General features: G+C 39.9%; 4 protein-coding genes across 4 annotated transcripts; 1 reads left to right on the top strand and 3 right to left on the bottom strand.

Moving 5' to 3' along the window:
• The first annotated feature begins 15,645 nt into the window (after positions 1-15,645).
• On the top strand, positions 15,646-20,256 carry rpl23 (ribosomal protein L23). Its single transcript, XM_042504969.1, has 5 exons — positions 15,646-15,691; positions 16,784-16,867; positions 17,320-17,448; positions 18,953-19,066; positions 20,126-20,256. The coding sequence occupies exons 1-5, from the start codon at positions 15,679-15,681 to the stop codon at positions 20,206-20,208; spliced, it is 423 nt and encodes a 140-aa protein (XP_042360903.1). The 5' UTR covers positions 15,646-15,678; the 3' UTR covers positions 20,209-20,256.
• A 3,239-nt stretch (positions 20,257-23,495) lies between these two features.
• Positions 23,496-37,644, bottom strand: si:dkey-283b1.7 (von Willebrand factor C domain-containing protein 2-like). The gene is made up of 3 exons (XM_042505735.1): positions 37,219-37,644; positions 31,863-31,992; positions 23,496-23,874 (listed from the first exon to the last, which is right to left on the bottom strand). Exons 1-3 carry the CDS (start codon positions 37,642-37,644, stop codon positions 23,633-23,635), a joined length of 798 nt encoding a protein of 265 aa, XP_042361669.1. The 3' UTR covers positions 23,496-23,632.
• Positions 37,645-43,026: 5,382 nt separating this feature from the next.
• LOC121956922 (SWI/SNF-related matrix-associated actin-dependent regulator of chromatin subfamily E member 1-like) lies at positions 43,027-54,943 on the bottom strand. Its single transcript, XM_042505358.1, has 11 exons — positions 54,872-54,943; positions 54,227-54,284; positions 52,719-52,762; positions 52,014-52,112; positions 50,471-50,563; positions 49,648-49,779; positions 48,073-48,244; positions 47,588-47,760; positions 47,295-47,396; positions 46,297-46,567; positions 43,027-45,176 (listed from the first exon to the last, which is right to left on the bottom strand). Exons 2-11 carry the CDS (start codon positions 54,231-54,233, stop codon positions 44,815-44,817), a joined length of 1,455 nt encoding a protein of 484 aa, XP_042361292.1. The 5' UTR covers positions 54,234-54,284; positions 54,872-54,943; the 3' UTR covers positions 43,027-44,814.
• Positions 54,944-72,044: 17,101 nt separating this feature from the next.
• On the bottom strand, positions 72,045-130,712 carry LOC121957012 (insulin-like growth factor 2 mRNA-binding protein 1). The gene is made up of 15 exons (XM_042505498.1): positions 130,538-130,712; positions 129,393-129,453; positions 88,958-89,006; positions 84,236-84,287; positions 83,338-83,401; positions 81,358-81,648; positions 78,516-78,650; positions 78,263-78,385; positions 77,893-78,028; positions 77,646-77,768; positions 75,202-75,318; positions 74,706-74,780; positions 74,444-74,575; positions 73,191-73,304; positions 72,045-72,200 (listed from the first exon to the last, which is right to left on the bottom strand). Exons 1-15 carry the CDS (start codon positions 130,710-130,712, stop codon positions 72,045-72,047), a joined length of 1,803 nt encoding a protein of 600 aa, XP_042361432.1.
• Between the last annotated feature and the right edge of the window lie 13,467 nt (positions 130,713-144,179).

The raw sequence follows: 144,179 nt of genomic DNA, 5'->3' as shown, positions 1-144,179 counted from the left end.
GCTTGTTAACTTGTAAGCAGTTACGAATGATCTCCATTGAGGGTTTTTGCAGTAGTCTGTGTTACTGGTGTTACTCGGTGTTGAGGCGCACATCGACCACATAACTTGCATACCGGACATACCGAGTTTGTAAATATAAAATATAAAAATATATACCAGAGAGGGTAAATATGTTGGTATTCCTGTCAAAGAACATGCAGACAGTACCTTCCGATTGACAATTTACTGTTCAATTCTTACTTTCTCTTTATTTAAAAAGCCCGTAAAGAAACACTTTTTACCGTATATGCCATTAAGGAATGGCTTTGTTTTGTTTTATTCATTATTTTTTTTAAAGTAATTTCATATTTTGCATTACGGTCATGCAGCCCACAGCACAAGACGAGTTTGTCACACTGTTGTTGTTTTATTTATTCCTTATCAAAGCTCTGATTGTCATTTCACTGTTTTATCATTACTGTGTTTTTCAATAAAAAAAAATAATATATCAACTAGGGATGAGAAGATTATCCGATACATATCGACACGATCACGCACGTGCACAATGCTAGTGCACCCGTAGAGCAGCTGAGAGTGAATTCAATTTTGGAAAGTTATTGAGATGCATTGGTTATTAAATGTTTGTATTGATATTGTCCGATCCATTTAATACATTATTGTTTTACATTTGTCTGTACTATTTTTTACACAGTCTGCGCAAAAAACAGAGGCTCAGGCTTTAAGAGAAAAGCCTGTTTGTGAAAAGTCTTGGTTTTATTTGGTAAATAAATAATTAAGCTCATTGAATTGCACAGCATCATCTCTTACATCACCACATGAACTGTGTTGAACCAGATCGTGCTGAATCGCTCTGTATCGTGATTTGGGTGTGAATTGTATCGTATAGCATCGCAAAAAGCCACACATGCATCTTTTATATATCCAATTGGAGACACTGTATCGAGATGCATATCGTATTGGCCTTACACCTAAGATGCCCAACCCTAACATCAACCTTCTAAGCATTCACTTTGTTTAAAAGGTAACGGGAGTATTGTTATAGATCAAAGTCAGTACTCTACAGAGCTGACTGCTAAACCTTTTTATTAATCTTTTAATTTAATAATACGTCTACTCGGTATTACCGGTGTTGTCAGGAGTCGGTGTGTGGCATCCTTAGCTACACTGTTTGTGTATATCAAGAGGTAGTGAAGAGTATAAATACCCATCTCAATAACGTTACCTATCACCTTTCTCATTTTCAGTTTTCTAGATTGTACTGATCTATCCTTGTTTTTCCAGGCTACCGGTACTATGTTTTGTCCCTACTGTGGACAAGATCTGGGAACCATTATAGTGTTCTGTGGCTCATGTGGCTCTAATGTGCAATTTTTGGCAGAAGATGAAGACAACAGTAAGTGGAGTTTTAATTATTTGTTTATACAGAATAGAGATTTAAATAAAATTCTCATATCCAGCTTTGTAGTAACATTGATATAGTTCACACCACATCTTTATGTAAAATGCATTAATGTAAATGTGACTTTTAACAGCTTGTGCTGTGTAATAAATTTACAGTGCATGGTGATATAGTTAACCAAATCTTATTCAGCCGTGTGTCATTGAGGTGGAGATACTGAGTTTCACTGCCATAGGGTAGAAAATTTGTGTTTATGCAGATTCTGATGTTAAATGACCTCAATCATCCATGAGAGGCAAAGTGTTCTAATTCTAATAAAAATCCACCTCTTTATTCTATTTAATGTTTGGCAGGGTCAGCATCAGATATCCCCACAGAAGAGGATCTAATTCGAAAATACTTTAATCACAGCTACAGCAATCCTGAAATCTTGGATTTTTTGGCTTCAAAACATGACATTCATATGAGCCTTCGCTCCCTGAAGAGGAAGCTGAAAAGTTTGTCTTTGTCCAGGCAAAAAGACTACTCTCCTCTTGCCACCGTTTGTGCTGCCATACGTTAAGAGTTAAAGGGTCCAGGACAAGGAGTTCAACTTTGTGCAAGTAGAAAATTTGTAAAAAGAGTTTACAGTTCTAATGGACCAAACCATGTCTGGCATGTGGATGGTTATGACATATTAAAGCCCTGTGGTTTTGGATTAAGTGCTGTGGTTGAGATGTGGAGCAAGAAACAATGACCCAGGGGTCATTGCTCAGAATTATCTCAACTGTCTGTCAGCATGTGGAGTCTTTCCAATGCGACTTCGCACTTACTGTGGTACTAAAAACGGCACAATGGTGGCAGTCAATTGTGCCTTAAGATCATCTCACAAATGTGCTGGAGCTGCCAGTCATTTGTACGGCTCTTCAACAGCAAACCAAAGAATTGAAAGCTGGTGGTCATATTTTCGCAAACAGAGGTGTCATTATTATATGTCATTTTTCTTAGTAGACAATAGACCATACCCTGTCTTTCAACATTCAAACAAGACAGTAGGCAAGGCAAAGATGGATGCATTTTTTCAGAGCATTGAGGTATTTGCATGTTTATTGCTGTTTGATGAACAACAAAGTATATTCATCATTAAATCCAAACATTTTAGAAAGTTAAACCAGAAAACTCTTGAGATATTTTTGAATAAAGATTAATATAATTAATCACTTGAAAAATGTTGTTTAAACTGTTGCTTCAGAATCCAAAAACATTACATGAAATGAATCACCCTAATTCCAGTTTGTGTTTTCAGGTCTCAATTTTGGATGGACCTTCTGAACGATCTGAGAGAGAGAAATCTCTTCAATGGTAGTCATGAGCACACATGCCTGCTGCGATTTGTGTTCATGGATGTGCTACAAAGTGACCCTGATGAATGCAGAGAAAAGTGGAACACTCATACAATCAGACCTGTTTAACCAGCTCATTGTCCATCTGGTAAACCAGAGGTCATGTACAACCTACCTCACAGGTTAGTTTTCAGTGTTTAACCTTTCATCTTCCCTGAACTGGCTAACAGTAAAAAATTCAAAAACAGTTAAGTAAATCTTCAAAAGATATGAAAAATCCTTGCACTTTTATAACATTATACAGGATAAAATTCAGCACAACAGATTAACTACAAGTTAAAACAATAGCTTATTTTTTTCAATTGCCATAATTCTTATGGTCATATTTTAAAATTATTATATTATTATCATATTATTATAATTAATTCATAATTATCAGTGCTTGTTTTGAGATCTGGGACCAGAGATGTGAGCCGCTCAGAGAACAGAGTGGAGGTGGATGGTACGAGACCGTTCTTTCTTCAAGACTCATCAAATACATAATTCAACAACTCCAAAATACTCTGGTAGACCAGTTGTGACCTGTACATTTACCATGTATGAAAAAATAATGCAACATTATGTGACAGAGTGGTTTTCAAGGCAAACGCATAGCCGTAACTATATTCCAAATGTACCGGCTGGGCAGAGTGATTTCTAAAGCATCCGAGCAGCTCCCATCTCTGGCCCCAGATCTCAAAACAACAGGCACTGATAATTAGAGGGAATGTATCTACTCATATGACCATAGGGACTGCCAAAATGTTAAACTATCGCTTTGAGATCTACTACTTACTTGATAGTTCAACAAATAACTTCACGTAAAGTCTTAAAAATTTGAATAAATGAATATTTCAAATAAAGCACATTACCTTTGTATTGAGAAACGTTTGCGATAAATGAAGTACCACTGCATGAAGTCCTTTATGATCATCTTCTTGTCCTCTACAACATTTGGGTACTGAAGACAACCAGCAGTCTGCAACAGACTTGAATGTTTGTCGATCACTTCATGCAGTTCATCCAGTGTTGCTGCACTGGATATCTGAGAGACAGATGCCATATATTTAAGTGAAATGCCACCAACCTCCCATACTGAAAGATAAAGATGCAAAGAAATCAAACCATTTTCATATTGTCCATGCCATAAGATATGAAGGAGGGGCTTAATTAAGCTAATGTTCTGAGATGGTGGAAAGTGAATTTTGCTACAAATCGTTCGGTTTTTAGATTACAAGTATTCACTATCCATGTTTAAAAAAGATTGAACAATACCTGAGAACGGAGATTTGGTTTTAAAAAAAAGGAATTCAGAGGCCCAGTGAGTCAACAGTTTGATTCAGGGGTTGAGATAGACTATAGATAGATAGTTGAGAAAGTTGTTGTGTGATAATAACACTTGATTGAGAACATCACAGGTTGATTTTCCCGTGAGGTGGTTGTAGAGCATTTCTGACAAGAATCGAGGGCCTGGACCACCATGGACCATTGATGTAGTGATCATCCTCTCAACATGAAAATATTCATCATCTTTGGCAGCTGTTGATATGTCACCATCCATTAGTGCCACTATTAAAATCAGTTGCCAAGTACACATGAAAATGCATACCAGGGTTAATTTCACTGAATCCAGGTGCAGAGCTAAAACCAGATGTTGAATAACCAGGATGAATTCCAAAATTACTTTCATAAATGTAATGTGCTTAATTTCAATCTGAAACAATAAAACGTTTACCTGCACAGTCAAATGTGAGAAATTTCCTATCTTCTGGACCATCAAAGATTCTTCTTGATCTAAAGCAGTCCATCAGCAGGGTAAGGAACTCCCGTTTGGGACCACCAGTGTCCACTGCATCCTCAGCTTGCCCCTCATCATCTGTGAATTTAACCAAAATTTCATTGGATGGGTCATAAGATTGACACTTGAGTGCTCCATCCCATATATTTGCCCTGTTGATGTTGAACCTGCTGTATAATGTATTGATGATCTTGGAGGCCAGTTCTGAAACAATGAAACTCAGCACTCAAGCTCAAAACCTGTGGACTGTAAGAAGTGTGAATGATTTCCAATATCGGAGCCAAAAATAAGAATGAGGTACTGACTAGTAATAAATGATACCTTTCCTCTGCAGGGTAGTCTATGTGCTCATCTGGCTCAGACTCACTGTCAACAACTACAGGTGCATACACCTGGGTGTAGTTGCTGCAGAAAAAGAGTTCATAGATTCAGCTGTAAAATGCACAGTTAACATTTTTTGTTTGGTTGGTTGTTTTACAAAGGATGACAAGCCAACAATACCTGAATATATAGTACATTCTTACAATACCCAGAAATTTTAAAAATGTGTTTGTTGGAGTTCTAATGTTATTTTGACTTTGGGTGTGAGTTTGGGTAGCTGTCGAAAATGTAGAAAGACTGGTCTTTAGTAAGCATTTTGTAATGTTGCAATCTAGCAATAAAAATGAATGTCGATAAACAGCTGGACATTCCAAGACAAGAAGTATCAAAAATATGAAATGGTTGAAGGAAATAGGCTAAATGTTAGCATAATGCCTTCCATTTTTAGTTATTTATTATTTTCTTCATTCAACACATATTTACACACACTAACCAAACATGTTAAGGTTGCAACTGTCCACCAGCTTACCTATAACAGGTTTTCAGATTCTGATCTTAACTGATCTTGGGCAGTTGGTTTGCTGTCCACCCTAGTCAAAAATAATACATTTTTAATTTAATCAGTTAATCACATGGCATTGTTACCTGCTTAGAATTAATGCACATCATAAAGAATGGATACAAAGGAGTCTGGGAATAACAAATAACACATGGATTTCACTGCTGATTACTTGTTTTGTTTTTAAAACAAAAAAAAATCACTTGACAAAGGCAAATTTTACCCCTGCAAAATGTTCTCCATTCTTGGGTGCTCACGTTATCTGAAATGTCCCAGACCTGCATATAACATAGAATATAAACACATATATAACAAATTAGATTAAATGTATTTTTTTTACTTAAAGGGATAGTTCAACATTTTGGCAAATTGGCTTATTGCCATACTCTCTGTAGTCATGAGTAGGTACATTGCCTTTAATTATCAGTGCCTGTTGTATTGAGACCAGGGGGCAGAGGCACTAGCTGCTAGCAAACAGAATGGAGGTGGATGGTATGAGTCTGTCTGTCCTTCAACTCATCAAATACACAATCCAACAACTCCAAAACACTCTTGTGGACAAGTTGTGACCTGTACATTCACCTAAAAAGCATATAGTGCAATTTATTTGCTTTATGTGTAGTAATTTTACATAATTCTACATTATTATTTCATAGCGTGGTGAATGTGCAGGTCACTACTTGTCCACAAGAGCATTTTGGAGTTGTAGGATCGCTTTATAATAAAACACAACTTGTTAAGTTTGTCAGCTAATTTCCCTGAATTCAGAGGGCTTTTTTCAGCCCACAGTCTGTTTAATGTCAATATGATAAATCTGAATACCCCATTTGTTTTTATTGGCCCTCTGGTATACAGCTGTTACAATCTGGGGGCTTTTTTATTTTCAAAAGCTTTTATTTTGAAAATCCATCCAACACTAGGGTCCCCACTATTGAGCTCTTGTTACGCCGTGGTTGGTGCATAAAGTGGTGGAGGATTAAGCCCTTAAACATGAAGTCAGCAGGTCTTTTGAAGGGGTTTTTGGTTCGATGCCTGAAAGGGTCGATGTGGTTAATTCAGCTGTTAAGAAATTATTGTGATTTGACTATGAGTTAACTACTGTATCATTAAAATGCAATTTAAACCAATTAATAGATTTTTTTTCTAATCGTTTATTAATTGATTAGATTTAGACACTAGAAAATAAAATGACAGGGAACTCCAGGCACCAGAAAATAGAACACTTTGTGATCAAATGCAAATGTCATACACAAGTTGTTATCCATTCTCTGTCAAACAAATATCACAGGTTCATATTTGTCATTGAAGACATTTCCATCAAACTGATGGAACTGATGATGAAACGCATCTCATTTTTACATTCAGACTTTCTTGGAACACAGTTTCTGCACCTTTACAGAGGTTCACAGTCTCATCAGGTGCTTTCATTTCCTCCAGAAAGATCAACATAAACTTACTTTTTACATGAAAAAATTATAGAAATAATAATAGAAAATATCTCACTTCATACCTTATACCAGGGATATTCAACTTACTTTGCTTTGGAGCAGCTCTTGCAAAATGATAGGGGGCCAGAGGCCAGCTGCAGCAGCCCCATACATGTTTGATTTTAACATTTCCAGAATTTTAGGACATTTCCAGGATTGTAGGATTTTTCTTAAATTTTACCACCTGTCTAGAATTTTTGAATATAAGGACATTTCTACAACGTCTTCGTGGGACTGTAGAACATTTCTAGGATTATGGGACATTTCTAGGATGTTAGAACATTTCAAAGAATTTAGGATGATTCTATAACTTTAGGGTGTTTGTAGGATTTTAGAATGTTTTGAGGATTTAAGGACATTTCTCAGATTTTAGGACATTTCCAGGATGTTAGGACATTCCTAGGAAGTTAGGACATTTCTAGGATTTTAGGTCATAAGGAGCTTAGCTAGGACCTCTGCCACCTTTTTGGACAAAAAACAAGCTCTAGTTTAATGCTGTTTTATGCACTCTGGCACCTTATGTCTACTAAATGTACAAAAACAATTCCCAGTGTGTATCACTTTATTTTTACTGTGAATTACAAAATGGTTAGGGGGCCACCCAGCACTCTACTGGGAGCAAGAGTTAGCCCACGGGCCATAAGTTGAGTATCACTGCCTTATTATACTCTTTTAAGCAACAACAAATTAACTTAATTACCTCACATTCATCTCGATGAAGGGACTTACAAAAGCATTCCAGCTCCAACTAAGAACAGGAGTCTAAATAAACTGTGAAACTTGGAAAAATAAATTGCATTAAAACACCATAGGTTCTATACAGAAAACTAGATGGGAAACAAATACAATGTAGAAAAAAGTTCTAGCAGCACGCACATCCAAAAGTAGTAAAGACTAAGTGCTGGACCATGCCAAAACAGATTCCAAAAAATAAATAAAGTCTGCACACTAGAGAATGCTCCCATGAACGTTTATTAAATTACCTCCACACGTGTGATGTTTCAGTTTTCAGTGTGCGGACTCTTTTTATTTTTGGAAACAAAGACAAGGTGGGTTTGGGAGAAAAGTAAAAAAAAAAGAGCACAAACACAAACATCAACACTAGCAGTTTCTTCTCAAGAAGTATTGTAGGTATGGATGAAAAATAAAATGTCACAAAGTATGTAATTACAGACCCACATCATGCAGTGCAATGCAGTCAGTTGGTGAAGCAGCTCTCCTCCTACTCCTCTTCTTTTCTGTCCTTGTGGAAGATCTTTTTGTCAGGCAGCTTCATGCATGCGTCTCAGCTTGACAAAGGCTGTGCTCCCTCAGTCTCTAATTATACTAAGAAGCAATATGAATTGCCTTGATGTACGAAATTAAGTTTTTCTCTGAAAAACATCACACAGTTACATGTAAAGTAAAATGTGTACTCCATCAAACGTTTCCCTCACAAGGAAACTGGTTTTGATCCTGTGTTAAAGGAGAGTAAAAGTGGTTTTGAAATGGTATTTTTCACTATAAAATCACTTTTAATTGGCCTTAATATATTTACATATGAGTCTTGGGTCTGAACCTACACATTAGTCATCACTGTTTTTGAGGCTATTACTGCTGTAGTCGAATGTGTGTTTATGCAGCTGTTGTTTGTTTAGGTATGAACTCATTGCACACATGCATGTGCTCTTGCTTCAGGCCAGGTCATGGTTCTGTCCTGTCATAGAAAAGAGCCAAGGGAAGGTATCAAAAAATAAGCCTTCAAAGAACACATGACTGTAGGTATAAAGAATCCTATAAAAAGTTTCAACCAATATCAGGAAAACTTATCTCTGATGCAATGTTTACAAGAAATAATTTGCTCTAACTTCATCATCATTGCTAATCTAACACAAACTTCCAGCAGGCATTTGGGTTAACTGAACAGTTTATCACCGGTTCTCTATTGTTATTGTAATATAATATAAAATATCCCCAAAATATGATCATCAGTTTACTCAATGAAAGAAGTCCCTGAAGAAAAAGGGTTGGGAACCACTGGGTTTAACCTAGTCTTGTTTTTTCTCCCTCTCACTGCCCTGAGGATGCAGTGTGTTACTCCATCTGCCCACCAGATGGCCTCATCTCATCTCCCTTTGTCCTTTTCTGGGTTTTGAGTCTCTTGACATAGTTTGTGTTACTGTCAGAGGTGAATTTGATTTAAGTAAATGTGCAGAGGTTTTATCTGCAAATAAGTGTGAAACGTAAAAGCAGTCATAATTCAGGAAAAGCCTCTCAGAGTGTTTTATTATGAGATATATTAGGCCTATATATTTGTAGAATTAGTGTAAGGAGTAAGCAGCATCTTTTTTTTTGCATGTGGAGCTTACTGTAACTATACACTATTACTAGTATAATCAAGTGGATTTTGTCCATTTGAAGGTGCATTATGTGTATTCTATTCTGATTTATTTTATTTTTACATGCACGTTTTATTATGTCTTTTTGTCTTTGATGTGTTTTGATGTGAAGCACTGTGCATCTAATTTCTTTCTTGTAAAGCCTATTCAGCTGCATTTCTTGAATGGAAGGTGCTATACAAAGTTTATTATTATAATTATTATTACTATAATCTATGGCAGTGTATTCAACTAATATTATATGTGTACTGGTAACTACAGCTGTCAAACTGATAACATTAAGAAGATAGAAATATAAGGAACACAAAAAACTGAAATATATAAAGATATACTTTATATACATACATATATACACTTTATATACATACAGCAGGCTTATCAAAAGAAAAAAAAATGTATACATTCATTCTCCTCAATCATCACTGTTGAACCTCTCTCACTGTGTGGTTGTGTATTTATCTGCAGAGGCTCTGACCTCTGACTGGATTTCGTTATTATGCCCCAGTGCTGGTGATAGCTGAGGATGGCATTATGTTTTCAGGTGGATGTCTGTCCCATTGTTGTGAATGTGATATCTCAAAAATGCCTTGGGGGAATTTCTTGGAGGAAGATGTGTGTACATGATGCTGGATGTAAACTGTAAGTGTAACTTAGTGCAGAGGCATACAACTGTAGGACAAATATTCTAGTTTTCTGCTTATTTTGCTGTGTTCAGGACATTTGTGGGTGTGTCACACAAAGGTCAGGGTGGATCGGGGCTTTTAAAAAGGATACAAACAGATGCCAGATTGTAAGCAGCAGACATCCAAGAGACACAATGCCAAAAAAATGCAAATATAGCAAAACACAAAACAAGAGTGAATTTGGGGCTGGCTGCTACTTTGACTGACGAACACGTTTTGAGATACTAATCGTCAATTCTGCAGACTATACCTCTGAGTAAAGTAACTTAATTTTGCTAAAGTTTGCATCTTTTTCCTCTCTGTTTGTTTTATTACTCTCCTATGTTTTTTACTTTTTTATCCTCTATTACAGATACACAACACAGTCCGTAGATCAAATGTCCTTGCTCCATTCACAAGAAAGACCGTGTATCCCTCTGTCTTGCTCTCATGTTTGTACTAGCCACATATGTTTCATCATGCTATGGCTCTAAGGATCATAAGCTTGGTCTGCCTGTTATTCCACTGCATGTGGCTCTGTGTGCAGTCTGCATCGTCAGGAAACAGAATAGTAAATTTACATTAGGTTTCCATATGAATTTAGTTGAAGGCACAAAAAAGAGAAGAAGGTGAATGCAACAAGTGCTCTTAATGCTCCTCCATACCTCTTTGATGTCAAGTTTGCCACAATATCTGTAAAAGGTGATAATCTGTTGTGTTTACAGCTTGTTTCTGCTGCCCCCAACTGGCAAAGACATTATGGCTGCTTTAATGATGCTTTTCTGCTTGGAAACTTTTAGCTGTACAAAATAAAACTGATAAAAAATAAAAAGCTTCTCTTCTCAGGTTTGTGTCTGATCAATAGGAAAATGGCTTTAAATGGTCCACAGTCACAATCATGGAGCCCCTTGGCTATCAGACTGACAACGATAAGCTTCTGGGGGCAACTGACAATATTTCAGGGAATCCAGTGTCACCAGCAGATATCGGGGCCAAGGGACGGCTGTGGCTCAGAGGTAGAGAGGGTCCTGTGCAAATCGGAATATCAACACTTTGATCCCCCGATCCTAGTCCAAATATCAAAGTATCCTTAGACAGGATACTGAACAAAATTGCTCCTAGTAGCTGTTCCACTGGTGTGTGAGTGCATTTCATCTAAGTAGCTGCTGGCACCTTTGTAGCCTCAGCCACCTGTGTGTAAATGTCTGAATGTGACAGTGTAGGGACCCACCGTGAGGGTGCGCGGACCATCCACTGCACTCAATAACAAAAATCCAAACCATGTCTCATCCCAGGCACGCAGTAGCCCTTGATTTATGGACCCCAATATGCAGAAATGTTCTATTAAAATACATAAAAATAACATATTTTTACTGCATGCAAAATGTCAAAATGCCAAAATGTATCTCATCCTTCTACTCTGAAGTGTTATTTATCCCCCTTCCTGAGAAGCTAGCATGACAGTTGGTACAGGTGGATTCCTTCATTCTTCTAGTTTCATATAATACCAGTATCATCGCTCTAGCTTTAAAACTCAGCCTGCTACAGCCTCTTAAAGACAGGAATATTGGCAGTAATTGCCAGGGATTAATGCGATTTTAAAAAAAATTTACCTACAGTTACATTAATTGCATCACGATTAACACGTTAACACTGACAGCCCTAGTTATAACATGAAATGTTTTGTGTCATAACAATAAATTATCACCTTTTAACATTAAATGTTTTATTTTACAGCAAAATAAATAGTAATATATTGTCTTAACAAGAAACATTTCTTGTTAAGAGGCAAGTAAAACCAAACTGGACTATCTCCATTTCCTCCACGGTTAGATACAGTGAGTTGTGTTGCTTATCTATATATACAACGTCGACGCATGCAGATGCAGCAGCCAGTGGCTCCTCAAATTCTTGCTACTTTTGCTGTATTTTGCTATATTTTTTCAACTCCATGGCCCTTTCTGCTGAAGCACGACTTTTCTAGAGAGGCACTCATCAACATCAGGAAAAGTTGTGTGGGGTTTGGACTGAATGCAGCGCACCGTGACAGGATCTGCACAAATGGCATACTGAGCTGCCAGTCAAAGCAGAGGGGAGAAACGAAATCGAAATTGCCAGGCAAAGAGAGGGAGGAGAGCTGGCCCGCCTTGGACTGAGAGCTGTTCCTCTACCAAGCCTAAAGACTAAAGACACAGAAGTATCCACTGTAGAAACACCAGACTACAGAGCAGCTTCTTTCCCCAGGCTGTGAGACTCTTCAACTCCTCCTCTGACGCCAAAAGATGTAGCAGGATTTAGGAATTACTCTAAAATGTCATTTCTTCTTAAACTACATTTAGGAAAAAATGACAATTAAGTTACCTTGTGCCTTGTACCTTATTGAATTACCTAATGAGTGGTGATTGTAATATGGGGGAAGTTACCAGTGTAATGGGTTAAACCTTTTTGTGAGCATTGTTTCTCTTGTCCTGCTTTTCCAATGTTTCACGGCTTTTCTCTTTGCTGTACAACAGTTGCCAGCTGGGTCATGACTTCACATGAGAACATTAACAAGTACACTGTGACCATTTCATTGCAACAGTTTGCTCATTGTTTGAACAAGACATTGTGACTATGTACTGTTTGTGTTCATGAATGAGTAATGGAAATATGACTTCTCAATAAAAATAAAGTAAAATAAGACTGAACGCAATGAAAACTGTAATATCTTTCCATGAAATAAAACTTTTGCCTGAAAGACTATACAAAAATATAGTTGCTTAAACTGTGTGTTGTGTCCGGCAGTCCCTGAATGGAGCTGGGGTTTTTTTTTGTTTGTTTGTTTTTTTTCCAAATTCTTCAAACTATATTGACACATTCAAATACATCCAATGTTTTCAAAAGGGGTTGCATAACAACATTTCATTATAAAAAAAAATAAATTCAACTGCATAATAAATAAAATGTAGAGGAAATTTAAAAAGTAAAAGAATAAAAAAAAGCTTCAGGGTCTGCCATAAAGATGGAATAAAAGGTCAGGGTATGGGTCAGGGTATGAAAGTAGAATTAGTTTTCAGACGGAATTGAACTCCATGAAAAACGAGAAAACGGCTTATTTACTCGTTTTAAGGCAAACGGAGATGACGTGACTCTCTCAGAGAGTCGCGTCATCTCCGTTCGCTCCAATGGACCATTACACACACATATATATATACTGTGTATGTATAGTACTTATATATATATAAAATGTATAATTACATAGTATAGATATGAGTGATGTGGATCTGACATATATGGTTATGCTGACATATTTTAGACTTACCATGGTAAAGGAGCAGGTTGCTGTTTATTGCTTATATATATAAATGTGTATTTCATTTATCTTTGTCTTTCTCCTGACTTACTGCAATTAATTAATTTCATTAATATCTAATAAACTCAGAAACATAACTAGCACTTCAAGCAGTTGGTATATGTCCTTCTTTTGTGGTGTCCTCTCAGATAGTCGCCACCATGCTTTGCTGTGCTTCACGGGAACGATCCAGGCGTGTAGAGAAAGGCACCCTGACACGCAGATGAGGAAAATGTTGTTGAGTAATGGCAGCAGAAGTAGTCTTACACTCACCACAGATTACAACTACAAAAAATATGTGAGGTTAACATTTTAAAAAACTGCATTAGAACATTTTACCCAAACAAAGAGCACACCATTGGGAAGCTTGTACATGGTTTAATAAAAATAAAAAACAGTAAAAGGCTTGCAGAGGACAGGGAGCTGATTTTCAGGATGAGGGTGCTGTCTTAGTGCAGGGAGTCTCCAGGCTTCACTGAATCCTGTGTAGCTCTTTTAATGAAAGAGGGAGGGAGAAAAGGATAGGAGAGAGGGTCTTTTATAGGCCTGGGTGGGAAACTGATTTGGGAGATGAGGCGTGTTTGTTCCCCAACTTCAGTTATGAAACTTTGTTAGTTGTGTTAAGTTTGCGCTTCTTATAGTGAATTACTCGCTTGGAAATTAGCTTTTGCTGTACTAACCCCAGCATTTGTCTACAGTGTTTCAGATGAAAGGCCTACAAATATTGATCCTTTTTTAATAATTTATCAGACCTTGATCCTTTGTCAGCCTGCCCGTCCATGTGTCCAAGCTTTTTCCTTTGTTTAAAAAGGTCTAGGCTACTTCATTGTTCTATGTCGTCACATTACTGTTAATATAAGAGAGCGATTTAAACACAAAGTGTAAACCACTGCATGTGAATGCATGAATTAATCAGACCTGCACTCCAGAGGAGAGCCTTCATCAGGCTGTGTAATATTGCCCTCTACTGGATTTATACGTTAATGAACTGCATTAAACTTGAGCCTTCTGCGTTTTTAGAACCTGCTTAGGAATAGTTCCTCCAGCACCCAGAGCTCCTATTGTAAGTTACCAATATACAATAACAAGATTACATATATAACACCATAAGAAAAAATAATATAATACAGTAGTGTAACAATTTCAGTATTAAGAATAATCCCCCATTAAGCCTAGTATGTTTCATTTTTCTAAATGATTTACCTTGTGATCTCATTCAGGTCTTTCAGCTTCCCTCCCTTTGCCATCAATGGAAAATCAGCTGAGCTGAAACATAATAAAGACAAATGGAGTCAACAGAATCACAAAGCTAAAAACATTCACCTTTATATTATGTTTCTGTTTACAGTAATGTTTTACATTATTTATTAGTCTCAAATATGCACTCTTAATCCATATCAATATTTATATATCACAAAACAGCACTTTGCTATCAAGCACCATGTTATCTTTAACAAAGCTGACATGTAACTCACACTGACCTGTAAAATAAATCACACAAGCCTTTTCTCCCCTTTAACTCCTTAATGTTAGTTGAAATTACTCAAGAGCTGGACATTTTAAATTAACAGGCTGTTAGCTGCTCACGAAATGTGTTCAGTATATACAGTACAGTGTACTAACGTTAGCTTACTCTGTTAGCATGTCTGTTATTGCTTCATAAATCTACTAATTTAGCAGCAGATAATCCAATATCATGCTTTAATGCACATGTTAATTTAGCTAAACTATGCTGATAAAATGAAAAACGATTCTTTGGACGTCTTACCCTGTTAAAGCCCATCACAAATGGTCTTCCTGCTGTAACTCCATAGCGCCGATAGCGATTAATGGTATTTCCGCGAACTATTGAGGCTCTCCATGAGCCGCCATCTTTAGAAAAAAAATAGTACATTACAGCCATGGATGTATTGATTAGAGCGAACGAGAGATGACGTGACTCTCTTTTAAAGGACTCTGGGTAGTACCTGTGGGCGTCTTTAAATAAAAACTCTTTGTTTCTATTAGGAATAATATAATTATCAGTTCACAGAGGGAAAGTGTTCCATTGTTTTCAACTGTAATAAAACTATCTAGGCCTATATTTACATTTGGGAGTAGTAAACTGCTCAAGATTACCTTTACCCTTAGGGACTGTTTGGTACATTGGTGCTTTACATTCTTCATATTTTGATCATTTTGACTGTGTTTTGTGCATATCGTAGATGTATTATAGTCGATGCATGGCATACATGGCTGTATTATAAGGAAGTCTGGAAGAATGGCATACATTTTGGCAAAATTGTGTAGTTTTGTTTCCGCGTGCCATGACCCGGATGAACTTCCGCTCAACTTTATATCCCACAATTCCTTTCTGCATCTTCCTCTTTCCCTACAGCAGCCATGTCTAAGAGAGGTATGAAACCCAGCTTGTAAAATCCACATTCATCTGCTACTTTTAACTCCCCGTCATCTCGTATAATGTTGTTTGTGTATGTTAGAGTGCTGGACACAACAAATCTGTAAGATTAGTTTTAAATTTCTGCAAACAGTTACGATTTTATGAACGATAGCTCTTTAGCTGGCTCCTGGGGGAAGACATGTTTCGCTGTCAGCGCCGCTGAGGCTAAATGCAAATAAACTAGAGGCAAAAAATGTCAACTTGAGAAATGTTCATTTATAATAGACTTAATTTTGCAGCATTGAATGAATTCAAACGGGGTCCGACTCGTCTCAGTGAAGTTGTAACAGGTCGGAGCTAACGTTAGCTACGGTTAGCTGAGACGGCTAACGGTAAGCTAGGTTAGCGCCGGTAGACGCACGTTAGTGTGAATCGTGGAGGTGGAGGCCAGAAAAGTAAACCTTCATAGAGACGAATGAATTGGAGAAACCGCAGACTCCGTTTTGTGTAGTTATTGTTCATGTTCACTGAAGTGAAGATGTTTCATCAAATGCTGTTCACATAACTAGCTGTTTTAGTAAATTGTGGCCTTCCGATGTAACTTTAAACGTCTTGTTTGCCTGAGAAATACCGGCATGTCTGTCAAGTTATTACAAATATTGACTTCGGACAGCCTCAATGTTTGCTAAGGCTCTCGGTCCTGTCTATACAGCTCATACACATACAGGCTCTCAGTTTAAGTTTTCATAGATATGTGTATATATATTATACTAACGTGCACTGTTTTTAGTTCCTTTATGAGCTGAGGAAAGCCCAATGTTTTCAGAAAAGTTCAGTAGGGATAAGTCTGATATAAATTGTAAATGTGTTGAACTTGTTCACCCATAGATGGTTTGATCTTTTAACTAAAGTAATATTTATAGTGTCTGTCTTTGGGTAACTTCAATGTTCCTTGAAGAACTACAGAGATGGTACTTAAATGTGTACAGTTTTTGTGGTTTGTCCTTGAAGGTCATCTAAACTTTCACTTAAACTATAAATTTCTGTTCTTTTTTTTGGAAGTGGTACAGGGTGATCTTTCTAATTGTGTGCTCTGTCATCTTACAGGACGTGGTGGTTCATCTGGAGCCAAGTTCCGCATCTCACTGGGTCTCCCAGTTGGGGCAGTCATCAACTGCGCTGACAACACAGGTATGTCTCCATTAACCTATTGTCATGGCTCAAAGGTGTCGTTTAGGATATGTGCAGGTGCTGTCAACTTCCAAGTTAAAAGAAATAAACATGGGAGATGTTTCTACCTATGTTAACCTTCATGCACAGATCAGTGACATTGTTTGTCTGTGAGACATTTGTTATGTCCTCCCTTCCAAAAGCACTTGCTTTGTCTGCTCAGTGGCTGGGTGAGTTGTCGTAGAAGGGAATATTAAGCTCATCACTGTGGGTGAGACGGCAGCTTCATTTTGTGGCTGACTGATCTCAATCAGTGATGAGACAAACTAAGTGCAGTACACACAGTGTTGTCTCTAAAAACACATCAGGAAACCCACTATAATGTTCTTAGGAGACTCTGTTCACTGTCCCTTTATCACCCCCTCTCCCACACTGTTCATCTTTTCATATTGGTTTTTCTTTCCATCTCTCAGGTGCAAAGAACCTGTACATCATCTCTGTGAAGGGCATCAAGGGACGTCTGAACCGTCTGCCCGCTGCAGGAGTGGGTGACATGGTCATGGCCACAGTCAAGAAAGGCAAGCCAGAGCTCAGGAAGAAGGGTGAGTGGAAACACCTGGTATGAGATGTTGTTTTGGTGTGTGTGAAGAACCGTGAACAGCACTGCATTGAAAGTCTGTGTTTTGAATGCACCAAAGGAGCAGAAATTTTCAGTGTGTATGTGGACACTTTTGAAGAGTCTGTTTGACATTAGGTTCAAGTAGACTACACATCCCTCTGCAGTACTGTTGAGGAAATGTTTGCTCTTTTCTCTATTTTTTTAATGACTGGCACTTGGACAGGTTAGAATGTTGAGTAAACTGTTTTACAAAAATTCTAATACATAAAGTCAGTTGTATTTTCCAAGCTTGGTATTTACAACGAGCATCACACAGTTTAGCAGATGAGCTCCACTGTTAGAAACATGCACGCTCTGGCAGTGAAGAGGCAGCTCAAATGAGCATTGACACAATCAGTTGTCACTCTATTGCACAAATACATAGATATTTAGGTGTCATTTGTTTAAAATTCCATATGAGTGGCGTGTGAGGAAGATGAGACACACTGGTGATTTCTGTAGCTATATTGACAGATTATTGATTATTGACTTGATTAATAGTCAGAGTAACTTGTGATATACTAAAACATTTCGTTGCCCATGGTAACAATGGTATGATACAGGGATTCTGCATCTCTTGCTACAATGCAAGATGGAATTCGCTACATATCACAAGTTACACTGACTATTAATCAAGTCAATAATCAATAATCTGTCAATATAGCTACAGAAATCACCAGTGTGTCTCATCTTCCTCACACGCCACTCATATGGAATTTTAAACAAATGACACCTAATTAACATTGTAAAAATAAATATAACAAATGTCAGTAATGTAATTCTCCATCATCAGCGTCTGACCCGTTAATACTTGCTAAACTGCATCTTGTGCTATTGTACAAAACAAGCACAACACACTGACTGATATGCACATGTGAAGGCATATTGTAGCACTTTGACCAGATGATTTAATGTGATATTCTCTATGAGGTCCTTATGATGTGTGGTTGGATATCCCAGACGAAAAACACTCATAACTTTGACACGGCGTGAATCTGCAGCTGCCTGAACGCTTCTTCACAAATTAGTTAACTTCAATTCACTTTATCACCATTCATTTGAGAAGTGCCACCGTTAAGACTCATGGAGTAGTGACTCTGCTGGGTTAAATTTGGGAGGTGAATCAATTTAGAGAGCCTGCATGTTTTTTAAAAAAATATATCCGCTTTGGTGTCAGTATATTTGATTATTGCAAGAGGAAATAATACAAAATTTTAGTCCTCCCTTAAGGGCAGAGCAGTTAATAAGTCATACTTCAAGATGGTTCCTAATATCACAGCAATTTGGTTACCACTCTCCTGCTTATGGATGTTACAGCAGTCTGATCTGTGGGTTAAAGTAAACGCATTGTGTTGCTGACACTCTGGTGCATCAACCATTTGTGTTTTCCAGATCAGTCAAATGATGGTGTTGTGATTTTGTTTTAATCCTGTTTTCTCTGTGCACAGTGCATCCTGCAGTGGTGATTCGACAGCGCAAGTCGTATCGGCGAAAAGATGGTGTGTTTCTCTACTTTGAAGACAATGCAGGTGTCATAGTGAACAACAAAGGAGAAATGAAAGGTGGGTGTGTTTTGGATGTTACACCAGGCTTATCTGTTGTGTTCTGCCATGCTCAGAGTGCAGCTGTGTCTTAATTGCAGGGTCATGTCTTGACGCATTTTAGATATAAAGATGCTAATAAACAGCTGACAAATTGATTTATTAAGTCGTTAGTACCTGTTACTCAAATATGCATATTTAGGGTTAGAATATAATTCCTAATTGAGTTATTTCCATCTCAGTTGTCTCTGGCATTGTTTCAGTTTAGGAAAAGAAAACAGGCAAAATAAATTTTCCCCAAATATTTTCTGAATTGAATATTCGGTGGGTTGGCTAGAAAGCTTTGATGTGGTCTGCAGGCTGTCTGGTGGTAATCGCTGATGTGAGCAGGGTTGATTCAGTCCCTCCTGTTCTGTCTTGTTTGACAGTGGTGAAGTTTCTTACTGATCACCCCGCAGTAACTCGTGTCCCTGCTGACATGTTTAATCCTTCAGTACACTTTTTATTTTTGTAAATGAGTCCAGTAAGACATTTATTAAAAAAAAAAAAAAAGTTTTATTTTACCATCAGGAGATTTTCATTTCTGTAGTGTCAAGCCTCAGTTTTCTTACAGAGGTGATACATTCAGGTTGTAGTTTTACCGGATTTCCCTTCCAAAAGCACTTGCTTTGTCTGCTCAGTGGCTGGGTGAGTTGTCGTAGAAGGGAATATTAAGCTCATCACTGTGGGTGAGACAGCAGCTTCACTCTGGCTGACTGGTCTCAATCAGTGATGGGACACCTTAAACCTGGTCAGCAGAACCAGCATCTTAAAGTGTGTGTGATACAAGTGTGTCGATCAGATTTTTAAAATATCCGCTGATCCACCAGAGACTACTTTCTATGTAAGAGCTGCTTAAGATCCATAACCTGAAAACCAAATAACAGTTAGCCTCTTGATATTTGAGAGTTGTTTTGCCACATTTTATATTTTTACTCTTTCTTTTAATGTTATGCTTGAACTCCATATCCCACATGTAATGAAATGAAGCTTGTTGTGTTTGAACCAAACAAACTCTGCTTTCCTGCTGTGTGTCTGCAGGTTCAGCCATCACAGGCCCAGTGGCCAAGGAGTGTGCAGACCTTTGGCCCAGGATCGCCTCCAATGCTGGCAGCATAGCCTGATCTGGACCCTGCAACTCTGTTCGTTTTCAATAAAAACTTGGTAATTCAGCCTCATGTCTGTGTGTTTTTATTCATACCTCTTAATGTGCAGGTAACAATATTGTGATGAAAGGAATGTAGTTAAAATGTCAAAGTATGAGCTAATGTTCTAAATGGATGCTGACATTCTTGAAGGTTGATTTACATGTGCCTCAGTTTCACAGTTATGGAGATGTGTTTTGAGATTATGGTGAAAATTTTGCAATCAGGTTCCTCGACCTGATGTAATATTTGGCATACGGAGAAAATACATGCTATTTCCACTAGGTGCACTGTCACAGTCAATGTTCCAGCTAATCACTGAAATAACAGGCTGTGATCATTAAAAAAATCTACTTGCATGTAGTATATTGAAAATAATTTTTTGGTTTCATATTAAATAGTGGCATAATGTAAAAAAAAAACGGACATTTAAAGGATATAGAATATTTAAATGATAGAAAATGTGAATGTTACTTTTTAAAGCTTGATTCTGAAAAGCACATTTTGTGCACAGATCAACATGGTGTGTGTAATATTAAAAGGGACAGTAACGGTTAAACAACTTGTATTCCTGTTACTAGACTACTATTCAACTGGCCATCAGTCCTATAATGTGCTGTTGCTTGTCACTGCAGCAACGAGCTGTCAGAGCGGTCATCTGTCTGCAGCTCAGTCAATGTGACACATCTGTGCAGAGTATTGTGGGTCTGAAAAGCCAGAAAAGCATGCTGGCTTTCATCCTGCAAAATCTGACCGGATGTAGTGAGACATCCTGGTATTTTTGGCATATTGCATTTAACAGAGTATGTATTGGAACATCGTTAATCTCTGTTTGCCAAACGTTGTAGTATGGCTGATCTGGCAGGGAGGAAAGTAAAAACAGAAACATCTACGGTGAGATGTTAGACGAAGAGCTGCAGACAGCAGGCTCTTATTGTACTGCAAACAAAGTACGGCTTCTGGCATGTTCATTACCTGTACTTTTAAGAAAGTAAAAGGAGGACATTTAACAAAATGTCAAGAACAGAGAACAGAGCAGAGATCTGAGGGAGAAGATGATTCAGGAGCACACAGAGGGAGCCTGAGCGCGTAGAGTAGAGCTCAAACTGCAGTGCAGGAAATCTGAAAGCAATAGCAGCCTACATGTGAGAGCAAGCATACAGTTTGAGCAGAGGCAACACAAATGTAGCAGCAGTCTGGGGAAAAGACAAAATCTGAAATAAATGTTGCTCTTAAACTCAAAAACAGCATAGCCTTAGACCTACCATTAAAGGATGTATTGAAACCTAACATGACACGAGGAGTGATATGATAATCAAGTTTTATTTACAGCTTTCACTTTACAGATACTTACAGGTTTTACACGGTAACCTGGGCTTCTTAAAGATGATATACATAACAACAGCACACATTTATGAGGGAGGCTGTAAAGGAGAGCAGTGACTACAGTCAGACAACCCGCTGTGGAAATAGCCATAAAATCCTCTCCTGTAGAAAATTTGAACCTGATTTCAGCAGACTGGCACTCCTCTCTAACAAGCAGTACTCTCCCACGTCTCTCCCATGAAGATGATGACAGGAACTGTTGAGCACAGGTACAAGACAATAAATGCTCAGAGAAGTTTGAACAGACGGATTTACAGCTGTACCAGCTCTGTCAATCAGCACCTTTGACATGTCAGTCCAAATCAACTAACAGGAACATGAGTGACATAAATACTTAGCGGCATGTACTCTCAACAATACATCTTTATCTCTCTATATGTAGAGAGAGAGAGAGATAAAGATGTATTGATAGATACAGTATATATAAAGATAGATATAATAGTCATCTTTTACTGTGTGAATCATCTGTTTTTCTGCTTACACAGTCATTTTCAGCACTCTGTGGTGTGTGTGTGTGTGTGTGTGTGTGTGTGTGTGTGTGTGTGTGTGTGTGTGTGTGTGTGTGTTTGTTAAGTGTTGGTCTACTTGGACATCTCTCTGCATACAGACGGAGAGCAGCAGGCCTGTGGAGAGAATGCAGGCTACCACCTGTACCCGACACTTGTTTCCCCTTTGTCGCCTACTGTATGTTACCACTACAGTCATCTCACTCCATGACTCCAGTGGTGGTGGTGGTGGTGGTGGTGGTGGTGGTGGTGGGGGGGGGGGGGGGGTGTCAGAGTGTCATGTAGATAGATTGTAGATTGATCCATGTGCAGGAAGGGATAAACTGAGCAATAGTTTCAGCAGTACGTGAGCAAGTCATCTTCAAAATTCATCACCCTTTATGTTTCACATGGAACTAACAACAGAGCACATACAGTTACAAAAAACCTGGAAAAGTGATGGAATTTGTAAATAGCATTTTCCAGGCCTGGAAAAGTTTTGGAAAACTAAATATACTTTGAAAGTTTGGGAAAAGTCATGGAATTTTGTTTCAGAAAGCCATATAATGTCACATAATGTGTTCAAGGACCATTGGAAACTTACAAACCCTCTGATAATGTCTGTTTTTACAGTTTCTGAGAATGTATTAATTTAAGGAAATGCATTTGTAAAAATGTGTATGAACCCTATAATGACTTCCTTCTCAGAGCCTAGGGTGACTTCCTCACACTGGGCCTCTGCAGCAAGGGATAAAACAAACACATTTTCACCAGGCTAAAGAGGAAAAGGACCATCCAGATTGTTTCCAGCTCAAAATTCAAAGCCAGCATATGTGATGATATGGGGAGGTGATAGTGCCCATGGCATCATGGGTAACTTCACATCTGTGAAGGCACCATGGATTCTGAAAAGGAACATACAGGTTTTGGAGCAACACAAGCTGCCATCCAGACAACGTCTTTTTCGGGGACATACTTGCTTATTCCAGCAAGACAATGAGACGCATTCTGCATGTGTTGCTGGGTGTCTTTGTAGTAAAATAGAGCAGCAACTAGAGAATAGGAAGTTATGTAGCAACAGTAAATGAGGAGATGGAGTTTAATGAACTGACCAATTATTTCAACACTACTTATTGACTAATTATTTCATTAATTTATGAAAATGTGACATTTCAATTCTCTAAGGGAAAATTACATTTTCATGAAAATTTTAGAAATATAAAAATGTGAAAAATGGAAATCAAATAAAAACTACCAGCTGTCCAAATTTCATGTCTGCAAATCATTTCTGTGTTTTTTTTCTAAGGATGTTGCAAATATTACCCCAACATGAACCACCCTGCAAATTATCCCACACTTCTTCCACACCAAGTTGTTCTAAAATAATCGCATTGGTTGTGATAACGTGATCTGGCAGGCTGAGTTATGATATATTGGAACCAAAGTTGGCCGTTCTGATACTGCTCAATAGAACTAGCCTTTATTTGCACCTGCTAAGTGGCTTTCTCTCAATGACTCATTTATTTTACACTTCATGGTATCACATCTAGTCTGGGAATATACGGCCTCCCATGTCTCCCACTGGACTCCTCGTCCCCAGGGGTCTTGATGCGAGTGCTTGGTGTCGGGCTGGGCTGGGGGCGCTGTTCACAGGTGGCCTGGGGATGAGTGTGCCACGTTCCATCCCGGTAGGTGCAGTAGCATACCGTCTGCTCATCAATGTTGACACGCTCCCCTGCTGGAATCACCCTGTTCCCAGCAAAGCAGTTGGGACCTAGAGTAACAGGAAAGGCAGCACAGGGGCAAGTTACGCTCACAACACTTTAAGTAGCTCCAGCCCCAAAAGGGATTAAACCCTATTGTTTTTGTGCTGATTTATTACTATTTTTCTACAGATCTCTTTTTTTATTTTATTTTTATTCAGAAAGACCAAAATAATATTCCCATTTCCATTATATATATTTACACAACATTATGGACAATCTTAAATTTGTTGATCACCTTATCCTGCAGGGAATAAGGAAAGGTGTTGCAAAAAGTCATTTTTAAGTTATCATAACTGGTGAACAACAGAACCAGGGGAGCCTACATTAAGATCTTCCAGATGTCACACAAAGAAAAAAGGAAAAAAGAGAGAGGTGAAGCAAGTCACAAGTTACAGACACATTAAGGTAAAATCAGATCTTACAGGTTTTACATACTCTGTCCATTTAGATCAAATCTGATAAAACTTCTTTTTGCACTCTGATGGAAAATGACAATTGGATGGATGGATATCGTATACAAACAATTGTATACGATATCCATCAATTTCTCATTGGTGGGTGGTTCTATCTTTAACCATTTTCTTGTGATGGTCTTTTTACTCGCTGCCAGCAGTAAGTACTAAGTAATTTTCTGTCATTAATAATTAAACCCTCAGCTAAACTCATGAACCTGGTAAGTTTCCCCCTCCCTGCGAGAACAAACAGAGTGAACGAAAGAAAAATTTTCAAACCTCACACTAGTAAACACAAGACTTAAAATAAATAGTCAGTGTGACTCCCTATGTAGAGGTCCTACTGAGCAAAAAAGAATAAAAAAATGGCTCTAAGGGGAAATCCCTCCTCCTGTGCCCAGAGAAAGGGGCCCTTATCTGCGACGGCAACACAATGAGAAAGTGACCCCTAAAGAACCTCTATATTGTCTATTTAGTCTCTACCAAAGGTATAATGTTATTACTCTCAGGAGTTTTAACTCGCCAATCCTCAGACTGGGCCTGTCTTAACTCAAAGATGGGTGAGAAGAAAAAAAAGAAGAAACAGGAGCAAATCCTGGTGTATTTGATCCATCAGGTCGTAGAAGGAGCCGGGGAAGACCTCCTGAAGGCTCGAAGTCTAGTAGTTTGGTTCACGTCCAGAGTCGAGTGCACCCTTCCTCACTCCCCTTTCCATTCTCCTCCAGGAAAGCAGCTGTATCTGCTCCATCAGTGTGGCTGAAGGTCTGATGATCTACACAGTGTAGCCTCTGCTGGATAAATCCTCAGTTGCCTCTTCTATAGTGTCATAGATTTTAGTTCCACCCTTATACCTCACCCACAGCCTGGCCAGGAAGAGGGTCTGGAATTAGATTTGATTGTCTTTCAATATCTTGCAGACCTCCGCGTATTCTCTGTGTTTTTTAAGAATGAGAAGTGGATAGACGTGCTCCAGTGTTCCATTAATTTGGTTTTCACTTCAAGTAAACCCCCTCCCCTGCCAAGCCTTGCAGAGTATTGTCTCTTTTGTTCTGAAGCTTAAAAACTTTGCTATGATGGAGCGTGGTGGTGCGTTTCCTGGCAGCTGAGGTCCAGCCGTGTGCTCATTCTTTGTTCAAATCGGGCATGTCTTCGGTCAGACCGAGACCCTCACAGAGCAGCTTTTCCACAAATGTAACCATTGCTGGTGAATCCTTCTCAGACCCCTCCAGCACCCTATAGATTCTTATACTTTCATGTCTGAAGCCACTTTCCAAGTCCACTACCTTGTCCTCTAGCTTAGCATGTAGCTTTAGCATCTTCGTCATAATGTCTTCATTGTTTTGAATCCTCTCCCGCGCGTTCTCGATTCGCCCCTCCGCTTCATCCAACCTGGTGTTCATCTTTAGAATTTCTTCTTTAATTTTCTCTAATTTTTCTTTGTTTTCTTGGCGAAACACTCTTAGTTCGTGCAAAATCAGCTCCATATCTGCCATGTTTGCACCTGTTGCTTGCTACTTAGCTTATCTCGCTAATTGTGTTGCAGTGCCTCGTCATTCCCACCCTCTTATTCTTTTCTACTGGCGCTTACTTTTCGTTACTGTGGTAAAAGTCTTACCCCCTTTTTATTCTTTTTTTCTCAGCCTGAATGGAGGTAGTTCTGTAATTACTCCGGTTCGACCCGGGAGCTCTCCCACTATGCAACCATCTCGGCAGTGTTCCGACCAGAAGCCTTTATTTTTATTTATTTTGTTGTTTGCAATTCCAGTGAGATGGTACATTACAGACACGTGAATTATTCTCCAATAGGTTTGACAAATACATTTTCTTGTTTTGTTTTAAATTATTAGGTGATGCTAGTTTAGTGTTGTGTATACTGCTTTTTCTGCAGACCACAAGTTCACAGCTGCTGGTCTGATGCAAGACAAAGTCTTTAATTTAATTCTAGCTCAAGTTCATTATTAAACAGCCTCATCACTGTGATATTAATAGAAATGGGCAATATGATATAAGCAACTGAGGATATGCTACAGATGCTGACTTTTATGAAAGGTATGGTTAACTCTTCGAAACCTGAGCAAAGTGGCTTGATTTTTTTCAAAAACATGGCGAGAAGGCAATGAGCAACTTAACAAGACATGGCCCAAAAATTAAAAGAAAAAATACTCAAAAAAGTCCCAAAAAACCAAAAAAGTAACATAACAAACAAAATAAAAAAAACACCAAAATGACCTACAAATGCTGAAAATAATAATAATACATGTATTTATTTGATATGTTTCATCATTATTTTCTGTAACATATTTTTTTAATATAAAATTTTTTATTTTTTTTTTAATATAGTTTTCTTGAAGTCTTTCCCTTTTGGGTAATTTTCCAATAATCCTCTCTTCTAAAAAAAATTTTTTTGGTTATTTTCTTGTCATCTTTTACTCATTTCTTGCAATTTGTAGGACATTTCTTACCAATTTTGTAACTGCCTTTTCCCCATTTTTTATTAAAGGAATCAAACCAATTTGCTCAGGTTCAAAGGGTCAAATAGATTGTGAAAGGTGTCTGGATGCAGCACAGGAACACTGATCCAGGTCTCAAAGGTTAAACTGTCCCAGAAAAACTCCTTCCCACAGAAGCTCTGTCTTTTCCTCTGTGTGTATATGATATAATGTAGATAAAAAAGTAAATAAAATGTTGTTTGGACTGGGCACACCATGCAAGCAAAATTATATACAGCCTGCCTTTGATAAGATTTGCATTCCTCAGTCACAGATGGGGGTTCCTTTATTTGGCAGCTACCTGTGAAACAATTACCAACGCCAGTCAGCAGGAGGACAGGACATACAGTTCAACTGATGCCAGATCCAACCACGTCTGATAAAGCACCGCTGACAGAAGGGAATTTAACAGCAGGGGAAAAAAAAAACAAAAACAAAACAATGACGCAACAAACCAAACCATCTGTCCCACTGCCTGTCCAGCAGGGGAGCAGTAAAAATAGACACTACAACTTAGCTACGCCTGCCATAAAGCAGCAAGGTACCTGGGAAATAGACAGCATGTTTATATGCTTCTCTTTTACCTGCTCATAAAGAGTCAATTAATCTAATGCCTTTGATTGTTTAGCTATTTTATATAATACAATAGTTATGATTACCCCCACCCTAACTGTTCCTCCTGTCTGACACACACAAAATCCACTAGTGGAGAGGGACTTTAATGCCAGTGGCAGTGAAAGCACATATGACATAACAGCGTTGGCTCTGTAAGCTTCAGGGTGTGTGAGGTGACATAACTGGTGCTGCTTCTCAGAGCTGCTGGGTGAACAATAACAGCCCTCTAATGATGGATAACATGCAGTGGGATGAGGTCTGACAGCACATGTGTTTTTGCTCCTGCTGTGAGCTGCCTGTAGCACAGAGGGAAGTGGATGGTGCACATGGATCAAACTTATGGCCCTTCAAAGTTTTTATCTCCTATTAGTTTACCACCTTATTTTGCTCTCGAAATAAATCAAAAAATGCAAGATGCCTTTTAGAATGATGGGGAAAAAATACCTAGCAGAAAGCAGAACAATCACCTGGATTCGCCCCACTAGGCAAACAGAACAGAAAATGGCTCAATGACTGAAGGAATGGGAGGGAAGGAAAAACTGGATCTGCGCTCTTTAAATCCTTTCAGTTGTGAAAAAGACCTTGTTTTTCTTCAAGCATAATGTGCACTGCAATTTTTAAAGTTCCTGCATGTTACGAAGGAAAAAGCATCATAATTTTCAAAATTCTGACCACATTTCTTACCAGCATTTATTTGTACTTTTACTTTCTCTATTTAAGTACAATTATTATCAATATGTTGATACTCAAGTGCAATAATAGTCAGATACTTCAAGTCTTTTACTCAAGTAATACTCTAACAGGTGAATTAAACTTCTACCAAAGTCATTTTGGTCATTTTGTGCGACCAAATCACAGCTGTGATGATATACAGTACAACATCACTCCCTCCAACACCACTCCATCATATGCTATTGCTTAAGTAGCAATCTGTGTCAAAAAAACATCAAATTATCCTAGTAAGTTATTGTATTTGTTCCAAAACAATATCAGCTATGATATATATATGTATGTATGTCTGTGTGTGTGTGTGTGTGTGTGTGTGTGTGTGTGTGTGTGTGTGTCAGACATGAACGATAACAAGAATACAAAACCCATACTGGCGTCAGGTGTTGGAGAAGCAGAACAACTTGATGGCAAATGGGTTAGTGCAACAAGACAGAGCTGGAACACAGACGATAATGTGGCTCTGTTGGAATGCTACTATAAGAACAATCCCAGATATAAGCAGAGGATGTTGGACCAATGGTTACTTTGAAAGCCATCATCCACACTAACTAAGAAACTAGCTCAGATGTTCCAAAATCTGAGCTAGCAATCACAAACTACTATCACAACTAGAGATTGAGTTGCTACAACAACAATGCTACAGCAAGGGGGAACCAGAATGACAGGTTGGAGTGGGGGTAATACACTACCTCCACAACCCAGAGGTTGGATTCCAAGCCTCAGAAACACTGAAGACAAACGTGATCTGAGAACATTGATCATAAACAAGCTAGACACCTGGTACCCCTATGGTCAATTCCCATGGCTGAAGAAGCTGAGAAGTACCGTCTGAATGTCTGCTAGCTGACATGTATGCAGTGCTAGAAACTCTCCTAACTGAGACCATTACAGAGACCAATAAGCTGATACACAGTACAGCAGCAGTGATCCTAGAGATGCTTGGCTATAAGATGAACAGTATGAGCCTGGCTGGAGGCCAAAATCAAGCCAACACCAAGGAAAGTCAGACTGACAGAGACTAACAGCACTGGCTGCCCAGGTACACGGAAGGAGAATTAACAGGATGTTCACCAACAAACCATCCAAAGTGTTCGTGTAATGGCAGGGTAATGGTAATGCAGCAGAATCCAAACAGAGCTGAGACCGAACAGCCCTGGAAAACCATATGGGAGAAGGAAGACACATATTACACCAATGCTCAGTGGCTAGGGGATCTAAGAGCAGACCACAGCAACCTCCCAGAGCAAGACCCAGTACATATCACACTGGCAGATATCCAAGAAAGTGTGTCACATATGAAGAGCTGGACAGCACCTGGCCCTGACATGGTTCATACCTACTGGCTAAAGAAGCTGACTGCACTCCATGAATGCCTAGCAGCACAAATGAACCAACTGCTGCAAGATGGGACCCACCCAGAGTGGATGGCACAAGGCCAGATAGTCCTGATCATGAAGGACCCCCAGAAGGTAGCAGTAGTTTGCTCCTGGTATCTGCTGAAGTCACTGTCCCAGTTTGGGGGTTGCTGCTCCAAATGCTCCAACAACCACTGGTACCACCACTGCCTTCACCTTCCACACCTTCTCTAGCTCCTCTTTCTTGAGCTTCTCGCTTTCCTTTTCCCTGATGTTGCAATTGCTCAGGATTGCTACATCTATCACCACTGCCTTCTTCTGTTGCTTATCGACCACTACGATGTCTGGTTGGTTAGCCATCACCAGTTTGTCATTGTGTCAAACTACCCGAGAGTAGAGAGCCTTCATCAAGATTTCAACTTGCCAGTTGCCCAAGTGACCATCAAGTGCGGCATATACCATCCTACATGGATGATATCAAGCTGTACGCTAAGAGTGAGTGTGACATTGACTCACTGATCCACATCACCAGAACAGCAACGATCAGGCGACAGGATGTCAGGATGTATCTAAGAGAGTCAAGATGGTCACAACTGAAGGGGTTGACCTGCCAGAGGGCAACATAGCGGATGTACAGGACAGGCAAATGGGAACCATAATGAAGCCTCAAGGAAAGCCAAAACCAAATACCTGCACAGAGTAAGGCAAGTCCTGAAAAGTCAGCAGGATGGAAAGAACGAGGTCAAAGCCATCAACACAAATGCACTGCCAGTCATTAGATACCCCGCTGGTATAATAACATGCCAAAAGACAAGATAGAGGCCACTGATGTCAAGACAAGAAAATGCCTCACAATGCGTGGTGGGTTTCACACCAGGTCCAGCACCCTGAGACTGTACACTAAGTGGAAGGAGGGGGAGCCGAGGACTAGTGAGCATCTGAGCCACTCTCCAAGATGAAACAGCTAAAATCCAGGGGTACATCAGGAAGATGGCCCCAAGTGATGACTTGCTGAGTAAATGTCTCAGGCAGCAGATGCATGATGATGATGAGGAGGAGGAGAAGGAGGAGGAGCTGTCATGGAAGGACAAGACCCTGCACGGCTTGTACCACTGAAAGATAGCAGAAGCGGCTGATATCGAAAAATCTTACCAAGGGCTGGAAAAGGCTGGTCTGAAGGACAGCATGGAAGCTCTGATCATGGCTTCACAAGAACAGGCATTCAGCACAAGAGCAATAGAGGCTGGGGTCTACCACACCAGGCAGGACCCCAGATGCAGGCTGTGCAAAGAGGCCCCTGAGACAGTTCAGCACATAACAGCAGGGTGAAAAATGCAGGCAGGCACAGCGTACACAGAGCGCCATAACCAAGAGGCTGGCACCATCATCATGTACAGGAAAATCTGTGCTGAGCTTGGGCTGGAAGTCCCAAGATCCAAATGGAATACTCCTCCAAAGGTGGTGAAGAATGACAGGGCCAAGATCCTGCGGGACTTCCAGATCCAGACTGACAAACTGGTGATGGCTAACCAACCAGACATCGTAGTGGTCGATAAACAGCAGAAGAAGGCAGTAGTGATAAATGTAGCAATCCTTCAGGATTTTTCAGGAAAACGAGAAGCTCGAGAAATACCAAGGGCTCAAAGAGGAACTAGAGAAGGTGTGGAAGTTGAAGGCAGCGGTGGTACCAGTGGTTGTCGGATCACTCGGGGCAGTAACCCTGCAACTGGGACAGTGGATCCTGCAGATACCAGGAACAATATCTGAGATCTTAGTCCAGAAGTGTGCAGTCCTAGGAGCAGCTAAGATACTGTGCAGAACCCGCAACCTCCCAGGCCTCTGATAGAGGACCCAAGCTTGAGGGAAGAAAACTGCCCAAAGGCGAGAAGAGAAATTTATGTGTGTGTGTGTGCGTGTGTGTGTGTGTGTGTTTCTGATTATGTTTCTGTTACTGATTCTGAACATACCAGCTAGCATTTACTCTCTTGCATTATATGTGTAGTTAGTGGACTCGTTGAGACAGACACAGTGTCCTACAGCTTCTTTAGTCCACAGATGACAGCAAACCAGAAAACATGTACTGAAGCTTGTAGATCCTGGTTATTTCATTATCAGCTATACACTCACAGTGTTGTAGAAATGTAGTGAAAATTTGCTTTGTGTGTTGGTGGATCCCATGGCTTGAGAGTGGTGCAAAAGGACAGATCGCAGGATGACCAACAAATTAGTTGTCCTCTGTGGACCATGAATGTCCAAAGCAAATTGAAGGGACATCCTGACATTAGTTTTAGAGATACTCACGGACCAAAGTATTGAACTGATGAAGAGGAAGCACCCAGCTCTGACTGAGTCTTACCAGTCTTACAGATGGGGCAGCAGTGGTTGGGTTCATAGGTAGGGTTAACGCAGTGAGGGGCAGGGCAGTCCGAAATGCTGCAGTACACCTCTCTGTTGGCCTCGCAGCGACATCGCTCACACCTCGACAACTGGAACACACAAACAATTTGAATGTCACATGAGGCCATTGGAACAATCAGCAGTCTCATTCATTCTGACCATTTTAGTAATTGACTAGGACCATGCCAGAGGTGACTGGTGGGCTCAGTTATGTAGTCAGTGGGCCTCATGCAGCACCATTCTCATTACAAAATTAACATTAAATTTCTCCAATATTTTCTCTTAATTTTCTGGTAAGCGAAAATTTAAGAGCAGTTAACTTCAGATACACGATTCATGCATGTCTGTTAACTGCATTGCCATGTGCAAGCTTAGCTTAGCTCTGTGATAGCCATGTGGTACTCTCACTACCTGGGGCTCGCGATTACAGAGCCTGGGTCTGTTGAACTGCACTACGCTAATCCTGTTGCCTCTTGGGGGCGTTCCTGCTCCCTTGTTTCCTAGTTTCCCTGGATCCTGGCTGTAACCTTGACTGTGCCTGACCGTGGTGATAGCTGTGCTGATGCCGCGACCCTGCCTTTGGTTGTGCTCGTGCTGTGGCTGTACTGATTCTGTGCCCCCCGCTCGCCCTGATCGTGGTCTGCTCCTGGTTGCGCCGATGCTGTGATCTTGCCTTTGGACAACTCCCTTTCAACATATGCATGAGACTGTTATCATCTCTCTCAACATCATCATAGAGAGCAATTACTAATTTCACACCTACCTGTCCGTCCTGGAAGAGGGATCCCTCACTATCCTCTACCGCTCTTCCTGAGGTTTCTTCCTCTTTTTTTTTTCCCCGTTACAGAGGTTCTTTTTGGGGAGTTTTTCCTTGGGTGATGTGAGGGTCTAAAGGCAGAGGGATGTCGTACACTGTAAAGCCCTCTGAGGCAAACCATGTTTTGTGATAATGGGCTATATAAATAAAACTGACTTGACTTGACTTGACACCACACATTCTAAACCACCAAAATCTGCTCTGACCAGGTGTGCTCAATGATGAATCCCACTGATCATAAGTCACCTGTTAGCACAGGTAACACCCCCTAAACACTATATTAGGACAGGTGTGGTGCTGTGAGCAAAGACTCTGGCACATGGCCAAGATTAGAAACATGAAACCAAATGAAAAGATGGTAAAAGATATCAGAGAAATGTAATAAAAGTAAAAGTACACATGCAAATAGTTTCAAATAAATGTAATAAATCAAAATAATTTAAAGGAAAGGCAAGCAAGTCATCATACATTGAGTGCATATGAGAAGCTGGAATTATAAAATGTTTTTTGCATGAGAAATGAAATACTATTATAAAAATATATCATAAATGCACTTAGTTATATTCCAGCACTGGTCAGCAGAGATGCGGAAGCCCTGAGGGGCAAGTGAAATTTTTTTTTTCTGGTGATCCTGTTTCTAAGTTCAAAAAAATGTTTTTTCATGTGTGAAATAGAGTGAAAAACAAAATTGCGAGAAAAAAAAAATTCACTCATTTTGACCTCAAGAGACTGAAGCGCACCACCATCCATGTCCTAAATTGGACCAATAGCATCCATGTTCTTTCAGGGGAATTTTCATTTCTCTCTGCACTCTAAACATAATATGCATCTCTTATGTGTTAGCAGGTTATGTAACATGACTGTCATGTCTTTCTTTTGGCCATGAATTTGTCATACTTGGCACTAATCTGCCATTAGAGCCACGAGTGGAATATTGTGTACTGTCAGGAAGTCAGATTGAGGATTAACATTTTATGGCCTCATACATAAAACTATTCAAATTCCGATATATGAGCACTTTCATGTTACATAAAAGGTTATGGTCATAGTGGTCACTGTCACTTGCAGCAGTTACAGAACACTGCGCTTGTGTTTTGTCATGTTTTATCTTCAAAATTCAAAATCTAACATCAGCAGTAGTAGTTACCACTGCAAACACACTGTATTACATACAGTGTGTTTGCGTATTGTCAGTGGGACATTTGGACACTTGCAGGGAATAGGATTATTTTCCACATGTATTGATAGCTATAACAAACAGAATAAGCACTTTGATGAATTTTGATCTTGGCAATTTAAATGACTGAAAATGCTCATATATCAGAATTTAAATAATTCTACATATGAGGCCATAAAATGTTAATCCTCGATCCGACTTGCTGACAGTACACAATATTCTACAATATATTCCATCTGTGGCAGATTAGCACCAAGTATGACACATTCATGGCCAAAAGAAAGATGTGACAGTCATGTTACATAATCTCCTTACACATAAGAGATGCATGTTGTGTTTAGAATGCAGAGAGAAATGAAAAATCCCCTGTAAGAGCATGGATGCTTGGTCCAATTACGGTGGTGGTGCAATTCAGGCTCTTGTGGTCAAAATGAGTATTACAAAAAGAAACCCAAAAATGAGCCTTATTTTCCACACATGCAGAAAAAAAATTATTGTGAAAATTTTGCAATTTTTTTTCTCAAAAATTTTTTTAAAAATTCTCGCAAGAAAAAATTGTCACAAAATAAATATTTTTTTACTATTTCACGCATTTTAGAAAATGGATCATCAGAAAAAAAATTCTCACTTGCCCCTCAGGGCTTCTGTAGCAGAGGGATGCACAGTAACTGAAATTACAATGCACCAAGTATAGTCTATTTCTTTAGCCCTGGAATCCAGTCATTATAATTACTCTAAAACATCATGAACATGTGATTAAATAATATTTATGCATTTTTTAATGTTCCTCAAAGATAAAACTTATTTTTCCTTGCGCTGGTCAACAATTGGTGGTATGTGAAAACAAGATTTTTTTTTTCTTATCTTGGTCAGAGTGCTCATGACTGCTCATAAAATTTTCACTTACCATAGAGACGAACAAATATAAGAAAACTTTGGTGAATCCTAAAAAACAACAAAATAACAACAAATTATGGATAAGAGCAAAAATAAGAAAAAAAAATGTTCATATATCATTTCTTGGACGAAGGCCATTGTCCAATAAACACACAAAGACAGCTGATCTGCCTCTCAGGTTATTGGACAGGTTGAATGCACTTTGTCTAAACACTATCAGTTATATAAAACACACTGCTGGATCCTCACTGAGCACATGGCTGCATGCAAACTGTTTGTTGGTGTAATGATGCAGTGGCATACAAAAGACAACCCTCTTTCATCTGAAATGTCAGGCAGCAATAGAGCTGGTAACTCACACACATTCTCACTCACCGTCACTCACTCTGTGACTGTTGTCTTCTCAAGGTTACATAATCCAACCAAGACGACAACTACCTGCAGAACCCACCTTTACAAAAACGGCACGTGTGAATGTATTATTAGTGAAACCATTTCATGATATATATCTTCAATTTATTATTTCACATGTGATATATTTCACCATATAAAGGTACATGAGGTCACGGATTATTATCTGCCAACACGTTCTCATCCCAAGTCATCACATGAAATGGACCTCCATGCCTACATATTGTGCTCTCTGTGTCCCTCTGCATCTGCTGTTGACATTCTGGGATGCCGACATGTCAACAAAGCACATGGTGGGATTAGTCTATCAAAGCACATGGTGATGTTTAGGCAACACAGGCACCTGGTAACCAAAACCAGTTAATCAACACATCACATGGTTAGGATTCGGCAAAAAGGGCACATGGTAAAGGTGTAGAAAAAAAATTACATAATAGAAGTCGTAACTCACACTCTCACTCACAGGAAGAAGAACACTGGGCTCCTGCATGAAAGTGCAGGGTTTGTTGAACCCATCCACCACCTCTCCCCCATCCACTGCCCCTCTCAGCCATCCAGTAACGACCTTTGTGCTCCTTTTATTATGTTGTTACCAGCTGAATATCAAACTGACAATACCTATCCACATGTCCCACTGCTGAGCCAGCTCCATCCGATCAGGCATCGTATCATAACACCACAAATGGCCAGGTTCTCAGATGATGCCACCCACTGGCGTATCATACATCCACAAAAGGTGGCTTTTGGCATCAAGATCATATGCCAAAATCTGGCTGTAAAACTCTGGCTGAAGCTACTCCCATGGCCCTGTCTCATGGGGCGGTCCTGTTTCAAGTTATAAGATCTTTATTATTGTAGGCCTAGATATTTTGCAAATATGATGCATATTTCATCATAAAACTGTAAAAAATAAAACAATATCACAAACTGAATAAACACACTAAACTTAGGGCTGGATATGGGCCCAATATATCTGATTTACCGGCAAAATATAAAGCTGCATGTGTGGTCGGCTGTTTGCACCTCAAACATGGATAGGGTTTTTTTTTGTTCTTTCTGAAATCCATTGTGTGCCATACAGCAGTTGTCAGATAAATAAACAGACAGCTTCAATACCAACAACAACAACACCACCAAAAGACGAATCATCAACAAATAAATGCGCTCTACATCCTCACACACAGAGGTTCAATTATTTTTTCAGTTTGTTCACATTTTGTTTCCCAGAGCAATACTGGTAGGCACAAATGAGCTTGACTGGTTTACAGGACTGGCACCCTGAACCTTCTGCCTGATGATACAGCTGCTATAAGCAAGCTAGTGCACTACACAGGGGATGCAAAATCTCTCCAGTACTCACCTGTCCATTAACAGGTCACCATCATGCTGTTTTTCTGCTGTCCAGCAATCTTACTGGACATATTGACTATCTCATGCAGTTTGTTTTTTTATTGCTTACAGGCAATGAAAATGACTAGGCACTAGAACATGGTAACTTATAAGGCCTGCCTATAAGGTAACATCTGATCAGTTTATAAAATATAAAGAGATAGAACTACTGACATGAATCACTAAAAAAATCCATTAATTAATACTTAGGCCGATACACAGGACACATTTAATGCAGCCATTTCTACTTATACCTTTGATACCTGAAGGACAATTGACTGCTAATACTTAGAATTTTAGGCAAGCCTACTCACTCCTGCTTAGATTTTGGATGGAGGACTTGTAAACGATATTTTTTCATTGTGGTAATATTGTTATTTTTACGACATATAAAAGTAGGCTACTTCCTCCACCTGTGATTTTCTCAGGCATACAAAAAATGTGAACAAACTAAAAAAAAAGACAAGGAAGAATATGTGTACATGTCAAGTCAAAAACTCAAAGCACTTATTTACTCTGTGATGTGCAGAAATCTTTTATAGCTCGTTGAGCAGCTGCCACATGTGCAGCTGTGTGAACTTGTGATGGGCGGGGGGAGGGGGGGTTGATTTGGATGCTTCTTACCCTGAACTCCTCCAGGAGCCGGTACGTCTTACCCCCGTACACACACACCCTGGCCATAGCCTCGCACACCGGACAGCATGCCCTGTATCTGATCCGCGTGCACCGAGGATGGATGCGTGGACACTTGGGTCGGACGCACACGGGACCGTCCACGGTGCACGTGCACGGACACGCCGTCGGGCTCGGGTAGTAAATCTCTCCGATCCCATAAACGAACCCGTGGTCGTCGATGCACCACTTCCCCCGGTAGTCCCCAAACTCATAGTCCAAGTCGGTTTTAGAGGAGTACTCCGCCGTCACCGCGAGCTCCGCTCTGCGCCCCGGACCGTGCGCTGGCAGCATCAACAGGGCGACCGCGATGGAGAGGCAGCGCGCGCAGTGGTTCATGGTGAACAGGTTACCCTCACCGACACCGACACTGACCATGTGTGTGTGTGCTGCGCTGCCGCGCTCCGGTGAGCTTCTCCTCCCACCGTCAGGGGCGCCGGTGACGCCGATACATGCGCGTCGGTCCGGAGTGTTACTGAGAAGCAGCCCAGGAATGCATTCATAAGACAGGTCACCCAGAACCAAATCTAAAGCTGTGACTTAATAAGCAGAAAATAAAATGCTTAATTTAAGATAATTTGGTCCTCATCCTGTCCAAGGAGACGAGATGCGGTCAAAGAAAAGGGTAAATTTAGTTTAATTTAGCTGTAACAAGTCAATAGACAGGGATCAGATAATGTGTCAGAGGAAGGGGATTCACACCAGCCTGAGACTGGATAATCTCAAAAGGTCTTAAAAAGGCCTAAACAGAAAAATTAAATTGTATCAATCATGACAGACATAAAACATTAAGTAGACTGTGGCTGCAAGCAGTGACTCCAACATGTTGTCATCCCAAGTCGCCACATGTTGCCACTTTGCAATGGATTTCGGTGTCCACGTATTACATTTAAGGTATCCTTCTGCATCTGCCATTTATTTTCTAGGATTACCGTGATATCAGCACAAGCACATGGTGAGATTACTGTGCTCACATAAGCACATGGCAACAAACGCACATTGTGGCATGGATGGTTAGGATGAGGGGATGGAGGCACATGATAAGGTGTGGAAAAAAACACTAGCTGAATGACAGTCCGGGGTTTGTTGGATCCATCCACCACCTCTCCAGCCCACCCCATTGGCATCCTCAAACTTCATCTATTAGCTTGTTACCGACAGAATTTTGAACCTGATGCTGTTCTGTGGCATTCTATGCAGACGCAACAGGTTCAGTCCGGCCAGTTTCTCAAGTGACGCCGACCATCCATGTAGTATGCAGTCATGGCAGGTGTTGTCCATCAATCCAGCGGCGTATATTAGCATTGTGACCAGTTCTGTCCAGCCACATTCTCACCTGATGCTGTGTTAGGGGCATATCATGCAGATGTAAAAGGTGGCTGAAAGCACTGTCAAAGCTGCAGTATTTGACAACTTCAAAATAAGAACAGGCTGGTGATTCTGGAGTTAAAGCCAGCATGGACTCCTGGAAGTTGAAAGCTGTAAAGGTTCAAGACCTTTTAAAACTGATGACACCTGTATTAATAACCAACAGGTTTTAGGAAGATCAGACGCTCATTCATTCATGCACAAATCTCTGCAGCCACCCCCTTCTTTGGCAACACTGTTGTCCTGTATTGGTAAACACATTTTGTGGAAATGCTTCAATAGCTTGATTAAAAATGTCCACTGAATTTAGTGATGTTTGGACTAACTTGTTGATATATGACCAATTCTTGCACAAGCCTAGTGCATTTGTTTGGAAATGGTTGCACCCCTCATTCCATCCATCCATCCATCCATCCATTTTCTTCCGCTTATCCATGTTCGAGTTCCAGGGGCAAAGGGTGGAGCAGAGTATTCCAGACGTCCCTCTCCGCAGCAACTGTTTTCAGCTCCTCATGGGGGACCCCAAGGTGTTCCCAGGCCAGACAAGGTATGTAATCCCTCCAGCGTGTTCTGGGTCTGCCCCGGGGCCTCCTACCAGTTGGACATGCCTGGAACACCTCAAACAGGAAGCACCCTCATTTAGTGATTTCATTCATCATTTTACACACATGGTTCCATATGGTTATGAAACATATCCTGTGAGTTTTGTATTACCTGAACAACTTGTGATGTCCGATTTGTGTTATGCCACACTTTAATTTGCATTTTGCACATGCACATGAATTAACAGCAAATATCTTACTTTATATAAAAATATATTACAAGAGTAGATGCCCTGACGTTTGTGACGATGTTTCTTCAGCAGGTAGCTGGTCCCAGCACAGCGAAGATCGGTCCAAAATATTTCAATAACCCCTGAAAAGATGATACTTTAGATTATTATTATTTTTAAATATAGGCTGGAAGACATTACATAGGCATGTTTTATGTATCTTTCAGGTCTTTGTATCATCAACTCATTAAATGCAATTTTATTGAAAAATTGAAAAAATAATACTGTTGATGGGAATTGTAATGAGTATATACACTAATATATACAATATATACACCAAAAACATTCTCATTATCGACAGATGTTAAATACTTTAATCATTTCTCATTTTAAGTATAGTGAGGGTTGAATAAAATACATAGGGGCATTTGAACAAGAAGTACTTCCTAGATAAAGTGTACTGACCATACTATATCTAAAAACAGTTGTGTTTAATATCAGACATAGTGGTTTTGAACTGCCCATGGGAAGTAGCCTAAGAGTCTGCCTATAGTCGATTCTTGATTAAAAGCTGTGTTTTCACAGTCTACTTTTATCAATTTCTCTGACATGTTGTGACATGCAGTTGCAAAAGAACTCTGATTGTAGCTGCAGAGCTGGGCCTGAAAAGCTCTCATATCGCTTATTCAGAGTTTAACAACCTCTTAGTACTGTTGATGATGTTGATCTGATACAACATGAAAGTGCTCTACTATTTTTAGAATAACTCTTCAATGCTGCTTGCAGGCACGAAAAACAACTACAGGTTGATTCATTCAATCATCCTTAACCACAGCTCCCCCAGGGTGTAGCTTTTCAATCTGGATTGCCCCCTGGCGTCTGACTGCAGTATAGGTCACAAAGCCCGCCCCTCCATGTTAGCGAAAGGGACCTAGGCAAAACTAAAAACTGAAAGTGCACCCAAATACATTTTTCCTAAAGATGGTTTCTGTCATGAAAGAAGTTCTAATCACCCAGATATTTGTTCAAGTGATTGTTTTCCTGATAACTTTGGTTTTCATGAGTTATTTAATTCTACAGAAAGGGGATTTTCCGCCATGAGTGACAGCTGTTACAGCCAATCCATGCGCTTGCATGCAGGTGTTTTGGTGGGAACTCACTGGTGGAGATCACTGCTGCTCAGACCCCGGCTCCAAATTATGTCACCAGTGCAAGATGGCAGCGGCCGAATTTTAGCATCACTTCAGCACAGCAGGGGTAAGAGGGGAGGAGTCGTCCATCTTTAGATACAGGCCATGGGTTCAACAAACAATCACATTATAACGTTCCTTTATCTTGTGTTGTTTTTTCCATTACCAATTTTCTTTTTTATCTTCTCACTGTCACTACTGTCGCTGCCTGTTGTGTCACCATGGCACACAAAAGAACAAGCAGCAAGTCACATAATGACTTTACTGGTTTATTATTCACCCTTTTATTTTTATGTTTACTTTAACATTTGTTTAACATTGATATGTTACCATGGTTGTATGTGTTGAAATAAAGAGAGGAAGAAAAAAAGCAAATCACACACTGATCCTGGCCCCCCTCTAGTAGCTGTGGTCCTAAACAACTGCATAGAGTGTTAATGCCAGCTCTGTTTAAAACTTTCAATTTTTATTATCCTTCTTTCATTCTGGAATTGTTTTGTGTAGCCTACTCCCTCCCACATACATACATGCACACACACACACACACACACACACACACAAACACACTGTATTACTGTTACTGTTAAAGCCAGGTGGGCACGTCAGGAAACTGCCCATTGGCCCCAGACCCCCTGAAATGACCCTATCCTGATTGAACACACAGGAAACCACAAGGTCAGTTCAGACTTTTCTAGCATAAGAGTTTGGGCTGGTTTCATGGTCTGGGATTGAAAAGTGAAGCAGCCAGAAGCGACCTGAGGTAAATGGTGAATGGAGCTTTCCTGATTGTTGACCTCTCAAAGCATTTTTACACTTCAAGTCACATTCACCCGTTCAAACAGTGTACATGGTGGCACCAGCTACGTGGTTTTTGAAGTGCTCACACACTAATGAACGAGCCTTCAGAGGCAATTTTCGGTTCAGTATCTTGCCCAAGGATACTTTAAAAATTTGAATGGAGAAGCACGATCAAACCACTGCCGGAAAAAAAGTCAACTATTTAATTTTTTTAACTTGCAACTTGTTTGATTAATTTGCAAAACAGAACAAACTTTATAGCCTACATAAACCTATAGGCTACATGGTGTCTCTGATAACCACATTTATTTGAACAAGTGACACCGTTACCTGTTCTGGGGTAAAATTATTCAAGTAGTGAATATTGGAGGTTTTTTGTGTCTATACAAAAAATTTCAGCCCCGCTCTCTCCTAAAACATGGTTAAGCTCGGAATGATAAGCTTGTATTTAGCTGTCTTTAGCAAAAAATGTTTGAGCTTATATGAATTTATAAGAGAAGTCAAAGCAAAGTAACAGCTGCTGAAGCAATTTCAAAACATTACATAGTGGGGAAAATGATTAGTTCAGTTATGTAGGCCTATCTAGGCAACCCAGTAATAATTTGCAGACCAGCAGAACTCTGTCAGCACAACCTTTTGTCACAGCTCACTGGTGTCAATACATGTTAAGGAATGGGTGTTGCACGTGTGGGGGCCCCCTGGTGGCCAAGCAGAGGCTTTAGCTCCCTTGCTGCACCTCTCTGAACCCGACTCAAATGAAGCCGTCCACAAACAAACAAATACACACACACATTCGGAAGAGCAGTTATATTCCTATTTAGATACGGTGTTGAGACATTACTGTTTAAAACCATTTCGCAAAAAGACATTGATTATTACTCATGTAGACTCAAAGTGTCCAATATTACATGACACATGAAAATATCATATACTTGAATACAGCAAGATGAAATACAATGTCATTATGAGCTTTGAGCTTTAAAAATGTGTTGGATTATTGTAATGCCTCTATCTGGTTATTTTATATCCTAAAATTACTGAACACTTGGTCTCTGTATATAAAGTACACTACAGAACTCTAATTCTAACGTAACGTATGCAGCACTGTTTCTTTGTACTGACTATTTACTCCGTCTTGTATGTGTAGCTCATTAATTATAATTCCCAATAGAAAAAAAGTGATTCACACTGGGAATTGTTTTTGCACTTTTAGTATACATAAGATGCCAGAGTGCATAAAACAGCATCAAAATAGAGCTTGTCTATCAAAAAAAGTGGCAGTGGCAGATCTGCCACCCCTCGCGACAGAGGTCCTACCTAAGACCCTAATGTTCTAAAATCCTAAAAATGTCCTGAAGTCCTACAAACATGCATGGGGCTGCTGTGACTGGCCCCTGGCCTTGTTATTTGGAAAAGTGGCCCCCCACAGTCAACCAAAAACTACAGTGGTCAGTCAGTAAAATTCATGCCCATATCAAACATGTTTTTACAAAACTCCCTTTTAATTATAACTTTATTGATTTCTGGAAAAAAAAATGTTAGAAAAAAGAAAAAAGGGGGTAAGACAATCAGGAATTTTTAGGAGCCCAACTAGCTTTAAGTGGAGCAGAAAATCCAACAGGACAAGCGAGAGACTGAGAAATCATCTTTATTTGGATAGATAAATTCAGACAGTACAAAAGAAAGATGCAAAAACAGGAAGGTTACTAAAAACAGTCCAATTCAAGTAAGAAAACAGTCCTTTAAATGCAAAAGTGACTGAGGTTACTTTTGGATGAAGGTAGCGTGTGCATTTCTCTGCTTGTGGTGTTAACAGGAGTATGCAGTCTAAAGGGGAACATAGTCTTTAAAAAAAAGCCTCGCCATATCCAGAAGCTCGTACAAGTTAAATGCTCAGTGAGGAGGTGTCAGCTGTTTCTATAGAAATGTGATGAATACAGAGAAAAAAAATCCAGGCCAACTGTTTATACTCAATGCAAATCTCTTCATCATCCACAAGTTATTAAAAAGCACCTAGGAGATGTGGCCATCGCTTATGCAACTGCATGGGTTTTGACTTCAGTATTTGTTGAGATGCTTGCTTTATGGTTTTCATACAGCATGCAGAATGTGATTGCACCAATATATTAAAATGTGCCTTCCTCCAGAGTAACTTCAGACTGGGAAACAATCCCAATACTCCCTAGTCATAATCTGATTCAAGAGTACAGCTTTAATACCGAGGCTGAGTTTGATTATATTCATCTAAAAGTATCTACTAGAGCTCTAAAAACACAAAGAAGTAACAGTAGTAGTTCTGCAAATCACATCAACTGATAAACTACAAAATTCTGAGGTTTTAGATTGGGGGGTCGGGGGAATTCACGTTCTTGCATGCGAGGTTGCTCTTTATCACCGAAACGTACACTGAGCTTGACACAATCCAGACTGAACATGAATGATGGACAGTAACCCTCAGAGTCTGCAGCTGCAGTCCAACTAAAGAAAACTCTGAGGGCTGATTTGAAAGGTTTATATATACTGAGTCATGTAGACGCATGTGGAAATCAAACATTTCAGCCACATCCAACAGCACAAAGTCTACACAGTGGCAGTTACTGGAGGTTTACATCCGACTTATGGATGGAGATAAAAAACAGCCATCAGCAGCCTTTTGCCTACAAGCAGCTCCTGAAATCATGTTCTCCTGGTGTCAGAGACGAGGAGATGTTATGGAAAACACTGTAGCCCCTCAAACGGCAGAACAGGATGTAGAATTACAGCTTCAATAACATTTGAGCGAAAATGCCACACTCTGTCGCAGCTTCTGCTTTATGAGAATTTGCTTCCTTTCTTTGCCAAGTGAAAAGTATGGAAGGATTTCTGGCTGGATGCTAAACAACAGACAGAAGCAGACAGTAGGAACAGTGATGTCAGCTGTATGTTACGTCTAATCAGTCAGTGGGGTTACTGCTGACCACGTGGCAATTAACAGCCACCTAGTATGCTGTCTATGTGCCGTTATTTACACTTAAAACATCTATGATGTGACATAATTAAAAAAGAGGAATGGCTTGTTCACAACTGGAACAACCTCTGTTGCAAAAATGTTTGTTCTCTTTGGTGACATTAATTCACTCAATCATCAAACTGTGTGTGGAGAGTACATTTTAAGGAAACAGGGTCATGTTTATCCAGGTTCAAGAGGCTAAATGATGAAAATCTTTCATCCCTCTTGTATGAAATATCTGTTAACTGTTTATTGACCATACTATCAGACCCTTAACCACTCGGCACTGCTTATGCACAAGATTTGTTATGACAGAGCCACCACACAAATCTCACTTGTTCCACAGCTGCTGTTTCATCCAGGAGAAGAATAGAGGAGAGCTACAGCACAGGGAGCACCTCCAAACTTACCACTGTGTATCTTATAGACTACTACATATCATACTGTTGGCTGCTCTGAGTGGGGGGCAGTAGTGGTGGAGGGGCTGGTTCTTCTGAGGCAGGGGTCGACGGCGCTGCTGCAGCCACATTAGGGTTAGCGGTGCTGGAGTTGGCTTCCGGGGTCGGTGGGGGGTCAGGGGCTGCTGCTCCGGGGGTGGTGTCTGAAGGAGGAGGGGGCATACTGTTGTTGCTGCTGCTGCTGTCATCACTGGGAGCACTACTGCTGGGAGTGCTGCTCTCCCTGGGGGGCTCAGGGGGGGGGGTTCCTTTATCAGAGGCAGAGGAGGGGGGGTCAGAAGATGGAGGTGGAGCAGGCTGGGGGTCTGAGGAGGGCTCTGCAGGTGCTCCCTCATCTGGGGCGGGGAGAGAAGGGGGACAGAGACACACAAGCTTCAGATCAAATGTTTTAACACGCTTTGGCTCTCAGCTCAACAACTTTAAAGGTAGGTCAGATATATAGTTTCATTTGGGCTGGGATAAAACAATCCTGTTAGGGGATTGTTATGAAACTTATGTCAATAACAATGAGCTTTGCTGAACAAAAGCATACCGCCATGTGCTTGTATGCTTTTGTGTACCAGTCTAGTCGCATTTACAGTTTACATCCATGTCTGTAAAAACATGGATGCTGAACACACATCTTCCCCCAGCAGCACAGAAGAGCTCTACAATCAGCACAGTTTACAGATTAGTCACCAATGCAGCATCTGACCAAAAATCTACCCCTCTGTTCCTAAGATACAATGCTGAGTAATGGACAGAAAAAAGCTTCTGCAGAATATTATGTCACAGTTGACCTTTGACCTCTTGGATATGAAATGTCAGAACTTTGTCATTATTGGACATATGTGTAAAATTGGAGCATATGAATTATCAAGTTTTGGCCAAAAACATTTTTAATAGGTCACCGTAACCTTTGATCACCAGATTCTTATCAGTTCATTCTTGAGTCCAAGTGGATGTTTGAGGAAACTCTCTAAAGGGCATCTTCAGATATGCTGCGTTCATGATGGAACAGATGCAAGGTCACAGTGACCTTGACTTTTAAACACCAAATCCTAAGCAGCTCCTCATTGAGTCCAAGTCAATGTTTGTGCCAAATTTGAAGAATTTCCCTTGAGCTGTTCTTGAGATATTATGTTTACATGTGTGAGACAGGCAAGGTCACATGACTTTGACCTTTGACCCATGACCACAAAAGTCTTATCGATTCATTCTTGAGTCTAAGTGGATGGTTGTGCTAAATTTGAAGAAATCCCCAAACGGTGTTCTTGAGATAAGATATTCCTAAAAAATGCCGGACAGACAGACAGATGCGTGGACTGACAGAACAGCTGAAAACATAGTGGGTCTGGCCTCAGCTATGGCGGAGGCATAAAGAGGGAATTGACCCTGTCTCTTACATGGAAGTGGTTTGGATACCTGAAAAGCATCAGCGCAGAGACATAAAAACATTTTTAACACTGTAGGTACCTGTCTCCATTGGTGTAGGCTTGTCCTCCTCCTTGGGCCCTGAGCTGGGGTTAGCTGTGCTGCTAGCATTAGCACTGGTATGCCCTGCAGCTTTGTTTCCAGCAGCCTCTTGCAGTTGCTGCTGCTGTTGCTGTGCCTGTTGAGCAGCCTTCTCTGCCTGCTCGGCTGCCTCACGCTCCCTTTCCTCTGCCCTGCGCCTGGCCGCCTCTTCAGCAGCAGCCATCTCTGCTGCTAACTTCTCCATGTCCACCTCCACCTTCTGACTGCACAGCTGGAGAGACAGGGGACACTGGTCAAACAATAAACTATCCTCCATTTACAAATTCACCTCAAGCGGTCACAACATTAAATGCAAAGACACTCCTTTGAGTTATTAAAGTTGGGTTAAAACATGCTCCATTATGAATGCTCCTTTTGTCTTTTACAAATGAGAACAGGTGAAAAAAAAAGTGAAAATCAGTCGCTCCTCTCTCTGTTAAGCTCATTGTATGCATTCTGAACCATTTTTTACTGGTGGGGTAGGCAGCTATGCTAAAAAACACAGCGACACCGAGTGGTGGAGGGAGACGTTACAGGACTGTAAACAGTCAGCAGCCAGCCATTTTGTTTCTGGCGAATATGAATCAAGAGTGTTTTATTTGGCGTAAACGAGGCAATTAGGCCTCGTCAGTCTTTCGTGACAGAGAGGAATTTAAATTCAAAGGTGTAAAGTTGTATTTCTGTTTAATAAGGAAATTATGTGTGAGAATATTACTTTTTCTTAACATTCTGTGGGTACATTTGTACCATATACCCCAGTGACTTTCAGAAAGGTATGAAGGTTAGAAATATATACTGTCCAAGCTTAGTTTCAGGTTCATATTTAGTTTAGTTGAAGGGTTATTAAACAAAATGCATCTGTAGTTGAACATTATTCCTGAAGGATGTTTGCAATCTGGACTGAAACCTCATGACTGCCACACATTCAGCATTCTTTAGGTAAACAAGTGCTGCTGTACCCGCTTGAGTTCAGTGTTGAATGAGTCAGTGGTCTCAAGGAAACGTCGTTTCTTGTCTTGGTGACGATCCTCAATCTGCAAAAGTTCTGCCTCCAGCTTCCTCTGAAACACACAAGAGACATGTGAAACACGTATTTCTTTGAGGTGCATTAGTACCTGACATTTGCTCAACGTGTACAAGACGACAGTCTTCATCAATATAATGCTTTAGGGAGGGAAAAAGCTACTGAGGTCGTCTCGAATCACATATTCTCTGGGCCCCTGACGGCAGGTAATATGTCCATTGAACGTACCTGGTGCACCATGAGAGACTGGACCTGCCTCTTAAGGACCTGCATGCGTGCTGTGGTGACCACCGAGCGGACGTCAGGCACCACAATCTCACTGAGGATGTCACTGATGAGCCGGTGGTTTCTCTGGAAGCGAGCGGCTGCTGTGTGCTTCACTGAGAAACCATCATCGTAGTCTGGTTGGAAGAAAAAGAGGACACTTGTGGCCATCACAAGGGAAGAGGGCAGGTTTACCACTTAGATTCATGCATGCTTTAAAGACGTCCATCCTAAAGTTACCTTCAAACAATTCTATATGTTTACAGTCCAAAAAACTGAAGAAATCCTACTAAAGCCTGCTTTCAGTACTTTGAGGCCCCACACACAATTAATTATAATTGCACAGGCATTCACCTGTATTCTCATTTTTAAGCCACTGCTAAATATCTTTGATATCTTGAGTTATACACTTCATAAATGATTTTCAAACATCCTTATCTAAAACTTACCATCAGGGTCTTCAGCTGGCTGAATGCTCATGTAAGGCTCTCCTTTGTCCATACGACTCTGCCTCTGTCTGCTCTCCTCCTCCATTGCCGCCTCAGCCCGGTTCTTAGCGTTGACGTAGGCCAGGTAGGCTGGTGAGTTGTGGTAGGCCTTTAAGGAATCATTATATTCAATCTGAGATAGGGAAAGAAAGAAACAAGTAAGCTTTTGTTTTGTTTTAATGCAGATAATACATCTGAAACATTAAGTGTTGACATTTAGATGTTATTCAATATATTATTTAAAATATACACCATCTTGAAAGTTTAGAATATTGTAAAAAAGTTTATTTTTCTTCATCATTTAATTCAAAAAGGTTAACTTTCATACATTGTATATTCATTGCACATAAATTGAAAGCCTTTTTCTGTTTTAATTTTGTAATTATGGCCTATAGCTCATGAAAATCAGAAATTCAGTATCTCAAATTATTAGAATATTTCCTATGATGATTCAAAAACTGTTTTACAAAACAGAAATGTCCAACTTCTGAAAGGTATATTTATTTATACACTCAATGCTTGGTCGGGGCTTCTTTACTATGAATTCCTGCATCAATGCGGAACTCAATGCCAGCCTTTTCAGCAATGACCTTCTGTGACTTACCCTCCTTGTAAAGGCTGTCCATGATCGTCTTTTGTACAACTGCCAAGTCAGCAGTCTTCCCTACGATTGTGGTTGAGTATACTTAACTAGACAGAGATACGCAATATTTTGTAAATGGTAAATGGACTGTACCTATATAGCGCTTTTCTAGTCTTATTGACCACTCAAAGCTCACACACACATTCACACACTGTTGGCTGATGCTACCATACAAGGTGCCACCTACTACTCAGTAATCCTTCACATGCACTCACACCCCGATGGTGTGGCATCAGGAGCAATTTGGGGTTCAGTATCTTGCCCAAGGATGCCCAAGAAATATTCTAATATTTTGAAACATGTTTTTTCACATTTTTTTCTAGCTGTAGGCCATAATTATCCAAATTAAAACATAAAGATGCTTGAAACATTTATGTTTACATGTAATGAGTCTATAATATGTCCAATTTTTACTTTCTTGAATAACCAATAGAAAATATTGAATGTTATATTGAAATCAATTTTTTTGAGATGCAGGATAACCAAACATTTTAATGGAAAAACATGTATAACTTTTCATGACTTTTCTCACACATTTGCTCATGTCGGGGGTATGTGCAACACAGAAGTGGGCACAACCTTGCATTTCTGTGATGGTATTTCCTGTATGACGTGTGTGGTGCTGGAAATCACCTAATGCAAATTTTTACCACCTCCCGTACTACTTGCCACTGGAGATTACAGTTGTCATACATAATGTTTCTGTATATCACCATCAATTTATCATTCCAAAAGGATTGGGGTAATCCACAGTATCTGCAGATCTACCAACACAATCCACAATGACTTGCGGACAAAAGAACTGTGCAATCTGCACAGAAATAAACTGCAAAGTACACAGTGTGGTGCAGACCTGAACCTCAGCCATAATTAGGACACTTCCAGCGGCTTACCTTCTCAGCTTCGTATTCGTTCAGGTAGTCCTGTTTCTCCTCATCAGTCAGGTCTCTCCACATCCCTCCAATAATCTTGCCAATCTCCCACAGCTTTAGGTCCGGGTTGGACGCCTTCACCTGGTCCCATACCTTACATTTGCAAACAAACGCAAAATGCAAACACACATGCACCATCAGGAGCAAACCCCCCCCAAACACACACACACACACACACACACACACACACACACACACACACACACACACAAAATAAGATCCGGTCACAACAGGGAAACTGCAGTTTATGGTTAGTTAGGTTACTAGAAGACATTGAAGGAAATAAAGAAGGAAAAGTGAAAAGTAAAGAAGATATTAGCTCTACTGGATCTACCAGACACAAAAGTTAACTAACATAAAGGTAAACCACATTTGTGTTGCAAAAAGGCTGAATGAGATGGAATGAAATATACCTAAAGACAGAATTGCCAGTTTTATTTCACTGTGACTTTTTAGGGCAGTTTTGTCTTTATTTCATAATCAAGCTTAAATTTCAGCTCTAAAACTAGAGAAGCAGCAAAGCGACAAGCACAAAGGGGAAATGGAGGCAGGAATAGATCATGCTTGCAGGAGGAAACAAAGAGATGTCATTTCTCTTTTTCGATGACAAACACAGGAGGCTACAGTAGGCCAACAGGATAACAGAGTGGAGAGTCTCCACTGGGTGGCTGAGGTGGTGGTGAAGGCGTCATGGCTTGGCTGTTTCCCACCCTAAAACCCCTGCAACTTTTCAGGGGAGGGGAGGACAAGCAGTAAAAGCAGACACCGTGGATGGGTGTCTTACCTTCCTGCTTACCTTCCGGCTGTACCGCATGTAAGGCATCAGTGGCTTGTCTGGAGGTTTGGGAGGCTTTGGGACAGTGATGCCTGAGGAGTTCTGTGGAGGACAGAGAGAGAAAAGGGGGCAAAGAAGGGAAGGGAGGTGTGAAGGTGATGGAAGGGATGTAGATGAAGGGGAAACAAAAAAGGGACAAAAAATTAGAAAGGGAGAGAAGAGAAGAGCACACATAAATACTGTCATAAAACAATGGCTGACTATGGTCTGATTATGCTGAGGCTGTGTGAAGGCAAAATAAGAGATGTATATGTTAACATGACAATACATAACTCACTTAAATCAGGGCTCTACATAGCACGTGCATATGCACGGCAGTTAAAATTTTAGCATGCATGTGATTCTCAACATGCGACAGTGCACCTAATCGGGTACTGCCACCCACTCTCACACACTGCAGACGCTGCTGGGCCTGCAGTGACTGTATGTCCAACGTCCAACTTTAAACTAACTTCCTCACAGTGCAGCACTGCGGTTTCTCTGTGCTGGGCTGTCTGTGCTGTCAGTGTCCGCCTTTTGCCACCCAACGTTATCAGTTAGGAATGAATAAAGACAGAGAATATGTTTTTCACTGTGTTAGAGCCTTCGAAAACTGTGAATGCGGTTCCTGACGATGTTGGCAGTAGAACTGTTAGCTCACCTCCCAGCTGTCCATTTAACTGCTGAGGGCTGACTGAGGGATCATCATGTAACACTTAATTTTCATTATTAACATGTAGTTCATTTAGTATTTAATATTTTAACAGATAAAGATAGCAGTCCTTTTAATAACTTTCATGTGACTCGTGCATCGCCTGAGAACAGGCCAACTGTTCAGCCTGTGGTGCTGCTGCTAGCAACTTTCTCAGGAAAAAACACTCATCAAAATAACATCACACTCAACAAATACATTTCATTGGTTCCCGAGCAATACATCTGGACCCCAAACAGCTAGATGTTTATCATAACATTGGTTATGATTGATAACAAATTGCGTTTCTCGTCTAATTCATTGTATACTGCAACTCAACAGTATACTTCTTTCTTTCTGTGTAATTCTATTTCGCAGGAAAACACTGTAGCCCCCTACATTTACCTGACACACTGGAGGTTTTGTTGCAGATTCTGATATTGCTCACAAAAGATGTAAATAAATACAGAGAATTCAACTACTGATTTGGACATCGTATGCCGCATCAACAATTGAAGCTTTGAAGCACTGGGGTCAGCCTGAACTTGCACGTTGCAATCTAACAATACTTCAGGTATTACATAACACAAAACGTGTGGTGCCAAACGGCACTATTACTGGTTAACTGCATCATGACCTGAGCCTAACTGTGGCATACTGCACTATATGACTGTGGAAATGATGGTGACCATTTCAAACAGAAACTGTAGGAGATGTGAATGAGCCACTTCTTAAACTGAACCCACCCCCACACCACCATTTCTTCCTGCATCCATCCACCTCTCTGATTTTTTCTTCCAAATCCCTCTATTAATTCATTACCCTGCTGGAGCCTCCGGAGCTCCCTCCCAGCCGGAGATTGTTGTAGGCCAGATGGCTGTAAGGGTTGTAGCCCACAAACCCTGGGGTTGAAGGCATTTGCTGATGGAAGACAAATGAGACAAAACACGAATGAGAAATGGCTTACAAACAAGAGGAGGAAGAGGGATAAACATAAATAAGTGAAAAGGGGGAAACATGAAAATATATGTATACTGTTTTGCTTGTCTGTTTTCCATGATGTCATCATGCAAGGCCAAAAAAGCAACTAGCCGCCAGGCTGGCTTTCGACATGAGTCCACAATATGTGAATGTTGCATGTGAATCAGGAGCTTGTAGCAACAAGCTCAGATCACCCCCCCCGACCCCAACCCTCCCAGTAAAGCACAAGTTGCATTTAATTAGCCATGTTCTTACATCAGATTTTAATCATTTAAAGCACATAAGGCACATTGACTATTAAATAAGTGGTGGCATGACAGGAAAAGGCAGGACTGAGAGCGATGATGGAGAGCTGAACAACCTGTGTGTGTCCAGACAGAGAGAGAAAGAAATTAAATGAAAGCAATATAAGACATGAGGAAGGAGAGGGAGCAAGACAGTAAGAAAGGAAGAGAAAGAGAACCAAAGAAATGTGTGCAGAGCTAACATGGCCTTTGGCTGCTAAACTGTAAATGCTGAGACTGGAACTGAAAGTTTGGCACTTACTGTAGTGGGAGCAGGGGGGGGAGGAGGGGCGTAGGAGGGCCGTTCTGTGCAAAAAAAGAAAGAAATATTTGTTTAAATAATATTAATTGTTTCCTTAAAATACTGCTGTAAGTGATCCCTAGAGATTAAAACTAAAATACATGTAAACATGTAAGTCCAACTGAAATCATACTGAGTCAAATTTCTCACAGTTGGTCTAACACACCTGATGTAGCCCAGGTTCCATTTACTCTTTGTCTCAGTCAGACCTGAATTGGCCTAGTTGGACCCACAAGTCGTACATGCATTAATTTGTAGAAGATTGATGACGGTAATAAGTTTAATCTTGCGGTAGGCATCACATAACCGTGGTAATGTAAAGGTACACTGCACATGAACCAAATGCTCGTGTGATCTGCATGACAGCTGACTGAGCCACAAGCAGAGGTACACTATACTTTTTGACTATATGCAAATTGGACATCTTCAAATCACATGACACATTAACATGATGTTAGAAAAACTCAAATTATTATGTCAGACCGATTGAAACTGGACTGTTAAAATACATGTAAACATAGCTAAGTCAAATTTGTTGAACCCACAAATAGATAATGCAGGTGGAGGTTGATTTACGCTTTCATGTGTATCCCTCAACTGGACCTGAAGTGGCCTAGGCATTCTGAGCATGCCCAATAGTCCCTGGGCTGGGCTTTGACCCGGAAATAAAACAGCATAAATTTGTAGAAGAAAGCCAGGAAAAACAAAAGAAAAAAAGGAAGAAGCTACCAATTGAAGCATAGAGTACTTACAAAATGTACAGTGCCGAAATGTTATCCATGTTTTCACAATCTGACATGTAACCAGTTAGCCACTTGCTAACTTGTTTGATATGTGATGTAATAGGTCAACTGGAAGAAGGTGTAATAGCAATTAGCTAAAAGGGGACATTTCATCAGCTAACATGAATGGATTCTCCCTCAGTGCTTAAATACTGGGACAAGGAGAGCAGTCCTTTGCACGCAATTATACTGACAAATTATGTTAAAAGGTCCTAAAACAAGACCCCTGCTGCTGGTTATTCTAAAAATGTTAGAGAAGCTGCTTTGCATTAGTACTTCATTGTGTATCTATACTGAGGTAATGAGTACTGACATATTTCTTATAATTCTACGTATCAACATCAGTACTACCGTTGATGGGGTTTTTTCAGATATTCTAATGATATGCTTACCAAATGAACCAAACTCTTAATTATATTTATTTTAAAAATTAATTGCATTTTAATGCAGTTTGAACTGGGAGAGAGAGTGGTCCCATTTTGATTAAATCACTGAAGCCATCTTCTCTCTTCGATTGTAATTCTTATTTGTCGTATCAGGCTCATACTACAGGCCCAAAACTACAAGGAAGACTATGATAGAAGGCGATTTTATTGATTCACTGATAGTTGCTTACAAATCCATCACATATTCAACCCTAAAAAATAACCTCCGTTTGAATAATAGATGACATGTATGCTTACTTACTTGACATGGTGGCTGGAGACTGGGTTAAACAGGGCAGCTTATTTCCATATTGGTCAACCTGGATATAAAAAACATAATGCAAAAAAATATCAGTCAAACAAATGATATGAATTTTAGCCAGTCCGCTATTCCAATTAGTCGTTTAGTCGACAAAGTCACAAAAAGACACCGTCAAATGACTTAAAACGACCGACAATTTCATTACTATGAACGATAACAATGGCCGACGGGACTTAGCACGCCAACGTTAGTTACTGTGTTTGGCCCTCTAGAAAACCTGCTAACACAAAGACATAATCTACCACATTATAGTATTGTAGAGCATTGTAAATTTGATTTATTTGGAAGCTGTTTGGTCACAGAAAACATAAAACAAACAAAACCCAAGTTCATGCAGACAGTCAGACACTTCAGAAGTATGCTTGCTCACGTTTGAATAAACCTTGCCGTTGAAGCTAGGCTAAGCTAGCGAACAATACGGGCTCCCGCTACCGCTAAAGTTACGAGGCTGATTAGCTACCCTTAGAAACGAAGTTAGCGAACAACAAAACATTAATTTAAGTTCGGTTCAGACAGACGTTGCATAATATTAAAATGAAGCATTTTCAGTAATTATAATGAAAAGAGCGACCAAAGAACACTCACACAAACGTCCTTTGTTCCCTCTGAAGGACCGCTAGTTTTTCCGCCTTTCACATGTAAACCGGAAGTGTTCGTTTGTTCTGACGGAGGAAAGGACGTTTTCAGAATAAAAGCGTAGCTACCTCACAGCTTCTAACTACTGCTGCAGAGTTGTTATCAATAGCCTAAAGGTTTTCTAATTTGCTTGAACACATTTGTCCGTTCAGAAGTTATATTTTAAAAATTGTTTACAGAGTCGCTGACCAAAAAGACAGATTTTGTTGAAAATGCTCCAACACTTACTAAACGGGTATATGCAACAAAAGCAAAACTTCCAATGAATCAACATATTTTGTGGCAGATTAAAGATAAAGAGGGAAGATTTATTCTGGTTAAGGGTAAATTGGACCACAAAGAAGTGACCTTATTCAATATATACACCCCTCCTGGGAGCAACAAGGCTTTTTTCAAGAAAATCTTTGACCTGATCACTTGTGAAACCCTGGGTGTTCTCATATGTGCAGGGGACTTAAATATGATACTTAATCCCAAATTGGACACAACTAACCAAAAAAGGAAAAAAACTAATTTAGAAACGTGGGTTAAAAAAAGATTACAGGAATTAGGTCTAGTAGATGTATGGCGAGATTTTCATAAACAAGATAAACAATACACCTTCTATTCTGCACGCCACAATGTACATTCTAGAATTGATTATTTTTTTATGTACAATTCTGAAAAACACAGAGTAAAAGAGTGTAAGATGGGCACAAGGGATCTTTCAGATCATTCTAGTTTATACTTAAAGTTACACGTAGATAGCAAACGCAGAAATACTCTATGGAGATTAAACACAAGTTTATTAAATAATCCAGGATTCAAAACAACTATAAAAGAAGAACTAAAAATATACTTGGAGAACAATAATAACAGGCAGGTAAACCCAGCGACACTATGGGACGCTGCAAAAGCCGTCCTCAGAGGTAAAATTATTTCAATAACTGCCTTTTTAAAGAAGGCAAAAGCCCAAAGACTGATTGATCTGCAAAATAAACTCCTAGAATTAGAGCAGCTACATAGTAAGCAGAAAACGCCCCTCCTACTGCAACAGATGAGGCCAATTAAGCAGGAAATAGATAAAATCCACAGTGAAGAGTTAGAGAAAAAGCTTCGGTTTATGAGGCAAAAATATTATGAGACAGGTTCAAAAGCAACAAAGCTCCTAGCCTGGAGATTGCGTAAACAACAAGCTGAAAACACTATTCATGAGATAAGAATTCCCAATACCAATAAGACAACTCGTACACTGGATGGCATTCAAAAAGCATTTGAGACATATTATGAGTCCTTGTACACTCAACCGCACAGAGCGGAGACACATACTGTAGAACAGTTTTTAAATCAGCTAGACCTTCCTTCCATTGGAAAAATACACAACGAAGATCTTACAAAAGAAATAACTATTGAGGAAGTTGATAAAGCAATCTCCAGTCTGAAAGCGGGTAAATCACCGGGTACCGACGGGTTTCCGGGCGAGTGGTACAGGTCAATGAGAGAACAAATAACTCCCCTACTTTGTGAATGCTTTAATTATACCCTAAAAGAGGGACTCCCACCCCCATCATGGAGAGAAGCTATCATATCTATAATCCCAAAAGAAGGCAAAGATAGAAAGAAATGCAGTGGATACAGGCCAATTAGTGTCCTTAACCAAGATTACAAATTATATGCATCCATACTGACTAAAAGGATGGAGAAGGTGTTACCACTATTGATAAATGAAGATCAAACTGGCTTTATAAGCAACAGACAGACCCAAGATAATATAAGGAGATGTCTCCACATTATAGAACAAATAAACCATGAAAAGACTAGTGCCATCCTGGTGAGTCTAGACGCTGAAAAAGCGTTCGACTCGGTGGGGTGGGAGTATCTCTGCCAGGTAATGGAAAAATTCGGTTTCTGCAAGAAATTTATACAGAGTATCAAAACATTATATACATCGCCAACAACTAGAATTAAGATTAACGGACATTTGTCCAAGACTATACACCTACAACGAGGATGCCGTCAGGGCTGCCCCGCCAGCCCAGGACTCTTTAATTTGTTTATTGAACCATTAGCACAATTAATAAGACAGGAGACAGCCCTTGAGGGCATCACAATAGGAGGAACTGAACACAAAATATGTTTGTACGCGGATGACATCCTAGTAGCTTTGAAAACACCAGCATCAAGTATACCATTACTTATGGATCTACTAACAATGTATGGTACGTTTTCAGGTTATACCCTTAACATAGAGAAGACTCAAGCTTTGGTTTTTAATTTTGACCCCCCACAGGCTCTTGAAAACAGGTACAACTTTAAATGGAATTCTGCAAGTATAAAATATCTGGGAGTAAAATTGACAAAGGATACATCTCATCTCTACAACGAGAATTATGCAATGGTTAACAAAAACATAGGTGATGACTTTAACAGGTGGGGCTCACTCCCTCTTGACTTTGGCAGCTGAATAATGACTATCAAAATGAATATTTTACCTCGATTACTATATTTATTTCAGTCATTACCAGTCAAAATTCCCGACACTCAATTCAAACTATGGGATAAACAAATATCAAGGTTCATATGGGAGGGGAAAAAACCACGCATAAAATACAATACATTGCAGCTGCCGAAGGAAGGAGGGGGGATGGGCCTACCATGTTTGAGGGATTATTTTGTAGCAGCACAATTAAGACCCTTGATTCTTTCGTGTAACCCTGAATATGAAGCCAATTGGAAAAACATTGAATTGTCGATATCCAGTAGACCTGTACAGTCCCTGTTGGGCTGCCCTTTCATTATCAAAGACTTGTTTGATTTACAGAATCAATGGGTCTGTTTCTCTTTGAATGTGTGGCTAGACTTTGTGAAGAAATTCCAGATCCAGAAGGAAATAAAAATACTGAGGTGGCCTGCATATGACCCAGATTTTAAGCCAGCATCTCTAGACTTAAAATATAGACAGTGGATAAGGTATGGAATTACATCTTACTCTTCATTAGTAAAGGACAGGAAACTAATGGACTTCCAGTCAATGTCTGTAAAATATGGTTTGGGAAGACAAGATCTTTATAGACACAGGCAAATCCAACACTACTTCCAAAACAAGATGAAGGGACAGTTAATGGAAGAACAATCTGGGGTTATACAAATGTTTATGAAAGCATACAACTCAGAGTCCCCTGGACGAATTATTGGGAAACTGTACTCAAGTATTTTATTGATCAAGAATCATTCAACAGATTACATAAAACAAAAATGGGAAAGAGAGCTGGACATTGCAATCTCCCCAGAGGATTGGACTGCCATAATACACACCCAGATGACGACCACAAATTCACAGAACTGGAGAAACTTTTGCTGGAAAAACTGTGTGAGGTTTTTCATTACCCCACAAATAAAATCAAAACAAACTGGCCAACAGACTCACTGCTGGAGACAATGTGGACAATTAAGGGCAGACCACACACATATTTTTTGGTCCTGCCCTGTATTGCAACCCTTCTGGACTCAAGTAGAAGATGCAACAAAGAAGATTTTGGGATTTGATTTCGATTTTACTTGCCTATCATTTTACCTGGGGAAAATACCAGAGGAGCTATTCAACAGTGACCGCTACTTATTAAAAATTCTCATGGCGGCAAGTAAAAAAGCAGTCACCAGATGTTGGCTTTTAAGAGAACCTCCCACCCTGAACCAATGGAAAAACATAATAAACACTATACACAGTATGGAATGTATAACTTTTACTTTGAGATTACAGGAGGAAAAGGGAAAAGAATACTGGGCTAAATGGGTCGCATACTTAGATGCAGAGTGTGATGACTGAAATTGTTGTTTTTTCTGATCTTGAACTTTGAGTTTCTGAACCAGAGTGAATTATCCTGTGACTGGTACCCTCTATACGTCTGTTTTATTTAGTGTGAACTTAATATGTGTTAATGACCTCATGTTTGTGTTATAAAAAGGAAAAAATAAAGTTTAAAAAAAAAAAACATATCTTGTGGCAGATGTAGATCATTTTTAGACATCTGGAGGTTTATCTGGAGAACAAGTTTATTATCAAGACTGAAATTAATTAAAAATTAAATAAAATTAAAACCACCAAACACAACAAACCAGAGCATAATTCCATCTTGTATAACAACAATGGTAATATGACAATAGAAATCGTACAAAGAAAAGCAGCAACAGGAAACCAAGAAAACCAGCATTCGGCATTATACAAGAAAAGAATTGAATAAGTGCATGAGCATTTCTTGGGAAAGTGAGACATGCAGCTGTGTATCATCAGCATAGAAATGGCAAGATACATTGTGATTCTGTGTGATGATACCAAGAGGGAGAATCTAAAGGCTGAAATGCTGAGCCACAGGAAAAGCTTACTTCCTAAAATATGAAGTTGCTGAAGGATACTGAGAAAATTGTTTCCTTTAACCCTTAGGGAGTGTTTAGCTCATTTTACATGCTTTTCATTTTTCATTTTTTGATAATTTGCTGTGTTCATGCATAGATTTAGGCAAGAGTGTGAATTTTTGTTTAATCTTGGAATTTTCAGCGCAGCTCCTACAATAAGTCTAGAATACATAGTGGAAACAAAATTGCTACATTCATGCTGTTAAGTGCAAAAATGCACAATTCAAACCCATTCACACCCAAAGCCATCAAAGTGGCAAATTTCGTCCTGATGACGTCTTTTTTTACCATGTTCGGTAAATGGAGAAAATACATGCTATTTCCACTTGGTGCACTGTCACAATTAGTGTTGCTGCTAAACATTGCCATATGCCAGGCTGTAATGATGAAAAAAAATCTTCTTAGCATGTTGTATATTAAAAAAAAAACATTTTTTGTGTTGCTGTTTTTGTTTGTTTGTTTTTTCATCTAAAAAACTAGTGGCATTATGTCCAAAACCTTGCATTTAAAGGGTTAAAATTGTGAGAAATAATGAATAGTTGATATTTATGATTAGGACTGATGTAAAAAAAACAAAAACTAACCATAATGAAAGAAGAAAATCATATTAATGTATAATATTTTTATAGCCTGATTCTGAAAAGCGTATTTTGTGTTCAGACCGATCCAGTGAAAATATTTGACTCTACACAAAAAATGATAATATATATAGTGCTGTGAAGAAATATTTGCCTCCTTACCGATTACTTATCTTTTTGCATAATTGTCACACTTAAATGTTACAGATCATCAAACAAATTTGAAAAAAATAAATCATGAATTTAAGTGTAATTAACCAAATTTTAGCCACTTTTTTTAGCACATTAGCCGCACCCAGGCCTGATTACTGCCAGACCTGTAGAATCAAGAAATCAATAGAACCTGTTTGACAACTTGAAGTAGGCTAAAAGATCTCAAAAAGCAACACATCATGCCAGGATCTAAAGAAATTCAAGAGCAGATGAGAAACAAAGTCATTGACATCTATCAATCTGAAAAAGGTTAAAAAGCCATTTTTAAGGCTTTGGGACTCCAGCAGACTACAGTGAGAGCCAATTATCCACAAACGGAGAAAACATGGTGAACCTTCTCAGGAGTGGCCGGCCTGCCAAAATTACTCCAATAGCACATCAACAACTCATCCAGGAGGTCACAAAACAGCCCAGAACAACATCTAAAGCACTGCAGAGATCACATGCCTCAGTTAAGGTCAGTGTTCACGATCTGACAATAAGAAAGAGACTGGGCAAAAATGGCATCCATGGGAGAGCGAATACCACTGCTGACCAAAAAGAACACAAAGGCTCATCTCACATTTGCCAAAAAACATCTTGATGATCCCAAGGCTTTTGGGAAAATATTCTGTGGACTGACGAGACAAAAGTAGAACTTTTTGGAAGGTGTGCGTCCCTTACATCTGGTGTAGAGCTAACACAGCATTTCCGAACAAGAACATCATACTAACATCAGACATGGTGGTGGTAGTGTAATGGTCTGGTCTGCTTCAGGACCTGGACGACTTGCTGTAATTGATGGAGCCATGAATTCTGCTCTCTACCAGAAAATCCTGAAGGAGAATGTCAGGCCATACGTTTGTGACCTTAAGCTCAAGCGCACTTGGGTTATGCAGCCAGTCCACCTCTGAATGGCTAAAAAAACAAAACAAAATGAAGGTTTTGGAGTGGCCTAGTCAAAGTCTGGACTTAAATCCAATTGAGATGCTGTGGCATGACCTTAAACGGAATGGTTATGCTCAAAAACCCTCCAATGTGGCTGAATTGAAACAATTATGCAAAGAAGAGCGGGCCAAAATTCCTCGACAGCGATGTGAAAGACTCATTGCCAGTTGTTGCTGCCAAGGGTGGCACAACCAGTTATTAGGTTTAGGGGTCAATTACTTTTTCACATGGGTGATATAGGTTTTGAATCATTCTTTACCTTCAATAAATGGAATGATCATTTAAAAGCTGCATTTTATTTTCCTTTTTCACAGCACTGTAAATACCAATGTTGCTGCTAATCATTGCCATATCCTCAGTTGTGATAATTTTCTTTTTTTAAAAAAAAAAATCTACTTAGCATTGAAAATAATAAATTCTTTGTGTGTTTTTTGTCATCTAAAACATTTATATGACATCCAAAAAAAGACATCTACATAACATCAAGAAAATTTTTTTTTTTTACATCCAGAGAACATGTCTATAAGAGTTCCAGAACAGACATCTATACAACATCCAGAGAAGACATCTATGCTACGTCCAGAAAACAAATCTATGTGACATCCAGGAAAGACATCTATATGACATCCATAACAGACGTTATTTCGACATCCAGGAAAGATATCTATACTTCGACCAGAGAAGACATGTATATGACATCCAGAAAAGAAATCTATGACATCTAAAACATAAGTCTAGAAAATGTCCATAAAAGACATCTATACTACATCCAGAAAAGACATGTATACGACGTCCACAAAAGACATCTATATGACATAAGCAACATTTATGACTTCCATGACAGACAACTATACAACATCCAGGAAAGACATGTATATTATGTCCAGAAAAGACATGTATACAATGTCCAGAAAAGACATGTATATGACATACATCATATCGATGTCTTTTCTGGACATTTGAAGGAAAGTTTGTGTTACATTTGTAGTAGGCAACTGCTATTACATTTGTGGGATATTTGTTACATGTGTGGGATTATTAGATTAAAAACTGCAGATTTGTATTACATTTGTGGTTTATCATGTTTGTGGGCTGTTATTAGGTTTGTGGGTGTCACAAGGTCTAAAGATCTACGGTCTTCAGGTCTATTTGTCAGTGTCATGATCAACAGTGTTTAAAGGCACACTCAGGTCTACAGTACCACAATAGAAAGTTTGTTTGCATCGCTGTTAATTTGACAATATCACTGTTAGTTAGGACCCTTGTTGAGCACAGATAATTCATCTTGACAAAGATGATCAGACATACTGATTACTGTCTTTTCTTGTTCTGGGTTGTTGTGAGATCTGCTTCTCCATGTCCCTCCATATCACTCCCTTCTGGTGCCTCTCTCGTTGGCAGCAGAGAATCTTGGGTCCTTCCCTTTAAAGACAAGGGGGTCTTTCAAACTTTTACTGCTCCTTTTAGGGCAGTAAAAGGCTTATAGAGGCTTACCTGGTATGGCTTCTAAATATATTACTGACTTGCTCACTAACTACACCCAAACATATTCCTCAGATCATTGAAAATGTATCTTCCCAATGTATCTAAAATTAAAGCTAAATCAGATGAAGGTGCATTTAGTCACTATGCTGCTGCTCTCTGATACACCCTGCCTGATAACTTGACATCTGCAGCCTGGTAAGACCATCCTGATGACATGAGCTCAACATTTTGTTTTGCTCGTTATATCAGTCTCGACTCGCTGTCGCCACAAACACTTTCCAATAATTAAATCAATCTGGGGCCAATCACAGATCAGCATTTAGTTGACAACATAAGCAACTAATCAGGGACTGTGTTGTAGTTGATGACATAACATGCATGTTGCCGCTTGCAGAACAGTCAGCCTAATGGCTCCTGAAGTAACAAGCACTAACTCTACAATTAGTAGAGTATACAGCGCAGTTAGTGAAGTTATTTCAGTAACTGAGTCAATAACAACAATTCAAAAAGAGTAAGAGGATGCACTCGCAGAGTTTCTTAGAGGAAAAGATGTTTTTTTGCTTCCCACTGGATTTTGCAAAAGCTTGACTTATCAACTGGCTCTGTTGATACTGAAAATGTTCCCCAGTACAAATCCATGTTGGTTGTTGTTTCTCTGCTGATTGCGCTAATAGAGTGCCCAAGTGATGACATGGTGGACATTGGATTTTGGATAATTGCTGAAAGTAAGCTCTGTGGTGAACAAACGTTTTTGATACTTATGTGTTTTAATCAGCAAGACAATCATCATAAATGAACACCACTTACAGGATTTTTGGAGCCTAAATGTAATCACCAGAACCAAAAAGTGAGGCAATAAATCAAGCAATAAATGAACTACACTATGGTTGCATTACCATCAAAAGGGGACTGTAAGCCATGTTTGGTGTGATGATGTTCCATAGTCTCATTTAGCGTAATTTTTAAGACACACTAAGGCTTCAGAATTTACGAGTGGGCTATTTGCTGTCATATTTTATGTCATAGAACAAAATGTAATGTAGTCTCTTCAGCTTGTGTTAACGACAGACCTTATTTCAGGCTTCTAACCAAAAAACACATTCAAAAAACACATTGACTTTGATACTAGGGAACCAGAGGTGCTGAAATGATAAATTATTTTAAGGTTTTAGGACCCATTACTAAGTAAGTGGTAAGTGTTTGTGGGTGTGTGTGTGTGTGTGTGTGTGTGTGTGTGTGTGCGTGCGTGCTGTTGTGTGCGCCTGTTGTTTTGTGAGTGCTAACTGTATTCTGTGTATCTGCATTGTATGATATGCTGAAAGGTTATTTAGTTGAGTGCAGTATTTTATGTGTGTATTTGTTTTCTATCTCATTTCATGTTACTGTAAAGCACGCTCATTTTATTTGTGTGTGAAAAGTGCTGTGGACTCTGCTGTTTTTCTTTTTTGTGTTTAATGCACTTTGTAGTTTGAGCATTTTTTTTCTAAAGCACACACAAAGACCAGAAGGAGGCAAGTGGGTCCGTTTTCTCATCTTTAATAACACATTCATATCTATGCTCTGTTTTGTTTACAAGGAGTTTAAAACAAGTGTTGATAAGGACTAAAGGAATCAGGCAGGCAGAGGGTGAAAGTCCATACTGTAAAGACTAATGACGCCATCTGGTGGAAGAAGGAAGACTGGAGCCTTCTCACTGCATCACAGCACCAACAGTCTGCTCATGGCTGCACCATCAGTGCATGGAGATCTTAACTTTTGTTTAGAGGCTGAGCTCAGATCAGATTAGTCAAGTTGGGTCCAACAAAGGGCAGCGTGAAAATGTCTAAAGTCTCCCTTCTTCCACCTGCAGCTACACAGTCAGCTAAAACAACAGGTCCTTTTGCTTTTTCAAACGACTTATTAGTGAAAATAGATCATCGATCAGTGTAGAAGGTCCTCGCAGGGCGCTTTAACTCATGTAGGCTTTTCACAGAGAGAAAGAAAATACTAAATGCACCCAAACACAAGAGATACAATCTGCTGTCATAAAAAATGAGAGAGAAAAAAAAAAAGAAGTCAACCAAGATAAAACACGAAGAATTTTTTGAAGTTAAAAAATTGTAAGTTTGATAAAAGAAAATGCAAATTGGGAAAAAAAACCAAAAACATTATGTTGAGGTTTTATAGAAGAAAATTAAAACAGGTGGTAAATTTTTGTCTCCCCTTTCAGATTATTACTTTGGAAAACAACTAAGAATGAAGAAAAGAAGAAAATCATCTTTGGAAGAAGTAAAAGTTTTTTTCCTTTAATAGACTATCCACTACAGTATATGGAGATGCCGCTACCCAGTTATTCATTTACCTATACTTCTTTCGAGAAACTTTTTTTTGTTATTTTTATGTCCTTTTTCAAAAACAAAAAATCACCATTTATCTATTTTTTCCCAAGAGGTAGATCAACAAAAAAATTACATGGTTATAGGTGTCGTGCCCCTTGATTCAGGAGGTGAAATCACAGGAGGACAGGTGGAGCAGCAGGGCCAAGCTGAACAGGACTGTGGGTCATTTTAAAGGTTGGAGGCAGACTTTAAAAATTGGTGGCATTCAGTTGTTATTGTGAGTGAGGTGACTGACTGAATCAGCTTTAACAGTTCAGTTGTAAAATAAAAAGAGAACACCTCACTCTGAGTGGGAAATATGTGGACCAGTCAAGTTACAGAATGTTCAACCCCCGTCCCAGTTGCCCCCCCTCCACACACACACCACAATGTGTCCATATTTGGTGGTTTTTGTTTTTCTTTTTTTTTTTTTACATTTTTTCTTATTTACTCATTTATTTTTACAGTGCCGTCTCAAAGCTGGAGAGGTACAGTTTGAAAATTAAAAGAAAAACAAAAAATAAATAAAAGTCGAACAGTGAAAAAAGTGTGTTGACTGTAACATAGACTGTCTGTCTTTTCCGTCTGTATGTCTGTCCGACCCACTGACTGACAGACTGTATGCTCTTGTCTTATTGTAATAAAAGAAAAAAAAGAAACAATCTTCTAGCTGAGTTTGCTTATGTTTTGAGGTAGCGTTCCTAGTTATGTGTCAAGAGGTTTGTTTGTTTTGTCTTAATAGCGTGTTCCTCTTTACAAATGTTACAATTGTTACAAATGTGTCGAGACTCTGGACCCGTCTCCACTGAAAGATGGGTACAGGACAAAGAGGAGTTTGCACTATTGCAAACTGTCCTCACAAGAGCTTGAGTTTGTCTGTGTGTTGTTTCCTGTGTGTCAGGGCTGAGCTACCTACATGTTGAGGGGTGACAAAGCAAAGCTGTGCTCTGCTGCCACAAACAAGGAGCCGGCCAAGATCCTTTGCCCACAACTCTTCACTTCCAAACTTTACAGAAAAGGACAACAGCAGTGAGTTTTCAGCCATTTGCTGCATAGACATTACATTAGTGCTGACCATTTTCACAGGCACTACTTTCTACATACTTCAGGCTGCAGATATTAAAAATCAGCTCTAATCCATCAATGGAACAATGACTGTGTAATGTGAGAGGGCTCACCCGTGGTGGTGAGCCCACAGAGAATACTTGTCAGCCTTATGAGGCATTTTAGCATTTTTCAGCTTGTTATTTTGGTGTTGTGACCCATAGCTCATAACATCACTTTCAGCCTCAGGAGGCAGCTGTTTACAGTAAAACATCTGTGAAGGCTCACTGCAAAACACCTGTTGGTGAACACAGCCCAACATTTAGCAGCTAAGAGCCTCATGTTTAGTGAAGATCAAAGAGGTGAACAGACATGTGACTCCGACTGAATGCTGTAATGTGCTCTAGATGTGTAAAAAGGCAACAGTTTTCCAACAAGTTTGCCATATCAACTTAAAAGGTGTTAATATGTCAGTGTTGTGTTTACAACTTGTGTTTGTCGCCCCCAAGTGTCCAAAACAATCAGCTTTTGCAAGCTGCTTAAATTGGGAAAAATTTGGTTCGACTCTACAGATACTAAGGATGCTTTTTGGTGAGAAACACTGAATGCTAACATAACTATTTTTAATCAAAGATGTATGTGGTACGTTTAATTATTAATTTGTTGGGTATTTTACACCTAATCTAATATCAACTTCGAGTTTTTTGGGAGGGTGTGGCCTGACACGTTAATGTGGCCATGTTCACAGTGAAGCATGATCTAACTCCAGCATGCCCTGCCAAAGTTCTGTTTTCATTTTATAGCGAAATGGAGGGAAACAAAATAATATTCTTAAATCTAAATATGGTGGTATGCTTGGAAATGTATTGTATATTTTAGAAAATGGTCAACAGTAATATTCCATAGCAATGTATAGTAAGTGGGATAAAACATGTACTGATATGGTCCTTTGAACAGTCTGGGAATAAGCTCGATACAACAAAATCATCAGTCCAATTTTAGTGTGTGACAACTCTAATGTAAATAGTATGGCCTCTGTTTCAGCTGATACAACTTATCATTCAACTTGCATAAAGAGGACAGAAGGTTGGGCCAAGAAATGATCCAGATGGAAAAAGCAGATTTCTGTCCCAGTCTGAATGCAGTGAGCCATCACTGCCACAGGGCAGCAGTGACCGCTAGCATAGTGTGTGTCTCACTTTTTTTAATGTGTGTAGAGACATAAGAACTCTAAAATGTATTGTGTCTACTGTCTCTACTGTGAACACAAAACAAGATTGGACAAGTTCAGTTCCGAGATGAGTCACTGAAATAGTGTTGTCAAAAATATCCATTTATGGATTACTGCTGTGAATGTTTCCTGCAGTCATTCTGCTGTTGTCTGCTACTAACCATGAAAAGAAAAGTCATCGCTGTCATGTTATAGACTTGTTATGATATTGTTGTTATAACTGTATTCCCCTCTTTACTTTGAAGTATTGAAAAACGGAATCAAATATCAACGTTTTTCATGGTATCGTATCAAAGTTAGAAATTCTATGATGACAACACTTTTCTGAGACACCACTACAGTTATTTTAAGACCTTTTCTCTGAGTTAGTGTTTCAGAATGACTCTTTACTGCATTTTGGACTGAGCCCCTTCCTGTGTGTTTAACACATCCTGACATGTACTGGGCTACATGTTAGCAGTTTGTCACATTTAGTAGCTGTTTTGTTAGATTTGTGCATTCAAAAACAAATTCAACGATTTTCATTTTTTCTATAAAGAGAGTCAGAACATTGATAGTAAAAAAAGGTGGTTAAGTAAAAAAAAAAAAAAAAAAGAAAATCGAAAGATCTTGAACAGAAGTGAGCAAAACGAACACAATGGAGACCAGCGCAAGAGAGGGCGAGGGACCCTGACGTTCCCGCCCGCTCCAAAAATGAAATGATTTCATTTTTTAAATAAAAGGAAATAAAAACAAGTCACTCTTCTCCCAGAGTAGAGAAGGGCAAACATGGAGGAAGAAGCAAGGACGGAGACAGGACAGTAAGACAGGAGATAGTAGAGCTGACTGGTAGATGAGGTTGGACGCCTCATCTCAGACATCTTGACCACCTCCGACATCCCTCCTCCCATTCCTCCTCCTCCTCCTCCTCCTTTCACTCTCCACCTTTTTCTCCTAAGAATTGAATCAGGTGTTACAGGAGGTTCCCAGTCGTTTTCATAGTTTGATGTTGTTGACATATTTCATCAATTAGTGCAACAGTATGTCCCCAGATGTCATGTCCAAATAAAGCTTGCTGTATTGTCTAAACTAATTAAAACAACGAAAGTCAAAGAAAAAAAAAGCATTGAATCCTAACCAATGCAAAGAGCTGCAGGCTGAATAATGAATCTAAGTTGCATGTCTTGGTGGTTGTGAAGAGAGCTCTATGGTTTGAAAAGAGGTGGAAACTTAACAAAGGACAAACATGTTGAAGGTTACCACCTCTGGACAAAAATGGAAGCACAGACACGATAGAATAGACCTGTCCCTGTTTGATGGTTGTGGTGGTGATGGCGGGGTAGCCGCTGATGCTTGGCACTGTATGTCGCCAAGTGCAGGTAAGACATGAAAAAGATTGGGAGTTATCTGGCAGTGTCCTTCAGTGACTTTGCACAATCTTTCCTCTCGCAACGGCTTTTCCTATTCTGATTTTTTATGCTTTTTCTCCAAAAATACAAAAGTATCGTGATCACCTTTTTATAACATCTTATGTACAGGTTTGAATCTATAACTCAGCTGTGTTTATATTGTTTTGAAACTCGCGCTTCTCTTTTTCTGCTCCCATTTTTTCAAAGCTTCTCTGATCTCTCTCCTCAGTCAGGTGGAACACAGACAGAGGGCCATAGGTTCTTGTCCTATGTTTTTCTGCTTTTTTTAAAGTTTCACCCAACCACATCCCCTGACAGAAATTAACATTTAAAACCAGTAAACACACACACACCTGCATTCGCTTTTACACGCATGCACACACACACACAAACACACATACACACACACGCACACGTAGCCAACAGGGAGCATCTGAGGTGTCGCGGTCAGTGCACAGGTAATATATATTGACATTCAGAAGTCAGAGCTAGTTTAGGTGTGTGTGTCTGGCTAGAATATCCTCCTCTGCCTCCTTGCTGTAGATGGACCACAACTGCTCTCATCTGACAAGTGCCAAACCAGGTCAAAGAAAGACAGTGTAAAAACCACCTTAAAGGAATAACTCACCTATAAAACAACCATCTGTATATCAGTTACTCTCCACCTGTTACCTTGAATTTGTGAAGAAAATGCTGTTCTTTTTTATGCCTCCACAGCAGGTTGCAAAATTCAAAAAAGGCAAACATTCTTCATGAATTGCAGTTAATGGGGACTGCATTTAACAACTGCGAAACTAAATCAAAACATGTCGGCCAACTTTCACACAACAGGTGCAATATAATCAAAGTCTTATTTATCAAGTTGGATGAGAAAAACACTAAGTGGACACAGGCCCTTAAGAGGACAACATGTTTGCCTTTTTTAGATTCTCTGTTCATCTTTGAGGAATGCATAAAGACCAAGTTTTTCTCAGAAATTCAACACATGGTGAGTGACTCAGATACAAATGGTCATTTTGCAGGTGAAGTGTGCCTTTAAAGGCTCACTCGTGTCTTCTTTGTGGTTGAAAAATGTAATCTCTTGAACACTTAAAGCCCTCTCATAATGTTTGATGCTTTGTGATGATGTCATCACAATAAGGCAGGAGAGGGAGGTTCTTAAGGACACAGGGCGGGCCAGTAGCCATGAGAATGACCAGACACAGTGACATTTGACCAGAGGAAGAATGACTAGCATCCCCCCCATTGATGACATGAGCTCAGAAAGAAGAGCGCCCAGTGGCATGCTTGCTTTCTGTGTGCACTGCACTGTGCCCATGTTCATCTTTGAGGAATGCATAAAGACCCCATTGGCCAGTATTTTAGACAACGGCTGCTCCAATCACACTTCAGGAAGACAGACCGCATGTTTCTCAGCTAAAAAAGGCAAAATGGCACGTGATCCATTTCCTCTCTAGACCAGCAGTTTTTCTCTTTGAAAAAACACACCGCCTCCTGTCATCCCGAGCTCATTCAACCATCATCAGACAAACAAAAAAAAACAGAAAAAAACAAAGCAACAAGACAATACCTAAAAAAAAAAAAAAATACTTTTTTCTTTAAAAAAATAAAAAATATTCAGGACTATCAGCTCTTTCTTTTTTCTTCTTGTATAAAACACCAGCAAGCAAAAAAAAAGAGTTAGGAATACTGAGGTAACTTTACCCTGAGGTAGGTTTTTTCTTTTTCATTTCTTCTCTAATCTGTTCTAATCTTGGCGAGAGTGTCCAGGCATAGACCCCGCCCCCTCATTATCATATGCAGGCAGGGTCCGGAGGCTCCACCCACAGGCCTTTGGCAGATTGGGAGAGAGAACGAGGAAGCCGCCCCCCTTCAGTCAGATTTTACCTTCTTTGAGCTCTATAGCAAAGGAGCTTTGGAAGACTTGGCACTTGGCCGAAGCCAGTCTTTAACATCTTTTTATTATACAAGCATCCAAGCCGTCATCTCTCCAAATGAACAGAGATGGCTGTAGTGCTGCAGGGCTAGGGCTCTGATGGACCCCAGCTCCTCTGAGCATAAAGACATCCTGTCAAAGACTGGTCTCGAGTATTCAGCGTTGAGTGAATACAGTGACACAAAGTGACAGACACACCTTGTCTGTCTGTCACTGCACAACTTATTCATACAGGTGGAGCACAGTGTCACACCTGACTCTGCTGGCTCAATACATTCCCCGAAGGGGCCGGGCTAACTCACATATCATATATATATAATATATATAAAATATGCCGTTTGGGGTGTGGGTCGCTGGCCAACTAGCATGGCTGCTGGCTGCTTCTATCAAGTTGTTTCATCATGTTTTCACATGTGTGAGCTGAGCCGCTGCAATAGAACTGCAGGGCCAGCTGCGACCTCCGTGCCCCTTACTGTCTCTTGCTGCGCCTTCCGCCAAACGGTTTAGCGTGGAAGGGCCTCAGTGCCTCCCCAGCCCCCAGCCTCGCTGTAGGCTACATTATGCTACATATCATAGACAAGGGACTGGGAAATATACGGAAGGCCCCTTTCAAAAAAAGGCAAGGCGGCCAGACACAGCATTTTTTAACATTTACATGAAGATTATATATTTACAACCTCATATCTTCTCCTATTTTTAACTTTTCTCTTCTAAACTCTCCGCTATTCGGAGAGGTCCTTAAAGAGCAGTGTTAACATCTGCGGCCCCTCTGCTAAACTTTCAGTGGCCAGGAGGTTAGGGGTGGGTGGGGCTAATGCCAGACCTGTCACCTATCTCCCCTGTGCCGCTGCAGCAGTTTCCCCGCTCCCTCTCCCGGCTCTGCCTCACTGCATTCTATCAATAATAGCTCTGAATAAAACATTTCTATACATATATCTCTATGTTTTAAAAAAAAACACCCTTAAAATATAGGACTGAGTGCCGATGGTGGGAGAGGTCTGTAGGGGGCGACAGAGGAATTAACAGGCTGCTGCTAGTGTGTCTCAGGGAACAAAGACTGGTCTCTGCAGTACATGTGAACCCATGTGGACAGGTGGAAACAACAGCAGTGAGGCTCCACCTCACAGAGTAATGTCCTTGGGCTGTTTGAACCTGTCTGATGCAGGACGTGTTGAAGCTGCAGCAGCTGGCTGCAGCCCAATCAAGGCACACTAGGAGGACGCCGCCCTTCCCTCTCTCTATCCCTCCTCTTTCCTTCATTCCTCCATCCTCAATCAGTCTCTCTTCTGGCCTGGCATCTGGTTTCTGTTCTCTAGTTTTGTTTTATCTTAATCCTCTTTTTTTATTCATTTCATCTTTTGATTTTGTTCATCTTCTCTCTAACTGCAGATCTCTTTCTCTCTAGCTATCGGGCATACTCCCTCCCTCTTTATATCTCTCCCTGTCTATCGCTGGGTCCGTGTGTCGCTCTCCTGTATCCGTCTGTCCGTCTGTCTATCCGTTCGTGCATGTGTCTGTCTGTCTGTCCGTCAGGCGGGGGCCCCACGAGATGTGAGGAGGGCGCGGGACCCTCACTTCCTACGTGGCTGGTGGTCCTGGGTCACACTCTGTGTAGGGCTGCCCATCTCTGTGAAGCCCTGGGGGTTAGGGCCGGGACCCATGCACATCCCGCCTTTCTGTGGCTGTCTGACCTGGGTCAGGATGTCCCGGATCTTCCTCTGAGCCAGCTGGTGAGTAGAGCACACATGACAATGGGTTGAGGCAAACTGGAAGCTGCACCAGTCAGGATCTGTGAGTAATGCATGTTATATGGGATGGTTCGAAAGGCTGCATTTAGATTAGAAGAACACGAAAAGGTTAAAAGCCCAGAATCAGCTGTCATTAAGAGCTCAGTGTTTTTTTCTTCTGAGGCTGTCTCTGTACTGTCAAAGAAGCAAAAACCAGAGTAAAACTGTTCAGACATTGTCAGAATTGTGTTTACAGCTTGTTAAAAGAGGCCAAAGAAATCAATCATGCTAGTTTACGTTTGAGAAAAGAGCTTGGGCCATAGATCTAAAATGTGTTGAAGAAGAGCACAGTCTGTCTCCAAAAATGTCTTACTCAAATGATGCTTTATGCCTGTTTATTCTGGGAGGGGCCCAAAATCAAGGTACACGGTACGCCACAGGTCAGGTTTGAAGACAAGGAAATGAGAATTTTAAATTCGTCCAAGAAACATTTGTGGAGATGCTTGCAAAGAAAAATAACAACATGACAATTGTCACTGATAAACGCTATCATGTTTTGGTAGCTAAGCTAGCAGAGTGGCTAGCATAGTGAGTATATCCTGTTGGACAATGAATTCATGAAAAAACAGAAATTGTTCAGTTGTCTTTTGGATGACATTGGATATGTGTCAGTAACTGGCTACATGGTTCAATGTGGAATATGCCACTGATTTATTCACGCTGGTTAGTTAACAGCTGCCCTTATGTCAATTGTCCACAGGGTTTTATATGTTGATGCTGACAGGAAGTGGAAAGTGTGACAAGAGTCATTCAACAATAAGATCAATTCAAAGGTTTCTGAACTAAAATAGGCTACAGTGAAAACTTTCAGTGGATATGATGAGTAGATTTTTAATCTGATATGTTTGGACACTTGAGTTGTGCCTCTTCGTTAGGTTCTGTATGTAGGTATGTTTAAGCCTTGATGAGGCCACAGGGTAGTGGGAGTACCTGGCTGGCGTAAAAGTGTCCGTTGATCTTGACGATGACCTGGTCGTTTTCATCTGGTGTCTGTTCCCGGGGGACCACCACCTCTGCTGCTGTTAGGTTCTGCAGCTCATTCACCTGGACACACAAATCACTCTCACTTTAACAGAAAGTGAGGACTTTTTTGCAGAGTGTTGTTTGAGGCAAAAGATGAAGGTTAGCGTGCATACTTGAGACCCAGGGGTTTAAGGATCGTTTCACATCACAGATGATTCACATTGTTTAGTACCGTGTCCGAGCATGATTGCCCCACCCCCTTCTCCCTGCCAGTCAGCTTTACGCCAGTAACCTCTTTCCGTGCCCCAGTACACTCGTGTATGTATGCAGTCCGATACAGTAGAAGGTGGTATGCATGAAGTTGGTTTGCCATCCACCAATACACACAAAGAAGAAGAGGCAACCACTCACATCATCAGCTGGGCACATTTTTTCATGTTCTGTGCGAGAAATGACCCAGTGCTGCGTAAATACATAGGTTTGGGATGAGACAGGAGGTGTTGAGAAATGCCTTTAAAACTCTACTCACTAGGGAGGGTTTCCATTTCAGATTTATGCAAAACTTAAGTGATATTTTTGAAATGTCAATAAAACACAATTGCGAGATGACTGTATTTCCACTGAGTGATGTTCTGTGACTTCTCCTCTGGTGATAATATTCCAAGAAACATGGTGATGGATGTTTAAAACATTAGCAGCTTTATTTCTATTGCAGCCACAGCACTAGCTGTCATTATTTCCAATCCAAGACCACGTAGGCATGTAATGGAGCCATAATGGAAAGGCGAGCCCCTTATACGTAGGAGAGGCCATGTATGAGGGATTTCTGAGAGGTGATTTCACAATTGTGTATTCAGAACTTCTGGATGATCTGCTCAACTTTCAAAGAGTTATGTGATGCAATAACACCTCCTGTAGCTCCTGCTGCATCATGCGGGAGCCAATTCCTAGTTCCTATTTTTTTTTTTCAAAATGGATGCTTTTCCATTAGGAATATTAGGAGTATTTTAAATTTGCAATTTCAGTTTGAGGGTTAATGGAAATCTGCCTACTGACTGCAACTTTTGGTTGTCTGTGAGGTGAGAAACAGACCATTTGTTGACTTAAATCTTCTCTTTTGATTTCCACATTTACAAAAGTGTGGACAAGCTCCCTCACCAGTAGCAGAAGACATGTTATTATAATGGCAGTGACTGAGGTGTGAGGTACACATGGCTTACCGTCTTGCCTCCTTTGCCAATGACCCTTCCTGCGGCAGCAGCAGCCATCTTAATGTGAGTCTCCAGTTTAACCTCCTCCTTTGGCCCAAAGAAATTCTCCTCCTTCAGTTTGCCGTAGATTCTGCCCTGAGCCTTCAAAAGGGAGACATAGAGTTAATAATCCATGTGAGTATTGTTGTATTATAATAGCAATTTACAAATACACTATGCAAAGTAAACAGAATGAATTTTAATAAGCTGGAAATGTCTTGTTAGTGTTTACCTTAAACTGAGCCTCCGGGGGTCCTGTCACGATCACCTGCCTCATCTTTGAGTCTGGAGTTTCAGCCGGGGCAATCTGAGTGCAGATTTACACACAAAAGTCAATATCCTGCTTTCCATGAAAATGGTAAAAGAATCAGAAATGACTGACACCATATTCAATTTCATTGCTAAAAACCTGTGTTGTATATATTCAAATGCAATTTTAGGAAAATATAAGTTTTTCAGCTCCGAATAGTGTCTGCAGAGCTTTCTCACAGGTGTTGCACAGCCTTAGCAAGCTCCACAGGGCTAGCCTAGTCTTTATGTCATCAGAAAGAGGCAGCAACTAAGGGCATAAAAATCTCATAGCACCTCCTGTTGCTGCTGTGAGCACATAGTAATGATTTTGGATGGCTTCAGATCTGACCAGTTGATACTTGAGTGAGAGTCCTGGTAAAAATGAGTGAGTAATGTTTCTATATTGCAAATGCAACACGTCAGCTCAGTGTACAGACCTTAATAGAGGCTCCAGCGAAGCGGCTCAGCTGTTTGATGTGCTGGCCTTTCTTCCCAATGATGGCTCCCACAGCCTGTGCTGGGATGTACACATGGACTGTCTCCTGCTCCGGAGTCTGACACACACAAAGCAAACGTTTCATTACAAAAGCTCAGTATCTATTAGATCTGTGCAGATTTTGTTTCACAGTCATCATTCATATGAAGAAGGAACATGTCCCTGAGCTCAGGTTAAATCTCAGTTTAACACATAGCTGCAGGATTTAGAACATCACAACTACTTTAAAACTAGTCATGATCCAGAATGCAACTTATACCCCTTTTCCACCAAAATTAGTGTAAAAATAGTCTATTGAGTTCAACCCTTTGCCAATAGAGCAGAGCGGTGTACATGGCTCTGCAGCAGACTTTCTGTGTATGTGCGTGTGTGTTTGGCTGGGGGGTTTTTTTGTACATCATTCATTCACTCATTCATTCATTTTCCGTAACCGCTTGTCCTCGCAAGGATCGCAGTCATCGGGCAGAAGGCGGGGTACACCCTGGACAGGTTGCCAGACTATCACAGGGCTTTTTGTATATTATGTTTGAGGTCATTGGTCAGAAAGCAGCATGGACGGAGGTCTGTGAAAACCTATGGTGGTGGTTAATTTTCTTTCTGTATCTCTTACTTATTCAGTCTCTCTTTCAAAATTGGTGCAGGCTTATTTGGATCAATGTTTTAGCGCTGCTTAATAGGAGATAGATGGTAATTAGTGGTAGTGCGTCATTGCATCTTGCCTGATAAGGTATTTAAATTAACATGTTTACCTGGGTTTCGTGTGCCAATCAGAGCTGGAGGCAATAGAAACCTGTCTACTGTAGTCATTTGACCTGAGTGTTTTACATTTCCCATTGCATTAAAGAGCAAAAAAGGTATTAGCGGGTTTTTGTACAGTGGAAAAGAAGCTTTGCACAAATGGCATGGAAAGTCCACCAGTCATTTTGTTCTGTAAAAATAGGCCTTTATTATATCACATTTTGTACATTATTTATTTATATATATATATATTTATATATAAACTAGGGATGTAAAAGTTAATGTATTAATTATGCGATAAGCAAATTCATTTTAACACCACTCATTTTTTTTTTTGACAGGCAATTAACGCACATACGTTATACTGTAATTATGACCCTCAACCACCCTGTAGTTTGGAAAATTGGGAGGCTATGCAGCAGTAATGTTGTGAATGGTAGAAAAAACAAACCTCCATGTGCAGAAATCTTTTTTTTTTTTTGAAGGAAAACATCTGCTATAAAGCCATGCCAGATGGTTCTCTCAACAAGACCAAAGTTATTTGCATTTGTGAAGTTTACCGCCAGAGTATGTCCTGTCTCAAATACCATTTGCTGGCCATCACACAGCTGATGCACAGAGCCCTCCTCCTCCTCACCACAGGCAGACCACACTGGCTAGTTTGCAGCTGACCTGCACTTTCTGCAGGTAGCCAGACAGCAGGACATTGAACTCCAACCAGCCATCACAGTTTCTCTACAAAAATATGTTGAAGTTTATCTTTCAGCATATATTTGGAGAATGCATTACCTTTGAGGTTATTCTGGAGAATATTCTAGAGAGTAATGGTCATTGTTCTGCATTGTTGCTATGATATATGTGCATTTGCATAAAGTAAGCAAATGTGTCTATTCCAATTTTAATTAGAGTACAAAAAAATGAATAACTCTTAAGGTACATTTACAACAGATAAAAAATGTGCGATCAATCGTGAGTTAACTATGGACCAATCATGCAAATAATCGCGATTAAATATTTTGATAGATTGACAGCTCTAATTAAAAGATATATTATATGCAAGCTAAGGGCTGGAGTGTTTCCTCGTACAACTTCTCTGCCTTCTGTTAGTCTGTCATCTCCTGCATTACAGGTTTGGCAAAAATGGCTGCACCACTTGGTGCAATCCATGGGGACGCAGTGTGCAGATGATGATTACCGCTCACCGCTGCATGTTACGCACATCTGTCCACCGCTGTTACCACTGCTGGAAGGCACAGGCAAACAATGCCAACCAAGTTGCCTTGCGACACCCCTTTCTCTTTCCCTCGTTTTCCGTCCCTATCATGCGTTCTCCACATGCTCCACTCTCCCTCTCACTTCCCTCTCTCTGTTCTTTTCAATTCAGTCCAATAAAACGTGTAATTAAAAGTGTAATTTAAGAACAAGGCAGTTCGCAAACAGTTTCATAAAAGAAAAGAAAAGAAAAAAATCAAGCCTAAGGGAATAGTGAGAAATTACAGCCCAGTACAGGGGTCACGTCCCGTCCCAGGGGGCCTGGTCTGGTTCGGGCAGAAAATCAGAGGTCTATTCATTATGTTCACAGCGTACCACATCTTCAAATAAATCAAATGAAGAGGACACAAGAAAATCAAAGTCATGAAGCATTACCCCAAAGCATCCATAGGGGACACCACCCGATGCGTTTCCAGGTGGGGGTGGGGGCATATTGGAGGAGCCGGGGAAGAGGCCTAAAGCACCAAGGTTGAGCCCCGGGATCAGATGGGTCTGTTGCTGGAGAGAAGAGAACAGGTTAGAATCAACTCCCAAGTTCACAAGTGTGTGTGTGTGTGTGTGTGTTTGTGTGTGTGTGTGTGTGTGTGTGTGTGTGTGTGCGTGTGTGCGCGCAAAGACTCACATTCATAGCAGCAATATCGTTCTCGTAGGCCTCCCTGATCTTCTTGGTGACCTCCACTTCAGCGTTACAGCAGGCTTCGATGCTGCCTTTGACTGTGATGGTTCTCTCTGGATTGTACACGGTCAGGTCCTGAAGACTGCACACATCACAGAGGGGACATTATCAGCTTGTTTGGAAGAAATAAGATGCTGCAAAGCCTCTTTGAGTATCTTCAAAATGTGTATGTTATGCCTGTATTGTATTATAACTTGAGTTAATTTTTCCATCCCATTATGACCTTATTATCCCTCCCAAATGAGGTTAAATTAGGTCTTTCAAACATTACAACTCAGCATTTGTGTGTGTGTGTTTGTGTGTGTGTGTCTCTTACGGGGAGATGGTGATCTTGGTGTCTGTGTCCTGTTCGACTTTTTTCAGATTGCGTCCTTCCTTCCCAATCAGGCGTCCAACAAAGTTGTTGTGAGCGAGAATCTTTAGAGGAACCTCCTCAGCACTACAACACAAACCACAGCTCATTCAGCACCTTCATCTACAAACTAAATATCTCTCACCATGCAGCCTTCATCAGGGTAACTGTGCAGGGTGATGTTGCTGTACATGTTGGAATGTTGTTTAACACGTACGTCTTGGTGTCTTTAGCCTCTTGGTGCATGATGTCTAGGATCATGCGGCAGGCAGCTGAGCAGCCCTCGGGGGTTGAGTGGATGCTGATTGGCTTCTCTGCTGCACCTGCGTTCTCCTTACGGTGCACATCAATCCTGCAGAATTGGAGAAGTATCCGATTCATGTTATTTAGTCTCCTGGTTCAGTTGTTCACGAGTTCAGAACAGACGTCATCGGGTTAACAGAGTCCAACACGTCCCTATCATAAACATGTTCATCTGCAACTCAAATGACTCTAATCATCAGTTCAAGAACATTTAAATGTGTTTTCATTTTTTAAATGGAGGTATGAGGACATTTTCCCATACATGCTTATTGCATTGGGTTTTTATTTACTGGGTTAAGCATGGTCTATCCATTCTGAAGTTGTCAAATAGCTTTTGCAGTGCTTTTGGTTGAAGATCCTGACACCAGAAGCCAGCTTTTCCATCCATACGATACACTGCTGGATTGCGTCAGCTGAGAATGCGGCTGGACAGAAGCATTCATGGTGTTGGACGCAACCAGACCACCGGGCCGCACCTACCACAGCATCATGATACGCAAGGGGTGTCCAAACTGTCTTGAGTGAGAGCTAGATTAGATAACATGAAAATACCTTGAGGCCAGCTGCTTCTCGTATCATATGTTTGTTTTGTTTTTTAAATCACATAAAAATGACACAAATCCAACGGTTTCACCTTTAAATCCTAGCTCATAGCTTGCTCGAGTGAGCTAAGTAGCTGTAGTGAGCTGGCGAGCTACTGGCTAGCACCCCTTCTAGAAAAACTTTTAATTTATGTGAAGAAAATGGTTCCTCCTGTTGTTTTGCGGCTTCTTCTTCTCCTCCAGAAATACATAACAGCATTGCTTTGTGTTATACGTGAATGAAATGCAGGGTGCATTGTATGTACACTGAAATTTACTGTGCAATGTGGTTATTTTATAGTGCACTAAATAGTGGATGAAATTAACAATTGAGAATTCACAAACAACAACAAAATGGCAAACACACTATATAATGCACTATTTCCTTGATAAAGAACTGTTTCTTACACAGCTATAGTCTCTTCATTCAGAGAACTAAGGTTACAATGTAACTTATTGTTCTCTGTCATATCCAGACCATCTCTCCACTCTGTAACATATTCCATACGTACGAGTTAACTCTTAAAGATCACAAGACTGACCCAAGAAGGCAAATACAGCTGAGAAGACCACGTGACTGCTACATCAGAGTATATTAACAGACATCATGTGACCAATGCACTGAAGGGAGTAAACAAGGAAGCAGAAAAGGCATTTTGATATTGCTATGAAAATTAATTTTGAATATGCCTAACATCAGCATTTAAAAATCAATGTATTGATTTCTTAGGTTTAGTTTGTATTGATGAAGTTTTGGTTTCCTATAGAAAACATGTTTGTCTAATATGCTGGAAATGTTTTTATACATCTAAACATTTTTAAATCATCTCTTAGGTTGAAAGGTACTGTATGAGATACTTTGTGCTTACACTGTTGAGCCTTTGGGGAGCTGAGAATAAATAAAATCCTTGATGAAGTTTAATTAGATTTTATTGGCTTTTTCGGAAAATGGGTGACTGGCACTGACTGAGCAATGAACAATCACTGATGTCAGACTTGTTTTTGTAACAACCTTTGTGTTTCAGTAACCCACTATGAATGTTTGAAGCACTTCTTTCTGTTAGCATGTATTCTTGCTGTTGTTTCCTGCTTCCACAGAGGAGCGTCAACTGAGACAAGGGCAGAAAGTAAGATTGTTCGGAGGGTACAGACTGTGTGACTGAAGAGTCCATGAAGGAAAGAGGGCGTTCAGAAACGAGGGTACTGTGTTCATCACACCACTTTGTGCAGGATGTAGCAGAGAGCACACACTGTCCTCACACTGTTTGTATCGGTGAATTACAGTATTGTACCACTGATGATTCTGTCACAGCTAATAATTTCTAATGAATAAATGCTGGATCACTTTTAACCCTCTGAAACCTGAGCAATTTGGTTTGGTTTCTTTCTAAAATATGAGCAGAAGGCAATGAACAACTTTACAACACACGGACAAATAAATTAGCAAGAAAATAGTAAAAAGTTAGAAGAAAATTACCAGAGAATAAGCCAAGAAAAAAAGGTTAAAAAAAAAAAAAACAGAAACAAACACAAAAATGACCCCCCAAAAAGGGCAGAAATTTTTAGAAAAATATATGTGGAATATTTTCTGTAACTTTATTTTAAATATATGATTATGATGAATAGGAATTTTCAGTTTTCTGGAAATGTTCCCTAATTTTTGATCATTTTCTTCTTCACCTTTTACTAATTTCTTGCAATTTGTCGGACATTTCTTACGATGTTGGTCATTTTTTCTCCATGTTTGTAATGGAAATCAAACCAATTTGCTCAGGTTTCAAAGGGTAAAATTGCTTGTGAGAGGCATCTAAATGCAGCCTAAGATAACTGATGTTGAGCTTGGTTTTAAAGGGTTAAAGCTTCACAATGAGAGTGGACTAAATCTTTGATTTTTTCACCTGACTACATACCACATATCAACTTAATTTTAAACAGGTAAAGCTCTTATATAAATTGTTCATTTGTTATTTAGTAATTCCAAACGGTACCAGAGCGGTAGTGTTAAAGAGACTTAAAGATCAGTGACAGGAGCAAACAGGCTCTTTTTCTCTTTCTCAACAGGATTTCATACAGCTGGGTCAGAGGACACATTCTTTCTGTACCACAGGAACACTGTAGGAGCTTGCTAGAGGAGATAGTTGAACACATGCGCACACAGATAAAGTGAGCACTCACTTGCTCTGCGTCTGCTTGGTGATGTTACGGATGGTGGCTCCCTCCTTGCCAATGATGGCTCCAACGTACTGTGTGGGTACCAGTAGTCTCAGAGGGATGTCTGCGTGCACAGGTTTGGTGGGCATCCCAGAGCTTGGGGACCCACTTCGAGGCCCGCCTCGGGGCCCGTAACCACGTCGGCCATTATCGGTCCCCCGCTGGCCTCCTTCCAGCTCAGAGGTCTCATCAGGGATGTAGGAGACGCGCAAGGCATTGTTCTCAAACTGGTATCCATTCAGCTTCTGGATGGCTCTGAGAGGGACACAGCACAGGCTCGTACACCATTGGAATAGGTTTATGTTGCATTATTTTGGGTTCAAGAACAATATTGAGGTTTACTAATGAAATTCAAAGGAGGCGTGGCTCAGCACATTATAAGAACAGACTCCACAACAGTTGGGTGGATCATCACCAACTTTGGAGGATATGTCCATAGTACCTGACAGTTTCATTCAAACTGACCACTGTTCGGTGCTACAAATGCAAAAATGTGTGTGGCCTAACAAAGCAAACTTGAAGTCACCAATTATTCATCCATCCATTAATAATTTTACAGGATATGTTTAAAAAATGTTAAACCTCATGTGTAAAATACTTTTGAAATCTCTCAAATAGGGACAGCACAATTTTCAAACACTTTAATTGGCCTGGACAAAAAATAAAAGACAGTTAGTGTGCAGAAGTGTGCAGCCCTGATCAGATTTGTTCAGAAATGGATGAGCATCTGCCCAATTATTAAAAAAAGAAGTGATGGTTATCTTTATGCAGGTGTTGTGAACCATCGTGATCCGTCACAGTTCTCAACTTCAAAAAGTCCATGATGGCATGAACCCCAGAACCTCAGCTTGCAGCTGTATGCATTATTATTTGTTGTCCTATGCAGCAGCTCAAATAGCTGTGAGCTGGAATGAGCTCAACAGCTGGAAATGATGAGTTAATGCTTCCAGAGAAAAATGAGCCTAATCAGCCACATGGCGGCGCTGTTATCAATGCCCACAAATGCTATTTTGGAAATGTCTGCCACACTGGATGTCCAAGGCCTTCACTTACAGTTGTAGCATTACTAATAACACACAAATGCAAATGAACGTCGTGAACACATCAACTGGAGGTGAAATGAGAGAGATGAATAAGTTCGTAACACTGCTGGACTTTATTATCTTATGTATCCTCTTTACATCACAGTGATAGTTTTGAGAAGAAAATGTAAAGAAATGGTTCATTTCTTATTATGACTGGAGGACAGTGATGGAGGATAAATAGTGGCATCTACACATAGAATATAGCCATTCTGTATTGTCTGATGAGTACCTTTACTTTGATATTTTGCACTTTTGTAAAATGTATGCAGGAGTGCAGAAGAACTTGTGTTAAGAGTATTTTATGGTGTGGTGATGAAGAAAGAGATCACAATGCTTCTTCCAAGAAGATAAACATTTAACACTGTAGTTCTTCAAAATGAGTGCTGGATGTGACAAGTAGAGCAGGGAGGATACTGTAAAACTTGTTGAAAATGTAAGTAGCGTTTAACTGAGATGCTGCATTTTGTTAAAAAAAATTACAATTGTAGATATCTATTTTTTATATACTGGAACTCTGTTTACTTAATTCTGACTTTTTTGAAGTGTTAGTCAGAGTGTGTGCACTGAAGATTTACACTGACATGTACACACACACACACACACACACACACACACACACACACACACACACACACACACAGAGCGCTACAGGAAGCTCTGGTTTCACAGTTGTGAACACCCAAAGGACACATTATAGTATTCTGTAAAATATCAAAGAAGGATTCAATGTTTAAGTGGCACCAAGTGTATACAGGATGAAAAAAAAAGACAAAGAAAAATGGAAAATGGAGAGTTTTAGAGAGAAGAGAGTAAAAAGAGGCCAAGGGTGTCAACAGGAGATAAAGAGGGACACACTTACTGCCTGGCGTGCTCCCGCGATGCATATGTGACATTTACCACTGCAGTCTCACTGTCTGTGTTCACTGAGAGAGGCAGACAGAGAGAGGGAACAGAATGTGTTGCTTCATTAATGGAGCTTTGTCTATTTGTTTTGCTAATTTTTTAAACATTTTTTAATGTGTACTTTTAATTCTCCAAAACATTTCCCTGAAATCACATTTTTATGTCATTTTCACTCCCACAGAGGTTCTTCTTCTTACAGCCTTTTTTGGTGTTATATCTCCACTCTTGGTCATGTGTCAGTGTCTTTGCAAACAGCACTAAACCTAAACCTTATATAGTGTTTAGGGGGCGTTACCTTTGCTAACAGGGGACTTATAATCAGTGGGATTCATCATTAAGCTCACCTGGTCAGAGCAGATTTGGAAGGTTAAGAACATTTGGTGCAACTGAAGTTAACTTCTCTTATATTTTCTCTTACCAGAAAATTCAGAGAAAATAAAAGACATTTAAGAGAATGTTGCTGCATGAGGCACCCTGTCTTTCATAAAATCACTTGTTCAGTTAAGACCAGTTAAGATGCAGAGACAGTTGTTTGATGTGTGAATGCTCGGAACTCAAAGCAGTGCCAGAGTGAGTGAGAGTGTATGGCTGTACAGCATCTGATCTTGTGCTAGCGCCCTCTTCACTGGGACAGAAATAGTCCCACCACCCTGCTACCACTTAGGGGCAGCAGAGTACCACACATTACCACAATATATTACAGATATAGGAAGCGTGATGCATTTAACTTGCTTATACTGTTGAGACTCTTGAGTTGTCAGTTTCCAGTGTCAAATTGGACACATGGCACATGTCAGTGCTGCAAAGATCAGATAGACTTAAAGTTAATGAGTGTTTAAGCTCAGCAGTCTTACCTTGTTCACAGTTTTCTACGGTTCCACACTGGGCCAACAGACCATCCAGCACCTGACACACACACACAGACACAAAAAGAGAGAGGAAAAGGACACTGTCAGAAAACATTTCAGCATGAAAAGACACACAGACTTGGCGTAGTTAAGTTCAATGTCATCTGGACACGTCAAAAACAGGCAGTGCGTGGTCTGATCCAGCTGGATAATGCCGAGCAAAGATGAAACAAAAGTAGTGAGCATTTTCATACATGCAAAACCACAACATAAGCAGAGGAAAATACAACCAACAGAAGTTGGCATTTCAAAGGTTGCTAATTGTTGCTGCTGGATGGAAACAGGGCATCACTGACAATCATCTATTAGACAACATATTTCATTTTCAAACTGATCAACTTCATTGATTTTTTTTTTTAAATAAACACTCATTCTGAATTTGATGTCTGCAACACGTTCCAAAAAAGTTGGGACAGGAGCAAGTTTACCACTGCGTGACCTTTTCTTTCATTGTCACTCAGTAAATGTCTGGGAGCTGAGGACACTACTTATTGAAGCTCTCAAAGTAAAAAATTATTTCCCATTCTTGCTTAATGTATGACTTCAGTTGCTCAGCAGTCCAGGGTCTTTGTTGTAATATTTTGCACTTCATAAGTTCATAAATTTATTCGTTTGAACATTGAAACTGTTCCACAGCCAGGACGGAGTCAAAATTTGTCCTGCTGAATTCAGCGTTTGACACTCGATCGGAGCCTCCTTTCTAACACCCTGGAATAAACTCCGATACCCCGATAAACAACAACACAACTTTCTAGAGGTCAATCAAAAGTCCCTTTTCATAGCCAGCACAGACTCCTCCCACAACCAGGATCTGTGGATCTGCTCTGCTGTCACTTGGATCTGCCTGTACGTCACCCACCCTGATGAATTCTTCTCTCTGATTTAGAGACCTGCACCCTCACAGACACTTCACTGCCCATCCACAAGGCCCTGCAGGTCATGCTGCTTTTTCAGTGATGTACTGCACTGATGCTGAGTGTTTTATTCAATTATTTATTTTGATTTAAAGAGGCTGCTTTAAGTAATTTTAATCTTTTCAGACAGTTATGTCACTGCAGCAAAAATCACATAAAATGTATGTCATTTGTACATTTATGTTACATTATATAACACTGTGAATTGACTGAAAATAAATATCATGCTCATATGACAGAGTGCATAAATACAGCAGAAGACTTTAACAAAACAATAGACAAATGATACAGCTGTGCACCACGTCATATTTGTTGATGCTGCCTTAAAATGTCGGCTCTGGGGCATGCCTGTCTCATTTTATTGTATGCCTTGGCTCCTCTCTCTCCTTGCAACTCTTCTACACCCCCATTAAGCAGGACTAATACACGAGGGGAGGCGGCGAGGGATGAAACTGAGGATGTATAAATAGCGGAATGGAAAAGGCCTATAATTTAATGTACATCTGCCTCATTTTACATTTTTATAAAAGGTTTTCTCAGTAATATGCATGTGCATCTGAGTGAAATCTGTCATATCTCCAGAAGCATTGAACATTCAAATGTTTCAAAATTGAATTTACATTACATTACAACACATTTGTGTGTATTTTACTGTTTTCATTTCACAACCTTTGCTTACTCTAACATACTTTTACTTTGAAATAAAGAATATGACATGACATGATTATTATTTATTCTGTGACTGCTGTGACCTCTGACCCTCATTAAGGTTCAGAAACATGGGAATAACAAGTTTCAGTCAGTGTTGTGAGGAGACGTCACCCTCGTGTGGACACAGAGAGCAGTCCCTGAGCAGAGGAGAGATGGATCAAGAGAGGGGGACAATCTGACTCACACTGAAATGACAAACACACACACACACACACACACAATCCACCTTGTGTGGTCAATCAACAGATTTAAGTGCAGTGAGTAAACTAAGCAGATACACAAACAGAGAAAACCAGGTGTCTTACAGTTTGATCTAAAGACATCACTTCATTATGTTGGTTTTTCACTCAGGTCTGCTTTGTCCTATATGTTGTTAAGTGAGATTTTTTTCATCTCTACAAGAACTTCAGAATTCAAATCTCAATACAAATTAATCAGTTGCTTATGAGAGTAAAATCCTTACAGCATGTCTTTGCTTCGACATCTACAGTGCTTTGTATAATGTTGCTATAAGACTGGATTGTGCATGTATATTGTACTTCACACTATATTTGTGTGAAACTGAGACCTGCACTTTAAATGATTTCCTTGTACAATGTTTCATGCACACATGTCAGTGATTAGAGCCTCACTAGGCGGGTTTCCATCACAGATTTGCACAAAACTTAAGTGATATTTTCGAAATGTCAGTCAAACATAATCGTGAGATGACTGTGTTTCCACTGAGTGATGTTCTGCGACTTCTCCTCTGGTGATAACATTCCAGGAAGCATGGTGATGAATTGAAGTCACCACACTAGCCATCATTATTTTCAATCCAAGGCCACATAGGCGAGTTATGGAGCCACAATGTAAAGGTGAGCCCCTTATACATGGGAGCGGACGCGTATGAGGGATTTCGGGGAGGTGATAGTCCACGATTTGACAGAGGAATTGTGGATTCAAACTTCCTGATGATCCACTCAACTTTTTAAGAGTTATGTGATACAATAACAGCTCTTGTAGCTCCTGCTGCATAATGAGGGAGTCAGTTCCTGCTGAAAAGCACATAGCCATAGCATCATGTGACCTAGATAACACAAAAAATGTTTCAATTGTAGTTTTGCCAAATATGTTTTTTTTGGAACATCTGAAATACCACCTCATGCCAGTGTAAAAACTTTTTCGAGGATTAATGGAAACCCGCCTGTTGAGGAGACCCAATCAACTTCCTATGGTTGATACATATTGTGGTTGATTTTAAACATTCAGCTGATAAATGGTAAAGAGAGCCTTCACTTTTCTAGTTGTTTGTCCACTAAAAGAGTTTCGACATTGTGAGTCACATTCATCCATTCACACACACATTCATATACTGCTGGCAGAGGTTACCATGCAAGGTGCCATCACACACTGATGGGACAGCAATCAAGAGCAATTTGGGGTTCAGTATGTTGCCAAAAGATATTTCAACATGTTGACCGATCAAACCACCAACCCTCTGATTATTGGACAACCTGCTCTACCTCCTGAGCCAGCCCAGGAGTGACAACATTATTGCAGCAATAACCAGCAATCAATAGGTTAGAGCTTAAAGCAGTCAGTCCGATTTCAGTCAAGTTGATCAATACATAACCATTAGTGTTGGATTATTACTTTTGCCACTGACAGTCATCTCCACACAAAGTCTGGATTTATGGTTCTCCATGAGTCACAGTCAGCCTGCTGAGGGGCGGCTCAGAAGTGGAGCAGGTCGTCAACTAATCAGAAGACTGGCAGTTCAATCCCCAAATATCTTCTGATGGCTGTTCTATTGGTGTTTGAGTGCATGTGATGAGCTACTGAGGAGCTGGTAGCCTCAGCCACCAGTGTGTATAAATGTGTGTGTGAATGTGTGTGAATGGGTGAATGTGACTCGTAGTGTAAAAGAACTTTGAGTGGTCAGAAGACCAAAAGAAGCAATTTTCAAGTGCAGTCCATTTAACATGAGGTTAAGGTAAATATGACCCATAACACCCCCCCCCCCCCCCCCCCCCCCCACCACGCCCCCCCCCCCACGCGTTGAAGCACTGTGCGTCGGGGCGGTGTGATGGGCGTTTGTAGTGGGGTGAACTGGAGTGGGAGGACTACATTAATGTGGAAACCTTCCAGTATCAGAGTCATTGGAGCAGCTCGCAGCCTGTCACACTCACAGTGCCCAGTGCGGGTCTCAGGATAATCACACAGGAAGAGCTCCCATTTCTGGGGTTATTCCAGTACTGATACTGCTGTAATTCTTGCATCATGCTGCAAGTCAGACTCTTCAAGGCTTTAATTGGCAGAATATTGCAAAGTGCCTTCTTCAGTCCTCTGACGCCACACCAAACATCTGAGCTCTGACTGTCTGTTCATCACTACCTTTAAGAGGACTAAAGCCACGTTTAAAGGAGCACGGCCTCTCTTAAAATGGAAAAGTCTTTCCTTTGAGTTAAAAAAAAAATCTGTGTTCATATGATTCTCACAGGATCTGCACATTGCCAGTTCACACGGCAACAGGAGGGTTGGCGTTTTCAAAAGACTACACTTTGAACCTGGTTTCAAAAATCTGCGTTTTCAGGCCCCCAAAAATGCTACTGTCACGTGAACAAAAGGCCAAACTGCAACCAAAGTTTGACATTTCATGCAAGAACTGTTGCACTGTTAACTGCCCCTAAGACTCCAATAAAGACTCGATTCAGAATAATAAACGATTCAAGCTGCTCAGGTCTGTTCACTACAATCATTTAATAACTTTATGATATATGAAGCAATAACAGCAAAGTGTAATTTTTTGAAGGAGTCCTGCAGGATGAAACGACTGTGGAGACATTGCTTAGCTTTGCTGACTGGCCTATACTAAGACCAACATGCTAGCCTAAGGACTGGTTTTCACAGCCCAGACACAACAAGCAAAAATATCATTTCACCAATTATTAAACCATGTTGTGGTGGTAGGAATGGGATATGGTTGCTGGCAGTGTGAAATTCCAGTAAAAGACCTCAAGACCTCCCAGCAAGAAGAAGAATAGAGGAAATATGAACTAACCTCCCACTGCAGGTGAGGGGGAATATTTCTGATCTGCAGCTTCCTGGTCCTGTAGTGAGGAGAAGACAGACATGACATTAGTGAGTTGAAAACATCTGCAAACAGAAACGCAGGTATGTCCAACTTTTGGGATGCAACATAGAAAAAAACATGATGTAAGGCGTAAGAAACACAGCATTTCAGCTCAGTACACAGGAGACATGCTGAGTGTGTGTGCAAGCGTACATGTGTGTTTGGGGATGAGAGTGAGTGAGAGGAAAAAGAGGCCACTGAATGAAGCTAGAACGTGTCTTGAGAGACAAACAGGTGGAGGAAGGAAGAGAGGGTGTTTGTAGTGACTTCCTTTGATAAGGACACTGAATCAAAATGGTGTGGTAACAATCACCCATCAGCTCTGACTGCTTCCACTGGAAAACACGGACAACTCAACAGAAGTCCGAACACATCTGACCTGCTCATCTGCAGCTGTAGCTTCATACACATCAGAGTTGTGTGTCAAACGTGTTTTTGTCTGTTGACATCATTAAAGTGGGACACTGAAATGACACTGAAACCAGGTGCTCCTCTCTAATACAGCAATACTCATAATTGTTACTCCTAATTGATACTCCCCTCCAACACACAGACTTTAAGAAAAACATTATTTTTGTCAAGAGACAACACCTGCAGCTGGGCCTAAGGAGGTAGAGTGGGTCTTCGACTAATCGGAAGATTGGCAGTTCGAACCCCGGCTCCTCCAGTCAACATGTCAAATTATCCTTTGGCAAGATACTGAACCACAAATTGCTTCCAATGGCTGTTGTCCAAAGTCTCGGCCACCAGTGCGTGAATGGGTCAATGTGACTTATAGTGTGAAAGGGCTTTGAGTGGTCGAATGACGAAACAGGACCCTTTACACATTGCCCCTATGCTGACATTTATATTGAATTAAAATAAGAACACATACTTCACCAAAAGACATCGCTGGTCAAGGCCAGCCAAGCTTTGCTGCTCCATTTTGGGACTGCCAGAACTGTTGGTGTGTTCATCTGCCCTTCTTACTCCACTTTAGGCCCAAACACTCCATTTATGCAGATGGAGCAGGTGAATATAAGCTTATTGGTGGGAAATATATATATGTTATATTGCCCATGAGATCTTGATGTCCCTGAACCCTCTGTACCACTATCTCTGTTAACTCCGATAAATTGTTAGACATGTCTTGCTGCTGCTGTATGGATTCTAATTCTGACAGGACTACAAACACATCTCTGCCTGAGGGTGGGAGGCATTTCCAACAGGTTTTCTTCTCCACTTCCCCAACACCCTTTATCCCAACTGCTGTAGTCCACCATTATGAGGCTTGAGCTCCAATTGTTGCAGAAAACCACTGCATCAATGACAAGTAGTGGGCCAGCTTCATGCTCAACCACCCACACACTGAGTGGGGGAAGGGTAGTCCGTTGAGTAGAAAGGTGGCAGTCGGTAAAGCTATGTGTGCAACTGCATCTTAATCCTGAAGGTTGTTTGTGCGGCTAATCGTGTCTGCATCAGTTTGGGTGTCGCTGTGTGAACAGGTTGGGCTATGCTTGCTTAGGTTGGGCTATGCATGTTGGGGTGCATGTTCTCATGGCTGTGTCTTGTCTTTCATTGCCTTACTGCTGCATATGGGCGTGCACAATAATGACCCTCTTCCCATGGAACAGAAAGCGCTTCTTGCTTTTCTTGCAATCTCCTTGGGGTTTGAGTCTTGTGATCTCTTGAGAACTCTCATCTTTGGTATTGTTCAGTGACAGGAGGATTTTGTCATTAATTCTGCTTTTTCCAATTCTTTTGCATTTTCTTTATCTGACCCCTTCTGATAAATTGTTGCAGAGAAAAAAAACATAACCATTATATAGCATACATATTAGAATTACTCGATCTTGTAGTATAAAACTAAGGTGTCTTACTGAAAGGCTTGCATGTAAAGGATATCATGACTATGTTATTTTCATTTGTTTCTTGGCTCAGTCCCATATAAAAGCTGACCCGAGGAAGGTGTGTCTAGACCAAAGCTGAAACAAAACAATGCTCCAGAATCAGACTGTATAACAAATCCTGATGTCATCACAACACACTATTTTCCATCTGTTGCATCAGAGCTGAACCTTTCACCCTTGGCCTTCTTACTGAAGCTGCTGGAGTTGAAATGTGAAACAGGGCAGTGTTCCATCTTTATCACTCTTTATCCAACCCTGAACCCCACCTAACTGAGCATCAATGGCCTTAGACCCCAACAACAACCAACCCCCATCTATAGCTCCCATACTAAACCCCACCCAAACTCCCAGGAGGCTCCTGCGCACATGAATAGCCTTTTGTGCATCCAAAATACCTGACACCCCCCTACCCAAAAACACAGATTCCTTTGATACTTGATCAGTGCTTTGCTATGGTCACTAACTCCATCCCACAACCTTCCAAACAACAAAACAGACCTGTTTTTTACATGCACAACTTCAAAACTTACATCATCCCAACACACACACACTTACCCACCTTATCAACACACATCAAGCCCCATTATCCTCTTCACCCACCACGTCCCAACCCCCCTCCCCACACACACATCCCAACCCCCATCAAGCCCCCAACAGTGAACTGGTTTGACCCCTACCATTGCCGCTTGCCAACCCACGGCCTATCCCATTTGCTGTAACCATGGCAACAGGTTAGGAATGGGCGGGCAAAAGAAGATGGATGGGCGAGCAGATGGACAACAGAACAACATGATTCACATTTGCCTTCTACTCGTTCACTCATATGTTTTCTTTTTCAAAATCTTTATCTTTTACCAACATGGTGGTGACCTGAGCAAACTGCTGCAGTGGATTCCATGATGTCATTGTACACATAACCAAAAAATAACAAACAAAAGACTGGGAATCAATAACATAAGTGTAAAATGTTTCATTGAAAATACATTTGCGCCACTAGACAAGGAAGAGACCCCCCTCTATGACTCATTGTTGATATGCAAAGATGGAAACACATCATCAATGAAGCTTAAAAATGTCTCAAGTGGAACGTAAAAACTGGAGCTGTTGAGGTTCCCTCAGCTGTGAAGGTATTAAATCCATGCTTAGCTCCAGACTCCAGCAGAACAAAGGATTGGAGAGAAAGATGGGAAGAAGTAAAAGAAGCCAAGAGGATGAAGAGTGCAATCCTCAATGAGGAGAAAAAGGCTTTGCCTCCCAGAGAGGTCAAGGGCCTGGGGTTCCAGCTCCTCAGACCAGACAGAGGGGGGCTTCGGAACCAAAGTGAGGCATGTCTGTGTGGACGGAGTTGTCTTTAGGCTGTGACACAACCAAACCAACATCAGGGAACTAGCAGCAACAAAAACCCCTGCTGCGCCACCCTCATGTCACTGAGTCTCAGCCAAAAAGTTGCACAGAAACACACCAGACCAACAGTCAACAAGCACGGATTATTACTTTTGTCACTGACAGTCATTTGCACGTTCTGCACATGCCTAAAAGGAAATACCCCTTCATACAAGCAGACAGCGGTCATCTGTAATGGTCATTGGAAATGGGAAAAAGGAAGACCACCATGATGCTAGTTAGGCAGTTAGCACATTAACAACACAATCTAAGATTTGAAAGATAAAAGCATATTTACCAACAACACAAACCATCAGGAAACATTTCCGTTAAGGAGCTCAATGGTTTAAAAAATCCCAACTTTTCACTCTCTTGACTTAAGCTGTTTGTTTACATCTTTCAGTTCCATTTCTCTTCTCATGTGCAGAGCTGAGCAGCCAGTCAGAGTGATTTCATTCACAGACAGCCTCCATGGTTGCCGCTGCAGCTTCAACATGCTGAATTGGCTGGAAAAAAGCAGATGAGGGCCAACAGTGCAGGACACACCGTCAAACCAAAGCCAACCATCGGCTTGGTGTGTCACAGCCTTTAGACTTTTGTAGTCAGAACTTCCAGCGCTTTATCACTAAAGGCTAACAGTCTATATGTGTCATTAACTTCCACAGCTGCCTCTACATTCAACCCTGTGGATTTAGGCCTACATCCTTTTCTTGTGCTGCTCTCAGATGCCTTTCATAAGTATTTAAACCTCTGAGCTGATTTCTTTCAAAAACATGGGGAAAAAATGATGCCATGAGCAACTTGGAGAGAAATGTTTCACAAACTGCAAGAAATGAGAAGATTAAGAGAACAGAAAAGAAAGATAAGCAAAAATTTCAAAGGTAAAACAAAAAAAAAGCAATTTATGTTACAGAATTATTACAACTTCTTTCTGGTAATTTAGTTGTTTTTGTTCTTTTTAACTTCTGTTTTTCTTTCCCTTTTTTGGCGGAAGTACCTTAACATTTACATATAACATAACATTTAGATTTAAGTTTTAACATTTAGATATCACATATAACATTTAGATTCAAGATTTAAAATTGAGATATAACATGTAACAATTAGATTTAACATCTAATATTTAGATTTAACATTTAGATTTAAGATTTAACATATAACATTTACATTTAACATGTAACATTTAGATCTAATATTTAACATTTAGATTTAACATATAACATTTACATTTAACATGTAACATTTAGATCTAATATTTAACATTTAGATTTAACATATAACATTAAGATAAAACATATAACATTTATATTTAATTTTAAAAAAAATTTTTAACAGTGAAATTATCTTGAACATATTTTTCACAAAAAGAATAAACCTGGAAAAGTTTAAAAATAAGAGTATTAGAGCTAAATATTGCAAAATGTTGCTTTTTCTTTCAGAGTGCACAACTTAACAATCAGCGCTCCATAGAAGTGGGAATACAGTCAATCGCTCATATTTAGCAGGTTTGCCCATGTTCAAAAAACCTGCGTGTAGTATTAATTCTGGTGGAAAAAGAGGTATTAGTAAAGGAGTGAGCAGAGTCCTAGCTTTGGCTGTGGTGCTGTTACACAGCTCCGAGGCACAATAAGGCTTGTGTTTAGCTGATGACACAAGTGTGATTAAGTGTATGTCATTTTATCTTGGTGTTCTAGTGCAAATGTCAAGTGACTTCTCTCAGATGCCTTTCCTTTTGTAAACAGAGCTGCATTTAAGATGCCCACCTGATTAGATCTATTTGGATCAGATAGCTGATCAAATCTATCGGTTATAGGATCTAGAGTTGATTGGATCTATAATTATTACTTCTATAGTTGACTTGATCTGGTGAGGAGCCGGCAGTTGTTGCTGTAGTAGTGTATCTTAATGAGCACCACGTTACCTTGAAAGTTCAGAGAAAAAGTGTGTGTGTAAAGGTTGCTTAGCAGAACTTGTTTTAAGATGATTACATATGAGTCACAGTTGAACAGAGACAGATTATGAGCTGAAATCAATAAAAACTGTTCCCAGCAGTCTACACACACACATTCATATAAAAACACTCACAGTACTGTGGGCACAATGCAGTTCAGTGCCACATATTTGAATGTCATCAAAAGATTAAATAAGTCTATGACTTTGTTTGTATGAGGGATAATGTGTGTTGTTTGGTAGGTCTGACTGATACCTTCTCCAGGTGAGCATATGCAACCCAGATGACAGCTACTGACTACTATCTTCATGTGCTAAATCAGGTAGATATGCACACATATTAACACACACACAAAGGGATATATTTGGAAGTTAAAGTGTGGATGAGCATTAGTAGTACATAATTTCAGACATCAAGCTGCTGCTGCTGGACAGACCCCCCCCCAACACACATACACACACACACACACACACAAACACACACTACACAACTGCTCAGGGTCTCCAGTGACATCACCAACAAACAACATGATAAACCAAAGTGCCTCCAGACCACACTGAACAAATGGCCATCACACACTCAAAAACAAAGTGGTTGACGGTGTCTCCAGGCCAGCTCTTCCCCATTTCAAGACAAACTTCCTCTGTCAATCACAACACTGTCTGCTTCAGTCACAGTTTCAATTTCAAAAAGCAAAGTGTAAAACTGCCATTTTACAAATTTGCCATTTTACAAAAGTTATGTGCTGGGCCATTTCTTGATATGTTTTTTTCTTAAACAAAAAAAATAAAACATGTTAACTAGCAATAGTGTAATATGTTTTGGGACAATCTGTACTTTACTTGACTTTTTAAATATTTCTCAACCTTCACTTTTACTCCGTTATATTCCCTAAATAAAATGCATACTCTAATTCCACTACATTTTCCCCGAGCATTTTAGTAACTTACTGCAAAATAGGCAAAGTAGGGAAGGAACTTAAGAAAGAAGGAGGGGACAGATGAATGAAGTAGTGGGAGTAAAGGCAAAACTGGATTTTGTTCTTTAAATTCTTTAAGATGTATTTTTAAAAAATGACCTTGTTTTTCTTCCAGTTTGTCTCAATTTTTAGGGTGGTTTATGTTACAACGAAATAAACTTCATAACTCATAATTCTGACCTCTTTTTTTTAAAAAGCATTTACTTGTACTTTTATTTTCAATACTTTTATACAAGTAAATTACTTTTGATACTTCAGTACAGTAAATTTCAGATACTTCAAGACTTTTACATATTCTAACAAATGACTTCTACCAAAGTAATTTTCTGGTACCAGCTCTGTGCTTTTACTCAGGTATAGCTTTCAGGTACTTCGTCAGCCACTGATAATTAATGACACAGAGCCGGGCTAGCTCTTTCCATGTTTTCAGTCTTTGTGCTAAGCTAACAGACTGCTGTCTGAAACCTTTATCCAATGAGTACTCTTCTTTTCTAACTCTCTGCAAGAAAGCAAATATTTCCCAAAATGTTCAACATTTACTTACTCTTACTTTCCAGAGGCAGTTAAGTGATGGATTATTATGTTGATTTTTACTGCTCCAGCCTCTTCTTTAACTTCTGTTTAGTAAGGCACATTAGAGACCCGGTTGTACAGTCCAGTCATTACATGCAACCACCACAAACCCCTGACAGTGCAGCTTGCTCTCAAATGTCCCCGAGCACGAAGCAAATGCTGGCTGCGAGCTGGAGGAGCACAGAAGTGCAGGAGCTTAATATTTTATAAGAGCTATCGAGCCAGCATAAAATCACAGATGAATTTTTTATTGCTATTAGTGAGGAACAAGAGAGCTGAGGCAACCAAACACCATCATCCAACGTGCAGAACATTGTTACCAGACAAATTCCAATCATATATCCCACCTACCTGTCATCCACCCCATCAGCTAAAAACCATCACAGCTCCACCCACTGACCCCTCCCACAATCCCCAGCATCACCACAGTGACTAGGTCTGAGGCATCTATCAGAAAGTCTGCTACATCATGAAGTCATCAGTTATGATACAATTACAGACACCATTCACCATAACACACCAGCAGGAGACTCAGGGGGCTGATCACACTGTTTTTATCAAGTGATTTGGACCCTTCCTGAAGACTCATACTGGCTCAAGGAAATGCGTCTTCTTTGAAAACTTTGCACAACATTTATGTGAAAACATGACTTAAGAGACTCCATCATATCTGCAAAAGAGTGCAAACTGTGTCCAAATCTGTCTCATCTCTGTAGCTTTGACTGCGTCTTTGTTCCTTCCTGCCTACACCTTTCTGCATCTCTCCATTTTCCTCTCTTCCATTCCTCCTTCCTCTCCCCTCCCTCTCCTGGAGTTTTCCCTCACAGCCTTCCCCTACTGCTGAAGGATGCAAGACTTTAAATAGACTGCACAAGCAGGAGGAGGAAGTAGGTGGGGGAGACACAAGTAAAAGGAGGCAGTGGGATCAGGGATGAGGGAGAAGAGAGGAATGCAAGGGAGGAGGAGGCGCAGATTCCATGCTGGCTAACCCATGCAGAGCGCGTCACTCAGTGGAGGAGAGTGTGTACTGCCGACTGTAAACATGTGGAAATGCCGGAGCGTGAAAAACAAGTGTGAGGCAAAAGAGCAAGTGTGTTTAGGGTGGGGGGGGGGGGAGGGGGGCTCCCTTACAGACACAAAGGAAACAATCGGCTCACCACTAAATAATTTCATTTCACTTTTACTTGTTCCAGTCATTTAAATCCACAGCAATCACATTTAGATTCAAAACCACTCTAATAGACATTACATGGCCGTAAAGGAGCAGGGAAAAGGAAAAGAAATCTTATTTTACCTGTCCCTTTCTCAAAACACATATACATATACAAAAGAAAAAGATGGTCTGTCAGCAACTGTTACTTAACAAACAACACTTGAAGTAAACTCAGAGAGAAAAATAAACTCATAGAAAAATAAACAGCCATACACCATAAGTCACTGTCACTAAGAGGACAGATTTTACCTGATAGCTTCATATAGTCTGATTATTCTGCCCTTATGCATCTTTTAAAAAGAAAAATATGTTTACAACACTTAAAATCCCCTAACTGAACTTAGTAACCTCTGCTAGTGATCATGAAAGCCACCATGATCACAGAGGGTCCCTCTCAGCCCCTCCACTCCCTCAGGTACTGCCGACAGCACACCGTGCACAGTCCCACTAGCGCAGAAAAAACTCTCTAAGAAATCTGGTGTTTTTACAGGACGTTGTTCAATAAATCTGTAATGATGGATCCAATATTAGGTGTCTTCCATCCATATTTTAATCATATTTCGATGATACATGTACTTCAGCATCAATGCTAGATGCCATATTGGTTTCCCATAGTTCCTTTGGAAAGGTCAGAGGTTTGTTTTGTTCTTATCCACCAATCAGAGGACGAGCCGACGCTTTGTATCAGCTTACATATGCCATATGTCATCTGGAGCAAACTGCACTGTGATTGGCCTAATCCTACTCTGTCGTTCTGTGTTATTGGGAGCGCCTCCTGCATTAGAATAAACGCTGGTAGCCCCTATAATAATAATAATGAGACAAGGGTAAATCAAGAGACAGTCTAACAAGGATCAGGGCCTCATATGAATGCAAACTCTGTGTTCACTGCAGGCAGAGCAGGCAGGAGAATCAGGGCCCTCTCTGAAGTGTCAGGAGTGTGATGTGGCCCTCTGCTGCATCACAGAGAGGAGCTGCTTTGCAGAATGGCACAGATAATGGGACACACAAACAACTGCAAAACAAAACAAAAAAATTCGATGGGACTTTTTTAGGAAAAGTGTGTCCATTTTTTGAACTATATTAATTTTAATATTTCTTTTTTCACTTTCTGATTCCCAACATTTGGGAGAAAGGTTTTCTACAGGAAAAAAGCTTGTACATAATACTTGTGGGTGATTTATTACTCAAGATCTGTACAATTCCATTTCCTGCTTGTTTTTTCTTTTGTCTTTATGGTATCGGTATAACTATTTGTAAATTCAAGTGACATCACTGTAGCCTAAATATTCTCATAGCCCAGGTTGTCATGAAAAAAAAGATGTATATAGATTGATTGTGCATTGAGGGACTGAGGTTTTAAGTGCATTTTTAAGGTTTTTTTTTCATTAAAAGACTTTTCTTTTTTTAACGATACTGTGGTGACCCACATTATAGGAACATTAACCAGAGATTGTTGCTCTTTTAAGAAGCAGAGTTCAGAGTAGACAGAGGGGGATCCTGGGAAATGCAGTTTGGGGAATTGTTGCTGATAGCGCCGATTTAGCTCTTAGGCCATGCAGACTTCACAGAGATTGGCCGAATTTGTGTAAATTGTTGTGCAACATTGCGAATTCCTGGAGAAACTGATCGTGGCAAAAGTTAGTAATATTAGGCTATTACTTTATTTAGAGCTATTGTCATGATTTAGCTGTTATGTGAAGTATTGAGGTGGTTCACCTTAGTCACTTTGACTAATATGATTGCATTTTTAACATCTATGATTATACATATTTTGGTATTTGCATGATTCTGTGTAAACAGATCTAAAATGAGATCTTTAATTTAATCTTTTATCTTAGGGTTGTGCAGATTTTAAGGATATGAAGCACTTTAAGATACTCAAAATGACATCACAATCAGCAAAAAATACCAATGTAGGCACTGGTGGATCATTTCTTGTGGATCTATAAGAAATGAGAAATAGCATTACATTCTGTCTGAGTGAGTCAGAAAGCAGCTTGAAAAAGTGACTGGGCGTCTGCCATCACAAGAGTTGTTACATTTCTCTTAATATTAAGGGATGGTGCCTCAGTGCTTCCTTCATCATTTCTTTTAGAATAGGATACGCTGGACCATCCTTTACCACAGGAGACGGTAACATCCCACAAATCCTTGCAGCGGCAACATTTAAAATGATGAACTGCATCAACCGTACTTTGGGAAATCCACTTTTTTGTCACATTTCACAACCGCAGCCTGTATGAAGCACAATCAAGTCAACATGTAAGGAGTTCACTGAGCTGCACTGGTTCTTATGCTGCTATATGCACAGGCATATAATCACATCTTTGTCATCAATGTATGTATTTTTGAAAAACATATTTTACAGTGCTTCTTACAGGCACATTTCGTTATTATATTTGGTGGTAGATGTATTTAATATTTACTGTTTTCTTTAATGGAGCTTCTTAGCAAAAATATCAGTGACCTTGGTGAAGTGAGGTGTCTGCACAGAGCTCAAAGGACACTGAAAGACAGCAGCCACCCCAGCCACAGTCTGTTCACCCTGAGACTCCTCAACTCCTCCATCAACGTCAAAAAGATGTAGCAGGATTTAGGGACTTATTTTCTAATTTCATTAATTTCATTTTTTCTTAAACTACATTTAAAAAAAATCAAATAAATCTACCCCTCTACCTTGTATCTTGTAATCAGAGTGACAACAAACGTCTCTACAAAATCAATCTCACATATTAACCAGAACATAAGGGGATGTTTTGGGCCAGATGTTTTTAATTCAGCTTATTTGAAACTGAAGAATGATGATATGTAAAGTAGTGGTGGTGGAGGAAGTACCTTGAAGCCAGATTTAAGTAAAAGTACACATTTCTTACCAGAAAATGATTTTGATAGTAGTTAAAGCCACCATTTAGATTATTACTTGAGTAAAAGTTTTAAAGTATCTGATATTTATTGTACTTGAGTATCAAATGTAATTTTATCATATTAAATGTACATAAGTAGTGAAAGTTCCCCAGTACAAGTAAATGCTGGTGATAAAAAAGCAAGCCGTCAGAATTTTGAAAATTATTATGTTTTCTACTTGTAACATACAACACCTTTAATGTGGAGGATACAATTAAACTTGTTTTTCAAAAGAGGTATATTTTAAACCAAAGGACTAAAAGAACAAAATCCATTTTTCCTTCCCTCCAGTTCCTTATTTTGCCCATCCACCTCCTCCTAAGTTCCTTTTCTGTTTTGTAGTAAGAAAGTAAGATGCTTGGGGGAAATGTAGGGGAATAAAAGTGAAAAGTGACAGCTATAAAACTTAAGTAAAGTATAGGTACTACAAAAAAATACTTAAGTGCTGTAATTAAGTATTATTTTTGACAATTATTTTCATATAGTCATACTAATTGGGATTCATAGCGATATGAGTGTGCTTGAGGGTGAGCATTAGTGAACATCTTGAGTGACAACATTACGTTTCACTTCTGTGACTGATAGTATATATATATTTTTTTTTTTCATCTGAATTCTAATTTTCTAATGAAGTCATACTTTTCACTGGGTTGTCCACATTTATATATTGTGCATAAATAACATGGTAAAAATGTACTGGACAAAGTAATTAAGAAAGCCTACTACTACTACTACTACTACTAATAATAATAATAATAAATATTACAATTATTGTTGTTGTTGTTGTTGTTGCTATTATTATTATTATTATTATCCAACAGTCTATTCTAAACAGCAATTTTCAAGATCCACATTGCAAAGTGTTTCAAGAGGAAAAATGATCAAATCGCCAGATGTTAAAAGAAAACAGATAAATGAAAACAATTCACCAAAAAAACTTTGGTCTATACAGAGCCTGGTGTAAGAGCAGCCAGACTCTCTAAACAACACCGTTGTCTTTTCTTAAGTCCCTATGAATTCTCCTTCACATCTTTCCTTGACCTCATCATGTTTTCTATCCAGGTCAAGGCAAAGTGGTTAAGAAAGGAGATTATTTGGACTGTTAGACCGCAGCCCCAGCGTGCAGAGGGAGCAGTGCCCTGTCAGAGCTGTCACAGCTCTCTGATTGGCCCACATTTATAGGGGAAAGGTCATCTCACTCAATTGCTACAATGTCATTGGTCCACTGAATCCTACTCAAAGGTGAATCGTGTCCAATCAAAATTTAATAATGATGCCGCCATGACCCGAAAAATACACGAATATCGTGAATATCTTTCCCTTAAGTTGTCTGTATACTTTCACACACAGCAATTCTGATTATTGTCATAATTGCTGCTCCTACTCCAGTCATGTCAAGAGAACTCATAGTGTGTCAGCAGCAAGAGAAATAATAAAGCTCACTGTTTCTAAAGAAAACACACCTGACCATATGAATGCCATGCTATGCTCATCTGATATATATATGTATGTGTGTAGATAGATAGATATGTAGCCTAGAAAAAGGATGTATGATTTTGTTTTTTTCCCACTGAACATAGGGTGGGCGACATGTTAATGAGAGTAGAGGCCTCAGTCTGGAATTCATTTCTGTAAAGAGAAGGGGGGCAGCGTGCAGCACTATGGGTCAAAGTTTAGGCTTTGCTCTCCACTGTGACCCCGCCTGCAGCTCGTGCCGCAGGCCGCCCTCCATTTTGAAGCTGCGAGATCTCCATTTTGAGAAAGTGGAAGTGACTCAGCTTCGCCGTTAAGTAATGAACGCGAATTCAAAAAATATATATGGATACATACACAGCTTTCACCTCGTTGCTCATTTTGGGGCGTTAGAAAAAAAAGGAAAAGCCGCAGGCTGGTGTCGACCAGGAGAAGCGGATCCACCTGGTCGTGTGTGTGTATGTGACACCGGACCCTCGGAAAGAACCTGTGAAATGACGGCCTGTATGTATTTCCTGAATATGAAATCCCGCCAGCTGAAGCCTGACGAGTGAGAGGAGCTGGTGGTGAGGAGCTGGCCATCTCCACCAGCACCTCCCCCTCCTCTACTTGCCATTTGTGAAGCCTATAGCCATTTCGTGTCTGGGCTTTCCGCTGGGCCTGGGCGGGAATATGAGGCCTACCGGGCGCGTGCATTTACTCTATATGGTCATTAATGAACGGAACCTCTGTCCGTGTCCAAACAATTACCCATATCATGAGGGTGTAAGATCAAACAGATGTGATGTGTTTCCGGTGGAGAGACGTGCACGCGACCGATGTTGCAGCCTCGCAACATTGTTGCGATTTACTCGGATTTAAACAAAAAAGGAGAGATACAAAGAAGCTTCACCAGGCTGCAGGCCGGAGACAGAGGCTCGGTGCCTGTGGGACTCCACTCCACCGGGTTGGACATTCTCACGGTGTCTTTCAAACACAGTGAAACATCTCCATGTCAGAGGGAAAGAGACACACCGGTCAGAGGTCTAAGGACGGTGGACACATGTAGGCTGTGTGCCGCCATGTTGCCTTTTCCCACAAAGACGTGAAGGCAAAAGCCACATTTTCTGGTTCAATCAAACACCTCTCCCTCTCTGTCACTCACACACACACACACACACACACACACACACACGTGAGAACCAGTAGGCAGCCATCTTGACCAACGCCCATTTACTACAATGAGTGTGCGGTCACATGACAGCGGAGAATTCACCAGAACACAGCACATAGGAGGAGGAGGAGGAGGGCGATCACACCACATGCGCCATTTCATGAACATGCGCTCGTGCAGGATGTGCGTGTGTCATAACAGCAGCAAAATAGTGCTTCACGCGAGCCCTCTGTGTGATCTCACAGCAGTTTAGCAGGGGCACGTGAGGATGAACTGATAGCTGGACGGAATGATGATTGTTTGATACTGTGTTTCAGTCGCAGCTGCAGTCTCAGTAGCAACACAAGAAAATACATCCAGTTAAAACAAGACACACCTCCCTCAGTGTGCGCGCACAACGGCGCGTGCGTCATTTCGATGACCCTCATGTAAACAATTCATACAGGCGCAGAATGTGTGAAAAACACAGAAGTAACCACAGCTTGTATTTACAACATTCTTCTCTCATGATCTGGATACAGACACCTTTTCTCGCACGCACCTTTTGCTTTTCTCTCCGCGCGTACACGAGCAGAGGAGCGCGAGCGCGTTCCTCCATTCACAAAGTGCGTAAAAACTACTCTGTAGTTACTACAGCGGCGCGAGGGATGGGAGGGGCTGTCCGCACCGCACAACTCTGCGCGAGGAGGAGGGAAGGAGGAGGAGGGTACTACTATAGAATGTGTGCCATGAAATAGAGCATGGGGGCTTGGTGCTGTAGATATGGCAGCGGGGGGAGGAGAACATACAGCAGGGAAGAATGGCTCCCGTGCTGCTCTCACTCAAGTGTCGGGCTGTCCTCGTGCTTTTCTAACGGAGCACCGGTTCAATCTCCGCGCCGCTCTCCGTGCGCGCAGGCAGATGATGAGTAAATTCGGACAAAAAAAGGTTCCTATATCAACACTTAGGACTGAACATTAAACACGGCAGACTGCTGAGAGAAAGCCGAAGCTGGAGCGCATTGGTTTCCACTTTTCAGGCTGTTTTGTGGCAAAAAGTGAAACGCTGAGTATTTAAAAAAGAACTTAACTGAGATGCCTCGTTTTTAAGTTAAATGCAAATGATAATTATTATGATGAAGTGTTTTTGTGTGTTGAAAATGTTGCTAGAGACACCCCTGAAGCTGAACGGTGACAAAAAGGACACAGTGACTGCTGCATAGCGGCCGAGCCACAAATGCTGTTATTTGATCTTTATTTCTTTATCACTCAAACACGAGTTTTTTAAATGATGGGAAACGACGTGAGGACAGGTTCACGGGGACAGGACTTAATATGCAAATACACTAACCCAAACTGTCTTAATAGAAATAAAAAAAAGGGGAGAAATAATCCATACAACCAACATATTCTATTGAATCATCAAGGACAGTGCCAACACCGAAATTCAAACTGAGAATAAGATCACAATTTAGAAAAAGTAAATTCTAACTAATAACATGTCAAATATTTCATCTTATTTTTATTTATGTTTCGCCTTTAATTTAAGAGTCAGAGAAAATGAGAAAGATTCTCTTTTATAAAAATGTTGAAAATGTTTCTGCAGGAAAACCAAACTAAGGGTTATGAAAAAATATTTTTTCTCTAAAGAAACACCAAGCCATTATCACAGAAAAGACAGGACATAATAATAAAAACGGAAATATACAGTACATAACAAAAAACAAACATTGCCATTCAAAGGCAAAGTATAATTTCAATTAATTCAGTTAAAACAACAGACTATTTGAAATGCAATTTAAAAAAAACATGCTTTTCCATAGGCCTACATAGAAAAGAAAGGTCTAACAAAGGATTAGCTCCTATTAAAGACTGAAATAGAGCAAACCTAATTTCTAAGGGAAGTTATAAGTAAATCATAATCGTTAGATTTTAGTTAACACACAAACAGCGAAATTATGTGAATGAATAGCATGTAAAGCTGAAAATTAATCATTCATTAACATTCCCAATATAAAATCAATATTCAGAAAAAGAGGAAGATTTTCTAACTTACAGTCAGGCACATTTATGGAAGTGACAAAACAAAAAAAGATCATGACAGAATAACAATGTAACCGTTTTAATTTGATATATTTGTGTAACTTAATTATGTTAATTTGAATTTGTCATTTTTCCATGGGTGAGTATTTGAGCTTTTATGATAAGTTGTTAAAGAGAATAATCTCTGTGATGTTTAAGAGCTGCAGTTGAAGCTCTCTGTTTAGGAAAACTCATTTAGACTGAGAATAAAAAAATGACATTGTTTGAACAGTTTACTAGCTGTCCTGTTTGCTATACAAAGTGTCTAAAATGTGGAAATAGTGATGATGTATTTGTAATGGATCAAACTTAAATTGAATTAAGTCAGAACAACAGAACTTTAGTAATGTTCTCATTAACAGTCAATGGATGAGAACTCTGCACCATGACAATTGAATAAATCTAATTAACTAATCTTTATTTATATTATAAATTCACTCAAACTCATTTACATTCTGTAAGGATTTCCTGCAGGTCAGAAATTTTAATTTACAGGAGGAATTTTGTTGAATTTCTTGATTGATTCTAAAAAGAGAGAGGCCTGGTCCCTCTCAGCAGCAGGCTCAGTCAGCACCTGAGCAGCTGCCTGTGCGGAAACAATCCAACACCTTTCTATTGTTCTTCTGTCTGTCTGCTCAACTAAGTCCAGTTTCTGCGGCCTCCAATTTCCTTCAAAAACAAAATGGGGGAGAAGGAGGAGAGAAGGAGGGAGTTCCTGCTTTGTCTAAACCAGAGCCAGTGTGTGACGTCACCCTGCACTTTGTTTTGAATCGCCGAGGAGCAGGGCGGGACCTGCAGAAGCCAATGGAGAAGCAGCAAGGAAAGGGGCCCGTCTCTAGCGCGCGCTCACACACACATATACACACACACACACAGGCACACTTACACAGCTCCCTCCTTGCCTTTCATTCCCTTGTTTGTGGCTGTGAGCAGCAGAGGGCCAGCAGAGGGCTGAGCGAGTCACTGCTGCTCACTCCTGCACACCACAGCAGTGTAAGTGAACACAAGCCAACAAGAATACTGACACACTTCGTTCCCATCAGTTAACCCTGGAATAAAGAATCAGCTGAAAACTATCACCAGGGTGAAGGAAGGTAATGTGAGACCTCAGGTAAAATGGGATAAATAAGGTTTTACATATTTAATTAGGCCTATTAGCAGCCAGTCACCAAATGTGTTTTTGCATTGTTATTACAAATGTGTTTAACACATATAATAATAAAAAGACGTAATAATTTCATTGGTCGAGATAGCTAGTATGGGCATACCAAAGAGTAAAAAATCTACTGGCACAGAACCTCCAAGGAGAAGCATACTGATTTTGCATTATATAAATTATTTGACTTTTTATTGAAAATATTTTCGCAATACACTTTTTTTTTTAAAAAAAAAAGAAAGGGTTTTGAGTGAGAACTTAATGTACTTAGGTAAAATAGAAAACAGTATATTTTTAGGCTACCAGGTGCCATAAAATCATGTGCCAACCTGTAATTTTACAGACATTTTATTATTTTTGTCAAACAATATTAACAACGATGCTGTGAGTATGTGTCAGCCACAATAGCCATCACTGTTATACACATGCAAGCACACAAACATGTCCATTGTGAAGACAATATGGCACTGAGAAAGATTCAGCAAAAGAACAGGGAAAATATGGCATAAAAGTTGGACAATCTTTCACTTTGAATAGTTACAGGTTATTCATAATTTAATAAATCAATGACTGACCTGATGCATGGATTCAACTATTAAAGAAACAAACAAGATTTTCTAATTTTATCTTACCAGCCATCCCATTTTACCTTAACATGTAATTGTAGTGAGGTCAGGGTTCTCTATGTGTTTTAGTTTTCTTGGTAATCTACCAAAAATTATTCCAAACTACCTGGTTCAATAATAATAACAACACAATACAACATAATAATAATTGACTATTAAGTCCTTGTTATCACAGCACAGAAGGCTACAAGTCGCTACAAGTTTCAGTGTCACTGTCCAAAAGTCTGGTGATCATTTAAATAACCACAACAACAATAAATATTAGAGCAAACTATTTATTGTATAGTTTTAAATATAAACTCAATGTCTGCTTACTAACTTTTTGGTTGTTAAAAAAGTGGTTATTTACCCACTGTAGAAAGTGGCTCAGTTTTGGGTGTGATATATGTTTACCACCCACAAACTATGCTTGCTTTTTTTTCTTTAGTGCAAAGTTGGAGTTGCCAACAAAGGTTGTAATTTGCACTTTTTCTAAATTTGATTATGTTTTAAATGCATTATACATTATTTCTTAATATATATTTATATGTGTGTGTTCAAAATTCTTAAAATGACATCCCTTATTGAGAAATCCACACTATGTTATTATGAAAATATGGTTAATTTTTATGTCAGACACAGGGTTAACTGTCAGACACAGAGTTAACACACACTGTGTGTTTGTGTGTGTGTGTGTGTGTGTGTGTGTGTGTGTGTGTGTGTGTGTGTGTGTGTGTGTGTGAACTAGGGAAGCCAAGTTTTCACATCATCCTGGTGTCAGTTACATACTGGACCAAACTCGTTGTAAATCCTGCAGGCATGTTTCAGTTTTTATTGTGAGAGGCAGTGAAATAAACTCTACACAGTCATCCGTCTGCATAGTGGATCTCAAACATCAAAAAAAAAATGAGGAGGCCTGAAAAAAGATTTTTGACTGATGGAGGAATTTAAATAAAGTTCAAATTAAATTTAAAATAACTGTCTTTGTTTTACATTTTGTGCAAAAACTGGTTTGCATGAAATTGACAGCTGCTGCTGCACAGACTGTATTATGACATTGAGTGCTGCAAAGGATATGCAGGTTTTCTTTACTTATTTAAACATGCTGTGAATAATGAGGAATTCGTACAAATTCAAGCTGCAGCTTTAAGGCCTGAAGCAGCTGTAACTTCAAAGGCCGATTACTGTGACACTAGCAGACAAAAACAATGACAGCATACAAATGGAGTGGACTGAAAACTGAAAAAAATATCATAAGAAAGTTGTTCAAAAGTACCTATGAACTGTTTTAAAATTAATCTTGAAACAAGCAAATACGTAGAAAATTTGCAATAAAAATAACTACAAGAAACGGAAAATAAACATCTGTTCAATAGACAGAATACACCTCTTCATAAAAACTAAGTTAATTTAAATTAACCAAAAATAGGCTTCCTTCACATTTTAAATTTGTTTGTTTTTGGGGCCCCTAGCTAGTTGCGTGGCTCTGAGCAGAATTTGGATAAAAGTCTCTTATCTTTTATTTCAAACAAGAACAAAAACACAAAGATGAAAACTATTTGAAACAAGGGAAATTTTCAATATCAATGACATTTAGAACCTGTGACAGGAAATGCTATTTTCAGCAGCAAGTGGGTCTGAGCACTGTTCTCTGCTCACCAGCAGCACACTCAACACTTTCTCTCACGGCTACGACCACAGCATTTAACAAGCTTTATCTTTTAGGATTCTTTCAGTAAATATGCTGTCATTTTGTCAGTCAGAGAATTTGGCTTCTTAGTTGCCTAAAAATACATTTATGGAAGCTGTCAATCATCTTGGCAGAGTAGTTGGTGTTTGTTTCTTTCCCACCCAAAATAATTAATCCTGCTGTTCGAACAAGTCTTTCTATTTCATGTGGCCTGAGACCATCAAACTGGCACACACAAATTACACACACACACCTACAGACCATGTGAGCTAGTGCAGTGGATGTGATATGGCACACCCCCGACTTATACACACCCACTTTAGAGAGAGGGGAGGAGAGGCAGAGGGAGGTACTGGGGGAGGGGTATCTCCCTCTCTCACTCTCTCTGTCTGCCTCTGCAGCTACACGTCTGCTGTGTGTAAGTGTGTACATGTGTGCATGTAGCTGCAGCACATGCCTGTATGTCAGACATGAGAGTGGCAGGCATCGCCTCCATTTTAACTCTTTGAGAGCAGGAGGAGAAAGGGAGAGAAAAGGAAGAAAAGTTGAGAGACAGCAACAATCAGCTACAGTGTATAAGTGTCAAGGAGGGGACACGATTCACAGTTTAAGAAAATACTGACATTGTGAAACAATATCTCAAATCTAACCACCAACTACGACCAAGCACCATCCTAGCCTCTATCCACACTAAGGGCCTCAGTGTGTGGCCCCTGTATGTCCACAGTTTGGCTCTGTTCACACCTGGTATTACCAAGCATCCTGGGTGGCTAGGTCACAAGTGGACAGTTCTAGGTACAGGTGTGAATGCCCAAATTTGTCCTTGATGCTTTTAAAGATCTGATCACTCTGGCCACATTGGGAGGGGCTCTGTGCTGCAGAGGGTCACATTCTCTCAGCATTCGGTATATTTATACAATGTTAGAAAAAGTGGAATTATTATGTTAATCAGACTAAAACTGGACTTTTAAAATAAATTAAACATGTTAGTACAACTAAAATCATATTAAGTCCATCTCTTGACATTGGACTAACACCCCTAGATAATGTGGTCGGGATCAATTTACTCCTTCAATTTAAACCGGACCTAAACTGCTCTTGGCGTGAACCTGCTCCATAGTCCCTGCGTCAGGCTTTGAGCCATGCATAGGAAATGTACAGCACCGAAAAGTTATCCATGTTTTAACCATTCAACATGCAACCCATTTGCTACTTGCTAACTTGTTTGGTTTGTGACGTAATAGATCAACCAGATGAAGGTCCAATAGCAACTAGCTGAAAGGTGCTTGTATACTAGGACAAAGACAGTAGTCCAATTAAATGGCCCACTGAGCTATAACCGTATCAACTACATTGTGCATGTAAATGTACTGAATGTGTACTTTCATTTGTCCTGGGTCACATTGAAGGACTTCCTCAGTGCTTGCATATCCAACTCCCCACTGGATAAGCAAACTTTCAGTTGCTGCTATTACAAAGCTATAGAGCTGAAGGACCGTCTCTGGAGCTGTGCTCCTCCCAGGGAACAGTCTGTTCTACATCTGCCCCATTAGCACAAGCTAAAACAGCAGCTGCTGTTTAACAGTCCCAACTCACACTGACACCAAAATGGCTCAGCTCTGTCATTAACAGTTAGCCCTATCACTGACTAAATAATTTATGAGCTTATCTGTATAAAGATCCAGTCAAAAGTGGTCACTTGAGACACGTTAATACCAGGTGTAAACAGGGTCCAAGGGTCTAAGCAAAATGTACCAAAAATTAGCCAAAGTTAGCCACTGTTAGCTGCTAGTCTTACCAGACTGAGTAAAGCTGTTGCTGCCTGTTTACTATAGCAGCAGTGTTTTGAATAGTGTAATGGTGCATGGTGCTTGTGAATTCTTTTCAAAAACAAGAACAAAACATGTTCTGACCATCCGTCAACACCAATCAGTTCCACACCACAGAAACCTGTCCATTAATCTAAAAGTTCAGGTGGACTGAGAGAAGAAAACATTTTTTTTAGAAATATAAATCAATCAAATTGTAGCTGCACAAAAAACTGCACTAAAAGCTATTTAGAAAATGACCTGAAAGCCCAACTTCATCATAACCATACTCTCAGCTTCATTCAGCTTTCCTCGTCCACTCCTGCTGCTGCATTTCTCAGAAAATACATCCCCCAAACTCAGCTGTGTACTGGAGCGGACATGCAGGTATACAGGGTGTACCCACCTATCAGCCAAAAACTTAGCAGAGTACACAGGAGAGTAAACACACTTCCTGCTTGGTAACATCTACCCAACAGTACAGCCACCTCTCTACACTGCCGACTGTACATGTGTAGCTCATCCTGTAGGTGTAGCACTGATCTCTGTGCTCTATGGCTACTGTCTGTCATTTCCAAATGGAAACTGACACCATGAAAACAGTCACACTTTCTACATGTGAATCAGCTGTCATTCAGCAGGCGTCAGTGTTTCACATCACATTTATTTACAACTATATGGAAACATTGTGTGCAGCATGAAAATAATCAGGTGTAAATATAGCTAATATACAAGTAAACCACGTTTTCTTCTGTCTTTACACTTAACCCTTTACATATACTCTATCTTTACTCACACTACTCAATAAAAAGGGTTTCCTCTCAGTGGATAACACACTCTGCTCTTCTCTGCCTTCTGCTAAATCTGAAGCCCATGAATATTGTGCTCCTGCAGACTCTCAGCCCAGACACATGCTGGAGACGCGCAGACTGACAGACTGACAGATGGACAGACGGACAGACGGACAGTCATGGTGAAACCATGTTGGAGCAGACAGACTCATGAGTCATCTGAAAAGACCGGCCTCCAAAATGCTACACATTCATATTGGAATAAAACACATCATTCTGTGTCTAAATGTAGAGCATCTTGTCTGTCAGAGACAGGACACCACTTACCTACTGCCACTGCCACTGTCACCGCTACAGCTTCACACAAAAAAAGGAAAGATCAAAGAACTGCAGAGTTTTTGCCAGACCACTGCTCATAAAGCTAACACACTCAGTTATGCAGGCAGGATTTTGACATAAAATAAAAAACTATAAAAGCAAATCATTAGGGTTCATTTTTTGGGATTCACCAATGTTTTCTTAGTTTTGCTTTTCTGTAAGGTAACAGAAAATGTTATTAGTTGTCAAGAGAACTCAAGAGAAAAATATGTTTTACATTTTAGAAACATTTTTTAAATGTATTATATAATCAAATTTATCTGATGTTTTAGACTAATTATAATGACTGGATTATTAAATTTGAGGGCAAAATTAATACAACTATGCTTGGTGCATTGATCCCAATTACTGTAATTTCATACACTGCATCCCTCTGCTGACCAGAGCAGGAATGTAACTAAGTACGTTTACTTGAGTACAAATTCAAGAAACTTTTAAGTTACCTGAGTATTTTAATCTCATGCAACTTTCCACCTCTACTCTACTAAACTTCAGAATGGAATATAATACTTTTTACTTTACAACAATTATTTGATAACTTAGAAAGTACTTTACAGATAAGGATTTTTGCACACAAAATATGCAGCTGAAAAAATAACCCATTGTTTGTTTGTTCATTGGTTCATTGATTCTTTACATTTGGAAAAGCAATAATTAACTTGTGATGTTGGACAGAGAGTCCTACAGTGCCATGTGAACAAAGCAGTCATTTAGTCCTCTCAGCCATCAGGCTGGAGATCACTGCAACATGTGATTAAGGAAATATGACGGGGAACATGAGAAACTGCATATCTTTAATAACATTGAATAGATTTCTTTATGTCCTGCAGAAGCTCTGTGATCACAGTTACCATTCTTAAAGTCATTTTCAGGCTTCACAGCAACACAACACACTGACAGCACCAGGCCCAGCACCTTCCTCTCTCTCTCTGTGTGTGTGTGTGTGTGTGTGTGTGTGTGTGTGTGTGTGTGTGTGTAAGGGTCTGAGACTTTCACTGGGGATGGAGCAGGTGTTCATGATTAGATTAACCCTACTCCCCTGCACCATCTCAGAAAAAAATATTCATCATTACGTTTACTCATCACTAAGAATACTCATCCTCTAAGCAAGGTTTCTAAAGTCCAAAAAATGACCCTGATGATGTGACTATAGAGTGGTGAAGTAATGACTCCTAAAATGCGGAAGCATTTTAGCATTTGTGGTTCCCTCGTCTTAAAGTCTATGGGTTTTGGGGGGGTTCGGTAAAATGCCTTAAATAAGGTCTGTGTTTAACACAGGCTAAAGATATTTAGACGTTTTGCCCTGCAACATAAAATACGTCCACTTAAACACGATTTTTGAACTTATAAGATTTTACTTGTCTTGAAAAAGGCGGTTGTTGACAAGTGGCTAAATGGGATTACAGTGTTTGTCGGGTATGTGACATGTCATCACACCGGACACAGAAATTCGAAAAGTCATGCAACCGCGATGTAGTTTGTGTATAGCTTTTTGCTTCTGGCTATTTCATTTACACTTCAAAACACACAAAAGTGGTTTTCATCTGTGACAATTATCATGCGTGACAAAACGTGTAAGTCTAATAAACTTGTGTTTGTCAGAGAGCTTGTTTTTGGCGATAACCGAAAATCACATTCAAATATCGCATAAGGTTTTTGATGAGAGAACCAGTGCGATGCTCACTTCCTGGTTGGCCTACAAAAATATGTCATCCCTTCACCACTCTATATTGTTTGAGAGACATTTACTTGGCAAGGAACATGTAACAAACAACGCTATTGAGTTGCTTATGGGAATTGTCGGACGCAACATAGTTGCAGCTTGGCAGCTGACCCTCACTGTACGACAGGATATATCAGTCTGTGCTGCACTGATTCTGACCATCCTAATCCAAGTCAAATGCTCAGGTACTGATATTATTTCCAGGTAACAAGGATAATTTTCCTGTTCTTGAAAAAAGAGGTTGCATGTCATCAGTCACACAGCAGTGATCTCAAGGCAAGAATTCAGTTTGTTTTCTTTACATAGGTTTCAAAGGTTTGGCATGCTTTATTTATTAGTATTTGATTTTATGGTTTGTAGTCCAACATGTAAAAACAGCGTATTCATCAAATTCAAGTTTATTTTATTTAAGTCTACTTATTGATGTTGTCTCCCAGATTTTAACAAATGCATTCAAATGGGAAAACATCGACAAAATACAAATATTATATAAATATTTAACTAGATATTGAAACTCCAAAAGTTTGTAAATTTCTTTTACAAAACTGCAGGAACACACACAAACCATTTTCATCTTCGGCTTCTACTTATGACATGAGACTGAACATGTCTCTGATGGTCCGTTAGTGCAGGATGAACGGACAAAAGTAGTTGAGACATTTGTGCTGAAAATGACTTAACTGCAGACGAACTGTAACCTTCAAACTTTTAATATTTTTCCAACCCTGAGTTTAAAATGCAGCCTATTAAAGAAATTAAAGAAAATACTTTTGAGATCAGAATCAGAAATACTTCATTGATTCTTGGTGGGAAATTTAGATACATTATAGTCACTCACCTATATCAGCATTAAGATAATAAAAAAATGAATGTGTGTGTGTGTGTGTGTGTGTGTGTGTGTGTGTGTGTATTTTAACATATATAAATAGGAGAAGAGCTTTAGTAAGAATAAGAATATTATTTTAAAAGAATATTGTGACAACACAAATTATTGTACAACAAGACAGTGTTGTACAGAATTATTGTACCATTAAGTTGGTACTGCACCATTGAAAATATCAAAATAATAGATAAATGATGGGGTTGCAGCTGCTGATGGGAGAAACAAATCAAGGGGGCAATTCTAAATGGGGGAAAAAAACAAGCAGGAAAAACAGGCTACACGGATGGTTGGTGCATATGCACAAAAAAAATCTCATTTTGTACGGCATGTATTTCTTTTGTAGGAAGGCTTTTTTTTCTATTTGGGTGATGTCATCATTAGTAAAAATGACTCAATATCATCCAAGACAACTAAATCATGAGAGGAAACATAAACACAGAGCATCAAGCAGGCAAACTGCTGGGGAGCTGACAGACACAAAAACCAGGAAGAGGAAGGGGCAGAAGGATCCATAAGTGAAAGAGTAACTATAGAACCAGTCAATCAGAGCTCAGCATGTCATGTCTCCTGGCCAATCAGATACACAGGTGCTCTACAGGCTCCTTAATCTCCCATTTCTTTCTCATTACTGCTGAAAAAATGTTAAGAATTTAGGTCCAAGGTGTAATGTCCCCACCCCGTCCTCCCCGACACACACACACACACACACACTCACACACAGTATTGGGGACTTGTGAACTACATTTAAATTTAAATAGTAGCTTAGCAACATTTTGCAGCAGCTTGATGGGGTTCAGCTACATATTAGTTACAAAGTTAGACAAGTAATTTTTTTTTGTGGGTTTTTTGTGCAGTTAACTACTGAAACTATGAACAAATGTACTTTGTGCTTTTCTAGTCTTAAAGCACTTTCACACTATGAGTCACATTGACACACACATTCATACACTGGTGGCCAAAGTTACCATACATGGTACCACTCTGGTAAGCATTCACATACATTAATACAACGATGGAGCAGTCATCAAGAGAATTTTGGGGATCAGTATCGTGCCCAAGGATACTTAAACATGTTGACTGGAGGAGCTAGGGATCAAACCGCAATCCTTCCCCTTAGTGAATGACTCGCTCTGCATCCTGAGCCACGGCCACCAGCAAGAAATACTTTTGGTTCTCTGCTGTAATTGAACTTTGATTGACCACAGTTTTAGTCCAAAGTATTAATGAAAGCCATTTATGAATAAATGTTAAGGGAAGTTGTACCATATATTATTTCCATGTGACAAACAAATGACTGATTGACACACTGTCAGTTGGTTCAATTTTTTTACATAACGATCTGAACTACTTATAAGTAGCTTTAAATAACTACATTTCTGCCTCAGGTAGCTTTGCTGCAGTTCAGCATCTCCTGCTGTGAACTACTAACTGGTAGCCTAAAAACTTATTGCTCTTCCAACACTGCTCATGCAGGACATGTTGAGGTGATCAGACAGAGGGAGAATGTGTGAGTCATAATGTATGAATGTATGTAGAAATGTATGTCAGACAAAAACAGACGGAGGAAAACACAGACAGAAATCCAAGAAACTTCCCTGTGGACAGCCTGAGTGTGAGTTAGGGAGTTTAAGAGCAGTTTTGTGTGACATGATTGACAGAAACACTGACATGTAGAAGTACACCTGCCTGTGAAGCTGAGATGTAAATGAATAGCAAAATGCTGTAAGTGTGGACTTGACCCCGCCTCTTAGTCACATGATTCATTTTTCAAACCTACTTTTCTAACATGTCTGCTGTGTCTCTGAACATGCAAGCTCAAAGTAATTCATCTTATCGGATTCATATTTCAACTCATGAGTTTTTCTCAGCAGTGATGTCACTGATGTGTGTGAGGGACTCGGAGCAGGGGGAGCCCTCTCCTCTCTCAAATCATCTACCCTCTGATTTTGAAAGAATATTTTTAAAATTCATTTCTTCACTTGTTTGATTCTACCACTGATTTTACAACAATCTCGCCCCAAAAATCCATCACACTCAAACTGTTTCCTACTAACTGATATCCTGTTGGTTCATGCTTTGGACTGATTTCTCTCTGCTCATGTCTCCGCCCATCCCTGTCCCCTGAACTCCAGTGATGCACAGTATTTTTAAAAAAAGTCACAGTTACAGCATGTTCATAGATGTCAGTCAGTGTGGGATCATGTCTCTGTTTTCTATATAAACCCTGTCTCATGTCATAATTATGCACACTGACTGTTCCCAAGGAAGGGAAAAGTGGACAAACAGAGTGAAGGAATCAGAGAAAAGGAAAAAACTGGATTTTGTTCTTTAAGTCTATTAAGTTGTATTAAAAAGTGTCATGTAGGCTCTATTGTTAAGATGGTGTATGTTACAAGACATAAGCTGCTTAGTTCTCAAAATCCTGACCACTTGCTTTTTTATTTACAGAATGTACTTGTAGTTTTACTGTCAATACTTAAGTACATTTAATATCATAAAATAACTTTTGATACTTAAGTACAGTAAATGTCAGATACTTTAAGACTTTTGCTCAAGTAATATTTTAACAGGTGATTTCTACAAAAGTCATTTTCTGGTAAGAAATCTATATTTTTACTCAGGTATAGCTTTCAGGTACTTTACCCACCACTGACAAAAAAGAAACTTTCTTTAATAAAAGCAGGAGAGCAGTAACCACCTGCACAGCCCCTAAACTCAATTTATCTCACATAATTACTAATGGAGATTTTTAATTATTGTCTTAATATTTTGGGGATTTAGTTTAGATTGTATTTTTTTTTTTTTTTTTGGGTTTACAATGTTAATGGTATTTTTTTAATTGCATCCATTTTTTGTAGAGTTCAGTGGAAATGCAACAAGATCTGAGGCTATCTATTTGTACAGATGTGTGTGGAGCTGTTAATTGTTAAAGCCATCAGTTATGACACCAGTCACTCTGACACAGTTAGCACAATATAGTAGAAATTCACACACATCATTGTTCCAGTGTTTTAAGACAAAGGGGCATATATTCATTCAGCTCTATACAAGAATCCTAAACTCTAAACATATACAACAGTAACATCAATTAAAGACAATGTAATATTTAACTATTTCAAAATGATTGCTGCTAAAAGGAGAAACGGGAGCAAATGATACTACTCATTTCAAGATTAGTTGACAAAATGGTTGTAACTTCTTACACTCTAGATGTGATGAGATACAGTTTGATTTTAAATCACCAAATTCCTTTTTTGAATGAAAAATCTTACCAAGCATTTCATGTTTTTTCATTACATGTTTTCAGCAACTACATAAACATGCTGATATTTCATATTGAACTGATGTTCTGAAAAACAATAAAATCTGATGAGGCTGTAAACTACAAAATTACCCAACAATCTGCTGATTCAAAATAAATGAACACACACGCAGACACACACACACACACACACACACACACACACACACACACACACACACACACACTTTACAGTATCTCCCTTTGGGTGACAACGGAGCAGAACTGCACAGAGGCTGCCTCTCATGTGCACACACACTCTTCTTAACACACACACACACATTGCACAAGGAGCCCCATCCACCATGCAGACCCGACCCCTGGGCCCCAACCCCCCCACCCCCTCTTTTCTCTTTCTCTCTTCATTTCTTGGTTCTTCCTTTTCCCCCTCGCTGCTCATCGTTTCTCATGTAGTATACGCCGGTGTGGCATGCATGTAGTCAGATGTGTGTGTGTGTGTGTGTGTGTGTGCGTGTGTGTGTGTGTGTGTGTGTGTGTGTGTGTGTGTGTGTGCGTGCGTGCATAGTTTATTTTTAGTGAGCCAAACAGTGAGAGACGGCCAGAGTAAAAGAGAAAAAAAAGGAGAAAAAAAGAGCAAAAGACACAGAGGGAGAGTAAGAGATGGAAAGAGAGAGGACAGATGGTCTGAACCAGAGAGAAGAAACAATCAGAAAGATGGGGGTGGATGAGGGGAGGAGAGGGTTGGAGGGGTCTTTTTTAAAGAGACAGGACTCACTTACCCCTTCACCTACATAAGGCCTCCATCTATCTCCCTATCCTCTTTATTTTGTAAAAAAAAAAAAAAAAACTTGGGATATCAGGCCATTGCCATCAAATCCTTTAAACTTGTTTTAGATTAATTTGAACTATCTGTCCTTTTATTTAACTTTAAAAATAAGTAATTAAAAATCAAATAATTGTATAAGAATACATTTAATGGATCTGCATTCATCCACTGCCATCTATCCATAATTTATCAAAGGGTACTTACGCAATTAAGTTTTGCACTCTTAAAGTCGGGAAACACACATAACACAAATTAAAAACAAAAAAAAAGTCACAATGGAAGCAGCACAGATTTCCTGAATTTTAGTCTCTAATACTGATCCAAAGTCAACAAAAAAAATCAAAAGTAATAAATGCTATACCTCAGATTGCAACGCAGGCTTTACGTGAAAGTACAAACACTAATAATTCACACTGCTTTAAATACCAACAAATATGCTTCAGGAATATTCTTTGACTTATCTAAAGCTTTTAACACTGTTAATCATGACATCTTTCTCCAAAAATTGTCACACTGTGGGTTTAATCACTTACATATACAATTTGACAATTGTATTCATTATCCACGACAGTTTGTTGACATTTGTGTGTAGGGCCTTATAAGGCTACTACAAGTCAAGTAAATTTCATTTATAAAGCCCATTATCACAAAACACAGTTTGCCTCAGAGGGCTTTACAGCATACAACATCCCCTTGCCCTTAGACTCTCACATTGTCTCAGGAAAAACTCCCCAAACACGTACAACAGGTGGAGTCCCACACGTCCGCCTTATTATTTTAATCATTTTATGTTTTTGCTTGATTTATGTTCCTTCTTCTTAATTTTTGCTCTTTTATTCTATGTTTGCTTGTTTGTTGACTTTTGTTGAATAAATGACTTTGCTTTTATTGCTTACTGAGGTTAAATGTCACCTGCACAACTTGCTTCCTCTTTTGTTGTTGTGTTTTGCAGTTTTTTCTTTAATGAGCAATTAAATAATAATAATAATAATAATAACAACACTATTCAATAACAAGTTACAAAATGCTTTACAAAAGCATAAAATCAAGAGAGGTTACCAGATAAATAATAAATACAAGTATGATTGGTACAGTAATAATCAAGTGAGGTATAAATTACTAAAACACTGTTGAATCAAGGAAAAAAAAACGATGAAGGAAAGTAATTCTGAAAAGGTGCATTTTGAAGAGAGATTTGAGAGGAGAAACAGCGCTGGGCTGCCTGATCTCAAGACTCCAGAGGCTCTCTCTCCTCTGGTTTTCAGGCCTTGACCTAACAATTCCTCCCAGACCTCTGAAGGAGGATACCAGGCTGCATTCAGACTCAAAAGTGTCAGTGATAGAAGGGGGGACATCAAATATGCTTTAAACATTTAAATTTTAAAATTAATTCTAAAACATGCAGCCAACTAGTGTATGATGCTAAGAGGTGTTGTGTGTTTTTGTGAATACATATGCTGCTGCATTTTGAATGGTTGAAGTTTGGATTTCATTTCATTGTAAATTACCTCAACTTGTAAACACACCTCTTTGTAAATTTTACATTTTTGTCACTGTAGCATAATGCTAAGTTTGAAAACATTGCATTCTTTGTATTTATCATTTTCTGTTCATTTTATGGGGGCTTGTGTGTGTGTGTGTGTGTGTGTGTGTGTGTGTGTGTGTGTGTGTGTGCGCACATAAACTAAACCAAAATCTTACTCTGCTTTTTCTTTGTACAAAAGTAACAATCATCTGCTGAATATTTAAGAGCAGCAAAACAAACATTTCTTTACAGATCATTCATAAACGATACTGTATGAAAGAGATGATAAAATACACAGCCCCATATTCTGTGTAAAACCACACATGAAAGTTCAGTCGAATCAGTGCAGGAAGTCCAATAAATAAATGTAGAAATCCTTTGTTATAAGTCCTCCATTGTATTTTTTCCTTGAAATAAATTACAAAAAATTGACTCGAACGTATTATTATTGTTATTATTATTATTATTATTATTGTTATTATTATTATTACTATTATTATTATCAAGTAAATGTGGAGTATTTCATACAGTGTTCTGTTACAATGTATCATATTATATTAGATGATATATTCTGTATGACCATTTTTAATTTGTTAAGTATATTAACCTTTTGAAATCTGAGCAATTGGCCTGAAATATTTCAAAACACATCATAGGAAAGCAATGAGCAACTTGTCAAGAAATGATCCAAAAAATTGGCAAGAAATTAGTAAAAGTTACCAGAAAACTTCTTGAAAATTAGTACACAAAAAAGAAAAGTAAAAAAAACAAACAGACAAAAGAAAATGAACTGGAAAAAGTGCTTAAAATAATATCCTCTAAATAGATTACTATAATATAATTTTAAATCTATAATCATAATAAATATATATGTAGTTCTCCTCTTACAAAGTTGCTCATTACCTTTTTTCTATGTTTTTAGAACAAAGCTAACCCATTTGTTCAGGTTTCAAAGGTTTAAATGCTTGTGAAAGGAGAACTGCTAATGAAAACTGATGTTGTGTTTAAGCTGTAAAAAAAGATGTTATGTCTAAGTAGAATACTGAAATATTATACAAAAGCACTTCACATTTTTACTTAAACACAGTATTTGGGTAAATTTTCCACCACTGGCAAAATCCAATATGATTAGGGCTGCAGCTAATCATTCCTTTCATGATCAGTAATTCATTCATTATTTTCTTAATGTCCACTTCAGTTTCCCTCAGCCCTAAAGTAAATTATTCACACTTCACCTGAACTAGAATACACTGCTGCACAGGATGGGGACAGGGACGGGGACAGGGACTTGTGTTGGTAAAGGATCTCTTCCAGGTCAGTATGGACAGAAGGAATTATTATTACAGTAAGCTGTAGCTCAACAGTAATGTTTTAAGACTGACTTCAGACTGATGACATCAGTGCTCAGGACACTAACTAAGATATTAGATTAACTTAATTATTAGATTAACTAAGATATTCTATGAGACCTGAAACAATCCACCCTGTCCTCTTCACTGAATCTCACAGCAGTAACCTCTTCTGTCTATGTGTTCTGAAACTAATGATGTTCCAATGCAAATAGGGGACACAGTCCTAAACCACAGAGTGGACTCTTTGGTTTCAGACCTGCGGCTCCACAAATATGCGGAGCAGCAGCAGGCTGTCTAATCAGATTTTAACACCACTATCCCCCAAATAGTTTGTCCAAGAAACTCGGCTGACATCAGATTTATAACACATGCATCTACGTTTCGGTTCCTCTGTGGATCCCTTCATCTGTCTGTCTGCCTCTGTCTCTATCACTCGTTCCCCTGAGAGCATGGCAACAGACTGAGGGAGAGAAACGGGGAAAAGGGAGGATTTACAAGAGAGAGGGGCATAAATTTTCTGTACCAGAGAGAGAGAGAAGAGATGAGAGTCTCTGAAAGAATAAACAGAGGGAGGGAGAGAGGGAGGAGAAAGTCAGAGCACGCGTGTAGTGAGGGAGAACCTATTGGCTGCTCTGTCTCTGCACCGAGCGACCGCCTCCCTCGCTGCTCGCAGGTGCTGCCACCATACGATTGGTCGCACCCCCATTGCACCCTCCGCCCACCGTCACCTCCTCCTCCTCCTGCCAGCCATTAGAAGAGAGCGAGACAAACCATGGCGTGCTACTGCTACTCTGAGCCCTTCTCTCCCTCTCTGCTGCTGCTGCTGCTGCTGCTGCTGCTGCGAGAGAGCCCCGGCTACACTCTCATGCATGACACAGTATGAGTGCATTTAAAGTTGCAGCACACTGAACATCATGCACAGAGGGGGGAAAAAGGAGCACGGCTGCAGCTCTTGGAGTGATAACAGAATCGAATAGAGGAGTCCTACTTACAAAAAGACAAACATACAAAGTGAAATATGAGAAAATAGAGATATCTAACAGCTGCACAGTAAAAGATTCATGAGTGAGTTAGTTTAAGAGAAACTGGAGAGGAAATGTAAACAGAGAGAGATAGAGTTCTTACAGACCCTGCAGACCACCTCTTTTCAGAGAAAAGATACACATATCTGTGACCTGCTGGCTGGTGCATTTTACTCCCATTTGCACTCAATTAAGAGAAAACCTTTTTTCTTGCTAAAGACTGAAATGTAAAGAGATGCTTCCAACACAGGTGGTGAGGTGAGAGCAGACTCTTCAGTCAGCTTTTATGTTCAAACCAAGCTGGAATTTTGATGACAGAGCAGATATGAATAAGGTGTAATGATGGCGTGAACACATGCAAATGGCAGCTATGAACAGTTGTGGACATCACCCGAGCACCAGAGTTATATTTTTAATGTTATGTTGTCTGCTGTCCTGCTGAAGTGTCCTTGAACAACAACCTGAATGTCCTCCACCTCCAAAGGCTCAGAACTAAGGAGCAGCAGTCTCCATCACACAGGAACTCTGAATTAACATGTTTCAGAATCTGACGACAAAATGAGCCAGTTCTCGCAGCAGCAGAGCAGTGACTTCCAAATGTGCTGACTGTTCATTAGTGTTTCAGCTGAGCATCGTCAGAGAACAGGTGGTGATATAGGTCGACAGTTGCGTCATCTCACATCGTCTGTGTCTTGGACAAAAAGTTGCATTTAAATAAACCATAAATATTCCAGCCGATGGCCAGCTAGCATGTACGTTCTGTGCGTGCATGAAAGGAAATAACTCTCCATACCAGCAGACAGCAGAACTATTTTCACTATTCAAAAAGGAAAACAGGAAATCCAACAGGATGGAAGAATTAGAAGAATGGAATCAAGACTTTAGTCAGCCAGTTAGTACAACCTGATAGTGGAAGAACAAAACATATTTGTCATTTGCTAGCCAACATAGCACAAACAAACATTTTTGTTTACAAGATAAAGGAATAAAAAAATCTTACTTAATATAATAAGATTGTTTTGACCTCATTCCGTCTTGACTTTAGCTCTTTGTGTACTTTCCTCATTTCCATTTCTCTCTCATGCATTGAGCTGAACGGCCAATAAGAGTGATTTCATTCACTGATGGGCTCCACCATTTCTCACACCAATTCAACCTGCTGAATCGGCTGAAATACAGTCAAACAAAGGCCAACGAGTGCCAACAGTGCAGGACACGCCACAAAAACTATGGGCAACAGACGCTCACTGTCGGCCCGGCATTGACCATCAGCCCACTGTCTGCTTGGTATGTCAGGGCCTTAAGGCTGCATGTGAGTGAAGTCAACAAAATCCTTTTTACACAGAAATTCACTGATACGGCCGTAACAAAAACCAACTGGTGCCTAACAACAGCGGCATCATGCCGCCCCGCTGTATGATTTTAGACAGCATGACAGCATCGCAGAAGCAAAAGAGTCGTGGTGGGCGTGACATGTAACTCTACAGCATCGCCCTATAGTGTGACATGTAACATGTGCGTCAGCAGTGCTTTTTGAACAGTAACAATGACATGACATGTCAATAACAACTGCTGTTATGGCAGCTGATCTCACCCTCTGCTCCCAATCTCACTGTCAGCCCAATATGCAGACATTTATGGCCACTGTTCTTCTTCTTTAAGTTTGCTGCTAACTGCTTATAGCTGCTTATTAAAAATCCTGGAATGGGTCACACGAATAATATGCAAAATGTCACACGCGTCCTATCTTGCCGGCTGTTCCTGTTATTCAGACATCAATTCATCACTGTTACTACCTGCTTAAAGGCGAGACAACTCTGTCCCCTCATGCTGTGATCAGACCTTAGATACAGACCAGGAAGGTGGATTCAAGTCCAACATTCCTGCCTTGAACAGGTGGTGTAAAAGTGGCTACAGAGACGTGCTCACTAATGAATGCGTCACCATAATATTTATGGAGCACTTTTCAAGGTACTCAAAGACACTTTAAAAAAACTTAAAAAAAAAAAAAAAAAACGATCATAAAATATAATACACTAAAATACACACACACATTAAATTTGACAAAAATCACTTTTCCCACACTGGATCTATGATAAGGGCTCAGAGCAGTTACTTTTAGAAACCAGTGTATGGGAGCCACTGGTACGTTGACTTGTCTTTATCATAAAATAAATATCTATACATGAAGATGTACGATACATTACGTTACGTTGCGTTGCGTTGCGTCACGTTGCGTTGCGATTCAACACAACATTATTGTCAGTTTACACTGAAACGAATTTTGCATTCTCAAACAGCTTCACTCAAGGAGTTCACACAAAAATTTGAGATACAATTATAAAAACAGCACAAAGATTAAAAAAAAAAACACCAAACAGTCATGACCATGATGTAGTGGTGGTGATGTATGAGCTTTGAACAGAGCTATCAACTGCACCAGCAAAACCTTTCTTATCCGGCTGGATGCCACTTAAGAAAAGATGTGAGTGTGCGGTCCTTCCATGTGGTTTGTCAACTTGTCTTCCCCAATTCAGTCAACTTGATATTAACATTTTACGGCAGCCAGGGCACTAACTTTTGAATTCACACACACAGTCATGGGAAACTGTTGTATATAGTGACACTTGACAGGCCGTAAGGTTGCTTGGCAATGCATACTCAGGCACTTCAGATATAGTTTAGATTTCTTTGAATAAAATGTGTTTTGGTCTTAGTGTACTGAAAGTGATAACTACAACACATGAGGATTAACACAAGACAACTGTTGCATTAGGCAGCTCAAAACAATAATGACATTTTCCATGACTGTTTCTTATCAAGGTCTGAAGCAATTAAAATACATTTGATTGTTTTTAGGTTTGTCATGTTTGAATGAAGTCTATGATAGATTAAGGATTAACTCATATTTGCCATGTAGGAGTCCATCCATGTATGTACAGCAGAGGGTGGAGTTCAGGAACTGATGTTACACACAATGAAATGCAAAGTGAAGACAAGGTGCGCTCTGTGTGCACCGACAGTTAGAACTAATGAATCAGGAGAGGAGGATGCTTATGAGGCTGCTTAAACAGGAGAGAGAGATTATGTCCTTCTTCTAAGAACCAAGCAGAGAGGAGCATTCTACAGCTTTGATGAGGAGGGGGAGGTGCGCCATGCCGTTTATTGTTCAAAATATTCTCCCATTGCTCATAGTCACAAATACGTTTATATTAATTAATTTGATATCAAACATATTGTGACACAGGAAATGTATTTCAAATGTTGTTATGGTGTATTACTGTGTGAACTATTTACATGTCAGCTAAACTTCTTTCAGTGTTCCTCTCCTTCACTGTGGGGTCCCACAGACCCTACTGTTCCAATTCTCAAAAATAAAATAGAACTATTACAAAATCCACAAATGTTTTCCTTTAGATATTTCTATTTTCGGATATTGTTAAAACAATTATCCATTTTAAGAAATTGATATCTCTAATGTGTATTTCTCCAATGTCTTATTTCAGATCTTGTTTTACTTGAGTGTAAATACTTTCAGTTATACTTCTACACCACGACATGTTTGTTATGCTGTGTTTATTTTTTAGATATTTATACTGCTATTATGTTTGTTGTTTTGTATGATTTTATTTCTATTTAAAGCATTATTAGTTTGCTTATTGTTTGTTTTCAATGTCCTTGTCCTCACTCAGCATAATTGAAATGAGGGTCTCCCTCAACAAATTTCCCATGTCTTAGATAAAGGTTTGGATGACTGAATGAACAAATTTTTTGTTAATTTCTTGATTTTGTTAGAGGTATGTTGCTTGTGTTTGGGGTCAGACCCTGTTTGAACTCTGAATGAACAAACTGTCCTAAAACTCTAATCCAACAGATTAGAGTTTAGCATGTAAAGACAACTGACATCTCTGGTTTCAGAGTGTTGTTGGTAAGACTGAAGCTGTCCAGTAGTTTTGGTAGATCCTAAAGAACCTCAATAGACTCCAGACAGGGAGTGAATTTCAATCCAAGTGACATTCAATTAATTAGTATCTAACCAACAATAGTTAAAAATGAAAATATGAAATTTTCTTCAAACCTATATGCTAATTTTTTACTTTTAGACCAGGCTGCAAACTAAAGAGAAGATCTGTTTTTGATGTTTGAGTTAAAACCTCACAATCATCCTAAACACTGCAATTAATCTGTGTTCGCAAAGCACCTCTACTGAGCACTGTACACTCCACCAATACTCCACAATACCAGGAGCACAGAGCAGCTGAAAAACAGGCTGCACTGACTCTTTGGAGGGGGACATTTCAAAACACTGAAATCATTTCATTTAAAAAAATCACTGTTATTTTCTACGAATATTGTTTGTGTTGCACTTACAGAATAAAGACAGAATTACTTTAGGAAACCAACCCTTTACTTCAATTAGAAAAGATCATTTTTCATGTCCCTTGTTGCTGCAACAAACTGTGCTTTTGCAAAACCAGAGGGGATTTCTCTTTTTTTATTCAATTCAAACTGCAGATGGACTTGAGATGGACAGTTTGTTCATCGTTCAGAGGCAGTCGAGGAATTCAGTGATGGTGGTGGGTGTCACTGCTGTTCTAGCTTGGCCTCACACTCACTTCAGCCATTCTTCTCTCCACAGAGGATGGCCTGCTCCCTCTGAGCAGCCCCCACCCCCAAAACCCCACTGCTGCACCCCTCCCAACTCTTCCTCCTACTCCTCCACCTCTCCTGCTGACCTCAGCCTGACACACATTTCAATCAACTTCATCATGAATATCACGATTGTCGCCCTCTATCTCACAGAAGCCATTTCTGACCCATACACACATACATCGTGCATGTCTACATCATGGACATGGTCAGGGGTAGGACGGCCATGGGCGGCGCCCCCTGCAGCCTATAGGGGGGTCAGCACAAGCACCAAGAGAAGAGAAAGAAGGAATTGAAGGAATTGAATTGGTCAGCACAAGCACCAAGAGAAGAGAAAGAAGGAATTGAACCCTGGAACTTCCCCTTACAGTTCTGCCCCTTTCCCCCTCACATTAAGGGTTTGTTTGCCCCCCCACACACACACACTGTGAAATACATACACACACACACACATTAACATACATACACAAACACACACACACGCACACACACACACCTCCACTGAGGGTCCATGTCATTAAATTATTGCACCAGGGCAACTTTATGGTGTTATTTATTATAGAAATCATATTATGGTGTATTTTAAAACAAATACTAGGACTGCACTGACACTGACACACACACACACACACACACACACACACACACACACACACACACACACAGCAGAACATACTTTGATAGTTTGATTCAAGAGAAAAGCCTGAAATGACATGAAACAGAAGAAAATAATGGGGAATTATGTGTCCATTAATTAACAAACTTCAACACATCACCGGAGACAAACAGCGGTGTGCGCACGCAGTGAAACGCTCACAATGAATGCGCCACTGAAATGTTTTACAGCTGGGAGGGTTTAAATATTTACTATATGAATTTGTACATTTGTGTGAAGCCAAACACCACACAAAGGAGGCTATATGTGTGACGTCAGTTTTTAAACACACCAGTTTCAGACGTAATTTGGATAATTTGGCTCGCGCCACCTGAGTATATGAACGGCCATTTTAAAATGGGTATGAATCCCCTCGTGCTGTGTAAGTGTGAACACTGAACCAGTTTGAGACAGGGACAGGGTGAGCTAAGCTCGTGCAGGGCGCCGGCAGCACACAGAGAGGCTGCAGCCTGCTCCGTCCTCCTCTTGCTCCTCTCTGTGCTTCGCCATTTTGCCCTCACTGCCTGAGGTGGAGTTACTCCTCTCTGCGTGGACGCACCACGTGTTGTGGAGCCACGGAGGGCCCCAGCTCGCCCACGGTGGCCCCCTTCTCACAGATCACCTTTCTCATTCTTGCTCTTCAAGGTTACAACGGGGAAGGTGTAGGACACAAACACAGCGCCATCTCAATGATTCAGCGCGTGGCGGGGGGATCACTAGAGACTCGAGCAGCCTCCATGTTGCTTTCTTCAACATGGCGAGTGACCTGTTAGTGCTGTATGACACCAACTCACAGCCACACTGCCCGCGCACAACACCGAGCATCTGCGCTCAAACCACACTGCGGGGATTTTTGCGCCACAGCCATGTTGCTATATATCTCCATGGTGTGCCCTGGCGGCGCAAGGCGCCCGCTCAAAACCAGCTCAAATTTAAATAATTTGGCCACAATCACGCAAAATGTCATGAAAATGTATTCATCAAAATGTTAGAAATTATTTTAAGTTAATTGTGAAGCAGCAGGGTGAGAAGTGTCGCTGGTCTCTGTGAACATGAGATCCACATATATGTGCACGCATGTGGCCAAATGGCGGAACATGGAGGACTGCGCTCACTGCTCACCTCGTATCTGTGCCAAAGGTTACAGGCATGAATGACGGCCTATAGGCGAATTCCATAATACTGTTTAAAGCAGGTCAAGTCCGTGTGTGAGCACGGAGCTCTGACCCGCTATGGACCCGAGCCTTTCTGCGGACACCCGAAGATTCACCTCCATGTTTCTGTTGAAACGCGTTGGAATCAGGATGAGACGGACGGCGTTTTAAATGCGCAGATATTCACACCACTATCCCATTTTAATTTCACCAATTGCTACCAAAACTAAAAGGCTTTGTATCCAATTTAAAAATTACAGTTATTCTGTAATGTATTGTGTAATTATTACGAATAATAATTACAAACAAGTAGCCGTGTTTTACAGGAAATTAATTAGATTCCACAGAAGACCTAAACTTAATACATTCCGATTTTTTCAATAATCAGGACTCTGTTAAATCACACGAATTACAGCGATACATTTCGACAGCACATATTTTTATGAGCCTACATTAATAAATAAATACATTACAAATACACATACAACGAAATTATCAGACTGGCAACAAGGCCATCATAACGAATTTGATCTTTTTAAAAAAAAAATAATTTGTAGTCACAGCTGAATGTTATTCAAAATATCTCTCTCTCTCTCTCTCACACACACACACACACACACACACACACACAGAGTAAACTAATTTGGTAAAAATCTATATGCAAGGGAAAATGTGTATATTATACACAATTATACACAAGTATGTCTCAAAAGTCAAGTCAAATCAATTTTATTTATAAAGCCCATTATCACAAAACAGTTTGCCTCAGACAAAAGATTTAGAAACTTTCTGGACATAGAAACACCTGCAGGGCACACACATTTCCCTCTCTACTTATTTCACTGTCTGTAGTCAAATTAGTCAGAAGATGAGAATGAAAGGTTGGGCCTGCAGCTCCTGCTCCGGGCTTTTATATGAATATTATCCGTACATGTTTTGTGGCTCCACTCACAAACACCATTAAAAAAAACCTAGCAAAGCCCAGCTGCCCTGCAGGCTGCAGGCAGCTGAAGCTGTCACAGTTCAGCTCCACAGCAATGGCTGACAAAGTTGAGGCTTCACAGTCCCAACCAAGCAACACCAAAAAAAAAAAAAACAACCACAATCACCAAACACAAACTGCACACAGCTGGGACACCAGAGGACACATGGACACATTTTAGAGGGACACTTGATGGAAACTGAGCAGTTAAATGTTTGGACAGAGAGAGTCCATGAAAGAAAGGCTGGATAATGTGATGCAACACATGAGAGGGGTCTTGGGGGGGGAGGGGTGACACGGAGCTCAACACTGTTCAGTACCTTTGCTTCTTGGGGACAGAGTGCTCCACCTCGATACACTTCCCGTGAAGTTCCACTTTACCTGGAAAAAATACAAATTTAAAATAAAACCCAGGGTTCACACTAAACTGGCTACATGCTAACTGTAGGCCTAAAGGGGGCATGCTGTGTCCTACAGGGGATAGGCTGTGTCCCACAGGGAACAGGCTTTGTCCACAGGACTCTGCTAAAGTGGAGAGCTAACTTTTTGAAACTGAAGGCTTTTTTAAAGAACTCCAAAGCAGTGAAAGCAAGCTAAGGACAGAGTGTTCACAGGGCCCGAAAGTGACCTGTGTGTCACTTGTCCCCCATAATGAGCTGCTCAGAGCCTTTCTGATACACTATGACAGCCATACCGATATAAATGTCCTTTGTGTCCACGTATGAGAGGGGACTTTTGGTGGGCTATTTGATGAGGTTAGGTGTAGAAGGAGCAAAGGAGCTGACATGGCGCTCCTCCTCATGTTAGTGTGTAAATGAGGAGAAACAGGCCAGAGACAGGCACCGGGGCTGGACTCGGCTCTGACAGCACCGGAGCCGCTCGTGGAGCCCGCGGAGCTGCTGCGGGGCCTGTGTGCGGAGGTCCACGGTGGAGAAGGTTCCTATCTTTGTCATACTGGTGTGCCGGCTTAAAGGGGGAGGGGAGGCTTCACAATCTATCACAGGAGAGGAACGCTACTCATTTCCGAAGCCGGGCGTAAAAGAAATCCAAAAATCACTCACACGCGTACACCGGCCGGACACACACACGCTCATCACCGGCCTATAAATCAGTGTTCGGTTTGGAAAGAATATCATGAAGAGGTACTTTACGTTCGCTAGGCTCCGGCTTTACGGTATAGGCTAGCTTTACGTTCTCACAATGTGTTCCTCCCCCTGTGAAAGTTGAACGGCTCCCCGGGCGCACGGCTCTTTACACATCATTACACTAGCATCAATAAAATAACGCTGTGGATTTATTTGGATGTGGCGTGTTGAGCGGAATGCTCGGGGTGGACGGGGAGAGAAAGTGGGGCACACGGCTGGAGTTGCAGCCGGAGCCGTGCACCGGCACCACCGCTCCCTTAGAATGAATGAAACTAAAGGTGGGAGACTAGTGTGGCGGTCAGTAGTCCGCCGTAACTCACCAGAAAACGTCTCGATAGCCTTCATGGCCCACTGATCGTCCGGACAATCCACAAACGCGTAGCCGCTTTTCATGAGAAACTGTCCGGAGTACGGGATCTTGTGGTCGTCAAAGGTTTTTCCTAAGTCCTCGGCAGTCACGCTGTCGCCTAGATTCCCAATGTAGAGCTTGTGCATGGCGGAAACTGTTTATCCAAGTCCAAAAACAACAAAGGGGAAAAGCCCAGAATAACTCAGCTAAAAAAGTTTCTCTCCTAAATTTGCAAATAGCGCAACAAGATAGTGTCGCACTTGCCAACCTGACTGAAAGTGGGAGTCGCGCGCTAGAGGGCAAGAATCTCTAAAAAGAACAGCAAGATCCTAAAAGAATACACATGGGGGCTAGTGACAATTCTTCTCAGAAAACTCAAATCAAAGAAAAGTGAAAAGAGTAAAAACAGATGAATGTTTGCTGTAAATCCAGGAGAAGAAGTGGAGCAGAAGAAGAGTCGCAGCAGCCGGGCCCGGCAGGAGGAGAAACAGCAGCAGCTACAGCCTCTCTGTCTCTATGGAGGAGGAGGAGGAGGAGGAGGAGGAGGGGGAGGAGGAGGAGGGTTGGACTGGGTGGATTTGGTGATGGCTCTATGGTGGAGGAGTAGCAAAAACTATGGCGGGATCTGGTCGGGAAAATGTTTTGCTCTCTCTCTCTCTGAGCTGCCGGCAGAGGCTTACGCCGCCCCTCCACCGACTCCAGTTCGCGTTTTTTTTTTTTTCTCTCTTTTTTTTTTGTTTGAAAAGGGGAAAGCACGTGGTCTGTTTGGAGTAGGTTAGGGAGAGGAGGAAGGGGAGGGCATCCCCCTCTCATCCTAGGGTATTCACCAGATGAGCGCGTGTGTAGGCTACATGTGCGCGCACGGGCACACAAGCCGAGCCCCCTGATTCCGCGCTGTGCACGCTCACTCTCTACTGTCCGCGTGCACGCTTGCAGGTTGTGTGCTGTAGCGAGGCTTTATGCAACATGACGCGGACACACATGCGCTTTACGCGTCTCTGCGGGCTCAGATGAGATTGGGTGGAGGGAGCGTACACCGGTATGTGAGCTCGGGCAGCACGGGCCGGGCCGTGTTCCTGCCCCGGTGCTCAATAACTGGAGGCCTGGGCGAAGAAAGCATCCACATTTAAATAACAAGGCGTTTTATAGCCGAGCACCCCCATCCTCTGAGCTTGATGCGTGCCCAAGAAGTTAGCGGTCATCATGTTACATAAATGACCTATGGCGAACCTCGGGCTGTAAGAGCGGGGAACAAAAGGCCCAGGGCCCCTTTTTGCCCCAGGGGCCGCTAGGGAACTGCTACCGGAACCCGCGAAAAGCCTCCTCACCCTGATACTCTGTTACCAGACCCCCGACTTCAACCGTGTCTCCGCCGCTGGAGCCTGCGGGCCGCCAGCTCTCAGAGAAAATGGTGGGGGTGTTTCTGAGATGCTCAGTGAGGTCATGGCTTCAAACCGGCTGCAGCTCGGTATGCCAACCTCACGTTAGCTTGACTCTCTCTCTTCTGTTCCTCTGTGTGTGTGTGTGTGTGTGTGTGTTTGTGGCGCAGAGGAAATGACAGAATGGCGCAGTTGCCGGGCTACAGCAGCGCACACTGCAGGCGTCTCTCTGCGCAGATGGAGGCTTCTCAAAATGGAGGCAGTGTGTGACGCACAGCCCTGCCTCTCCAACACACACATACATACACACACTTTTGGACAGGTATGGAGCTGTGTGTTAAAGATTCTGTACTGTGTGTCAGAGGCCATGTAGACTTTATAGTCTTGCTCACGCACGTGTAACGTGGCACTCTCGCCCGCTTGGCTAGAAAATGGCTCCCATGCAGAATGCGTTCCCTGACCCTCAGACTGGTTGTTCAGTAACTTTAGCCTCACCATGAATGAGGGTTACACTCCGCATTCACACAGCAGGAGTCCGCTGATGTTTCATGCTTGGTGTTGTAGATGAAATTCTGCCCCAACTCCCAGATTCTGTACTTACTCAGCATCTTTTTCTATCAGTAAATATCCCTTTTGTGTAGCCTAGATGATGTTTCTTTTTTCATAACAATAATTTAGAGGTGTGAGGGACATATATGATTTGCCCCCAACAGTAGTCCTGAAAGCACATTAATATAGGTTTGGGTCAGAGAGTAAAATCAGCAGAGAGTGTAAACAGGTGACCATCTTTAATTACTCTGTCTGTCATATCCGACATTAAAACCACATTTTCAGCTGTTACATTTTAGATTTTTGCACTAAAACTGTTTCAGATTCATGATCCACCTCCTGAGAACACACACACACACACACACACACCATATTTTCCTCGTTCTGAGAAGGCTTGAAAGTCTTCCCCCAACCCCCTCTTTCTTTATCTTTCTGTTAACAAGGCTTAGGGTCAAATAACCACACAGGATGCAACATATTATGAGGATTATGAGTGACCTTTTTAAAGTTTTATAGAAAAAAAATGTTTGTCTTCATCAGTTTAAGGTGGTTTTAAGTTTTAAAACTCAGAGCTGTGATTAGTTATTTAAGGATTTAATATATTCTCCATTTTTGTTTCTTATAAATATTCTGTAAAAACTATAGGCTACATTTCACATAACTTTTATAAATTCTATGAATAATGACCAAATTCTCTCTTTAAAAAAAGCAACGTAAAAACTCTTCAATATTTCCTCCATTCTCTCTGCTGTCTGTTGATACTTACATTGCTTCCATATGTTTTTCACTAATACACAAAAGTAATATTTCACCAGTAAATATTACAAGAGCACTTGTTGAAACAGTTACCTGAACTAAATTATCTGATAAATGCAATAATCTTTAACTTCTGTTTACATTCAGTTTATTTATCTGCAATTACTGTACACCAATCTGCCACAAATTCATATATATATTTTTTTATATTTTATACATGTGTTTTTCCCCATTGTTGTAACTTTAACCCACGTTTCTGTCTTTGTGGTTTTTTTAAACTTGTATAGGGTTTTTTCTTCTTCTTCTACATATTTATTGAGCATGTTTACAGGGAGAACAACTTCTTCTATGTAATTATTGGGTAAATGACAACATAGGAGTCAAACTTTAAGTAACAGGCCTTGAACATGTTTAGTGTTGATTTTTTGACCATGTCCCAAACAAATGAAGTCCTCCTGACAGCTCTCATAGTGTCCACTCTGTCCTTTTTTGACTCCATATACCAAATCTGTTGTGCAGCAGGTTTTACAGTTTCATGGTGTAATGGCTAAAATAATAAAAACATCTAATGTAAAGTTTTTCCTTCTTAGCCTCTTTAACGTGGATTGGGTAACGTGTTCATACTGTGGGCCTACATACATTGTAAAATGGTGGAGGAAGTTTTCAAATCTTTTACTGACGTGACCTTTGCAAAACTACAATCCAAAAAAACGACCCGCATAAGTAGTATCAGCGAGATGCAAGTAATGGTAATGCAGAATGATGGCACCTGTAAGTGTTGTACTAGCATATTAATGGATTTCAGTTACTGATGAATTTATCTGTCAAGAAGTGTTTTAATGTTGTAGCTGGTTGAGGTGGAGAGATTTTATCAGGCTCCAACTGAAGAAAACTGAAAAATGGCCATTAAAAAGCCCGAGGTGATGTCTTTAAATGCCGTGTTTTACTCAACCAACCGAGATAAGGAAGAGTGGCAAACTTAAAGGTATACCAAACAAAAATACATACTTTTCCTGTTACCTGTTGTGCTGTTAATCTGTGTAGATAGTTCTGGTGTGAGTTGCCAAGTGTTTGAGATATTAGCTGTAGAAGATTCCAGGATCATATCAACAGTAGCATGTGTGTGTGTGTTGGGGGAGGGGTGTAAAGGTCAAAGAGCAGGTTTCTAGTTGTGTGTCAGCCCAGGCTGCAGTGCTGTCAGCATTTATACTTGTGGTAGTGTGTCTCTGTATGGCAACAGTCAGTGGTGGGGCTCCTATGAAGTGCTGCAAAGCTTGATTGATTCAAAGCACACCTAAAACAACCATTAAACATGGATTAATAGCAACAATATTTAACACAAGTACAAATTCAGCTCCATTAATAACTAACAGGGTTCACAGACAAAACAATTGCCTTATACTGGACATGTTTTCTCCACAAATACAACATGCTAATATTATTAGCATTAGTCCATGAAATTCTACACTACATCATGAGCCTAGTGGATAGCAGACTTTCCTCTTCTCATATGAAGCCAGGATAAATCACACACAAGACTTCAAATATTATTTAGGGCTTTATTGTATTCACAATTCATTATTTCTATCAGTGAAATAACAGTAAATAAAAGCTTTTTTCCCCAGACAGAGGGAAATGGTTTTCAGCTGTTAAAAATAAACAGGGGGTCTATGTCAATTTAGGGTTACATTTCCCAAGTGGTACACATCAAGCGTTGGTGTATGTACACATAGCCTACACTTTAGGTAGGCTGTAGAGTCACTGTACATGTATAAATCCCCCTAAAGGCTATGAGGAAACAGAGTGAATTGGGTGGGAAATCAGACAGAGATAAACTGCTTTGGGAAATGCCTCTATCTTCCTCCATACATCACTGTATGGGAAATAACAACACGTAATTAGCTCCTACGATAAGTCTAAAATACACTGTGGAAACAACGTTAAGAACAAAAGATGCTCCAATGAAACCCATTCAAACTGAAATTATTGATCCCATAGTTATCAAAGCAAAAAACATGCACTGTGTTATTTCTGGGTGTTATTCTGGGCTTTTGTCATATTTGATGACATCATTTTACCATATTTGGCATATGGAGAAAATACATGCTATTTCCACGCTAGGTGCATTGTCACAATCAATGTTGCTGCTAATCAATGAAATATCACAGGCTGTAATAATTATTTTTAAAAAAATCTACTTTGCGTGTAGTATATTGACAATAATTCATTTCTGGTGTGTGTGTGTGTGTGTGTTTTCATCTAAAAACATTGTGGCATCATGACAAAAACCTGGCATTTAAAGGGTTAAAATTCTGAAAATTCAATAATACTTGAAAATATCAACACTGACGTTAGTCAAAAATATAACTCAGTTAAAGTAGAAAATAATTCTGATGAAGGATATTTTTTAAATCTTGATTTTGAAAAGTGCAATTTGTGCGCAGAGTGATATGAGTGTGTGTAATATTAATGAGTAATTAATCATTTTGTAGTGAGTAACAAAGATGCTTAGGAGAAAAGTAGTGTAGTAAAAAGTTGAAAGAAATATTGAAACTCGAGTAAAACACAGATAACCCCAAAATACTTACACACATTAGCAAAGTATAATTACTTTGTTACATTACAGCACTGCTTTCAACAGTGCTGAAAACTAACAGAACTGCTTCAACCCAAAAAGTCATTTACACTGTCCCCTTTTTGTTCACACATCATAATACTTACTTTTTCCACAGTGAGTGCAGAGATCATTCTCTGAGGTGTCAGCAGGGCTTGTCCCAGTGCATAGCTTCTCTGTGAAACAAACACTATTTTGCCATCCAGGTGGATATTAAGGAGATAATGGCTATTTACCTGACAAAGAAGCCAGTAAAGCAGAAAAACTGTGCGTATATTTACTGCCAGTTAAACAATATCATTACATCACATGTTAATTTGTCAGGGGGCTGAGGCTTCAGGGATACAATCTTGACTTATTACACACTGAATTGTGGAGATCCACTATTTACTATTAATGTGTGTGTGTGTGTGTGTGTGTGTGTGTGTGTGTGTGTGTGGTGCAGGAGCTTCTTGCAGTGGTGTAATGTATGTAACAAAAAATGATACTAAATTAGAGTACTTAAGTTTTTTGGGAGTATCTTTACTTTTTTTGTTTCTGTCAACTCTCACTTATACTCAATTACATTTCCTCCAAGCTTTTTAGGTACTTGCAACAAAATGAGAAAGGAAGGGAGGACAGAAGGTTTAAGTAATGGGAGGGAAGCAAAACCTTTTTTTGATCTCTAAATCATTTAAGTTGTAAAAAAAAGTGTTATGTACACACCAATTTTAATGTTGTGTGTGTTGTGAAATCAATTCAACTATTCTCTAAATTCTGACTGCTTGCTTTTTTATTACCAGCATTTACTTGTACTTTTACTTTTAATACTACAGTACAATTAATGTCATAAAATGACTTGATTCTTACGTACAGTAAATATCAGATACTTTAAGACTTTTACTTGCGTGATATGCTAATAGCTGACTTTGACTTCTACCAAAGTCAATTTCTGGTAGGATATCAGTACATTATACTCATGGATAGCTTTCTGGTAGTTGATCCACCCTGAACCTCTTGTGACAGACTTCTTTATTGAAGTGAAAGCTGCTCATTTGTAAGTTTTATTAGTGGCTGTCTCCTTCTTCTTTGGTGTTCAAACTAACCTCATTCATAAAATGGGTTTAAAAAATAAATAACTCATTAACTGCAAAATAAGAACATCTATTTTCAAGGACCCTGAGCAGAGTTCACCCCGAGTGTCGTAATAAGATTAATTCCAACTAAAGATCTGTTTAGCAGCTGTTCTGGATCTGTCAATCATATCACATGATCTTCATCAGGAGATGGAGGCGGCAAGAAGTGCTCAGCAAAAATGAAATTTCAAACATCTAATTTTTTATGGCCCATGAAACCACAAATGAGGAAATGTGGAGAGTCGCCAACCATGAAGACAAACCTACACAGTCAGAAGAAGGAAGAGGAGACGCCCAAAGCTTGAGGACCCACAGAAAATCGAAGTAAGCCCAGGTCCAGAGAGGAGCGAGCTCTGGTGAACATCCTCTGTCCCTAGGAGGGGTAAGAAGGTTTAAGTCAAGTAAGTCAAGTCACATTTGTGACATCTGGGCATCTGTTGATCAGCATCATGGAACTGACAGCTCCACAACAGCTACTTAAGGTTTACAAGGTCACACTCAGTTTCTTCTGACCTGTGTTTTCCAGATTTTTTTCTTCAAACATGTGAGCATGAAATAGTTAGGAGGTGGACCCGGAGCTTAGTATGTTTTGGACAAACCTGAGGTGTTCTCTCTGTTCACAGATTGTGACGTCAGAGGTCACCTCTGTCCTGTGTCATTCTACAGGAAGGAAAAAAACATCAACACTTAGGAGACAAACTTGCTTTGTCCAAAGACAAAAAGTGTCAAGTCAATTTTTTCCACCTCAAACAAAAAATTATAAATCTTTTCATGTCAACTTGTCTAAATCATTAATCAATAATATCACAGTAGAGCAACAACTAAACTGTTGTCCTGACTTATAATAAGAGAATAATTTCCCAGTTGACTCAATAACCTCAGAGATGACCTCTCTCCTTTATGACTATGATGAAAAACTGTGAAAGTTATGGCATTTGATTTATTCAAATAATGTAATAATAATAATAATAACGATAATGATAATGATAAATAATAGAAATCAGAGGTTTCTTTTAAAGTGGCAACTGGACTTGTCGAGGTCTCTTAAAGACGTTTCACCTCTTCCCCAAAGGCACGCACAGACCAGTACTTACTCTTCGACTCGCATCATCCTCTACAGCACAAGTTAGGGGTCATCATAATCCTAAAACATAGGGCTCAGGAGGTGCCTTCAAGAACAGAGGGGAAGAAGAAGGAACAGCAACATCTGAGGGAAGCACTGAAGATGTGTGGTTACCCAAACTGCGCCGTCAATAAGACTCCAAAGACACGGAACACCAGCAGAGAAGGAGAGAATAACAAGAGCACCAGCGTTGTTATTCCTTACATATGTGGTGTCTCAGAAAGGCTCAGGAGGATCTTCCATAAACACATCATCACGGTATACTTCAAGCCCTCCAACACCTTAAAACAGAAATTGGTTCATCCCAAAGACAGGATGCCCAGGCACAAACAGAGAAATATGGTCTACGCCATGAAATGCAACGAAGAATGCAAGGATCTGTACAATGGAAAAACCAAACAACCAACGCACGGGGCAACACAGGAGAGCCAACTCTTCAGGTCAGGACTCAGCGGTCCACTCGATCTTCAGGATACTGGACACTCCTTTGAAGATAGCAAAGTCCACATTCTGGCCAAAGAAGAGGGTTGGTTTGAATGTGGAGTTAAAGAAGTCATCTATGTCAAGCTAGAAAAACCATCTCTGAAGAAGAGGAGGTCCAAGACACCATTTATCACCCATTTACAATACAGTTCTGGATTCTTTCCATCAGAAATCCAAACACAACCACTCTAAATCATGTGACACCAGGGACCCAGAAAGGACCAAGACTGTTATGAGTGTTGTCAATCACACCCCCACAATCCTAGCTGACGACTTTCATGTGACACCTTGATCATTAGCATACTAATGGTCAACCTCGGCTTTATACTCATGCTCTCGGCCAGTCAACTTTTAGAACAGAAGAAGCCTTTTGGAGAAGAGGCGAAACGTCTTTCAAGAAACCTCAACAAGTCCAGTTGCCACTTTAAAAGAAACCTCAGATTACCATGACCTGGGATGACTGAGAACCTACACAGATAGATAGCAGAAATGTATATTTAGTACAGTCTCTTCATCATTTAATAATAATAATAATAATAACAAAAAAAAAAAGCTGTCCCTGGATAACATTGGACAAAAAAGGGATTTATAATAACATGCTAGATTTGTAGAAGGTGTGAAGATATGACAGAACAGTGAATGTTTGAGCCATGGGAGCAGCATGCAGCAGCACTTCGTACTTTGCCACCATTTGGACTGTGTCATAAATGGATCATTTCTGTATAAAAGCATTTATTTGTTTTCCCTATGATACACACATAGCTGATTGAATTAAGGAGCCCAAATATCTTCACACTGTTTTGGAAAAAAAGCTGCAATTTTGTTCTCTGTTGTATTTTTATATATTTGAATGTACAAATGTTTTTGGTTGTGGGGGCTGACATTTTTCAGCAGGAGCTGAGCAACTGCAAGCTGGTCCTCACTGCACACCTGGACTGAAGGACACACAGCTATATGATTCACTGTCCTTTGCAAAAATGAAAAAGTATGGTTGATTTCTGTAGTTCTTCGGTTCTTTATGAACTAGTGGACAAAACTGTTTGAAATGATGAACAATGTATTCATGTATTCATCTGCAATAACAGAGTGTGGGGTTTGGGGTTGATAATTCTACCTTAATCTGACCAAAGAACGGGCTTAAAAAAACAACCCCGAGTACAATTTACTAGTGTATTTCCTGAGCTTTCAACATACCACAGTCTTCTTCTTGATGCTGTTAAAACGCCCTGAGAAACAGGTATTCATGGACCTTGAGTTGGGATTGTTTTTATCAAACTACTCTTCTCAAGTTAACTATGAAGTCTCATGTTTAAAAAGAACAAAACTACAAATTGTTTAGAATATTTATGTTAAGGTGAGGCCTTTGTGCTTCAGATGTTTAAATGTTCATTGTTAGATCTGTCACAAACGTGAAGAGACAGAGGACCTCTTCAGTCCACAGGCCCACATCCCCCCGAGTCTCTAAAACTGCATTACTCTTCATGTGAGCGCAACACGGTCTGTGTTGCTACAAATACAAAATCTGAGGCCTAAATTCATCCCCTGAAATTTGGTATCAGTTCCAATCTTACATTTCTGAAAATCTGAAATATGTCTGGCTAAAGTGTGTCCAGAATGATGAGAAAGTCATGTGGAATATTTCTGACACAAACTGGAATAAAAATAGAAGAAGAATAAAAATGCTGGGAAATGTTCAGTTCAAGCTGTTATTTTACATGTTCAACAAAAATTCAAACAGAGTTACCTTACTGCATTTAGGCTTCACTTCCTGTCCTGGCCTCAAAGACACAGGACATGCTCCAGCAGCAGCCTCACCTGACAGATAAGAGAGACAGACAAAAGTAGATGTGTTAGTGACAGACTGTGAAACACATCCTGTTTTCACTGCGATGGATTCATCATTTCATTCTGTGCCTCATTTATATGAGGCCCTGAACCACCATGAAGGGCAGAAATATGTTAACATCAATTTCCTGAAACCATAAAGGATTTTGATCTCTTACTAAAGTAAAGTGAAAATATATCATCCCTGAGAATGTAACTGAAGCCAAAATACAGAATTATCAGAAAAACGTAGGCCTGCCGAGGGGATCAACAGCACTCTGAGCAGAGAAAGGGCCAGAATGAGTGTTGTACTATTTTTATTACCTTTTATTGTATTATCTTCTCATCAATCTGTTATTGTATTATTTTATTATCTTATATTATTACTACAGTAGTTTTTTTTTACTTAGTTAGTTAGTTCTTTAGAAATCTTTAAAAATAGAAAATATGCTAAATCCGACTTTTTCTGATTGTTTTTAACTTAAGTAAAATGTCTTTGAGTTCCATTAAAAGCACCCAATAAATAAAATGAATAATAATAATAATAAATAATAATAATAATAATAATAATAATAATAATTCATAAAATTATATTTGAAGGTCAGATAAATGTAGTTGTAGTAATAATGAAAATAATTCCCTAACTTTACAGCTGTGGCATTGTTAGGCCTGCCTGTGCGCCACTTCAGCCCTGAATGTTTTATAAATAGCTCCAGATTGTAATACATAGGGCTGCATATATTTTTCAAAATTAAGAATGGGCTTAATAACGTCCAAAAAAAAAGTGACATTCCACCACTGTTACCATAAGTACATACATTAAACTATTTTTCCAAAGACAGTGAAATACTTCCATTGTTGTGGAGAAACTGTGATGCGACAAGATGAAGTAGCAGAGCAAGAGAGGCTGCTCAGCACTTGCACACTTCTTTACCAAAGTTCACAAAACCAGCCACAGAAAAAAAAAAGCTATAAAACAAATCTATCCTTAACCTGAACGATCCAGTGTTGTAGCCACAGCAGCCTTCATGGACAACATTCAGGAAAGTGAAAAAGCATATACGTTTTTCAGTAACAAAACTACATTTTATCTAAGTGTTTTCTTGGAAAACAAAAACAAAACGGTGGTGGCTGAAGAAGGGTACCTGAAAGACATATGTAAGCCTACAGATCTCCTACCAGAAAATGATTTTGTATAAGTTAAAATCCCCTATTACAATATTACATGAGTAAAGTAGTAAAGTATTTACTGTAGTTAAGTGTCAAAAGTAATTCTATCATATCAAATGTACTGAAGTATTTAAAGTAAAAATATAAGTAAATGCTGGTAATAAAAAAGGGGGGGGGGGGGGGGGGGGGGGGTATTCCTGTTACACAAACCACCTTAAAAATAGAGCTTACATTACACTAACAGGAAGACAACTTAAAGGATTTAAAGAAAAAATCTTTTTTTCCCCTTTACTCCCATTCTGTCATTCATCTGCCCTCCCTTTCCTTGTTTGTAGTAAGTTAACTATAATGTTATTAAGGGGAAATGTAGTGAAGTAAAAGTATCAATTTTATTTAGGAAATGTAGTGAAAAAGGGTTAACAGAAATATAAAAGCTCAGTTAAAGTACAAATTATCATTACTTACATTAGTTTACACCAAAAATGTTTAGATAACCTTTTTCACACGAAGCACTCTCAAATGACACTTTCTAAAAATGTACAAACGTGAATTATACCAGAGGAAATGGAGTTGCAACCCGCCATCTGACAGAAAACCAACTGTCAGTCGCCACAGGTTCGATTCCTTCAATTAAAACTGAGCTCTCTAAATAACGACCGCGGAGACTCGCGCGTGCATTTACTATTTTTTCTGTTGGTTTCTTCATGTAGGAGAGCTGGATGCCCGCGTGCAGCCCGGACCGGGTCACCCTGCATGTTTTCATCCCGGCCGCTCGAGATTGGATCAACGGAAAAAAAAACCTCCCCACTGCCTGAAGTTTAACCATTTGTGAATCGGACTCACCGAGCACGAGCTCCATCAAAATAACAGTCCGGTCTCCGTCACGGCGCGAGAACGGCTGTCCACAGAGCACACAAAATGGAGAGCGCGGGGGAGGGGGGTCTCTGAGAAACCGCTGATTGGAAAAAAAAAAAAAAACACTAACCCCACGCCGGCACGAGAACACGTCCACAACAGATACCCCCTTATATCACACCGAAACACGAGGCGGAATAACGAGCTCTGAATAAAAAAAACAAGTTGTAGGTTAACCGGAGCAGACACGCAAGTGTTTCACGCAACAGCTGTGAAGACGCAGCCTGACGTTTGTTTCAAAACGCGGACTTAATCAAAAGTCTAACGAGTGAAGAAGAGAAAAAGAAAAAAAATCATCATGGGGAGGAACAAGTGAAACAAGTCCTAGAGGTGCCAGCCACTTTCATACACAGCCTACATGCAAATACCCTGGACCAAATCTCTGGATGAATTCTGATTTTAAATAGGCTATTACTCTCCATAAATAGGGGAGACCGGGAGCGATGGTAACATCTCAGTTACATCAACCCAGCTAGCAGGGAACATTCCCACAACACTGGCTAATGTTACCTACAAGCTATGATAATGTTTGAAAGAAAATATTTTAATCTAATGTTCAAAGAACCCTTTAAGGATCTTTATCATTACAAATAATATTCCCATAAGGTTAGATGCTGACTAAGACATAATGTTTTAACTGCAACATTCTGGGGATGTTTTGGTGACGTTGAGAAATGACAGATCATAGAATGTTCTGTTATAAAACATTCCCACATGAGAATAAAGGAGGAACATTTTCAAAGTAACATTTGCAACATGTTTTCAGGATGTTATTAAGACCTGAGATTGCACATTTTCTATGAAATGTTGCTGTGACTTGATAGGCTATCAAAAATAAACATTAACATTTTTGATTATGTTTATAGAGAATGTTTCCCTAACTTTAAGAAGAAGATTGGGAACTAAATGAAAACTTGCCTCTGAAAACATTACTAAAATATTATATTGTAGCCTACCATTCTCAGAACGTTTATAGAACCAGAAATTGCTAGTAGGACCATGAAACTCTGTATGTACTCTATGGTGAGGGACGCTTTCTTTATCTGTATCCATAGGTAGATCTGTTGCAGAAAACGATGAGGCACTGTGGTGATCCCTCCGGACCCAGCAGACCAGCTGATGTCTCATACCTGATATGATTCATTACACTGTTTTAATGCTACTGGAGCCAATAGTTCAGTGGATAGTACATGGTTTAAACTATGTCTGTGTTCTTAGAATTAGTTATTGTTCTCAGAATTTTTATTGCGGTATTAAGTGTGTTGTTACAATCACCCCTGCACACAAGGATTTGTCACATATGACTTATAGCATTTCAATCAATATTGGAACTCTAACTTTGCTGATGACTTTCAACAAGTAGTACACAGGTAGCTACAAGTAAACTACATAAAAGCTGTATTCCCATAGCTCAAGACAGTTTTTCATTTATTACATCAGAGCCAAAAATTTTAACAACTGCTCCTGGTCTCCCCCAGTTTGTTCTTTTTTAGTTTAGTTAACTTACCATTTATATGTTACATTTTAAACTGCTTTTCACTTCTGTTGGTGATGTCTTAGATGCGTCTGGAGCTGTGGAGTATAACCAGACTGCAGTTCTTCCAGCCCAGAGCTCCGTCTCCTCCAGTCCAGGTGACTACCGCCACCAGCCGGCCGGGACGCGCCGCTGCACCGGGCCTGCGCTC

The sequence above is a fragment of the Plectropomus leopardus genome, chromosome 17 (assembly GCF_008729295.1).
Source record: "Plectropomus leopardus isolate mb chromosome 17, YSFRI_Pleo_2.0, whole genome shotgun sequence".
Lineage (NCBI taxonomy): Eukaryota > Metazoa > Chordata > Actinopteri > Perciformes > Serranidae > Plectropomus > Plectropomus leopardus.
Note: the sequence above shows the minus strand (reverse complement) of the source record. Positions and strands in the feature narration are given on the sequence as shown.

Coding starts and splice junctions, on each gene's coding strand:
- LOC121956922 (XM_042505358.1), bottom strand. Junction 52,113..52,718: donor CCCCCCCTGCTCCCACTACA/GTAAGTGCCAAA, acceptor GTCTTCCATCAG/CAAATGCCTTCAACCCCAGG. Junction 49,780..50,470: donor GCCGGAAGGTAAGCAGGAAG/GTAAGACACCCA, acceptor TGCAAATGTAAG/GTATGGGACCAGGTGAAGGC.
- rpl23 (XM_042504969.1), top strand. Junction 17,449..18,952: donor GCCAGAGCTCAGGAAGAAGG/GTGAGTGGAAAC, acceptor CTCTGTGCACAG/TGCATCCTGCAGTGGTGATT. Junction 19,067..20,125: donor CAACAAAGGAGAAATGAAAG/GTGGGTGTGTTT, acceptor GTGTGTCTGCAG/GTTCAGCCATCACAGGCCCA.
- si:dkey-283b1.7 (XM_042505735.1), bottom strand. CDS start 37,644: ATGGTCAGTGTCGGTGTCGGTGAGGGTAACCTGTTCACCATGAACCAC. Junction 31,993..37,218: donor GGCTCCTGGAGGAGTTCAGG/GTAAGAAGCATC, acceptor TGTGTGTTCCAG/TTGTCGAGGTGTGAGCGATG. Junction 23,875..31,862: donor CTGCCCCATCTGTAAGACTG/GTAAGACTCAGT, acceptor CTGTTACTCTAG/GTCCCAACTGCTTTGCTGGG.
- LOC121957012 (XM_042505498.1), bottom strand. CDS start 130,712: ATGCACAAGCTCTACATTGGGAATCTAGGCGACAGCGTGACTGCCGAG. Junction 77,769..77,892: donor ACGATATTGCTGCTATGAAT/GTGAGTCTTTGC, acceptor TCTTCTCTCCAG/CAACAGACCCATCTGATCCC. Junction 74,576..74,705: donor CCCCGGAGGCTCAGTTTAAG/GTAAACACTAAC, acceptor TCCCTTTTGAAG/GCTCAGGGCAGAATCTACGG.